Source organism: Sphaerodactylus townsendi, linkage group LG02, assembly GCF_021028975.2.
Source record: "Sphaerodactylus townsendi isolate TG3544 linkage group LG02, MPM_Stown_v2.3, whole genome shotgun sequence".
NCBI classification, from domain to species: domain Eukaryota; kingdom Metazoa; phylum Chordata; class Lepidosauria; order Squamata; family Sphaerodactylidae; genus Sphaerodactylus; species Sphaerodactylus townsendi.
In genome coordinates this window covers 151140661-151242790 of record NC_059426.1, presented here as the reverse complement: position 1 = coordinate 151242790, position 102130 = coordinate 151140661, and the positions used below count along the sequence as shown (strand labels likewise).

The window sequence follows — 102130 nt, the reverse complement described above, 5'->3', positions numbered from 1 at the left end:
CGCAGGGAATGAAGGGTCCTGAGTACTTTGGGGTAAGATTTGTATAGAGCAAGAGGAGAAATTGGAAAGTGACTGTACGGGTAGGAGGTTGCATAGTGTTGAGCATAGTAAAATAAGTCAGAAAAGTCATTACAGGAAAAAGGATGAGTCATAAAATGAGAAATGATTACATCTGGTGTTTTTGTCCACCAAGCTAAGATTGAAGGGGGTGGTCAGGGTGCCAAAAGGAAAAAAAAAGTTGCAGAATGTGATTGAGTTTCAGAAGGAACCAGGGTAAACAAATGATGAAGAACAGTATAGACGTACTGTATTATTGTTATTTTATTTAGAATATGGTTGGCTTCTACTGGTTGAAATCAAAGCAGGTGAAGGTGATCCTTAAACTCTTTTTCAACCCGATATGTCTAGGAAATGCTTTTTATGGTGAGGCAAATGTGAGAGGTCTTGGTTTTGAAGTAGGAAATTGCTCATTGATGACCGGGGAGGTTGTGTTTGAGACAGGAAACAAACAAGTGGCCCTTGCTGGTTTACATGGGTTTTTTTAATGGAAAAGCTGCAGTATTACTCCTTTTTTATATATATATTTCCTATCAAGGATTTTTTAAAGAAATGAACTCGCATTGCAGTACAATTTTTGAATCAGTTTCTGTCCACTTACAGATTCCTGAGTAAAACCTCTAAAACTGCTCTTTCCAGGAGGAGATAATGAGACTAGAAGGGACTTCATATTTTTCTACTTCTGTCCACTTCTTTATGATCACTTGGAAGCCAAAATAAGGCAAACGTCTTACAAGCATATGAAGACATACCTGTTGAATGCAAAAAAATATGCCCCCCTTCCCCTGTTGCCTATTATGAAGTCAGAGGGTTGTGGCTAGGTTGTGATCTCTACAGGTTTTCATGCGATGAAACCTACAATGGTTGTGTGTGCCACAAAGGTAAATAATGTGCTTCAAAGCATCTCTGGCAGTATAGATAAGGCTGTTAAACCAGAAAGTAAATTTATGTCTTGTTTCTGACACAAGGCTCCAGATATAGTTTTCTTTCAGGCTATGGCCATGCCAGTTCAGGGGCTGCTCAGTCCTCAAGTGGCATGCGACCAAACTCTCATCCAAGAGATTTGCGGAATGCCTTAGTGAGTCTGATTCTTAATCTTCCTGGCATATTCTTGAGCTGTCAAAAGAGCAATGGGTAGAAAGTTCCAAATGCTTTTGATAACAGTGATATTGACGTACATGGTGCCAAGTGATTGGGTTTTTTTCGTCATTTCCCCATTGGAGATCAGTCCAGCTTTAGCTGATCCCGGGTTGGATCCAGCCATTCTCCAAGTAGTTTTCTTCCATCTTGTGTGGCTCTTTATCCAATGGAAGAGCCACATAAGTTGGAGAAAGGCTCTCTGGTTTAGAGGAAGGCTTCAAGAGCTAAGAAGAAAGGGGAGTCAATGAATTAACTTTGCTCACTGTGGGTGGGATAGGGATAGGATCCACCCCAGCATCTACAGCAGCTTCTTCAGTTGACCCCACTGAGGTGTGGCATTTTAGCTAATTTCTTGGAACTTCTAATATGACCTCTGAAAAGGCTACATCTAACTTTCTCTTCAAACCATGACCTTTTTGATAGAACTGAACTACAGATGGGAACATAGGGGAACAAATTGGAAGACAACAAAGGGACTTTGCACTGTTCTACAAGCACAATAAGGCCGGTCAAAGAGTTAAATGCATATGGTTTTTTTAAAAAATGTCACAGGATAGGTGAGTAGCTGCTGTCACATCTATAAAGAATTGTGTTGAATGTGTTGAACTCCAAGCATTTTGTTCTGACAGTTTTTGTTCAATTCAGCTTTGCTTTTATCAGGTTATTTCTTGGAAATGTATTCAACACACCCCTTGAATGGGATGAGGAATGTGTTCGTATCAGCCTTGTTTTGCCTAGCGCAGGGTGAATAGAGGGAAGCTAGGAATCTTGCCTTTGGCATTACTTCTGTGGGTTTGACTTGTGTCAGGCCTGGGTTGGAAAAAGGGGCAGGTGGTACTAAAATGGAGGATCTAGTTCCAGATCTGCTGCCTTTCTCCAGGGCAAGATGTTTACACAATTGAAGTTAATTAGGATGAAAGAAAACAGGCTTGAACTTTTTCCCCCACCCACACTGAAGTCACGCACTGAGCTTTTCCCTTGGAATATATTGCTCAATCCTTAACACTGCTTGGCAGGCGTTGTATGTGCTTATTCTACAAAATGAGTGCCTTGTTTCATGCATCTGCCGCACTGCTGAGATGCCTACCACTGCTGAGATGCCTACCAACGTTCAAGCATGAAATTGCTGATCTTCTCACTTTAATATGCAACTTATCCTTGAAATCAGGCTCCATCCCTGAAGACTGGAAGATGGCCAATGTCACACCAATCTTTAAGAAAGGATCTAGGGGGGACCCGGGAAATTACAGGCCAGTCAGTTTGACATCTGTTCCTGGTAAATTAGTAGAATCTGTCATTAAAGATAAAATTATAAAACATGTAGAAAAGCAAGACCTGCTGAGAAAGAGTCAGCATGGCTTTTGCAGAGGCAAATCCTGTCTTACAAACTTACTAGAGTTCTTTGAGGATGTAAACAGGCATGTGGATAAGGGGGAACCAGTGGACATTGTCTACTTGGATTTCCAAAAGGCTTTGACAAAGTTCCTCACCAGAGACTATTAGAGAAAACTCAGCAATGAAGGAATAAGAGGGAGAAGTCCTCCTATGGATTAAAAACTGGTTGAGAAACTAGGAAGCAAGAGTGGAGTGTAAATGGGAAATTCTCACAATGATGGAGAGATGTAGGGAGTGTGGTGTCCCCATTACAGGATCCCGTGTTGGGACCCAGTGCTCTTTTAACCTATTCATAAATGACCTGGAAGTAGGAGGTGGGTAGCATGGTAGCCAAGTTTCAAGATGATACCAAATTATGTAGGGTGGTGAGAACCACAAAGGATTAGAGGAGCTCCAAAGTGGACCATGATAAATTGGGTGAGAATTGGGCACTAGAAATGGCAAATGCAGTTCAATGTAGCAAAAATGCAAAGTGATGCACATAGAATGGCAAAAAAATAAAACTTCACATACACTGCTACAGGGGTCAGTGCTATCAGTCACAGACCAGGGGAAAGAGGGATTTAGGCGTCTTAGTTGAAGTAGTTCCATGGGAATGTCCAACTCAATGTATGGCGCAGCTGTGAAAAAGGCAGAAACTCTATGCACTGGGGATAATTAGGGAAAGGAATTGAGAATAAAACTGCAAAGATTGTCATGCCCTTATATAAAGCTGTGGATGGAAGTCGCGACCCGCGAATAGGTACTGTGTTCGAGTTCACAATGGTCGCCACATCTCAAAAAAGGATATTGAAGAGATAGAAAAAGAATTTTGCAGAGAAGGCGGCGAGGATGATTGAGGGACTGCAGCACCTTCCTTATGAGGGAAAAGGCTGCAGCGTTTGGGACTCTTTAGTTTGGAGAGGAAGGCGTCTGAGGGGGGGGATATGATTGAAGTCTGAAATAAAATTATGCATGGGGTAGAAAATGTTGACAGAGAGAAATTTTTCTCTCTTTCTCCTATCTACTACGAACCAGGGGGCATTCATTGAAAATGCTGGGGGGAAGAATTAGAACTAATAAAAGGAAACACTTCTTCCATAGCGTCTGTGATTGGTGTTTGAGAATAATATCATGCCACCTAGGAGGTGTGTGATGGCCACTAACACTGGATAAGCTTTAAAAGGGAGCTTGGACAGATTTATGGAGGAGAAAGTCGATTTGTATGGCTGCCGAATCTTGATCCTCTTTGATACCTGAGATTGCAAATGCCTTAACAGTCCAGGTGCTCGGGAGCAACAGCCACAGAAGGCCATTGCTTTCACATCCTACATGTGAACTCCCAAAGGCACCTGGTGGGCCACTGCGAGTAGCAGAGAGCTGGACTAGATGGACTCTGGTCTGATCCAGCTGGCTTGTTCTTATGTTCTTATGTTCTTAAGTTATGGGCAAAGCGTTTGCAGGCCATTGGTTTTCTTGCTGTCCTTTAAGCTGAGTTGAAGACCCATATGGAAATTATACAACAAAGCAACTCAAGTGCCTCCTCTCAGTGAAATTAAGACACCTCACCAGTGTGACCGTTGCATTTTCAGGTTTGGAACTGGCTCCTTATCCAGTGAGGCTTTTGGACCATCCCTTCCCACAGTGCAAACTATCTGCATTGCATAGCAAGTTGCTTTTGAAACTCAGGGGGATTTTCCAAGTGGTTTGTGAGGCAATCATGGGGCAGGAGCTGCTGTGGGAAAAAAAGTTTTACTTGATATGTACAGGACTTTTGAGGAAGCCTGCTGAGCATTCTGGATTGTTACTCTTGTTATGACACCAAGGAGTGGATCACTTTCCTTGGCCCCCTTTTGTATATCTGTGCAGTTTCACACAAGGAACTGAGCAAGTGCAGGCCCTCGTGCAGAATGTGTAGATCTGTTTGTGGCACAAGTTCCCTCCCCTCGCTGATGGACAGTTGTTCTATTTATGGGTAAGGGTTGGAAGAAGAAGAGAACAGTTTGGATTTATACCCTGCCTTTCTCTCCTGTAAGGAGACTCAAGGTGACTTATAAACTCCTTTCCCTTCCTCTCCCCACAACCGGCACTTTGTGAGGTAGGTGGGACTGAGAGAGTTCACAAAAAACTGTGAGGAGCCCAAGGTCAGCCAGCAGGCATCATGTGTAGGAGCAGGGAAACAAGTCTAGTTCACCAGATAAACTGCCTGCTGCTCGTGTGGAGGAGTGGGAAATCAAACCCGGTTCTCCAGATTAGAGTCCACTGCTCTTAACCGCTGTACCAGGCAGGCCGGTGCTGTCCCACTCAGTTATTCCCCAAAAATCTTGCAGGTCCTGTTGAAGTTAGTTTCTTTGATTGATTTTTCTTGGGAATCTTTTTTTTTTGAACCAGTGGATGAAGCAAGGCTTATAGCAAGTGGAGAAAATATTGGATATAGGATGTAGGTTTTTACATATGTGTGTGTGAGAGAAATAATCAATCTGCTGTTCTTTTAACCCCATTAAAAACCTTTCTTGAAGCACAGTTGGAGAAAAAAAAAGCATACAAAAAGCAAACAAGCACTGTCTTTCATTTCACCCTAATATTTCATATGTTGAAACAGTACAGAAACTGTTCTGGGAGAGAATTGGCTGGTTAGGAAATGGAATTTTGTTTTCATTTGAAAAGCAAGATACTTTTTGTCTAAGATGGTCTACTGATATTCCTTTCAGGGGCCTATCCCAAACTGCTCCTGGGGCCAAAACACCTATTGCAGTGGTGGCGAACCTATGGCACATGTACCAGAGGTGGCACTCAGATCCCTCTTTGTGGGCACGCGTGCTATCACCCCAGTTTGGTCTGACGCGACCTTGTGAGCGCACCCTCTGCATGGTGAGGCGTGGTGAGAAGGCATTCTAGAAGTGTTCGAAGGGCAGGTTGGGGGGGGTGGTGGATGGGGAGGCTGTTTAGGCAAGTGGCTGGGGCACACATGTGCCCTGAAGCTTAGTTCCCATTGTCTCACGCCCACAACGCCGCGTTTTCTAAAAGGTTTGCCATCACTGACCTATTGACTTCATTGTTGACTTAAGACTGGAAATTAGTCCTGGTTTATATGTTACTACAGTGTTGTGGGAGTTGCTTCCCCATTGTTTCCTTCTCTGCTTTTCCTACGCTGATTTGATGAAGGAATTGTGTGGCATGAGCAATCGTTGTGGTTCCTTGCCATGCTAATGTTGCCCTCCTGAGGGGCAACAATAATGTTTGCCTCAGAATGAGCCATATGATTTGCACATCCAATGTGGTTCTCTTTAACTGGACCATAAGGGAGAGACTCTTCTGCACTCTGGCAGCATATGAATTATCACACCCCTTAGTCCAAAGGCTAATCTGTCCTGAGCAGGAAGGCTTTTTTAAAAAATGGATCCTGCAAGGGCATTTTTAGGTTCCGAGACCTCAAAACCTTGTTGGCCAAAATGTGTGCTTGGCTATTTTTAGGATTTACTCTATGCAAATAAAAGAGGTGCTGGATTTTGCCTTTAATTTTCTCTCTTTTTTGTGCCAGTATACAGGTTAGTACTCTGCTTCTACAGTAGCACATGTCATTCATTCATTCATTCATTCATTCATTCATTCATTCATTCATTCATTCATTCATTCATTCATTCATTCATTACTCAAGTATTATTTTTTCTAGTATCAAGCTAAAAATTTTACTATGTGTTCTTTGTCTCTTCTTCAGTCAATACTGTAAAAATGTATAATCACCGCAGCTTTAATTCCTGTACAATTGAAATGGGTTTGTAAAACAGTGTACAAATTGTATTTGATAGACAGGCTTGTTTTACTTTGATATGTAATATATGTGAAATGGATTATATCACAGTCTATTTTTGCCATGGAAATAAATATTTGAAGTGCTTATACACTAGTTGTTTTGTTACTGTCGTGAAAGTTGCACAGGAAACCTCGGGAAAGTATGGTATCAACAATAACTTTAAAAGTTCTGAAGTGGAATATATAACTCTCACAGACAGTATCTCTTCAGAGTTTCATAGGGAAGATGCTCAGCAAGATCCCCCTTTTAAAAAGTCCCTACAGGTTCTCCTTCAACAAGGATAGCTTATCATTACACAGTGAAGAAGGTGCTTTAGCGTGCAGTGATGGCAGCAGCTGCTTTAAACAGAGTCTTTTTGCAGATCTGCAAGCTCAGCTGGACAAGAAGTCCCACCTGCTTTCCAAAACACTGGGTGGGGGGGGCAGAGAAAGGTTGCTGGCAGTGGCTGCAACTCCGGAGCACCCTATTATTATTGGGGGGGATTCCCCTGCCACCATTAGCTCCAATGGTGTGGATTTCCCCAATGAGTATGGTCTCCTAGCATTCATGGAGCTTCCTGCCTGAACAAAAATTCTGTAACATATACATTTGATATTTAATATTGAATATTCACTGAATATTCACTGTGAAGATGAAGCTACTGGCCACCTGTAGTGCAGCCGTGAAGCTTAACAGCCCAAAGGCTTACCTGGGAGCTGCCTTTGTGTCCCACATAGCAGGGGCAGCAGGTGCAGAAAAACACCCTCCAGCTCCCTAGCCTTTTTTTAAACGGCTCACCACCCATTCCCCCCACCCCCTCGCCACCTGTTCACTCGCGTTTAAGTTGAGGGGGGGCTTTTTCAGCACAAAAAATGTGCTGAAAAAGTAGACTTATACGCGAGGATATAAGGTAGATGTCCCTCCCACAAGTCCTTCCAAGTACTCCGCTCAGATCAATCTAATGACAAATTTGATGGTTTTGTGCCTGTCTGTACAGTAGCTCAGTAGAACATGCACCACGATAGCGGTTCTATATACTTGGAAGAGTATGACAAATATTTTAAAAAGTATTGGCTTGTACTTTTTTTTTTTTAAAAAAAATCTCTTCCCTATCAGCATTCAACATACACTGAGCCACAAATGTTGCTCTACTCTACAGGAAGACATGGAGCACTGGACTGGAGATAGGGGGAGACCTGACTGCATCAAGCAAATGGTATCCTGGAGGGAAGAGAGTTATGGTCATCTTATACTGATACAAGGCAGGTCAAGAGACTAAGGGTTGCGATTCCCACCCCCCTTCAAAGTAAAGTCTTGGTGATGATTAATTTGAAAAAAAAAAAACCCTACATGTTTTTATTGATCCTAGTTAACTGGATTGGATCCGGGTTGGATACTCAATCTTCCTCCATTCATTTTCTTGCTTTTATCTCAGTTCCATATGATTTTTGTCCATGGTCTGGTTGATCAAAGTGGTTGCACCAAACCATTGCCTATTCAGCTCTCTTGACTCCTTAGGGAACCCTCAGCAGTATGATGCACTGAGCTGATGCGAGGGGTATCTGTGGGTATCACAGATCTGATTTTAATTGTCTCTGTGCCGCTTTATGGTTTTTCCATTCTCTATTTCGTGAACTGTTGCTTTGGAGAGGCAGTGTACAAAATGTTCAAAATAAATTATCCCCATTGTTTAATTTCCTCTCCAAGCCTTTCATATAGCATAAAGATTCAAGCAATATTATATTAGCTTGAGTTCTTTTGAGGTAGTCAACCTCTGGCTGAGCTGTGCCATTTCAGATTATAGATGGGAACTTCCATGAGTAAATGCACCCTTGTGGTGTAATGTGCTGTCAAATTGGGGTTTGATTCCCCACCGGGTTTGATTCCCCACTACTCCACCTGAGTGACAGAGGCTTATCTGGTGAACCAGATGTGTTTCCGCACTCCTACATTCCTGCTGGGTGACCTTGGGCTAGTCACAGTTCCTTGGAACTCTCTCAGCCACTTGTAAGCCACCTTGAGTCTCCTTACAGGAAAGGTGGAATATAAATCAAAACTCTTCTTGCAGCTGATATAAATTAACCCTATAGATTTTCAGCGCAAGTGATGAATAAGTTGGTTTCCCATTGCCTGCCTCTGCATCCAGCCCTAGACTTTTGTCTCGCATCTAAGTACTAAACAGGGACAACCCTGATTGGTATCTGAAATCGGATAAGATCAGGCTAGCTGGGCCATCCAAGTCAGCACAAATGCTCCACTAACTTCCCACCCAATTCTATACATAGAAGAATAACATGTTAAGAGCAAGGCTTCTAGCCTAATTTTTTATGAGAAGAGATGCAACCATGTTTTCCTCACTAGTTGTCTCAATTAGTACAATCTAGACATAAGTTTGTCATCTCGTTGAGAACTAGGCTTTAGTAGAAGTGCTAAAAAAACCACCCCCAACTCCCCATCTGGTTCAATTTCTGACTAATCACATCTCCAGTTATTTTCAACATGAGTGGCAATTAAGTACCCAACTTAAAGCCAAGCACCTCTTGTTGTATATGCAGCAACCTGGTATTACTATCACATATTTTTGAGGTATCTGCATTTGAGACACACACTGGGAAAGACATTGAAGGGCTTGCTGTCAATGGCTGTTGCTATTCTGAGTTAATTATTTGTGATCTTCCAGTGGGAACTATGTTTTCTATGTCAATTTAGAGCACCAAAATCTTCTGGGAACAGAGTTGGGTTCACCTGTTTTGAGAAGATGAAAAATGAAGACTTGCATGTGGATTTAATTCTCACAAGGAAACATCTGTTAAGCCCAGCTGATGCTGATATGTTGACTCCTTTCTGCCTATATAAACATAGGACTATTGGGTTAGTGGAACAAGTTTGGTGTTATGGTTAGTATGTTCGACTAGGATCTGGGAGACCCAAGTTCCAGTCCTTGTTCTGCCATGGTGACCTTGGGTCACTCACACACTCATCCTAACTTACCCCACACGATTGTTGTGAGAATAAACAGGAGGAATAACGTAAGCCACTTTGGGTTATCATTATGGAGAAGGCAGATGATAAACGAAGAAAATATAATGTGGAGGGGACCTCCCTCCTATCTTCAGGTAGCACTTTGTGTCCAGAAACTTCAATGTATGGGATTAAGGGATACATGCAGTGCCTCATCTCTCCTAGCGCATTTCTAGAATTTTGCTAAGTACGTATGAATTGATAACTAAAGATGGGGAGATTTTTAAAAAACCTACTGGTGTATATACACCCCCTTTCACACCTATAGTCATATTCAACTAGTTCTGAACACTTACTAGTAGCCCTGCTGGAGGATAAAAAAATCTGAGTGCAATGAGATAATGGATTGCAGAGGATTTTTGAAAAACTCGAGAACTGAAAGCCCAATGACAACATTTTGAAGAGAGGTCATTTTTGAGTATCAGGTTCTTGGTTGTTCACTGTCTATCAAATTAACAGACAGTTCAGGATCCTAAAGGTAAACAAGAAAACTTAGCTGGTTCTGGTGAGTTTTCCGGGCTGTGTGGCCATGGTCTGGTGGATCTTGTTCCTAATGTTTTGCCTGCAACTGTGGCTGGCATCTTCAGAGGTGTATCACAGAGGGAAGTCTGTTACACACTGTGTCCAGAGAGAAGGGAATGTTTAGTGGAGTATATATTGTCCATGTCCCAGGATGGGGAACCAATAATTAAGTGTTTGGGTGGAACTTGTTATGCAAAGATGTGGTTGATAGTATTGTATTGCAGATGGGGCTTATCAGTCCAGGGAGTGATTCACATTTTCATGCCCTGCAGCAGCAGTAGTATTGGTGAATGCAAATCCTGTGTTTGGGTGGAGTCCATTGTTGAATGCAAATCACACAGGATTTGTGTTCACCAATACTACTGCTGCTGCAGGGCATGAAAACAAGATCCACCAGACCACGGCCACACAGCCCAGAAAACTCATCAGAACCAGTGGAATCCAGCCTTGAAAGCCTTCGACAATACAAGAAAACTAAAAGCTACTGTTAATTTACGATGTGTCATCTGACAAAGGGAGCTTTGACTCCAGAACGCTTATACCCCGAAAATCTTGCTGGTTTGGTTTCTGAGGTGCTACTCGACTCAAATCTAGCTCTTGACCAGGAGTGTTGGGCCATGCAAACCTTGCCTATGATATCTGAACAGCATAAAAGAGATGGATTACAAACTTGCATTTAACCGCAACCTTAATGTGGAAGAAGTGAAACTGCATATGAAAATAAGGGCAAATAATGAGTGGTTTTAATGCACAGATGTCAAACTCGCGGCCCTCCAGATGTTATGGACTACAGTTCCCCTCATCCCTGCCAGCATCATGCTGGAGGGCTGCGAGTTTGACACCTATGTTTTAATGGAAGCTTTTTTCTTTCCCATCTGATACAGACAGGGGGAGCTCTTCCACTGCACAATGAAGGAAATGTCACTTGACTAAATGAAGATAGAGACAGGCACGGTTTGATTACCGTGGGGACGGCCACTGGGTGTTCTTTGCACTAGATTGAGCCCACACAACCATTTTTTTTCTGATCCTCTTCTACCTACTTGTAATCAAACTATAGAAAAACATTTGCTCAGTTTCAGTGACATGCAGTGAATGAGATTCCCCATTTTGCAGTGCCTTCTTTGGATTTTATGTCCAACAAATGGGGACTCACAAGGACTTGCAGGAGGAATCTTATTTCCCCCTCTCCCACTTTTTTTTTTGGGGGGGGGGTCCAAAATCACCCAGTGAGTATCCATAGCAAGGTGGAGATTTGAACTTGGGTCTCACAGATGTTTCTCTGAATCTCTAACCACTATATCAGCTTTCAGAGAGTGGCTGCTGTTGAACAGGCCTAGTTGAATTATGAAAATCAGGCCTAGTTGAATTATGAAAATTAGGTGGTAACATCTTCCAGGCCTAGAACATCTGCCAACCTCCAGGTAGGACCTGGTGATACCCTGGAATTACAACAACCAAACTTCAGATAACAGAGCTCTGTCCCCCTGAAGAAAATGGCTGCTTAGGAGGATGAACTTTACACCATTATATCCCACTGAGGCCTCTTCCCTCCCCAAAACCTGCCCTCCACAGACTCCAGGATTTTCTCAATCTGAAACTGGCAACTCTAATTAGGCCTGGCTCCAATTAAGTTCTCTCTCTCACACACACACAAAAGGTAAAAATAGGCCTGGAATGGGCCTTATTCCCTTCCCTTGCATTTTACTGACATAAACAGAAACCTGGAATGTTGTGGTTGCCTATCAACAGCCACTGATGGAATATGTTGCTTAAAGCTACAGACACTCCTTTTATCATTTTTGGTTTTTTTAAACCTTTATAAAACATGTAGAAAAGCAAGACCTGTTGAGAAAGAGTCAGCATGGCTTTTGCAGAGGCAAATTCTGTCTTATAAACTTACTAGTGTTATTTGAAGGTGTAAACAGGCATGTGGATAAGGGGGAACCAGTGGACATTGTCTACTTGGATTTCCAAAAGGCTTTTGACAAAGTTCCTCACCAGAGACTATTGAGAAAACTCAGCAATCAAGGAATAAGAGGGGAAGTCCTCCTATGGATTAAAAACTGGTTGAGAAACAGGAAGCAAAGAGTGGGTGTAAATGGGAAATTCTCACAATGGAGAGATGCAGGGAGTGGTGTCCCCCAAGGATCCGTTTTGGGACCAGTGCTCTTTAACCTATTCATAAATGACCTGGAAGTAGGGGTGGGTAGCGTGGTGGCCAAGTTTGCAGATGATACCAAATTATGTAGGGTGGTGAGAACCGCAAAGGATTGCGAAGAGCTCCCAGCGGACCTTGATAAATTAGGTGAGTGGGCTAGGAAATGGCAAATGCAGTTCAATGTAGCAAAATGCAAAGTGATGCACATAGGGGCAAAAAATCCAAACTTCACATACAAGCTACAAGGGTCAGTGCTATCAGTCACAGACCAGGAAAGAGATTTGGGCGTCTTAGTTGATAGTTCCATGGGAATGTCAACTCAATGCATGGCAGCTGTGAAAAAGGCAAACTCTATGCTGGGGACCATTAGGAAAGGAGTTGATAATAAAACTGCAGATTGTCATGCCCTTATATAAAGCCGTGGTGCGACCGCACTTGGAGTACTGTGTTCAGTTCTGGTCGCCACATCTCAAAAAGGATATTGAAGAGATAGAAAAAGTGCAGAGAAGGGCAACGAGGATGATTGAGGGACTGGAGCACCTTCCTTATGAGGAGAGGCTGCAGCGTTTGGGACTCTTTAGTTTGGAGAGGAGACGTCTGAGGGGGGATATGATTGAAGTCTATACAATTATGCATGGGATAGAAAATGTTGACACAGAAATTTTTCTCTTTTTCACAATACTAGAATACTTGAAAATGCTGGGGGGAAGAATTAGGACTAATAAAAGGAAACATTTTTTCACACAACGTGTGATTGGTGTTTGGAATCTGCTGCCACAGGTGGTGGTGATGGCCACTAACCTGGATAGCTTTAAAAGGGGCTTGGACAGATTTATGGAGGAGAAGTCGATTTATGGCTACCAATCTTGATCCTCTTTGATCTGAGATTGCAAACGCCTTAACAGTCCAGGTGCTCGGGAGCAACAGCCGCAGAAGGCCATTGCTTTCACATCCTGCATGTGAGCTCCCAAAGGCACCTGGTGGGCCACTGCGAGTAGCAGAGAGCTGGACTAGATGGACTCTGGTCTGATCCAGCTGGCTTGTTCTTATGTTCTTATACCTGCAGACTTTTTCAAGGTTGCAGACAGAACTATCTTGCTTGTTTATAGCTCTAGTCACCAGTTTTAAGCATCCTAAGATTTGGCTGACTTTGCTCTTAGAATAAAAGAGTGGGCATATGCCCTTATTGTGAATTGACAGTAACTATATTTTGATCACTCAAGTGGTGACAGTTTGTAAAGCAATGCACTCTTTTCAGCCCAGGAGCCCCATTAGAATGGTCTGGAACAGTTCTCAAGCTAAGTTTATAGTATACTGTTTCTTGGCCCAAACACATATAAAACAGCAGGCTGTGCTCTTGCATGCAAAGCTCTCTCCTACCAAACAGTTGGTCACCACTGCTAATCTGTTTGTGAGAGGCGGGAAGTAGGTGCCTGGAATCAACCCCTCCCCCTTTCCTCAGCTGATCTGTGCTCATCTGTTATGGAGGTCTGTTGAAGAGCAGGAGCTTCTCCATCAAAACAAACAGGGCAACTCTGTGCGCCCACTGGAGTAATCATTAGGGGAGCATATTGAAATTGCTGCAAAGAACTAGATAATGCTTTAGGGTCTGACAATGTGAAGGTACATGAATGCAACGACTCTCCGTTTTTACTACTGCAAAATGTTGTATCCATTTATTATAAATAGTTTTATAAACAATCACACCTGCTTTTAAAATATAATTCATTCATATCTCTATATTTCGAGTTTTCAGCAGCCATGCTGTCACATGCAGCTGAGCTCTGAAAAAATTTATATCTTGCCCTCTACAGTGTGTGTACATACTCCAGTCACTAAAGCCTGATTCATAATACTAGGACCTGATAGACAACAGGTTGCAAGTGTATCCAAAACAGGAAAAAAACATGGTTCACTAGCATTTTATTGAATGAGCAATGTCCGAAATCTTCATGCTGCTGCCCTCTTGGTGCTTTGCTGCTAGTTGCTGGTGATTTCTTCATTGTCAGTGGTGATGCGAAGGGATTCCGTCATGCTTTCTTGAAGCTCGTCAAGGTTCTGCAAAGACTCACTGGTTTCAAAGTCAGCATCACAAGCTGTTGAACTGAGTGTTGGCGGCAGGCTGCACGAGGTGGCCGGGCTTTCGTCAGGTGCTGGGTTCAGCCCTGCATTCAATGAGCCGTTCAGACCATTGTCCTCCACCTTCTCGGATCCATTGATACGTACCGGGAGTCTTGACGGAGCTGCCTCACTTGCTATTAAATCCATTGCCTTTAAAAACTCCTCGCTTTTTTGTCTTTGAGGTTTCTGGTGGAGCTCAAGGTGTTCTGCTGGTTTCCTTCGAACTAGTCCAAATGAGTCAAACCCTTCCTTTTTGTCTTGGTTGCAGCCCAGGTCCTCCTTCAGGATCTCCAACAGGTGGCGCATTTTGGTCTGAAAAGAAGAAATTACACCAGCAGTGCTTGTAAACAAAAAGCAGATGATATTGCTTAAGAAAAGAAGGTGAAAAGATTCTGCTTTCAGAAATGAGCATGGACTATCAGATAATGGACTAATACAACTCAATTAACAGCTTCTTCAAGAAGTGACTCAGTGGCAGAGCAATCTGCTTTGCCTGCAGAGGGTCCCAGGTTCAATCCCCAGCACCTCCAATGGAAAAGATCAGGGAAAGACCTCCCCCTGAGGCTCTGGAGGGAGGATGCCAGTCACAGCAAACGTTATTGACCTCGTCAGATGAATGTTTTGACTCAGCATAAGGCAGTTTGACATCTTCTGGTATACTGACAAACAAGTTCATTATGCATTTTTAACAGGTCCTATGCCATGTTTCAAGAAGGGAGAGGCAGAAACTGTGCACATGCAGGTGTGAGAGAGTGCAAATCTACTATTTAGCAGGAAAAAGATTCATAGGCACTAGCAGTGAGGTCACTTGAATGTATGATGATATCCTATGCAAAGTTGTTGACCATTTATTAGACCGATTCTGGGGGTTTTTCTGGGCTGTGTGGCCGTGGTCTGATGGATCGTTTTGCCTGCATCTGTGGCTGGCATCTTCAGAGGAGTATCACAGAGGGAAGTCTGTTACACACTGTGTCCAGAGAGAAGGAAATGTTCAGGGTATATATTGTCCATGTCCCAGGGTGGGGAACCAATAATTAAGTGTTTGGGTGGAACTTGTTATGCAAAGATGTGGTTGATATATACCCCAAACATTTCCTTCTCTCTGGACACAGTGTGAAACAGACTTCCCTCTGTGATACACCTCTGAAGCCACAGATACAGGCGAAATGTTAGGAACAAGATCCGTCAGACCACAGCCACACAACCAGGAAAACCCACCAGAACCAGTTGAATCCGGCCGTGAAAGATTTTATTAGACCATTTATTCATGACAGTCTGGCAGCAGCTCACCAGGTCCCAGACAGAGATCTGTCTTTCCTCAGTGTCTGATCCCTCCTATTCTTGGACCGGAGATGTCAGAAACTGAGCTCTGATCCCCCTCTGCGGTGAGCATGTGGCTTACAGCGGAGTCACAGCCCTGCCTGCTTCCTGAGCCCTTTAGAAGCCCTCTTAGAATATTTCATACACTTGGCGCTTCCGACATACAAACGGGACAGACCTCATTGAGATGATTCTTATTTTGTTCTATGTGACGCTCAAACAGCCGTTCCAGAGCCCTTTTAAAAAAAGAAACTGGAATTAGAGTGCTACGCAGAAAAATCATCTCCCCTCCCAAGAAAACTAACTGCTAAATTAATTCCAACATTTCTGCACATCCTGTGAAAAAATACAATAGTTCGATTTGGGAAAGGCAGTGCAGTATAGCATTAAGAACGGTGGCTGACGATCTGGAGATCAAATGCCCCCTTGGCCATGGAAGCTTGTGGGGGACATTGGGCCAGACCCAGAGTCACTCTTTCCCTCAGCTCAGCCTACTTCACAGGACTATTTGTGTAAGGATAAATATGGAGATGGGCAGCACAATATTGCCATCTGCTCCCAGTTTCCATTTGGAGAGAAAAATGGGATATAAATATCTAAATAAAAATATAAATACAAATAAATATCATATGTCTTTCATTGGAAATATCCTATGTCTTCCTGGGCAAACTTCTCAATCACTGTTTCTCTGTCACAGAGCTAAGCCAAATGTTGTTGAGGCAAAGGGGATAAGATTTTGCCCTAGTTTGCTGGGTCACTCTTGGTGGTAAGAGCCGGCGTGATGCAGTAGTTAAGAGTGATAGGCTCTAATCTGGAGGACTGGATTTGTTCTCTCACTCCTCCACATGAAGCCTGCTGGGTAACCTTGGGCCAGTTTTGGTTCTTTTAGAACTCTCTCAGCCCGCACAGAGGGAGGCAATGGCAAACATCTCCAAACATCCAAACATCTCTTGCCTTGAAAACCCTATAGGATAACCATAAGTCAGCTGTGATGCAGTGGCTTGCACACACCCTTGACAACATGCTGGGACCAGGTCTCATCCACTCAACTCTCCCACCCTCCGCCCAATGTGGTCAAGTGGAACTTTTTTTCCTTCCAACTGCAGCTGAGCCATGCTGCTGACACTGTGCTTTTGGTCTTTGACTGCTGCTTGGGCATTTTCAGGGAAGATGAAAAATGAGAAGGGCAAGCAAAGTATCTTTGATCGGAGACGTGTCAGATTTGTTCCTCAAGTAGTGCCGACAGTGTTTCTTCCTCCAGCCCTGGCAGCACAATGAGGATTATAAATCTGCCCCGATTGCATCAGTTTAGCTCACAGCTGCTTATAAGGCTACGCACATCATCATGGCAAGGGTTTATGACTAAACGTGAAACCTCTAACCTGTTGGAAAACAATCCAAGTTTCAGGATCTCATCTGTGATGTCCTGGATAAAACTTAAATACAGAAGTTCTTCTTCTCTGCAAAAGTAACAGAAAAATATGGTGTCAGTCTCCAAGCAAAGATACTTGTCAAACAGTAACAGAGATATAAACATAGGCCATTAAAAGTCACGCGATAGGAGGAAAACTGGTAGTCACGAGGAAGTTCAGTAGTCTCTATACATGCACCCAGAATTAATTGAAACGGCTAGTCTACTGAGATATCCCCACTAAGATCTGACAATTCTAACAGAAACTCATGACTGCACACAGTTAGTGTATTTACCCAAAAGATGAACCCTCAATGTAGGATGATCCTCCTAAAAAAAGGTTTTTGATTACTGTACATAACTGGCACTTGGGAGGGAAGGCGGCATGGGATAGCTTTACCTTGTCAGATCTTGGAAGCAAAGCAGGGTCAGAACTTGGAAGGAAGACCACCAAGGAGGCCTCTGCAGAGGAAGGCAATGCTAAACCACCTGTGTTTCACACTTGTTTCCCCACTCCTTGAATGCCCTTAGCTGGGATATCTGTAAGTGGGGTGCAACTTGACAGCCCCCTTTGTTAAACAAACTGGAACTTGTATATAAATTTCAGGTGTCTCCCTCTTTTTTTTCATGGCATATGTGGAAGAAAACCGAATCTTCCTTTCAGGTAAATACAAAAAAATGCTTCTTGAGAACATATAACCTGTCCTCAGGGCTTATGACAGCCATTGTGAAGTTTCAGTGTCTGTTCAAAACCTGGGACACGGTAGGCAAAGGGCAAACAATGCATGACACTTTGGCCAGTGGTGGAAGGGGGTGGTGGTGGAGGATAAAAATGAGATACCTAATAATCACACAAGGGAATAAAAATGATTTGATTTCTGCTCCAGATTGAAAGAACTGGGGGCCTCATCCGTGGTACAAATGCTTCAGATGCCCTGGCGTGTTTTATGTAATTGGTTCACATATTAAGCATGATTATGTTTGGAATAGCACATGAGGTTATTACTGCCATTCAATCTGCACGGTAACAGTAATTTCTACAATGCTTTCCATACTTGTTTAGTGAAACAAGACAAAACATTTCAAGACACAGGAAAATAATTTAATTGCTGCTGTGTCTAAACAGCAGCAGTGCTATTTGGCGAGCAGATTCAAAGCACTGCAGTTCACAAAGACTTAACAAAAGTAATCAGCCATCAGCATGCAAATCTGTTAATGTACTGCTACATTTCTCTACAACGTCTCTAAAAGGAGATGCCCGTGTGTGTGTTTGTGTGTGTATGTGTTGAGAGTCACAAACACCTTGAAGAGGTTCAAAAAGCACCCAATTGGATCTAACATTAATCACTTAGATTTGGAAACCTTCCATCTACTTAGCATTCTATTCACACAATATGTTTTATGACTGAAAGAGCGAGTTGCATTCGTAGGGCATCTTCCCATCATTCATTCCACAGCTCGGGTCATTTTGAACATGATTTTTCTGTCTAGAAATCAAACACAGAACAAGAACACAAGAAACCATCTGCCCCTTCATCTGCGAGGGCAGGCGTCTTACCACCATTTCCCTGGCTCAGTCTCATGTTGTGGAACAGGGCTCCAAACAAGTGGAGAGAAAAGTTAGTGCGTGGCCAGAACAAAATGGAGCCAATCAGAAAACTGGGAGGTTCCACACCAAGTATCATTCTGTGATGGAGGCAGCTGTTTCCAAATGGATGTTCCCATCATCACAGGTGATGCATCCTGGATTTTTGGAAACACCTCCTGCTCCACTGAAGTAAAAGAAAGTCAGGAATAGTTCTTTGCTTTGGGGGAGAGAGATTCCAGGGAAGAAGTGGGAACCAGGTGTATATAATAACCACACAGGGTGTCCTTTGAGTTGACTGTTTAATAATGTTGGGTACTCATTCACTGTATTCTGTGGTTGATAATTTATAATGATGTTTAAATATTGGTTAAAAAAAATTAATCATTTTCGCACAGTCCCTTGGGTTGACCGGCAGGATAGCGAATTGTTCCACACAACACAAATAAAACATTTTCAGGCAGGAAATAAAATGTTTCCTCCATGGAGTTTCACAATGTTTTTAGCCCCAAATGGTTTATTTCCAGCCCGAAAATGTTTTATTTGTATGCTGTTCCTTACCAATTTTTTTTGTGCAATTTCTTTAAGAAGTTTCCCCACGCCTCCTGGACTTCCCCATTGGCACCATTTTCTGAGCTCACGCTGGCAGTCTAACGCTGTATTTTTGTCAGTTATTTAATATTTGAGGGGGTTGTGTCTTTGTAGCTATGAAGACATGATCCCTAGAGAATCACAGCATGAGGCTTTGAAGCTTCGTAGCATCGGATCCATGGAGTTTAAAAATAACAAGCAGAACGACCAGAAAATGGCAGCCAGGAATCATTTCGAGGGGGTGAGTGTGGACAAATGGGTTTTTAAAAAATGTTTGCAAAATGTTTTCAGGGGCTCATAAGGAATGGATCAGTGATTGACTGATCAATAAAATGAAGGGGAAAAGGAATTTTCTGTAAGAAAAAGCATTACTTACTCGGCCTGAATTCTTCTCATCATTGGGGACTGCCCAGAACATGGAGAAGTCACCCTAAATCATAATGGGGAGCACAGAAATCAGACATGGAGGAATGTTCTATACCATAAACTTACCAGTTTCATATCAGTCTTTTACAGTTTTCCTGAAAGAGCTTGGATATAGTTGGGTGAAGTGGATAAGAATTCTGTTATGGCCTTTTATAAGAACTACGTTTCCCAGAGTTCCCTGGAAAGAAGGAATGACAAATCTGACTTAAATCTGGGCTGTCACTAAACTCTGAAAGTAAGCACCTGGACACTATTACATTTTTTAAATCCTCAAAGAGCACAGTGGTTTTCTCTTTTTCTTTTTATCCTCACGAGTTGATGAGGGAGGTTAGGCTAACGGAGAGAATCACTAGTCCAAAATCACTTTCATGGCTAAGTGGGGATTTGAACTTGGAACTAAAAAGATCCCTTGGATTTCTTAACTGTTTGGAGACAGGCAAACCCTGAAAAGAATCGCTCTTGTAAGATCATCTATTAGATATTCATGGTTGTATGTCACAAAGGCCCTGCATGGGTGTTTCTTATGGGCTTAGTGTACGAGACTTTAAGGCATCTAGATTGGAAGCATTTTATCACACAGAATTTATATAACAAAAAGCCTTCAGTGTGTTCTACATAATAATGCTATCATGAGAATAAAAAGAGGTAATTTGGAAAACTGCTTCCAAGAACATTGCCTCTCAATGCAGAAAAGTACACTGATATTCATATGCTTCTGAATTTACAATATTCTTAGATTCTAGGGGGAAATACTCAAGGATTTTGATTCACCGATTTTACAGGTCGCCTATCATATAGCTCTTATGTTGCAGAATATGCCTCTTACTATGTCTCTTTGATTCTGATGTTTTTGTGCTCTTTGCAAGATGGAGCGTGAACTGATTGCACAATGACCTGCTGCGCCTTCTATAAAGTGAACATGCAAACACACACATTTGCCTCTGTGGAAAATCCAAGAGCTTATTGGAAAAAAAGATGCACAATGTTCAGCAGAGCCCAGGGAGGGGTGGGGGTGGGGGGCAAGCAGCAAGGCTCCTCAGCTGTGGGAGGGAAAAGGTACAACTTTCTCAAAAGAAGAAATCTGTATTATTTTAAATTTTGTATTGGATATCATAGCCATGTTGACAGTGGTGTGCATTATATAGGAACAACAGGATCCAATGAAACTGAAGAGGCTGAGGAAAGGGGATTGGCTGTCAGAGTATGTTCTTATTAGCGATGTCTCTCTTTCTCCGGAAACAGCCATTATTCGATTGGCTTCAGTCTTCCAGCCCATATTTTTAAAACATTCTTGAATGAAGATAATTCAACCCGCTGCCATTTTAAGCTTCTCTTTAACCTCAGACCCATTATCCCACACTCATCCAGCTTTTCCTCTCTTCACCCCAATCTTATCCTTGGTTCATTATCTGACAATTTTCACCACACACAAAAACCTCTTATGGATTATTTATGCCACATGGTCTTTAGTTTCTTTTCCATCTGTAGTAGTTTATCACCCAGGATGCTGGTTCATCAGAGGCCCAATCAATATCCTCATTTTGTGGCCAGTGCGGTGCTGCCAACCCAGACGGACTATAAAGCACCTGGAGAGCAACGATACTAGGCCACGAGGTTGGATTCAGGCTAGCAAGTTGTGCAGGCTGTATGTAGGAGGAAAATAGGCACTCAAGTTCCACAGGTAATTTAATAATCCATGACAGCAAATGCAAGAGATTTTATAAATTTATATCAATTTTTAAAACAGCAAGCTTCAGCTTAGTGAGTCACACAGTGTGGAGCCTGGTCTGAATTCTCTTATTTAGGGTTGCCAGCCAGCAACTTGATGGTATTATATCACTTCTAGGGAAAATCAGGAAGTAACATCAGACCACTTTAGCAACTGTTGGGAAAGCTACAGTTTATCAAAGCATTTCTAGTGATTCCCACAGCGGATTGCCACCATTTCCAGATTTTCCCTGTAAGTGATGTTACCCCATCACCTGATGGTGATTTTTAGAAATCTTTTTCCTTCTGCTGGTCACTAGTGTAGTGGTGGGAAATGGGAGCTTGGAATAGGGGATCCCTTGCACCTAGCGGGAAGCTGGCCATCCACCTCCTAATATATGCACATTTCTTTAATAATCAAGTTTTTTTATTATTCCATATATGGTTTCTAACCTTTTCTAGCTATTTTTCCTAAGATCAAGCTACCTGGAGCCTATAGAACAAATTAGTAACCCTTTCCCCCTCATCTTGCAGTCTTGAGTATGCATTGTTCATTTAAAGAAATTCTAGCCACCTCCCTTATGCACTAATCTAAATGGCTCTGCCCAGTCCAGGTGGGTGGTTGCACTGGCCCAGAATTTAGACTGATCTAATGAGGCGAGCTGCTAGAATGAAAACAGCAAATTCAGGCATTTTGTTTTACAAGAACAGAATTTTGAAAGGCCTTTGCTGGTGCAGATCTAGTGCCCCCCTCCCAATTAAACCAACATGAATTCTGGGCTGGGTCAGTCCAACAATCTGAGCCACCCTGATGACTGCCAGGGAAGTCAAAATTCAAGACACCACCACCATGGTGAGCTATAGGAATATCTATAGGAAGATGTACAAAAAACAGCTTAGCAATTTCATCAGTTGAGTGAAAAGAATCCCTATAATGAGGAGGGTGGAACCTTCAGTTCTTCATCGGTTGTCCAGGTCTAAACATAGGTGTGACGGGGAGGAAGTACAGAAGTAAGAGATGCTGAAAATGGTGGTCATTTAATGAGTCAGAGCAATGAAGGTGTTAGAATAGCAGACTAAGAGCTGGAAGACCCAGGTTTAAATCACTTAAGAAGGAAGAGCGACCTTAGGATGGACTCTTTCCCTCAGCCTACCTCATAGGGTTGCTGATGTGAGGATAAAATGGAGGAAGGGGGGGGGAATGCTGTAAGCTGCTTGGGCTTCCCCCAGGAAGAAAAATGTGATACAAATATCTAAACAAACAAATAAAATGCACTATTTTCTACAGCTCATCCTATGTCATGTAGCAGAAGGAAGCAGCATATTTTTTGTACACCGGTGATAAAGAAGTCTACCCCTTTGGTTGACTTTGTGTGAATTAATTCTCCATCATTTGACTCAAAAATTCTTTCAATATTTATTTCGCACTGTTGACTGGCCAGAGCAAAAGAGACGGCGAATTAACAAAACCTTCTCTTTCAAATTTGCTTTGCAACTTCACTAGCTTTGTTACTGAAATTCTATTGCAAGGGAAGCATAAATACTTTCACTTAGAATGCAGATAAATAGGCCTAATCTCCAAAAAGTCACCCTGGTAGGTTTCATAGGCAGGCTTGGTAATGAGACCACCTTCATCAGCAAGGCGCAAGAGAGAAAATATGAATATTTTCCTCTGAATTTCATGTACCTTGGTGAGGAGAACTGAGAAAGGGTCTTCGTTTTACCACACATATCTACCATGGCAGATACCGAGTCTTCTACCTATAACACAAAGAGAATGAAAAAAAATCTGTTATCACTGATTTGAAAAGGAGGAAAGTAATGAAGTAATGAAAGTGGGAGGGCGAGGCCTAGTACAGGAGGGTTTGTGTTCTTTTAAGAGCATGTAGCATGATCCTCCCTCCTCCTGTCCATAAGAACATAAGAACATAAGAACTAGCCTGCTGGATCAGACCAGAGTCCATCTAGTCCAGCACTCTGCTACTCGCAGTGGCCCACCAGGTGCCTTTGGGAGCTCACATGCAGGAGGTGAAAGCAATGGCCTTCTGCTGCTGCTGCTCCCGAGCACCTGGTCTGCTAAGGCATTTGCAATCTCAGATCAAGGCGAATCAAGATTGGTAGCCATAGATCGACTTCTCCTCCATAAATCTGTCCAAGCCCTTTTTAAAGCTATCCAGGTTAGTGGCCATCACCACCTCCTGTGGCAGCATATTCCAAACACCAATCACACGCTATGGAAGAAGTGTTATCCTTTTATTAGTCCTAATTCTTCCCCCCAGCATTTTCAATGAATGCCCTCTGTTTCTAGTATTGTGAGAAAGAGAGAAAAATTTCTCTCTGTCAACATTTTCTACCCCATGCATAATTTTATAGGACTTCAATTCCATGAGTCCCCCCTCAGGACGCTCTCCAAACTAAAGTAGTTCCCAAACGCTGAAGCCTCTCCTCATAAGGAAGGTGCTCCTTCAGCCCCTCAATCATCCTCGCTGCCTCTTCTCTGTACTCTTTTCTATCTCTGTCAATATCCTTTTTTGGATGTGGCGACCAAGAACTGGGAACACAGTACTCCAAGCAAAGCGGCGTCAGCATCCATTTCACGGCTCTTCTTTATATAAGTGGGCATGACAATCCTTGCAGTTTTATTATCAACTCCTTTCCTAATTATCCCCAGCATAGAGTTTGCCTTTTTCACAGCTGCCATGCATTGAGTGGACATTCCCATGGAACTATCACAACTAAGACGCCTAAATCCCTTCTTCCTCTGGTCTCAGGACTGATAAAGCACTGACCCCTGTATGCTGCTTGTATGTGAAGTTTGGATTTTTTGCCCCTATGTGTACATCACTCTTTACATTTTGCTACATTGAACTGCATTTTGCCATGTGTCTTGGAGCCCACTCACCTAATTTATCAAGGTCCTGGGCTTGGAGCTCTTTCAACCTTTGTGGTTCCCTAACATGCACCTACATAATTTGGTATCAAATCATGCAAACTTGGCCACCACGCCTACCTACCCTCTACTTCCAGGTCATTTATGAATAGGTTAAAGAGCACTGGTCCCATTAATGGGATCCTTGGGGACACCACTCCCTACATCTATCCATTGTTAGAACTTCCCATTTATACCCTCCTTTTGTTTCATGTTCTTCAACTAGTTTTTAATCCATATGAGGATTTCCCTTCTTATTCCTTCATTGCCTGAGCTTTTTCAACAGTCTCTGGTGAGGGAACTCTTGTCAAAAGCCTTTTGAAATCCAAGTAGACAATGTCCACTGGTTCCCCTCTTTATCCACATGCCTGTTTACATAATTCCCTTCAAAGAACTCTCAGTAAAGTTCTGTAAGACAGGACTTACTCTCTGCAAAAGCCATGCTGACTCTTCCCTCGAGCAGGTCTTGCTTTTCTACATGTTTCTTATAATTTTATCCTTTAATGATAGATCTCTACTAATTCTACCACAGGGAACAGAGATGTCAAACTGACTGGCCTGTAATTTCCTGGAGTCCCCTAGACCCTTTTCTTTCTAAAGATTGGTGTGACATTGGCCATCTTCCAGTTCCTTACAGGAATGGAACCTTGATTTCAGGGATAAGTTGCATATTAATGTGTGGAGACACATCAGCGAGAATTTCTATGCTTGAGCTCTTTAAGAACCTTCTTGGATTGAATGCAATCTGGGGCCAGGGGATTTGGTAGCATTTAGTTTATCAATGGGTGCCAGAACTCTTCCTTGTCTACTCATTATCTTCGCTTAGCATTCCTCTAGGATTCACCTCCTAAGAAGCTTGGTTCAGGTGCAGGAATTGGTTCCTCACCTCCTCTTAAGTGAAGACAGATGCAAAGAATTCATTCAGCTTCTCTGCAATCTCCTGTCATCTTTTAGCACACCTTTTGTTCCTTCTTCATCATCTAACGGGCCTACCGCTCTCTAGCGGTGGCTTCCCTGCTTTTGATGTATTTAAAGAACTGTTTGTTGCTGGTCTTGATGTGATCGCAGCCATGCTCCTCATAATCCTTTTTTTGCCTCCCTTACAGCCACTAACTTGCTTCTCTTTGCCACCATTTGGCGGGTGTTCCTCTCTGGTATTCTCTCATCAGTTAAGTTGGGACTTCCATTTTCTAAAAAAAAGACATCTTTTTTTTTTTTCCTCCTAATAATTTCCTCAGCAACCCTCCGCTTTTTGTTAACCATGGTGGCTTTCTTTGGACTGGGCACTGCCTTTCCTAACCATATGTGGAACACTTTCCAGCTGAGCTTTTAACATCATTTTCAATGTTTTTAAATAACCTCCAAGCATCTTAGCGGACATTTTTGACTCTCTTGATTTCTCCCTTTCTCGAAGCTTCTTATGCACTCATCCCCCCTCTTTCATCTTTGAGAAATTTCCCTTTCTTGGAAGGCAAATGTAAACTTTCACATTAGTAGTTGTCACTTGTCTCGCATGCAGAGATACTGAATCCTGACAGCATTGTGGTCGCTGTTCCCTATCGGCTCAACAACACTGACTTCCCCGCACTCAGGTCCACCTGGGTCATCCCACATAGAATTAGATCTAGGATCACCTCTCCCCTGGTTGGTCTCTACAACCATCTGCTCTAAGCCACAGTCATTTGTAGCAAGCGTAATAATCCAGGAATGTTCTCTCCTTTACTATGACCCTGAACATGCATTTTTCCAGTTTATATGGGGATAGTTAAAATGGCGCCCATTACACAATACATTTACTTTTGCTTTTGTTAGCGCCTCTCTAATTTTCTTTTTCCATCTCCATAGAATCCTTCTTTGAAATGGCGGCTTTGGTCAGGGGAGACGTATAATATATTCCTAATGTTAAACTGTGCTGCACCCCTGGTATTGAAGATATCCACAGTGCTTCTTGTAGAGGAACTCAGCTCCCCCCTGCATTGTCTATTTTAGTGTGACACTCATGCTCTCTTTTGATGTAAGAAGGGCCACCCCACCCCCAATAACGCCTCTTGTCCTATCCTTCCTGTAGAGCCTGTAACCTGGGGAAGTTAAACAGCATCCCACTGGATTCTCCTCATTCCACCATGTCTCCCCTGGTGGATGCCCACTATATCAATAATGTCCTCCTTCAAAACTCTGTACTCCAGTTCCCCCATTTTAGATCGAATGCTTCTACTATTGGGGCATAGAGACACCTTGTCATACTCTGTCTCTGTCCCTAACCTGGGATTTTATGTGTGTTTTGCCCCTCCAGCCTTTTGCATATGCTCCCTCGCTTGTATGTGGTTGATTTAGAAAAACCTCCCTCTCTTGTCTGCATCTCCCATGGACTCCTGTATTCAACCGAAGATCTTATAACCTCAGCTCCTGGGTCGCCTTTCCCCCAAGGATCAGCGCTTAAAAGCTGTTCATGCCACCCTTTTTAATGTTGAGCGCCAGCAGCCTGGTTCCTCTTTTTGGTTAAGATGAAGTTCTCCGTCCCTTCTATTGTACAGGCCTGCTGCTTATCCCAAAAGGTTCCCCAGATGTCTCTGAAGCATAAATCTGGAAACCCCTCTGCCTTACACCACCTTCTCTATCCACCATTGAAGGATTCCTGTATCTCCAGCCTAGCTCTCGGGCCCCTCAAGGCCAGTGGAACACCAGGTAGCATTTCGGAGAATGCCACCTTGTGGGTCCTGATTTTAACCTGTTTCCTAGCAGCAGCCTAAATTTAGCTTCCAGAACCTACTCCCGGCTACATTTCCCAATGTCATTGGTACCAATGTGGACCACTCACTGCTGACTCCACCCCAGCAACTGTTCTAGCTTAACAGCCTATCTGTGAGACCGAAGCTGCAAGTGACATCCGCAACCTTTCTCGCATCTGTGGCAGGCAAAAGTCCTGTCACCATGCGGTCATCACGCCTGTCACAAACCCAACTCCTCTATATTCCTGATGATCGAATCACCCACTACAAGGAGCCCCCCTACACTCCCCGAGGGGTATCCTCAGTCGCAGCGAGAGGATGATTCTGGAACCACTCAGGCTAAGGAAGGGGTCCCATCTAAGGGAGCATCTTTCCACCTCCCTCAGACTGGCACGCCTCTGTCACTCCAGACTCATTCATTCTCCATGACATCTTGGAAGAAGATGTCACGTTAAGGGAGTGGGGACCCGGCTGCTAGAGTCCCTGAAAGCCTTGTTTGTTTAGCCCCTCTCTGCCTCTTTCAGCTTCTCCAGGTTCTTAAGCCACCTTGGCTTCAAGAGAACGCACAAGTTCCTTGAGTGCTGTGGGAGCTCATTGCAGCGAGGTGGGGGCACACCCACGACTTCTGTCCTAGTGGGCAGATAGCTCATACATCGTGACACTCAGTGCAAAACACTGGCAAGCCCCCATCCCTGCTGGCTTCCTCACTGCCTTCCATACATCTATTTCTTTGTTTTGATATTCAAATACTGGATTTTTTTTAATTAGTGCCTCTCCTCTTAAAAGGTTTTCTATGCACCTTTCTACTATCCCCGCTCAAAATATGTTCTTATTTGAAAGTACAAAACACTATGCGCGCCCATTGAGGTCAGCTGGTTCCAGAGACTAACTGACAAGATTTAAAATTTGAGAGAAGCTCTCCACCCCTTCAGCAGCTCTCCACCAATCCAGCAGCCTCTTGCACCCCTTCCAGCAGCTCTCCACCAATCAAAGCAGCCCTCCTAGGACAAGGAGAGAAAAAGAGAAAAACCCCTGTTTAAAAATACACACTATTTAAAAAAAGATGTGCATGCTTGAGAAAAAGGCCCTCTGTAATAGGAAAAAAAAAAGCAGAGCTAACTCCTTAGCCCTTTTCTGGCTCACTCCAGCCCCTTGTTTCCTGGCCCACTGCTGTTCTCTCTCCTGCTCCTCTCCTCTGGCTGGTTCCAGAGACCAACTGGACAAGATTTAAAATTTGGAGAGAAGCTCCCACCCTTTCAGCAGCCTCCACCAATCAGCAGCCCCACCCCTTCAGCAGCCTCCACCAATCAGCAGCCCCACCCCTTCAGCAGCCTCCACCAATCAGCAGCCCCAGGACAAGGAGAAAAAAAGAGAAAACCCCTGTTTAAAATACACTATTTAAAAGATGTGGCTTTGAGAAAAGCCCTCTGTAAGGAAAAAGCAGAGCTAACTCAGCCCTTTCTGGCTCACTCAGCCCTTGTTTCTGGCCCACTGCTGTTCTCCTCTGCTCCTCTCCTCTGCTGGTTCCAGAGACCATGTCCATGTTTACTTCTGCTTCTGTGTTGGCCTGATGCAACATGCTCAGACAAATCATGAGGCATTCCTGCAGTTCACAGACAGTGGTTTCACAGTATGCCTCTTTCTGGCCCCCAGCACACAAGCTAGGCCATCAGTGATATATTATAAAACTTTTAAATTAAAGAAGAGGCGTTTGGATTTATACCCTGCCTTTCTCTCCTGTAGGGAGACCCAAGGCAGCTTACACACTCCTTTTCCTTCCTCTCCCCACAACAGACACTTTGTGAGGTAGGTAAGGTTGAGAGAGTTCCGAGAGAACTGCGACTAGCCCAGGGTCATCCAGAAGAAATGTAGGAGTGAGGAAACAAATCCATTTCACCAGCTAATAGTCAGCTGCTCATGTGGAGGAGTGGGGAATCAAACATGGTTCTCTAGATTAGGGTGCAGTGTTCTTAACCACTACACCACGCTGACTGCCTTTGATTTCTTTGCTTTTAAAAAAGAGCATAAATATGCCAGACATGAGAGCCGGCACAGTGCAGTAGTTAAGAACATAAGAAAAAGCCTGCTGGATCAGACCAGAGTTCATCTAGTCCAGCACTCTGCTACTCGCAGTCGCCCACCAGATGCCTTTGTGACCCACCTTGAGACCTGCAAGGATAGGGTGGGATATAAATCAAATAAATTAGCAAAATAAACTCAGGGAGGGCTTGTTATACATGTCTTGTCAGATGTAAAAATATCTAAACACTTGGGTTACCTCCTTAATCACCTTCTGAAAGTCAGCAACATCCCGTTTTATGAATTCTTCACATTCAGGTTGAAAACTACACATATTGGGGGGAAAAAAGATATAGACAGATCAAAACTACCATAGATTATTTTTAAAAAGACATAGATCTCTCAGAATCAAATCACTGCACCATTTTAACTTCTAAAAAATTTAGATGCCCAAGACAATCTCTGGTGCTCCCTTCTTTGAGTGGTATCAGTTTCCTAAATAAATCGAGTCCATTTGTTTAGCAATTGCCATATTGAGTGTTACAGGCAACTGCAAGACATACATGGAAGGAACTGTAACCATTGGTTAAGCAGGCCGCCTCAGGGGTTGGGAGATGTAATTAAATCCTTCAGAAGACGTGACTCTTGAAAGACATCAGGCCAAGAAAAGTTCAGAAATTCCTGTTCTACAACCATCTTCTTGCATGGCAGTAAATGAACTGGAATTGAAGTATTCCACAACTCACATGCAAATTCCAATATTTGAAACTGCTAATATTAACTTGGCACGGTACTCATTCAATAACCCATCTGGCTGTCAAGAATCAGCATTATCTCTGGATGGAACAGGCACGTATGTGACCGCACGCGCATGCATTGGGAGCAATCTTGTAAGGACAAGGGCTTCCCATTTAGAGGCTTGACTGTCTCCAGTAACTGGTGCTGGGTATCTTCCATCAATATCAATGGAAATGAAAAAAACTGAAACGGTGAACGTTTACCATTGATATCAATAAGTACCAAGTATCACACAAAGGATGTACAGCAGCAATGCTTGGTGACTATCAGTTAAGGCCCATGGAAGTTAACAGCATAAATATACACATTCTTTTGACAAGCTCACCCATGATATTTTTGCAAGCAAACTAGCAAAATGTGAGCTAGACAAAGCTACTGTTAGATGGATTTCTAATTGGTTGACTGACTGAGCCCAAAGGGCTTATCTTTATCCCGGAGAGAAGCGGGGTGCCACAGGGTTCTGCCCTGGGCCCAGTGCTATTCAATATTTTTATCAATGCCTTGGATGATGGAATAGAGGGATGCTAATCAAATCTGCAGATGACACCAATTTAGAAGGGGTAGCTAATACTCCAGAGGACAGGGTCAGAATTCAAAATGACCTGGGCAGATTAGAGAGCTGGCTCAAAACCAATAAAACAAATTTCAGCTACACTTAGGCAGAAAAAATGAAATGCACAGATATAGGATGAGTGGTACTTGGCTTGACAACAGTACATGTGAATGAAATCTGGGTGTCTTAGTAGATCACAGACTGAACATGAGTCAGCAATGTGATGCAGCAACCAAGAAAGCCAATGCAATTCTGGGCTGCATCGATAGGAGTAGGGTGTTTAGATTGAGGGATGTAATACTACCACTCTATTCTGCATTCATCAGACCTCACCAGGAATACTGTGACCAGTTCTGGGCACTGCAATTTAAGAAGGATGTTGACAAGCTGGAATGGGTCCAGAGGAGGGTGACTAAAATGGTAAAAGGTCTGGATTTCATGCCCTATGAGGAATGGTTTAGGGAGCTAGGTATGTTTCTTCTAGAGGAGAGAAGGTTAAAGGGTAACATGATAGTTATACTTAAATATTTGAAGGGATGTCATGTTGAAGAGGGAGCAAGCTTGTTTTCTAGTGCTCTTGAGACTAAGTCAAGGAGTAAAGGATTCAAAGTACAGGGGGAAAATTCACCTAAACATTAGGAAGAACTTTCTGACAGTTGACTGTTTGATAGTGGAATACACTACCTTGGAGTGTGGTGGAGTCTCCTTCTTTGGAGGTTTTTAAAAAGAGGCTTTGACTGTGTATTTCTGCACGGTAGGGGGCTCAACTTGATGACCCTTGTGGTCTCTTCCAACTCCATGATTCTATGAAATATCTACAATCTTCAAAACGAAAGATGGAGGTGGTTTTTTTAAAGGCAGCTACTTTTGGGCCTATTTCTAACTCTGTAAAACCAAATTCATTGTATTAATTTGAGTTAAATTACACTGAGACAAATCCTGCCAGCTTCACTAATGGCACAAGAAGGAGAAAGGGTCATCTTGCCCTATTTCCCTCCTCACTGCATCTTTGCCCCTCATATCATGTTTGCTAGTATAGCTGAGGTGGAGGGTCATAAAGGGACTTTTTGCACCAGCAGAAAAGCTGGTAGGATCCTGCCCACTAAGTCTGCATGCCAATGTAGGAGCCAAGGTAGGTCTGAAGTTAGCATATCAGCCTTGGAACCTCAGAGAATTGGGGTCATCATTGTTTAAAAGTTCACAAGATGACCTTGGGTAAATTTGTGACTTCTCAATTTCAACCTACTTATCAGCTTTATTCAAAAGGAAACTGGAAATGAACACCTCTCCTCCAACAGTGCAAGAAGAAATCACATGTGACTTCAAAGCATATGAACTCTGTAAATATTTATTTAATGCTAATAATATAATATATTCCAATCAGAACCATGTTAGGCCTAGTTCTCACAGAAATATATACGTGCATTGGGGAAATGAGTCCACTTGTTTCCACTTGTTTGATGTATGTTCTAATCTGGGTCGACCTACTTTGATTTTTTATTATTTTTGTGTCTCAAAGAAAATGTAAGGATTGTGAAAACAGCCTGCTCAAGCAAAGAAATATGCATGTGGCCAACGTATGTACATGTTAAGTGCTGTCAAGTTGCTTCCAACTCACGGAGACCCTATGAATCAGTCCTCCAAAACATCTTAGGTGACATATTATTATATTATGAGGAAAGGGTGCATGGATGACCCTATATAGATTTCTGTAGCTTAGACTGTACAAATCATGAACCATAACAAAGATCGCAAAATGAACGCATTTGACTTCTTGAAGAAGTTTCCTTACCTGCTTATGTCAGTCTGAGTTTCTACCTCCACATGCTGTACTGGAACGTCTTTCATGGTCCGTCTGGCTGGAGTATAATATCTGTACTGCGACAGGAAGGATTTGGTGTCTGATTTTAAAGTGCGTGGTGTGAATGGCTGTCGGCCATCAGTAAAATGTGCCGAGTGACTGTCAAGGAGATCCCTGCTTTGTACTTTGGATTCAGCCTTTGAGGCCTTTCGAGGATAACATTTCACAACGCTGTCAGAGGAAGAACTGCAGGAAATTCTGGAGTGTGATCGATGTATACCTGTTGTGCTTATACTTGAGTGAGATACTGAGATATTGGAGGGTTTTGGAGAAGCCTTCCTGGCATATCTTTCAGTATCAGGGAAGTCTGTGATGCGCCTCTCGGGAGCTGAGAAGGAACCAGACGCATACCTCTGTTCATTTGGTGCACAAGAGAGTCCCGTGTTGCTTTCTGCTTCCAATGATTCCTGGTTCTAAAACACATAAGCAATGAGGTTCCATAGTAACACTGCTGCGACTTTCTATTAAAATATACAATTTAAAAAGTAGTAACCAAATTATGCTTGGGGAAAAAACAGTAGTTGGCCATGGGCAGATGAAAAAGGGGAGATTAAATTAGTTCAATATACAAAATTGCATGTTGATTTCCATGGGCTGGATACCACGATCTGTGGATGTAAAAATTCCTTGTTTTCCCCATGATTCTGATCACAAGAAACTTTATTCCCGGAACTAAGAGATCAAAAATAGCCACGGGGCAGAGGCAGAAGATCCCAGACTATGAATGGTTTCTGCTGGTGGTTTGTGAAGTCCAAGACCATATCTTCTTTTGCTGGTGATCAATAAATGCAAAATATACAATACATGGACACTTTTTGCAATTGTGAATCTATTTATCCACATGAATATTTATGGGGAGGACAAATGGGTCTGACGCTCCACTTGTATATGTCATGTTGGGGTGCATTCAGTTGTCCTTTCTCCCATGAGCCAGAAGCTGCTTTGCGTGCCTGCTGCCGCCTCCTCCTGTATCCCCACCCACCAGTCTCTGCTGGCACCCCTTGCTGCTGCCCACTAGCTGACCGGTCTCTTCCCTGGGCTCAGAGGCAACCCAGAGCAGAGGCAGGAAGACCAGCAGCACCCTGGCTAGAACCAAGAAACCCTTGAAGGAGCTCCCATCCAGTGTTGGCTTCCCCACGTTGCCTGCCCCACACCTGGGCCATGTCGAGTCCAGTGAGTATACTCAGAGAAAGGTAGTGGCCAAGGGAGCAGTGCTGCACTACTGATGCCGCACCCTCTTGGGAGCAGACAGCAGGGCCACATCTCTTCAAGTACCTACAATCAGGCTGTGGCACCAAACCTCAAATGTGCCACTAGCGGCGATCTCTCTGCCAGACCCAGAGTGAGCTAAGTGCACTTACTGGCGGATAGGGGGCCCCTAGCTCCCACTTCCTTGCCGCTCATGCTGGGTCTGAGGCAGGCTGAAGTGCAGAAAGGATCCCACTGAAGCCCACCTTGAAACCCAGTCAAGTTGTGGTGGGGCACCCATTCTCTAATGCAGCTCATGGAGATTGGTACCTTAGGTAGGCAATTGGGTTGTTTGCAACTTGAGTGTGATGAATGGTAGAGCACAACCTGTCATTTTGCATTCTGCCTTTGCTCCAAGGAAGTCTGCGGTCCAGATGGGATTTCTCCACCACCGCCTTGCATGTTACCCCCACAAAAGCCCTAGGTTAGACTGAAAGTCTCCTGTAGTGGGAATGCAAAAACTTAACACACACACAAAAAGGATAAATTGGCTTAGGGGGCAGGGTAGAAAGCCAGGTCCAATTCTGGGAAGTGTTTGGATTGATCCTATGTTTTTGAGCCATTTTGTCTTCAAAAATAGTTTTTAAATTAAGAATTCATTCAGAACAGCTGCTAAGAAGAGGTAGTGTGTCTGATTTAAAGCAGTCATAAACTGTGATTTTAAATCTTGGTTTTATGTACTCTTACTTTATTTACATTGTAAGCTGCCTTGAGCTCTAGAGTTTGAGGGCGGGAGTTCAAATTCAGTGCTTGCCCCAGGTGCCATTTTATGTAGATAAGTGCCTTCATTTATCCACATAATGTATACACCATAACGAAAAGTTCCATAAATGCTTAACTTTTGGATAATGTTCACCTACATTCAATTACTTTTAATTGGTCAATTGATTAAAAAGTACATTCCTGACAAAAAACTTCATATAACTATACTGAGCTTCAGGAAGAAGCCATATGACTTACCAGTCAGAACAGTCCTTAAGTTAAGGAAATTAATAAGATGCAAGATCTCCCCTGCATTCTTTACAGACAAATGAAAATCCTTTCTGAAATTCTAGTGCATTGTTAAAATCTTATTGCCGCGAACTCCTCTGGGATATTACGATCCACAAGTTGTTGTAGCAAAATGTTTAGAATTTTTGAAAAGTGTAGTTCCCAGAACCTCCTTGGTTTCATGCTATACAGTTTGGAGGCCAGAGAGCACCATACACCTTTGAGAAGACACCACTGAAGCTAACAGTTGAAAAAAAAAAGACCTCCTGCACAAATTATGTGCACACTTATTAATTTTGTCAGCTATACGCAGAAACAATGCAAGAAATACACAAATTGAACACTTGAAGTACTAACACAAGTGGGAACCTGGAAGAACTTGTGGAAGGAATCGCCTTTCCCCCCTTCTCCATTATCACCCCTTCCTCTTTCCTGAAAGCCCCAATTGCTGCTTCCCTTTTCCGCCTTCTGTCTCTCCTTCTAGGGTTGCCAATCGCCAAGAAGGGGCCTGGAAATTTCCTGGAATCACTGCAGATCTCGCAGCTACAGAGATCCCCTTAGGGTTGTCAGCTTCAGTTGGGAAATTCCTGTAGATTTGGAGGTGGAGTCTTGGGAGGGTGAGGTGTGGGGAGGGAAATGACCTTGGAAGGATATGATGCTATGGTGTCCACTCCTCATTTGATCCAAGGGAACTGATCTCTGTCATCTGGAGTGCAGCTGTCATTCCAAATGATCTCTAGCCCCCACCTGAAGGTGGGCAACCCTAGTTCTCCTAAATGGCACTTTTGGTGGACGGAATCTAAGGCATTTTGCCCTTCCAAGGTCCCTTGCCTCCACCCTTGTACTCTCCACAAATTTCCCAGCCAAGAGTTGGCAACCCCATCTCCTTCCCACCTAACAGCCAGCCGACCTTTATCTGTTTTAAACTTCCCCTCTCAATCCCCCAGCAGCCTATATCTAGGAAAACTATGGTCCAGCTATGCTGGACACTGGTCCAGGTCTACTTGAATGATAGGGAACATTCAAGGATTTGTGGGATGGTGCCTTGCTTTCCCCTGGATCCTCCTCTGCAAACGATTTCCTTTCCCCCTCCTATGGCAACCCCCAAATCCTCTCCTGCCTCAACCTCTCTTTCTCAACCATTCACCAGTCTACCTTTTTAGGCTTTTCATCTTCAGCTATATTTATTATTTATTTACTTCATTTATTGTCCACCTTTCTCCACATTGGAGACCAAAGTAGCTTATATTATTCACCTCTTCTCCTTATAATCTTCACAACAACTCTGTGAGGTCAGTTGGGCTGAAACTTATGTGACTGACCCCAAATTGCCCTGTGAGCTTTTACAGCAAGATGAGGATTTGAACCTGAGTCTTTCAGACATTACTCTGAAGTTCTAACTGCTACACCACACTGTCTTCCTTAGGGTGCCTGTTGTTGACCAGCATCAAGCAGCTAGTCATCCAAACTGGGTGGCATTGCCATTCAGTGGTTCCTGCTGTAGGCACAGAAGGAAAAGAGTGAAAGTAAGAAGGAAATAGAAAGTGGTAGAAAGTGAGAGAAAGTGAGAGAAAGAGAGAGAAAGAGAAAAAGGAAATGATTTTAGATTTACCAGAAAGTTATTTCTTCCTTCTCCCCATTATTTAGGAAAATAATGGAGAGAAAAAGATTCTGGCAGAAATACAGCTTAAAGTCATTTCACAGAATCATGAAAAAGTGTCTTTGTTAAGAAAAAGCATTCAATGTTCCTGCATTCCAGAAAAAGATACTTTTAATGCTTGTGTGCAAGTAAAAGGCTCATGAAAATAATATCTTCAACTAAAGCACAGACCCCGAAAATAGAAAATAGAAATAAAGCATTTAAATGATTATTTCAACTGAAGTATACTTATATGTAACTTAAGCAAGTTTTCTTGAAGACATTTTAGTGTTAAGAATTATGGCTCAGAAATAGCAAAAGGTACTTTGCTTTCCAAAACAGCCCCTATTGTCTCTTCCCACATTCCAAAGAAAAGATACTTTTACTTAGCAATGAGCTGAGAAAGTGTGTGTGTAGAAAAATAACTGACAAAGCAGAATTAAAGCAAAGAAAGAGAGTCAAGCCATGTGAGAAACTATATTCTTAAGAATGCTATTTAACAATGTATCGCCATGATGGGAATATTGAAACGTCATGAATTGACAGGGTTTGGCTTTGCAACATTTATGATGCATCAGCTGTCTTTATCCTATAAGAACTGTGACTTTTGTATACTCAGGGCGACTCCTCTGATTCTATAACAGACCCTCTGAGGGTTTGGAATAAAAATTATTTATTTAATTAGCCCTTGTCGGCTCAAGCTTATTAGCTAACTATTAGTAAACACGTTACTCTGTGGTAACACTGCCAGACCTAGAGTTGCCAGCCCTGGAGATCTCCCAATATTACAACTGATATCCAACAACAGAGATCTGTATCCCTGAAGAAAATGGACGCTGTAAAGAGATCACTGCCCCAGGCCACCACTAATAAAGGCGGCCTAAGCACAGAGCGAGCGGGCACACACCTCTTCAGGAGATCCTAACAGGCTTATTCTAACTGCCACTTCTGATGGAATGTTGATAGCTCTGTGAGGTGATTTTACTTTTGTTTCTCATAAACTGATTGCTCTTATGAATAGAAATAGTTAAAAGCACTATATCCAATAGCCCAAATACCAACAATGGAAAATAATGCAAAACACGGACAACATTAACAGGCAGAAAAGGCATCCTAAAATATACACAAAAGATAATGATCCTTTGTACAAATAATATCCCTTTAGAGAAATCCTTGCAATTCAGTTGTAAGCATCAAGCAGACTTCCAGTAATTAAATCAACTGAGATGAAATGAACGCTTGTCCTTCATCAAAGGGTTATTATCTAATTATGTGACAGAGGCTGTGGGGATTAAACAAGGCGTTTTGCAACTGTGTTTGCACCTGTGGAACAATTCTGGACTGTGCCACGTACAATGCAGGTAGAAGGACTGCATTGTTGAAAGCGCTCCCACTTTAAAAAAAAGATCCTTGAAGGCACAAAATTAGCACATCATGGAGAAAAGTTCAAGCTCAGCTCTCTCTTGGGCTATGCTAATTTTCAATGTACAGTATTTTTTCTTTATTACTTCCGGCAATGTCAGAACATGCAGTTCCTCATCTGCACTCTGTTGAGGAATTAAGAAACGTTTGTCATGTTGCTATTCTGAGTGTGCAGGCTATCTCTAATGATGGGGTCTGAGACAGAGTTTCAGTGCAGTGGGCAGCCTCATCCAAAGCCCCAAAGTTGAGACAGGGCACTGCAATGGTGCTGCCTCACCAACTCCAAGGGCCACTCCCCACTTACCTCCTCTGTGTGCAACCGTGCAGCGACCCCACTAGAAAAGCCTCCGTGGCTTGTCTCCCACTGCTCAGGCTCCCGGAGCGCGAAGCCTTCGAAGCGGTGCCCTTTGCCCCTCTCCTCTGGCACTCGGGGGTCCTGCGGCTGCTCCGCACGTCAGGCAGCAGGCGAGGTGCGCCGGACCGCAGGCGCTGGTGGTGCGCCAGTCCCAGCCGGGGGGGGGGGGGCCCTTGGCCGCTGGACCGGGCGACACGGGAGACTCCCGGTAAAGAGCCACCTTTTTTGTCGCTGTCCTCCTCCTCCTCTCCCGCCACTAAGCTCAGCTCGTCGCTGAGTCCGGCCACGGCGGCTTCCTCCCGGGCCAGCAGCAGCAGCCGCACCTTCAGCTCCAGCAGCGCCCGGAATTTGCCGCTCTCCCACCTCCTTGCCGCGGGGTTTTTGAAAACGCTGCTCTTTCTTGAGGACCTAATTTGCCGCGCGGCAAGGAGGTGGGAGAGCGGCAAATTCCGGGCAGCTGTGCAGTGGGCGCTGGTGATGTGGAGAACGTCAAGGATCTCCGTGTCTTTCAAAGAGGTGACCCCGGGGCTTATGGTGAGTGGGGAGCGGGCCCAAGAGGGCTTTCCAGTGGGGTGGGGAGGCAAACAAAAAAAGAAACCCTGCCAGCAGAGGGCCATCCATTAGGTTCTACAGACTTATGCTACCCAAGTCCGAGAGCCAGGGCTGTGGCTTAGACCTACCTTAACTGCCTTAAACTCAGAGTGGGAACCAACATTTGTGACAGGCCCCCAGGCCTGCCCCTGCTGTGCCAACATGGCTAGGAGTGGCATGGGATGCAGCAATGGCTGCCGGCCAGCGTTTCTGCCCCTGTGCCAGGGTAAGTACCCCAAGGAGAGCAAATCCCCTAGGAGATCCGGGGGGGGGGGGGGGGGGATCTGCTTTAGGTGCTTTTAAAAATGATTTTATTTCAAAGGATTTTCACTATGGTGCTAAGCAAATAGCTTTACTTGAGATACACTTCCTGGTCCATGGTCCATGTTCTAGGACAAAACAATACCTGATAAAATTCCATGGGGTGAGGGAGCAGCTCAGGATATTTTTCATTACTCAGAAGCAGCTCTCATTTTTTAAAAATGTTGCCAACTCTTGATTTAAACATGCCATGGTTTGCTGTGACATCTAAATGCAGTGGGTGCTCAGAACTTAATGGGTCCAGAAAATATGTGCTTTTTAAAGAGCAGCCTTTCAACTGTGATAGGCTGATTTAAAGACTCCTGACAGGAGCTTCAGCATTACAGGCCTATAAGAAGGGAACATTGCAACAATTCAGATTCAGGGAACATCATCTCCGGATTGCTGTCTTAAATGATAGCAACCTGTGCCCTCTCCTCACCATTACACATGAAAGAATCCCTGGAGTGTTTCTAACAAGCACCTCTGCTTACTGTCTTACACTGTTCTCTAAAAAAATGAATTTCATTCACCAGAGATAACCATCCTGCTACTGTTCCCAATGCCCAAGGATGAATGAGAGGTGAGTTTCTTACAACAAAATCAAATCGTTCATCACTCAATGAAAAATCTAATACATTCTGAGCTGTCTGCTTGCATGCAAGACTTTTAGATAAATCATTAACATTACAGTTTGAACCCAAGAAGAACCCTGATGTATCAGAGGAATGGTCCATCAAGTGCAGCAGATGCCCCAAAGGGCCCAAAAGTCAAACACAAAGACCAAAGCCTAGCCCAGCCTTTCTGAACATGTGGGCACATCTGGTGGGCACAGCAACAAAATGCCTGCTGCAAAATGGCTGTTGAAGAAGGCAGAGCCAGCCACAAAAATGGTAGCCACAGCTTAACTTCAGTAACACAGTGCAGGTCTTTTGCTATGGTGGCAACTGCCAAAACAACATTTTTTAATAATCTGCACAGCCCCTCAAACATCCAATAGTCAATCAAAAGCTTCGTTGGACAAAAGCTCTATGTGGCTCCACCCACTTCCTAAAACATATGGTGGGCCCCATAACAGGTGTTGTTGGGTGCCATGATACCACAGGTACCACTTTGGGGACCCTTGGCCTACCCCTTCTGATGAAGCTCGGCATCCAGAATTATAGTGGTGCCAAAAACAAAGATTCCATTTGGCTATGATGGCTAATACAGTGCAGTCCTTCACTAGACTTAGAAATGTGTGATTCTACTTAGAACTACATTTTTGCATGGATATTAAAGACTTCAGATACCAGGTGTGTTTTTCAGGGAGGGGGGATATAGTATTTTTTCCTGGCAGTAATTTTACCTGGCAGCAGTTGTACCTTGAAATGGCTGATTTCCACACAGCCACCTGAAGCACAAATTGTCCCACAAAAGGAAGATATCAGGAAAGTTGCATGCAACACAAATCTGGGAAGTCAGCACTCTTGAAGACTTTGACTGACTTTGAAATGGAGAAAGTCGTTTAAGATTTACAGAAAACCCTAAACTGGAAACAAGGCGACACATTTTGTTCCTTGGGGAATCTTTCTATGGCTCCTAATCCATACTGAAGTATGAAACCAGATGAAAGATACTCAACTCAACAGCTAACCTTCAACAAAAATGTGTTTATCTTTCACACAGATGGGGAAGCGCTATTGAATAACCCTGACAGTACAAAACAAACCACAGAACTTCCTAGTTCTGACTCTCTGCTCAGTCTCCTGATACAGTCTTAACAAAAAAAAAATTGCAATCTGCAAAAATAGGATATGTTTTATCGAACAGAAGAAGTTTGTAACACTTGCTTAACCTGATGAATTGCAACAGGCAAAGGGCACAGCTGACATTTTGTCAATGTAATTAGGGTTGCTTTTCGGATGCCTGCATTATAAAGAGAGATGTTAAAAGACTGATTTGCAGCTAACTCAAAGTGCAACATCATTTGTCATGCAGCAAAACAATGCTGCACTTGTGGCTTCCTATTTTATATATATTTAAAATCCCAAATCAAGCAATGATTCAAGTTCTCATGGATCATTTAGCAGAAAAATGGATGAAAGGCGTCTTTTCTAACTAAAGTTTTATCAGAAAACAGTGTCAGATATTGATGGGCCTTCCAATTTATTTCTCACCAAATGTCTGGCAACATAAGTTCATACCCCAGAAGGAATGGTGTTATGTGGAAGGTAAATTTCAGAGGACTGATCTACCCCTTTCCCATCACTCCAAAAAATGCCTTAACCTTGTCACAGTTGATCATATTTATCATGTATTGTGCAGGTGATGGATCCACAGGTCTTCATTTACAGCTCACTGATACACAGGAAGATTTTATAGATTGGGGTTCCTTTTAGCGAAGAGGGCACACTTATAAATTTGAATTCTGTAGTGTTTAATATATTACTATTATGTGAACTTGATGTGTCTAAACATTTGATTAAGTAAATACCTATTTGAAGTAACTGCAATTTACATTTGTAAATGACTCCGTTGTTTATGCTGCTGGAAATTAGCTGTCTTTCTTTTCAGTCTGTCATAGATTCTGTGTAATCACAGCAGTGTGAGATTTCCTTGAACTAATGATACTTAATGGCTAAGGTGGCGCATCTGGCTCTTTGACATGCCACCTGTGGCTCTTCTGAGCACCATTTCCCAATATGACACCTGTCCCATGCTGCAGGTAGTGGGCAAGGGCTCACCCAGTGGAACGAATACACACACACACACACACACACACACACACACACACACACACACACACACACACACACACACACACACACACACACACACACACACACACACACACACACACACACACCCCACACACACACCCCTTGAAACAGCCGCTGCCCATGAAATAGGTAAGTTATGAGCCTTGCTGAGGTGCAGGCATTATGTCGGGGATGGAAACAAAAGTGGCTCTTTTGGTTGATTGAGAATGTGGCTCTCCACAAGATGTGGAGTGAGTATCATTGCTCTAAACTATCATGTATTATGTCCCAGGGCATTATTTAAAGACACTGAATACAGTAACTTTGTCTGAAACTATGCAAGTCTGAGTACTGAAGTTTTCCTGGGACCTCTATGTATGCCACCTTGATTTCCAAGGAAGAAAGGCAGGATAAAAATGCAACAAATAAATAAATGTGAATAAACATGTTGCTGCAAAATGCTCTGTAAAATATTCTGTAATGCATGGTGAATGACAAGCACTAGCTGTTAGCCACAGCGGCAAAATGGAATCTTTACGTTTAGAAATATATTACTTCTGGAAATCAGTCAGATGGAGGGATAAACACAAGGGGCCAAGCTTCCCAGAGACTGCTCAGCCATATTGGTTTTTCCTCTCCCAATGAAAACAATACTTCATTTAGTGATTAACAATAGAGAATCTGTCTGAAAAATACCCCATTTATTGATTTAAACTAGAGAATCTGTCTGAAAAAGCCCTTGCTGATGTATGCCAATGTAGAGATATTGAATTCTGTCTAGCCTTATTTGTGTAGCACATGTAGTTGGATTTTGGACATCACTGGAGTGTTCAATAGCAATTATCATAATACATGCAAACTCAAGGCATCGTGGAAGATGAGGGAACAAGGCCATGAGGCTCATCATTACACAGGAGGAAATAATGTCAATGCATACATTTAAAAAATAAGTCAAGCGGATAAGTCGGTGCTGAGACCGACTAATTTGTATGATTTTGTTAGAGCTATTTAGGAAAAGGTGTTTTTCTGTGAATAAAAGACGAAGTACACAAAGATGAAAGCAACCAAGCCCTGAACAGTCTATTCATTCATCACTGCTGGCTTATAATAATAATAATAAAAGGAATGTATTGGGTACAGATTTATAGATTGTGCTTATTTTACCACCTTTCTGTTTGGTTATTAAGATTTGTTATCATCTCCTTCCTGGCTGCAGCAGCCAAGAAATCGCTAACAGTTTTATAATGAAGATCAATGCCACACAGTAATAATTGCACCCCGCCACATCTACTTAAAATTGTATTAAAACTTCCTTAAAAAGAGTTTCTTTTTTTTACTATTTTAATACAAAATGAACAAAAGATCTCACTGATGCACATGAAAAATAGGCATGCTAAAACTGGTTATGTTATTGCGGGTGGATTGGTCATGCTTCCCCCAAAGAAACTACCGACACAATTTTAAAGTGGATAAGTAAATGGCCATAGCCAAAGAACTTTATTAACAGAAAGCATAGGAAATATAGATGGCGCAGCATGGGGGGTGATCCAAGCCTCTGGGCAGCACAAGTGCTGACCCCAGGGCAAACCGATTCCTCAGCCCGGTGCTGGAGGAATAAAACAGGCGAAAGATTGGAGTGAGACAAAGTCCAGTCCGGCGAAATGCCCATGACTGGAGGCCCCATCCAACTTACGCTAAGGGCGCAAGCTTCTCAGCCCCCCGCGGGGCGTCCCTTCCTTGAGCTTGCTCCACCCACACCTCTTAAGGAGGTGTGCCAAAACAGGGGAGCTCCCCCAGCTCCCCTTTCCATCAGATCATCCCCCATGCGCAACCCGCCACGGAGCAAGGACGGAAGGAAACCCTTCCCCTGCTCCCGCCATCACCTCCTAAGCCTTCAGCCAATCACGCAGCGCTTTTCTTATGCTGTGCAGCCACAATTCCGTACCCTTTGGTGACAAATGCACCCCGTCTTGCCTGTACAGATCCACAGCGATGACCACTCGGCTGGCCCTCCCAACAGGCCAGCCGACGTCGCTGCCGCCAACCGCGCATGCGCCCGACCCGGCGCGCATGTGCGGAAGCCTTCCGCCGACCAGCCGCATCGGCGGCCGGGCAGCAGCCTCCCTCCTCGGGCCCCACCCCCGCAATGGCGGCCGCGGTAAGGCGTGGCCGCGCTTTCTTTCTGGCACCATAAACTTAGTGCTTCCCAACAATTTCTCCTTTCCCCAATGGCATGATATCTTAATTTATATGCTTAAGATAATTATCCATTATCCTTGATGGTTAGATGCATGATCTAGCACATAACAAATCAATAAATGATTTTAAAAACAGTATTTAGGCATATGCGCGCGCACGCACACACACACAAACCTATACTGTTATCATGAAGTGATCAATAGATGGAATAATTAAAAATACAGGAGTGAAACTAGAAATTAAAAAATACAATTGTAGCCACAGTTCTGGCTGGAATGACTTTGGGACAAACCACATGCATTCATTCATTGTGCTGACCAAAGACAGTCTGTCTGTTTTTAAAGGACACACCCAGATACTGAGGCAGGAAGTAAACGACTACAGTCTACTTCCTGTCACAGGATCTCTCCCCCACCCCTCCCTCAGCCACCCAGGTGCAGAACTAGCTAGTCAAGCACTTCTTGCCCTGGTTTTGAGAAGAGCTTGGTTTCCTCACGCAGTGGGTGAAGGGGAAGAGAGGGAAGAAAGACGAACAACAAAAGAAAGTACCAAGAAAATTTACTATATATGGGGCTGCCCTTGAAAAATTGGTGCAGAATGCTGCAGGCAGAATGTTGACTGGAGTGCATCATAGGACGATTCCAGACAACATAATAATTCTGGGTTACATTCAGTATTTAAAAATCTGGGTCTATTTTATCCCGGTTTTTCCCTTCACATAGGTGCCTGTTTTTCCCTTCGCATGGGTGCCTGATTCCTGTGAAGGAATCGAGTTTATGACCAGGAGGAAATACTCCGATTTCTTTCGCACGAGCCCAGCTTTTTTTGTTTTTACAATGCAGATGTAGCCACGCATGCTTGAACATCCCCAGTGTGCTGCATTCTGATTGGCTCTTCCCGCGCAAAGGCAACACTTCTGATTGGTGGATCTGCAGCAATTGCAGGAAAACCGAGTAAGACACACAGACCCCTTTTCTCTAGCTTTGGAAAGGAGCCAGTGCAGTAAGCAGCATGGCAAGTACGTTGTGCTATACAAAGTAAAAACATTTGACCAATACTGGGCAGAGCACTATGTCCCATCCACATTTAAAGGTGTGCAAGAAACCACAGCATGAGACACTCACAAACACCACACCACCGATATACCAAATAACATTTGACTGATATTTGGGACTGTCATGGGGTGAGAGCATCATGTGAGGCAGGCCCTTCCCTTCCCCACCCCTCCCCACCCCAGGACCCCATTGGGAACGTGAGCTTGGAGCTGCAGGACTAAGCTGGCTGGGCTGCAGCTTGGCTAGTAAGTGGCACTTGGCGAGAGTGAGTGGGAATGGGGAGAGTGCTCATGCTTTCCTGCATGGGCTCGCTTGGCTGGCTCCTGGAACAACTGTCAAAGGGCAGAAAACTTGCTTGGAGAATGTTTCAGGAAGGGTGGGCTGCAACTCAGCAGAGATAAAACTGACATGGTGTAAGGCAAAGAGATCAAGCAGGGGGGGCAGAAAAAATAAATTGGGTTCGCACCCATGGTGTTCCCATGGAAATGGGTTCAATGCAGGATTTTGGAAAAAGATTGCGATTTTAGTGATTTTTGAAAAACCTGGGATGAGGGAAATATCACGGGACAAACCTGCTTTAAGACTGGGAACCGTGCAAACTTCTTGGCCAAACCGGGATATTTCTCTTGCTCAACCCAGGATATTTGGACTGTGCAAAATGAACCGTAGGGCTCATATTGCTCAAGTCTTGGCCTAACTACTCTGGCTCCTGATCTGTTTCCATGAACAGCTTAAGGTGTTGGTGTTTAAAGCCCAATATGGCTTGGGAGCAGAATAACTCAAGGGCCTTCGCAGTCACGGAACTCTGGGACTCTCTTTCCAGAGAGACTCACCTGTCCCTTTCTGCTGCCATCTTCTACAAGAAGGTGAAGACTTTTTGTTTTGTCTGCTGTTCCTTCAGTGATTCCTCCTTCCTTCCCTATATTTTAATTCTCATTTTTTTTGTTTCAATTGTTTCAATTATGTGTTTTATTTGGTGTTAATGTTTTTTAAGATATGTTTTTATTGTGCATGTTTTTAATCTGTTGGCTACCTTGGTGGCAGTGATGAGGGCAGAAAGGCAGGGTATGCATTTCACAAATAAATAATAAAAAATTCAAAGGTGTCCACAGGACCCCCTGTTATAATCCAACTGACATAAGTGGCCTCTTAGTGAACCTCTTGGCTCCCAACCATTCTGTCTTTCTTCAGCTGGTCCAATAGTCAGTGGGTATCTTCTCATTGGTCAACTTGACTCCCATCCTAAACGTGTCTTGACCTTATTAGAAAAATACAGAGTGTGTCATCTTCAGTCCTTTGTGCTGATTTACAGAAACTGATGGAGGTCAGATCCATCTTTTGAAAAATGAATCACAAAGCATGCTGTGGCATAATACTGACCTGAGATATCGAAAGGCCCAAGTCATCTAATCCAGTGCCCTGCCCCAAGATAGGACAACCTATTTTTAAAGCATCCAAAACAGATAAAGATGAAAGAAGAAGAGTTGGATTTATATCCCTCCTTTCTCTCCTGTAAGGAAACTCAAAGGGGCTTTCCAAACTCCTTTCCCTTCCCCCCTCACAACAAACACCCTGTGAGGTAGGTGGGGCTTAGAGAGCTCAGAAGAACTGTGACTAACCCAAGGTCACCCAGCTGGCATGTGTTGGAATGCACAGGCTAATATGAATTCCCCAGATAAGCCTCCACACTCAAGCGGCAGAGCGGGGAATCAAATCTGGTTCCTCCAGATTAGAGTACAGTTGCTCTTAACCACTACGCCACTGCTGAGCCAGTGTGGTGTAGTGGTTAAGATTGATGGACTCTGGAGAACTGGGTTTGATTCCTCCACATGAGCGGCAGACTCTTATTTGGTGAACTGGATTTGTTTCCCCACTCCTACAGCTGAAGTCTTCTGGGTGACCTTGGGCTAGTCACAGTTCTCTCAGAAATATCTCAGCCCCACTTACCTCGCAAGGTGACTGTTGTGGGAAGAGGAAGGACAGAAGTTTGTAAGCCGTTTTGAAACTCCTTACAGCTGAGAAAAGTGAGGTATACATTCAAACACTTCTTGTTCACTTCAGCATCTGAAGCTGCTTCACATGGAGTCTTACTCAGATTGGCAGCAACTCTTCAAGATCTCGGGTGAATATCTTTGCTGTCTGCACTACCTTACATCATTTAAACAGAAACACATCCACTACTGAACCATGGAATCTTCCTTCAAGGCCTCATAGCACTGCACTGATCCCTACCCCCAGGCCAAGCCCAAGACTGAGTGCTTGTAGGCAAGCAACCCTCTTTGTTCTGTCTGTGAGTCAAACTGTACATGACACAGATTTGTTCCTTTTCCCTCCCACAGGGGAAATACCGGCAAACGAAAAGTGGAATTTTGATAGAGGGGAAAAACGGACTGCAGAGAAAGTGATAAATTATTCTCTCTGTCCACTTTCCGTGATCTTCAGTTTGAGAATATAGTTTCATATGACAGCTTCGGGTAAAATGGTAAAGAAAACAACGCTGTGGAATGCATCCATACAACAGAGCAACTTGTCTAGTCAGTCCCTTTGTGAAGAATGGGTAGGTCTGAAAAGCAGTTTTCTCAACACTGGGAGACTTTCCGATTAAAACAGCTTCAGAGCTATGTGGCCCAACCACATGCAAGCAAAAGAAATATTCAAGGTATTTGTTTTTTGCCAATGTTCTACAACCACCACAAAACACTTAGGAGTCATACGTTCCCTTTCTGGGCAATAATTAATAGGTTTAAGACAGATGTAAGCCACATGAACAAGATCTTTATAGCTTAGCAGAGAAGAAAATTAAGAACAGTGAGATCACAGCTTTCCAAACAGGTCTATGAGCAACTGAGCTATTATCATAATGAGCTTGTGTGTGTGAACTGTTGCAAAGTCGCAACTGACTCATGGCAACCCCAGCAAGGAATTTTCAAGGCAAGGAATTAAGTAGAGGTGGTTTGCCATTGCCGCCTTCTTCAGAGTCTGCCTTGGTGGTCTCCCATAAAATTGCTGACCCTTCCTAGCTTCCGAGATCTGACAAGATTGGGCTATGTCATTCTGCCTTCCCTCCCCCAAATGAGCATAAGGTGGCATAAATAATTCTTACATCCTCCATTTTATCTTTCAATCTACATCCTTTGATCCAGGGCAGGCTAAGAAAGAGAGAGACGAACTTGAAATTGTCCTGTGACCTTTACAGCTGAGTGGACTCTGGAAATGGGTCCAACACTCTAGCCCAGGGTTGTTGAACTCATTTGTTACAAGGGCTGTATATGACATAAATGTGATTTGGTTGGGCTAGACTCCATTAGTGTGCTCACCTGGATAGATTGGCAGCTGGGTAGGTAGGTGCACCCCCTAGCACCTGGCCTGGCCTGGCAAGCCAGCTGTGGTTTTGCCAGTGCTGCTCCCCCCCTGCTTCTGATCTGGTCTGGCAAGCCACTGGCTATGATGTCTATGATGGAAGGTCGATATTCAGCATAAACATCCAGTCTTGCCTTAAGAGGCTTTGAAATGGCATTTCCTGTTTTGGTTCTGGTGGGTTTTCCGGGCTGTGTGGCCATGGTCTGGTGGATCTTGTTCCTAACATTTTGCCTGCATCTGTGGCTGGCATCTTCAGAGGTATATCACAGTGTGGTATATCACTGGCTTGCCAGGCAACAGTAGGAGTGGGGGAAGGGGGGTGCCTGGACTGGTGAGCATGCAACAGACTTACCAGGCCAGATCGGGAATGAGAGGCAGGGTTGCCTCAGTCGACTCACAGGCCTGATAAGCCCTCTCAAGGATTCAGTCCCTAGGATGCATGTTTGACACTCCTGCTCTAGCCAACACCCCATCCTGCCATCCTAAGGATATTTATTGGGAAGTAAACTTCAGTGGAAACAATGGAACATGGAGATAAAACAGAGAAAAGAAGCTTGCTGTTGTGGGTTTTCTGGATTGTGCAGCCATGCTCTGGTAGTTTCAAGCTTCCAACATGCGGCCTGCATCTGTGGCTGGGATCTTCAGAGGCATATAATGGTAGCATGTATTTCTCTTCATGGCACAGTGTAGAGAGAAACACATAGTGTTTTGATAAAATTGTACTCTTTTCCTTTTCAATTCTGGTTTTGAGTTAATTTCTTAGGGGAGCGGCCTGTGTATACCCTGGTGGAGATCCCTTACCTGCCTCTCGAATTGCTGCTCTGTTCCCAGCTAATTGCCTCAACTTATTAAAGAAACAGACCGGACAAATTTGGGTAACACTGTCAGTGGCCATCAGTGAACTGCCTCATGAGCTCCATTGGTGGTGAAGAAATGTATAAACTGCCACTGTTGTGAGACAGGGAAAATGGTCCTGCACGTTATGGGGGACAGTGCTTGAGAAGTCAGCCCCAGGACAGAGTCTATGATGGAAGGTCGATATTCAGCATAAACATCCAGTCTTGCCTTAAGAGGCTTTGAAATGGCATTTCCTGTTTTGGTTCTGGTGGGTTTTCCGGGCTGTGTGGCCATGGTCTGGTGGATCTTGTTCCTAACATTTTGCCTGCATCTGTGGCTGGCATCTTCAGAGGTATATCACAGTGTGTAACAGACTTCCCTCTGTGATACACCTCTGAAGATGCCAGCCGCAGATGCAGGTGAAACGTTAGGAACAAGATCCACCAGACCACGGCCACACAGCCCGGAAAACCCACCAGAACCAGTTGAATCCGGCCGTGAAAGCCTTCAACAATTTCCTGTTTTGTTCAACCTCAGTTGGGTTAAACAAAAAATATTATTAATTTTCTAGTCCTTACAAAAGTGTCACAATAATCCAGTATATCACAAATATTATAACTGGCATGATCTTCTCAATAACCTGTTAGAGCTGTGGAGAAATTTCATCTAACGGCTAAGAAAGATGCAACAACCTTGGTGAAAGAAAATAACAGTGTGTAAAAGATACATTTAATTTGACAAACCCCTCCCTTTTTTCTTCAAAGCAAAACAAAAAATAATTCTGCATATCATATATCCGCTGCCACCACCAATCACGCAACAATGCAAAGCACGGTTATTATCCGGCAATCTAACAATGTCATCACTCACCCTGTCAGATACAAAGTAGTCATGCAAGAATCTACCAGCTAATGGCCACTATTATACAGCAGCTGGATGCAAAATATACCCTGTGTGTATTTTTAACCCAAAATGAATCCTGTCAATTTGCTCTCATCCCTATGAAAATAATATTTTTCCCAATGCTCAGCTCAGAAAGGTTTTTCCGTGAGCAACAGCAATCCTATCAGCCAATGAACTTTGCTATGGTACTCCAAATTATGCACAAATTAAAGTTCACACAAGGCTCAAAAATGAGCACAACATCATGTATTTCATTAATATTGCCTTCATAATGACAGACCCTATCTAACGACAGCTGACTAATTTTAACTTGCACAGATTGGGAGAGTCAAGCATAAACTTAACAGTGCAGTTCTAAGCAGAGTTATATCCTTAATCCACTGAACTGAATGAGCTTAGGAAGCTGTAACTTTGTTTAGAATTGCACTGTAAATCTTTCCAATTTATTAATGTGCTTAATACTGACTAGATTGCACCCTTGTTGTTTTTTGGTTTCCTCGCAGACACAGACCATTTGCATCTTCTCCTTTCAACGTCTTCAACCTCCTGTCCTCCCCCCCCACACACACATTTGAATGTACATTCCTATATCTTGACCCAGCTAAGTTCTTCCTTGTACGGAACTAGTTTCTGCACATGCACTCCTAATTACTTGAGGAAACACTTGTGCAAAGGGGGTACCAATATGCATATATTCTCTGACTGTTAATAATCAGTGCCACTATATGTATGGGATCCAGGCTGATGTTTGTCAGAAACCATCATAGTGGGAGGATGCCACTGAAGCCAGAGTGCCCAATTTCCAAACTGATTATTGATGGTGTAGCTGACTATTGTGACTAGGGCACAATCCCAGCTCCTAGCCATAAACATATGTTGTTGGATTGGGACGTGCCTCACACAGACAACCTGTTAACATATTGACTGACCGTGCAGGGAGGAAGAGCAGACATGAGAGAGCTAGCCCATCCTCACCTTCTCGAGGTTGCAGAGTTGTCTACATGGAGCGAACACACAAAGGAAGTATCTATAGGTACAATGCCTCCTGTGCAGATAACCTGGCAATCATATGGAAGGAGGGGTGTGGCTAGCATGTACATTGCCATTATTCCTCTCCACATGGTTCATCAGTGCTCAATTGGAATATTTTCTGGAATAATTGGAATATTTTCTGGGAGACTGTAATTTGGTCAGATAGGGTTGGATCCTAACTACAACCAGTGTAAAGTGCTGGTGGAAATAACAATTTCCTTCTTTCCACTTCTTCCAAAAGCCATATGCAAGCCCAAAAAGGCAACAGTAGATGTTTGAAGACTTACATGGATGACAAACCAAACAAACAGAGCAAAGCAAACTGTCATTTTTGCCCATTCCAGAAGAACAGTTAGTTTTTATACCCAGCATTTTCTCTACCTTTAAGGAGTCTCAAAGTGGCTCATAATCACCTTCCCTTCCCCCACCGACAATAGGCATCTGTGAGGTAGGTGAGGCTGAGAGTTTTGAGCAAACTGTGACTAGCCAAAGGTCACCCAGTAGGATGCATGTGGAGGAGTTTGGAAACAAACCTGGTTCACCAAATTGTAGTCCGCTACTCATTTGGAGGAATGGGGAATCAAACCTTGTTCTCCAGGTTAGAGTCCATTGCTCTTAACAACTATACCTTGCTGGCTCTCCACCAACAATGCCTCAGTTGATAGAAAAGTCAAAACAGCCATTTTGCTCACTTTCCCCTCCTCAGCATGGCCATCTATGCTGAGTGGTTTTTAAAATATTTGCAGATTTCCAAATTCTCAATTTTACCTGTCTGAAGCTCATATTGTAACTCACTCTACGCGGGCCTTCCCTTGTGTTTGATCCAGAAGTTGAAACTGGTCCAAAATGTGGCGGCTCATTTGCTAACTGGTGTTGCCATTAGAGATCATACCTTGCCTGTGCTGCGCCGCCTGCACTGGCTCCGGTTGAATTCTGAGTCATCTTCAAGGTGTTGGTGCTAACCTTTAAGGCCTTACGTGGCCTGGGGCCCTCATACCTACAGGACCGTCTGACCCGATATGTCCCAGTTCGGCCTCTGCGGTCGGCAGAGGCCAATCTCCTGGTGGTTCCTGGCCCCTCTATGATGCGGCAGGCCTACATGAGGGCCAGGGCCTTTATGGCCCTGGCCCCTGTCTGGTGGAACACTCTTCCTTCAGCTGTCCAGGCCCTGCGGGACCTTGGTGAGTTCTGCAGGACCTGTAAGACTGAATTGTTCCACCGGGCTTTTGGGGAGGCTGGCCACTGATGGGGCCCCCCTTTTTAACCTAGGTGGTCCCTATTATATCTATGGAGCCTTCCGTTCCCCCTCTTAGGTGGGGTTTTTAAACTGTTGGACGCTCTATTATATATTCTGTATTTTAAATGGGTTTGTATTTTAATGTTATAGAGCCACATTTATATTTATATTTGAGATTATGATTATTTGATTATGATTGTGCTCTTCTTGTTATGTTATGTTATTTTATGTTGTACACCGCCCAGAGCCCTCCGGGGATGGGCAGTGAGTGAGTGAGTGAGTGAGTGAGTGAGTGAGTGAGTGAGTGAGTGAGTGAGTGAGTGAGTGAGTGAGTGAGTGAGTGAGTGAGTGAGTAAATAAATCTATATATATAAAAATCTAACAGTGTGTTTGTCCCTGATGGTGTCCCTCAGAAGCTGCTGGATGGATCGCCCCCAAATTTTCACAGGACGTCCCTCCCTGTTGCTGGCAGGTACTCGGACCTTTAAACCACCGAAAGTCCATACCTGAGCCAGGTAAAACGTCTTTTTCCTGGCGCACCAGGCCATGAAGCTGCCTCTGTTTAACTGTCACCCTTAGAATGTTCGTGCAGCCTGTCTGTCTGTGGCCTGAGGGCTTGGTATGAGGGCTTAGAATGTTCATGCAGATGGGCAGAGATGAGCAGTGAAAACAGTAAACAGCTAATACTGTTAGGTAATATGAGTGGAAGCGAAACACATACACACTTTGCCGTGTGAAACGTCAGGTGGGGTTCCCCCCCACACACGCAGGTAACTTTCACTCTCTGTGCCTCACCCACTGCTACCACACAACACACATCCAGCTCATCCTCACACACCTCACTCTGCCCTCCCTCACATTTAACTACCACTTACCCACTTCCTCACCCATATTCGCCACAGCTCTCTTTTACTAAAAGCGAGTTGGAGTTTGCCTTTTTCTTCTAAGGATGGGGGCGAACCTACGCTACCTGCTCCGGTTCTTTTGCACATGGCCCTTTACGAACCCAGGGAGCTGGCCTCGATCTGAGCGCCTCACCACCCTGCCTCTGCTGCCTGACTGGGATAGCCTCCTTGCCCAACTTCTGCCTTACCCAAGCCAAGACTGTGCGTGTCAACCAGCCTCATGGACAGCAGGATTCACATTCTGGACAGTTCTGTTGTGGAATGGGAAGGGTTACCTTATACTAAAAAAACAAGACAGCACCATATAACGATGTGCATTGAAAAGGGAAAGAGGGATTCCATTTAATCACCCCAAAAGGCTATGCTGGGGATCATTGGACCTGCATGGACATCTGTGTGGGTTGCGGACTGTGATGAGAAGGACAACTGCCACAGCAACGCGTGGCTGGGCCCGCTAGTAAGTAAGTAAGTAAGTAAGTAAGTAAGTAAGTAAGTAAGTAAGTAAGTAAGTAAGTAAGTAAGTAAGTAAGTAAGTAAGTAAATAAATATTGTAGTACGTTGTAGTATTAGTGTCATCCTTGCCCAAAGTTACTTATATATACATATATATTTTAGTAACTTTGGCCAAGGATGACAATGGAAAATTCCACCTCCACCAATGGCTTTCACTGGTACTACAACAGGATCCAAACCATTATAATCTCCTCTTCAGTAACAAACTGAAAACAAGATGATCAACCAAAGTGAAGTATTTGAAATCCTGTCTGACCCACCTTTTTGTATGTGGCTGACAGCGGTCGTCTACTTTCCCTAGAACTGGATCGGGATGCATTTTTGGATGCATTCATTTCCTTCTCACACCTTTCTATTTCCTTCTTGAGCTTTTCTCTTCTTTGCTGATCAGATACTGAAAAACATAAATACCGAGAATCTTATTAAGATTATTATTGGAGATAAATTACAGGTTGATGATGGGGCATGGCTGTGCACAGTGCTGAGAAGGGGGAATCCTCTCCAGATATATGTTTGTTTTGTAATGTGGACCTTCCCTGCTGATCAGATTATACTGCTTAAAAAAAAAAACAAATGGACCATAATGACTGTTATTATTGAGAGCAGGTATAATATAGTGGGGGTTAAAGTGTCAGAGTAGGACTGGAAAAACCAGGGTTTTTATCCCCCCGCCAAACCTCTTTGAGATAGCCTTTTGGCAGTCACTCCCTCTCAGCCTAAATTTACCTCACAAAGTTGTTGTGAGAACAAAGTGGGGTGGGGACAACTGTGGATTCTGCCCTGAGTATTCTACTCCTTGTACACAGATCACACCATCTTAAATTAGGATTTCAGACTGGCTTAAAATTAGCAAGTGAGAAAATGATTTAAAATTACAGTATTTCAATTTTTCAATTAATTCCAGAGTGTTTCAGTTGAGCTCCCTCTGCCTGGGCTGGGTTTGATGAAGCCCAGCCAGCCAGCAGGCAGAGGGAGCTCCTTACTTGGGCAATGACTCCCTCTGATGTCACTGCCCAAATGAGGAGCTCCCTCTGCCTCCCGGCTTCCCACCCTCCGCTTATATGAGAGTCAATAAGTTTTCCCAGGTTTGGCCAGTAAAAAAAAAATTTAGGTATGCCCTCGGCTTCTAAGTGGCTACATGGGTCTGGCTTCTTTTCATAACAATTTGAAAGTATATATAACTCTGTAATATACACCTTTTCTATCATGTGTATTCCTCAGAAAGAAACCACAGGAAGCTGAGTTTGGTCCACTTTCCCACATATGTTCCTGTGGTACACATGATATACTATGAGGAAGGGTATATGGGGCAGGGGGGAAATGAGGTGTCTACCTACAAATCTTTGAAGGCTTTCCCAGTGCATAACTGGGTTATAGTTTTCCCAGCCAGGTTGTCAAGGAAGGAAAAGAAGAAAACCTGAAGAAAAGGGGGTCAGGAAAAGGTAAGTTGGTTGGTATGTGGGAAAGAAAGAAGAAAACAGGAAAAGAGGCAAGGATGTGGGGTCTTGCAGGGAAAAGAAAGGGGAAATAGTAGAGTAGGAAATGAGGTGCCTCCTCCAAGTCCTTGCAGGTCTTCCACCTGCATTAACAATTCAAGTATACAGATGGCCACCAAGAGATGTCTCTTTCAGCCTAATGTTTTTGCTCATGGTAATGTTTTGTTTATGGTAATTTCAAAAAGACAAAAGGCTTCTCTATCAGTTATTTCTGAGAAATTAAAAAGATTTTCCTGTAAAATGAATCAAAATGCTGAACCTCATGGTGGGGGTGATTCACAGATTTTGGCCTAATGTGTTTGAGGTCAATGAGGCCACACTTGTGTAAAGAGATCTGTGAATCATCCCTATTAATGATGACAAGAATGCAAGTTAATTAAATTGCTGGTAACACTTTGGCTTCATCTCTTGCTGTTGCATTTGCAATGAGATACATCATCTTGTTGTTAAATGTATGGGATGGCATGTGAAAAAAAGCACAATATTATATTTAAACATAATATTAAAACAACAGATTTTATATTTGGAACTATTTGGAACTACATACAAAACTGCTTAAAGTGTTTCTCCAGTGTCTTACAATTACGTAGATGCATACTAAATTTCACCCAAGAATAACCTCACACACTCAAAAAGAAACAAATGGATCTTTAGAGCTGGCTGGAAAAAACAGTCATTACATTTTCATAAATGGAAACTGAAATGATAGTTAGCACTTCATGTACATTTTGAAAATTGCGTATGATTTTTGTCAACTAGTATCTGAACTGCTCTCAAGCTGTTATCAATTGCTCTCAACCTATTATTTAGTTAAGCTGATATGAATGGACAATGGTTATGACACACCACAATATTTTCTTATGATAACCCTGCTATAATGTATGGGGATGATTTACAGGATTTGGGTAAAAAATCTTCTCAATGGACCTATTGCAGAACACATTCAAGTTGCCATAGTTTGAATAACTGTAGCTAGATCAGTGGTTCTCAACCTGTGGGTCGGGACCCCTTTGGGGGTCGAACAACACTTTCACAAGGGTGGCCTAAGACTCTCTGCATCAGTGTTCTCCATCTGTAAAATGGATAAATGTTAGGGTTGGGGGTCACCACAACATGAGGAACTGTATGAAAGGGTCGCGGCATTAGGAAGGTTGAGAACCACTGAGCTAGATGATACCTGTGAAGGAGGGAAGGCTGAATGCAGTACATGCAATAAAGGAGGATTGCACCTCCATTGGAACACACAGATTCAATAACACCTCGTAGCTGCAAACTTGCCCATTTCAGTAAAGAACATATGATGGGGAGCCTACAGTTACAGGAAAATCAAGAAAGATATATGGATCCCTGTTTATTGGTGCACCACAGCATGTGACTTTCTTTCCTTTAATGTTTCTTATTCCAATGTCCAGGATGCACTCTGAATATACTCAGCAGAAAACCTGTCAAGCTGAATAGCTCTTCACAGCTTGTGCAACCCAGCCATGTGCATCCACACCTGTCTTCTTTGGCAGAACGTTTGGCATGTTTCTGTCACACATTCAGCAATCACAGAATTCCTATGGCTCGCTGGTCTCAATCAACGAGCTTCCAGAGATTCACAGCTTAGATATGACAAACTTCACCGGCTATTTTGAGTCAGTCGGGTTGCTCTAATCCACATGAGCTTGTCTGGTACTCTTTCTAGCATGGCAGCTTTCCGACCGCTGCTGGCTAAAATACTGGGCAAGAACAGCTGCAACTAAATACCCTTCACATGAAACATGCTCACTTGTTCAGAGACTGTGCCAACCAGAGTATCATGTTTGTTTCTTAAGAAGAAGCAGTCTGATGTTAATAAACAGTTTTAAAAAGTAAACTAGAAACAGGTAATGGATATCTTGCTAAGTTTTATAAACTTGGCTGGAAGTCTAAACACATCTGCTAGAAATAAATCCCCTTTAAATTCAGCAGGAGTTTATTAATTTGTTTGTTTGTTTGTTAGAGTTTTATATCGCCCTATCCCAAAAGGGCTCAGGGTGGTGTGCAACACAAACTTCCCCACACAAATAACCAACCCCAACCCCAGAACAGGTGAAACAAATGGCAATACAAATAAACAATTTACAGATAATAAATACACAACTCCATTTGCTATAAGCTAAAAATCCATTAAAACTACGGTTAATACAGTAAAACAATAAAATGGCGTCCAGCAAATATAGAATTTAAAAACCCTCCCCAAGAGGGAAGAACGGCGGGTCCCACTAATGTTAAGCGACCCCCCTGATGGTAAGACACAAGGGGGCACTGCACTCAGTGGCTGGTCTCTCCAAAGGCCCGGCGGAACAACTCAGTCTTACAGACCCTGTGAAACTCTCCAAGATCCCGCAGGGCCCGGACAGTCAGAGGAAGAGTGTTCCACCAGGCCGGGGCCAGAGCTGTAAAAGCCCTAGCCCGTGTGGAGGCCAGCCGCATCATTGAGGGGCCGGGGACCACCAGCAAGTTGGCCTCTGCTGAGCACAGAGGTCAAGTAGTGACGTATGGGGTAATGCAGTCCCGAAGGTACGAAGGCTTCAGGCCACGTAAGTCCTTAAAGGTTAACCAGAGGCATAACTGGGCCAAACTGCACCTGGTGCGCATTCCACATTTTCTGCCCCCATGCCCCCCCGTCCTCCTTTTCCCTTCCCCCTTCCCATACTTACCTTAGTTCCTGGGAACTATACTTTCCAGGAGACCTTGTGAGCCCTAAGGTCTCCTGGGAACTGTAGTTCCTCAGGCCGTTTTTACTGAGAACAAGGCCTTTTGAAGCCTGAAAATGTTCTGAAAAAGGAACTAAGGTAAGTATGGAAAGGGATGGGTGGGGGGAGTGCCGTGGGAGGGTGCGGGGGGCGCCGCGGGGGGTAGGGGCTTGGGGGTGATTTTTGCACGTCATCGTGGATCCATCCTGCTTCCAGATTGTGCTTCACCCCCACCCCCTGGGATGGAGTTGCTTGAGAGTTTTTAGGTTACTCTGAAATATGGTTAAAACAGACACAAAGAATTCAGTGGATGAAATGCTGCTGCTGGTGGATTATCATCATCATCTTCATCATCTAGTCGATCTGACATCCAACACAGCACCAATCCAAACAACTTATTCCAGTTAGTCTCTTGCAAATTTTGATAACAAAGAATAATGGGACATTTTAAAGACTAACAGACATATGTTATAAACTTGCTTCAACTAGGAACCACTGCATCAGATGGCAAATATACACAGCTACAAAAGATTGCAAAAAGAAAGGCCAAATGTCCAAGAAATGCAACAGCTGTAGTCTGTGACATTTGTACACAAAGGTCAAACATACACAAGATACATTTCCAAAACCCAATATCATGGTATTCTTAATTTTGACATATTAATCTAACATCTGTGTTGAATTAAGCCAATTATATAGGGACACAGAACAAATTATTTGTTATGTAAAATAAACAAAAGCATTTTTACTGAGCAAATCAGCTATATGTAGCCTTATTGTTCTCAGGCATTGAAAACTGCAAACACTAAAATTACTTGGAGAATGATGAAAATATTCTAAACAATCTTTTGTTCTTGCTTGCTTGACTTAAGTTCCTCTGAGGCACGTTCCTCTTTGCTTGTTTGACTGAGATTTTCTGTTTATATTTAATGATGTTCATTGATAAAAAGTGAATTTTAGCATAGCTCAAAATCATGCCTAAAATAGTACAGAAAAGTTTCCACCCTACTTTTACACATAAACTCTCACAGAAAAATAGCTGGGGCATCAAAGATAAATGCAAGACTCCCTTATTATTTGTTCCTATGCAAAGGTTAATACCTGGCTATTCTCTCCCGATTGTCAGGACTTCAACTCCCAGCATGCACTGGCTCCCGCCTTTTTCCAAAAAGAGCGGGAAAACAAACTGAGAAGCTACATCCCACCGGAGCTTCAGAACCAATGAGAGACCAGGAGCTGGGGGGAGGGGAAAAGTTGATTGGCTGCTGCCTGTTTTTGTAAATAGAATAAATATTGGAACTGAGGACAAGAATCCTTAGTTCCAGTACCCTGTAGCTAGGGCGACATAATTCAATAAACTTCGTTCCTTTTTATTAAGCTGACTTTTTTTGAGTGTGTTCAGCCTTGCACCGATACATTTTCCTTTATTGTGAAATATACCACAAGTTGTTCAGGGTGAAACATTTTATGAACATTGTCAGATGTTTGAAAAATAATAGTGGGACCCTGGCTGCAAACAATGAGTGTGCCCAAGAGTAATAAAAGAGGTCACAAATAGTTTTCTTTTAAAAAAAAAGCAGAGGAAGAAGGGGAAAATTCTCTGTGTTATATAAATCATGTAAGTAAAGGGCAGTGCAATCCACCAAGGGTGGGGGGCAGTTTTGTACTAGCCAAGTGGTTCACTGCCATGGTGCAGTGCACCTCCAAAGGTGTTTCAGGCAGCATGGGAAGCATGAAAAACTGTAGAAATCCCTGGCCGCCATGAAACCTGCTACCCACAGGTTTCATGCCACATGTTTACCTGGTGCAAGTTTATGCCAGCCAAAGGGGGTGTTTTTGGGCCAAGAAGAAATAGAAAAAAAATCAGAGGACTACTATAACCAGGGCAGTGCAGCCAGTTTCTTACCCTGGTTGCAGTTGCTCTTGAATATGGAGTCCTGGCACGGAGTCAAAAAGCTGCTTGCACAGAGAAGAGCGAGGAAGTACGACCTGCAAAGTGCAGGCATTTTCTGTTTGCTATTCCTAGGAATGTTTTCACCAGCACCGGCACCGACTCCTGCAGTGGAGGAGCGTTGGTGCAGCAGCAGCTTCTGTGTTCAGGTGTCACAGAGCCTGTGTTAGTGACCCTTCCACCAGCACATTTTGCCCCTTGCGCCAGCGTATGGGGCACTCGCCTCAGTGCACCCACATGCCGCCATCACAACTCTTTAAACCCCCTCCCCCCTGTACTGTTAAGAAGCAAGCCTAAGGATACTTTCCTGGGTGTAAGCCACAGTAAATAAAATGGGAGTTCCTTGTATGTAAATTGGCTTAGGAGGGCTCCTGTGATTTGGTACAAAAGAGCCCCTTATGAAACATGGGCTGCTGCTTTCTGACATAAAAAGAACCCAAGTGAGGATATACATATTTTGCCTAAAAGTGGTCTGTTATTATTTTATTATAGTTAGTTAGTTAGTTAGTTCCTCCCATGCTAAGTAGCATATAGGTCAACAAGTACTCTCCAGCAGTTCCGAATATTTCAGCCTCTTCCCATGCAATATTCAGTGCCTTCAGGGCTTGCTCGAATGTTCTCCTCCAATTGTGACGGGGGTGTCTTCGCTGTCGTTTGGCATCAGGAGGTATCCACCTCATTGCTGTCTTTGGGATCTGACAAAATGTAGGATCTGCCAGAGGGACTCTCGGTGAATGCTGTCAAAATAGTATTACATATTTTTGAAATTTTGTATAGACTATTATTTTAATTTGTTGTATTTATTGATGTTTTTAAGTGTTTTAGAATCTATACACCACCCAGAGCCCTTCGGTGCTGGGCGGTCTAGCAAATTAAAATAATAAATAAAAGCTTTCTTGAAGTCGATGAAGTTGATGGCCAGTGGGTGTTGATATTCAATACATTGATCAATGATGTTTCGGAGGGTGAAGATTTGTCACTGTGTTCACTTTCCACTGTGAAATCCAGCTTGTTCCTCTCTCAGGTGTTTTCTGCAATCGCCGGAGCAGGATCATGCAGAATGCTTTCCCAGAGAGGAGTGTGATGCCCTGCCAATTAGAGCATTTGGAGATATTGCCCTTCTTGGGGAGCTTGACTATGGCATCTCTTCACCAATCTTCTGGAACTCCACCCCTTTGCCAGCATTTATTGTTCGTATGATCCATGTTCCAACTCTTAATTTTTTGGCAAAGAAGATTGTTTCTGACATCAAGTACCGAACACCAGTGCCGGCTTGCTCCGACATCATCTTTTATGTGAAACCGAACTCCCGCCTGGTTTACCAGAAATGCTTGAAGTTCATTTTATTGTTTCCATAGCGATTGGGGGTTTCACGAGGATGGGTTGCTAGGCCAACGCTCAACCGTCCTCCTTTTGCATCTCAGCTTGGGACCGGCAATGGTGGAGTTATTATTTTATTATACTGGAAAAAAATATTACGGTAGTTTTCAAGGCAACACTAGACTCCCGAGAGAGACTATCATGACTACCCTTATGGAACTACTAGATACTGCACATGTTCCTTGGGAGACAGATTATGTATACACATGGTATCAGAAAGAACCATATATGCAACTATATCTATATGTACTAGGATCTTTCTAGAAGCAACTGCAGAGGAATGAGTGGGATATCAATGTCACAGATAAATAGAAAAGTATATGGTCAACCACATTATTTGTGTATGACCTGTGTTTTTATCTTCATAATGACCTGTGAGGCAGCTTAACCAGAGGCAACTGGTCCAAAGTTATCTTGTGAGAAGGGATCTGAATTCTGGTCTCCCACGTTCAAATCAATTCACTACTCTATCCGCTTTATCCACTATATGGTACTGGCTCTTGCTTAATGAAAGGCCATGTTTATTCAGTTTCAGTCACCAAATGTAGTCACTGAAGGTACAATGGTTTCTATTTGCCCATCTTTTCAAAGGGAAAAGTGAGATCCCAAGTGTTCATGAAGATGGATCTTTCTCAGCCTTTACCTTTCTCCAACAGTTTCCCAAGAACTTGCCCACCCCAAAGCCAATGCTGGAGATTGAGGAAGTTTTGTGACCAAATGTAGAAAGGGACTATAGTGAGAAAAACACTGAAATTGGACAAAATCATCACATCTTCCTCTTGTGCCACTAGACAGTTTTCCCTGCCACACTTCCTATGTGATCATGTAAACACACAGCAGAAAACATACATTTCCTCCTGCTTCGGTTTAAAAGTGAATTGATAAGTCACAAAGACCTTTAACAGAAATAAAAGTCCCTAAAAAGCTGGAGAAGACCTAAGCTCCTTGGTTGTCAAGCAGTTGGACCTTTAGGAAAAAACATGGAATGGCTTTGTCTGCAGAGAAGAAGATTATTTCGGCTGTCCTGTTATTCCCTGAAGATACGGTACTCATGCTGCATCTAATTACAGTGGATATACAGAAATAGCCACAAAATAATGAAGCCCTATCTTGAATACATTTAGGGTATAATAACAGGAGGAATATCTCTGTTAATTTGAAAAGCTGATTAGCATGTTCTCCTTTGAATGATCCACTTTCTGTGTAATCCCAAACAGAATTACTCACTTCTAAATCCTCTGAAGTCAATGGGTTTATGAGAATGTAACTCTGGGATTGTGGTGTAACTGGATGTAACTTCATTTAGTATCGCACCCAGTGACGCAGGTATAGATTTTAGGGGGGGGTTGGGGGGGTCACACACCCCTACACCCCAGGGTGTGGCCATGCCTCCCCAAGCCCCGCCCCTGGCCTCAGTGCTTATAAAAGCAGCTCTCAGAGGCCAGGGACGGTAGAGTCCCCCGCCCCCCCCCCCCAGGCTGGGCTCCCAGCCGGCAGTCAGCAGTCTGTTCTGCCCTCCCCTCCGGGCAGAGGCATAGCTAGGGAAGCCCAGTGCAAAATATGAGTTTTGCGCCACCCCCCACCCCCATGGGCGGCTGCTGTGATGCTAGAATCCACCCCCAAACAGCATCACTTTCAATGGTGTTTAAACTAGGGAGCCCAGATCCTCCTTTTAAATCCACCTTAAAGGGAGAAACTGGGGTTCACAGTTAAAACAACATTGAAAGTGATGCTGGTTTTGGGTGGATTCTCCCCCATCCTGAAACAGCATCACTTTCTGTGTTTAAACTGGGGACCTCAAATTCTCCCTTTAAATCCATGCCGAAGGAAGTGAATTTAAAAGGAGAATCTGGGGAAATTTGGGGGATGCCTGTTGTCAGGGGTGCAATTGTTAAGCTAGCAGCACCAAACTTTCAGGGTATCTTCAGGAGACTCTCCTGATGATACCACCCATGTTTGGTGAAGTTTGGTCAGGGGGTCCAAACTTATGGACCCTCAAAGGTGTAGCCCCCATCTTCTATTAGCTTCCATTGGAAACAATGGGGGATGGGGCACCCCCTTTGGGAGTCCATAACTTTGGACCCCCTGAACCAAACCTCACCAAACCTGGGTTGTATCATCAGGAAAGTCTCACAACAAATCCCGGAAATGTTGGTGCTGCTAGCCTAAAAACTGCGCCTCCTGCAGGCCAAAAACCGAAAAAACACTAAAAAAATACCAAAAAAACACAAACGGGGAGTGGAGCTTCGGACATGTAATGGGGGGTTGAACCCAAGAACCCCCCCTTACCTACGTCCTAGAGATCTGCCCAGCAAATGAGCCACTTTTCAAATTGTAACTCATCTATTACTCCAAAATCATTGCAAGCTCTTTCAGAGATAAAGAAATGTTCTGGAGAGCCCCATTTTTTTACATTTAGGGAACTTTCCAATATCTTTCTGAGGTAACCCCACCAATCTAGCTAAGCTCTGCCCTAGCAAGAAGTTCCTCCATTTACAGCCAATGCAGCCTGAATTGGGGATTTCTTTGAACTTTCATCTGCTGTCTACTATGTTCTAATTGAGTTAACGCCAATTATCATTCCTGCTCTCTTAACCGTGGGATTTCTAATTCTCTATCTCATTTTCTTCAGCTATCTTAGCCATCAAAGTTTCTCATTTTAATTTACATATTTCCAACTGTTTTATCCCTGGAGTTACTTCGGCCTCAATCTCATCACCCTCAGCCTGTTCAGTTATCCCTCATGTCCCCTTGTCTATTCAAAGGCATTTTGTGAAAATTTTACTCATAAAATTAACTTGACTAATTCAGGATGCTATTTTCAGCCATTAGGAAAATGGAAGCATATCTTTTGGAGGAATCCCACCTCAACCACCAATTGTGAAGGACAGAGTAGCATAGAGGTGCTAAATTCTAGATGGGGGCTGGAGATCTCCTAGAATTACAACTGATCTCCAGACTACAGAAATCATTATTATTTCCTTCCTTGGAAGGAGTTCAAACATTGTTTTGCAAAAAGTCTTAAAACCATTTACAACTGTATCACACAGCTTATGTTGGGCTCATTCAGTAGGAAAATGATTCATAAAATGAATTTATGAATTTAGAGGCAGAGAGCAACTACCGGCTGTCTTATGGATTTTTTCTGTAATACTTAAGTGGTTATGGTTCACTCTTCAGGACCTTGTGTTCCCCAAATTGCTAGTTAGGACTCCTAGTGACCTTTTAACAAATACCTTGTCTCACCCACAAACAGTGACTAAATTTTAAGTGTGAGTCTCTCCTACAAAGCATACTTTATTAGACTGCCTCCTCAGAAGCCAGACTGTGAGACTTCAGATTTCCAACATCTCTGCCAATAAATTGCTGTCTGACTGAAAAGAGCAGTTTAACGGATTTTTATTGTCACCTCCCATCTATATCCTCTAAAGTTCCATGGGCCCTGATTCCTGCTCTTTACACACTCTGGCAAAGCACAACATGGGGTGTTTGTACACGGAAAGGGACAGGGCCTTTGCCCATCTATCACAGTGAGTAAGGCACATCTCTAAAAATGTTCAGGAGGTGGTACTTGAAAGGCCATTTTATTTGCTAGGCCTCTGTTGGGGGTATAGGATGTAGGCATTTTAAGAGAGGAAAATGTTATTTCAGGGTATTTTGAATGCTTTATAACTGTATAAGCTGCCTTGGGGAAAGGCATGATACAAATACTTACCACTAGCAATAATCAAGCTTTAATTCATGTCAGCATCTCAGTGTAAAAAAATTGGATCGGTCCTCTTCCTACATTCCACTGTCAGCACTCAAACATGAAAGAGCTCAAAAAACTAATTTTATAAAGTGAAAATCACCAACAAGACTACCTTTATCCTTTCCCTCACACCAAACTACCATTATGAACCCCGTTTGCTGTAATTTAATGCTCTGATGATGAATGATGACTCCAATCCCATGTAATATTCCATTCCACCTCTCTACAGAACTGACCATGAATAATATGCCCATCCCCTGTAACAAGTCTACCTTTTTCAAATTCTTTTTACAGGGGCATGACTCTGTCCTGCGGGCACTGAGTTACTGCATGAAACAGCCTACCAAACCAAACCAAACGGCAGTGACAAAGGGAGGGGGAACTGTGCCCAAGGCATGAACTGCCTGTGTGCCCCACCCTGCCCCCACCCCAACATGCCCCCCCCATATGACTGCAATGGCGGCACCCAGGACAAGCCGCTCCAGATGTCCCCATTGCAGCTATGCCTCTGCCAAACGGACATGAACTGTCTGGGAAAGTCCTGCTTTCTGTCCTGACAGCTGTTGTGGCTGGAATTGTATAGACAGACATGTAAATGGCTGGTTCTCTGCTGTACTTAGGGTTCAAACCAAACAGCTATTTATCTTACCAAACTGTGGGGATTATTATTTATTTACAGATTCTTTATCCTGCTATATTGCCCTAAAGACACTCAGGACATCTAACAGTCAAAACCAAAAAAAAAAAAAAAAACCACACACAAAACAAAACAAGAACAGCCAATTAAAAAAATTACAACACAGCAACAAAAACTACAATTTATTTAAAAAAATGACTGCTCATCTTTTTATGATTAAAGGCATAGGTAAATAAGACAAACATGAGATGGTGCTTACAGGATGTTATTGTAGGTGAACTTGAGTAGGGAGGGAGCTTTGTAATGGAAAAGGCCCTCTCTTCTGAAACCATGTGCTTAGTTTCCAAAGTAATTGTAAGGAAGGAAGGAAGGAAGGAAGGAAGGAAGGAAGGAAGGAAGGAAGGAAGGAAGGAAGGAAGGAAGGAAGGAAGGAAGGAAGGAAGGAAGGAAGGAAGGAAGGAAGGAAGGAAGGAAGGAAGGAAGGAAGGAAGGAAGGAAGGAAGGAAGGAAGGAAGGAAGGAAGGAAGGAAGGAAGGAATCTTGTATAGAAAGCTTATCTGAAAGTCAACTTCATATGTAAGCAAACAGAAATTAGTGGAAAAAATGGGGTAGGTGGCAAAAACGAAAAAGAATATAGAAACATTATGAACAATTCATTTTGGTGATAGTGGAAGATTGTGTACTATGGGGCAGTAACAGCACTGGGTGTCAACCTAAAAATGTGAAATTCAGTACAATTAATAGATGAAGAAAAAACAACATATCTCCATAGAAGTTTTTTAACAGACACGTTCCAAGAATTACTTACGTTTTATGCTGGTTAGCCTACTTTTTGGCACTGAACAGTCTACAGCAGCTGAAAGCAAACAATGCAAAAATGCAAAGTGAGTGAATTAGACTATTTAAAATTTGCAATTGTCTGGACTATAAATGTCCATAAAAGAACCTCTTTAAAAAACCAAAAGGCTTCATAACTGAACCATGACATATAGAAGTAGATTCCGCACAGCAGATTTATAACAAGTTGCAATCGTTATAAATGAATTCATTCTCCAATTATAAAAAGGGGAAATGAGTTCATTTACAATGATTGCAACTCCTTATAAATCTGCTGTGCAGAATCCACTTGAATGCATTTTAAAATATTCCATTCTCACATGCAAGTTTTCTCCTTAAACAAATGTAAGTAAATGTTAGAGATTTTAATATATATATATATTAAAGACCAATGGTTACAATGTGTGCAAACGAAAACTGCCCTGTACTTTTGCATCTAAGGAAAAGTGTAACTGAGCTAAAGCACAGGGCAGCCTGTATCCACAGTTCTGGATACACTGCTCCATGACGTAATGATACTCAAAAAGGGATTTTGTTGACTTGGTCCAAGGTTTTAATGAGTACTAAATCTGACTATTCCCATACATAAAGCAGTTACTGAGAATATGAGCAGTGATGCATGGAAGAGAAAAGACACCAGATTGACCACATCAGCATATTCTAATGAAATGTATACATATCACACATCCAATTTCCAATCCTCCTCCTGAGTCAGCCCCCTCTGAAATGATGAGATGCTATAAAAGCCTGTTTATTAAGCAAAGTATTTAAATATGGATCACAGCCTTAATTAGACATTTTGGCGCCCAAAGCAGCATTGGGGCGGGGGGAACTGTCCTCCCAATAAAGAGGTAATTTGAGTACCGAGGCCCTCAGAAAATGGAGGGTTGTACCACTGGGAAAAAACAGCTAAGTTTGGGTCACAATCCACCACCATCAGTCTGGCCACAACCCAACACAGAGAGGTGTTCTTGGGCCCAATGAGTTCAATGTAACCAGTTCTAAACTATATAGACATACACAACATCCTATCACTTTCCCCCAGCGGCCCCCTGCCAAAATTACACAGATAGTCAGCTTTATGGAACACAAATGACAAATGTGAACTCAGCACACTCAGTTTTAATTCAGATGCCTGTTTGGTTGCGTGATCTAAGATCTTGCAGGAAAAAAAACGTTTTACAGCTTCTGGACTCTGGTCAGCAATTAGGGTTTTTTTACTGGAGGATCAGTGTGAGGATCAAATGAGGGCTGGCAGGTCAGTGCTCACCTGCACATTCTAAAGTGGACTGTCGGCAAGTTCTGGTCATATAGAGTCCCGTTTCCCATTTATTTTGTCTTTAGCTTAGCCATTAGAAGGGGAGTGAGGAAAGAGGTCAGCTGGTATTCCTCTGGGGAATGGATTTAGGGTCACCAGCTCTGGGCTGGTAAATTCCTGGAGATCAGAAGAAGAAGAGTTTGGTTTTGTAACCCGCCTTTCTGTCCTGTAAGGAGACTCAAGGGGGTTTACAAACTCCTTTCCCTTCCCCTCCCCACAACAGACACCTTGTGAGGTAAGTAGAGCTGAGAGGTTCCAAAGAACTATGACTAGCCCAAGGTCACCCAGCAAGCTTCATGTGTAGGAGCAGGGGACAAATCCAATTAACCAGATAAGAGTCTGCTGCTCATGTGGCAGAGTGGAGAATCAAACCTGGTTTTCCAGATTACAGTCAACTGCTCTTAAATCACTATACCATGATGGCTCTCAATTAGGGAGTGGAGCCTGGTTTGGCAAAGGGAGAGGACTCAGTGAGGTATAATGCCTTAGAGGCCACCCTCAAAAGCAGCAATTTTCTATAGGGGAATTGGTTTTTTCCCCAATTCTATACTCTATATATCATTCAATCAGCTTAATTTGCTATGTGGGCAGCCCGGGCAGGCACCCTTACTCCCAGCATGCTCTCATAATGGAAAGAAGAATTCAGTGCACTTTGGAAGTGGCAAACAGAAAGTGCCTGCCTTCTTCAGGTCCTTCTTCTTCCCTTTCCTCAGTGCAAACAGCTTTTTGTCTCAATACCAGGACTCCATCTTCAGGAACAACCAGTGTGGGAAGCTAACTGCCCTGCCCTGTTTATAATGGCCCTCTTGCCTTATACTTGTTTTCCTAGTATCTGTCACTTGATGAATTACTTGTGAAGAACACAAGAACCTAAGAAAAGCCATGCTAGATCAGGCCAAGGCCCATCAAGTCCAGCAGTCTGTCCATGCAGTGGCCAATCAGGTGCTTCTAGGAAGCCCACAAACAAGACTACTGCAGCAGTAGTATTTTGTCTATGTTCCATGGCACATAATGTAATAGGTATGCTCCTCTGATACTGGACAGAATAGGAATGTATCATGACTAGTATCCATTTTGACTAATAGCCATGGATAGCCCTATCCTCCATGAACATGTCCAATTCCCTATTAAAGTCTTCCAAACTGGCAGCCAACACCACACCCTGGGGCTGGGAGTTCCACAATTTATCTAGGCTAGAAACCTGATTTTCAAAAATGAAATGCTCATATTCCTAACACTGCATATTAGCACTACCTTACAACAGGCCTAACTTCAACAAGGGGAGATATAATGCTATACAATAATCTGATCCTACACAAACATGCCTTCGGTTATTTCCAAGTTGTGTGCTCATACTTCCCTCTCCCTCTTGAGCAAGGATTTAATTAGTCACTTGCACTTTTTCAGCAAACCACAGCTTGCTGTTACATCAGAGCTGGCCAAGTGTGGTCTTTGTTGGACCTACAAAATAGATTGTACATGGTTTCCTGGCTGAATACAATTTGGCATGCAAGAGGAACTAACTAATTAGATTATGGCACACCAGTCGAAAGGAAAGGAAGAAAGGAGCAGGTGAGCCAGAGGATCTCTACAGCTCATTCACATGGCAGCAAACCATAGTTTGGCATTAGGTCTACTACACATCAATGTTTATGTTCATCAAGAATCTGGAATTAAATGAGAACCATGAAGCATGTAGATGGATGATGAACTCTAAAGAATCCTTAATACCATCTGCTGGTACATTTTGCAGTGATATTTGATGAGCTATAAAAATCTTGTATGCATACTCTTGATCCACTTTGTTAAGACTTGGGTCTGGGAAAACTGGGTTGAAATGCATGCTGAGCTTACTGACTGGCCTTGAGCAAGTCACTATTTCTCTGCTGCTATTCCCATAATATATATTTAAAGGTTTTTTTTTCTGACAGAGCACTTGTTTTCCTCTTGTTCCTACTTATGAGAGGGCCAGCTGGAATCTCTTCATAAGAGATTACAAACAGAGAATAAAAAATATAGAATTACATATTGTGATTGAAGTGAGTGGAAATGAAAGGGTAGTGAAGCAATTTAAAAAGAAGATAATTAATGCTAGAACACTTGTGCCAGATATTAATTAGGATACAGCACCGGCTTTGGAGCAGTGCAAGAATGAATATCTGCTCACCAGTCCAAGAAATGGCAAATGATGGGGTTTAATGATAACAGGTCTTTAGGCTGACATATTGATACAAACTGTGTTCAGTCTAGCATTTTTATTTTACTTCGATTTTTTAAGGGGGGGGGATATATATCCTCAAAATGCATAAATATCTACTGATTCAGTTTGCCAAATGTTGGAAAGGGTGAGTGCGAGGACTTTAAATGCTGAAATGGTAGGTTTTAAATGCCAGCAATTATTTTAATCTCTCATCTTTAAAGCAAAACTGCACTCCTGCATGTATGTCAGGAAGTGATAAGGTGGACACAGGAAAAATAAGGGAAGGGCTAAACTTTCACTACAGACCCAATATTGCACAGCCTGAACAGTAGCATAGTCAATGTGTAGCACAGAAGCCTCTAGAGTAGGGCTCTCATATTTAGGATTTAATTTGCAATATATTTGTTTGAAAAGTTAGCCATTTCTGCTACATAGTTTTGGTGTGTGTATGTTAAGTGTCATCAAATTGCTCATGGCAACCCTATGAACTGATGTTTGGATGTTCTAGCAGGGAAGCGCAGCTATCGTATACCTTTGAGCCAAGAACAGGTCACTCCTATCTTGGATAGTTGTCCTTTTGCACTGAGCGTGCAGTTTTGGGACAAATGCACATGAAGCAGTGAGGAAGGTAGGGGATACGTGCCTAACCAGCCAGATCAGCCAAGTCAGCCCGTGTGTCAATGGGGTGATAGATGTCGCAGCCAGATTAATGTCCTCCCAGATATCCTATTGTTAATAGCCTTGTTCAGGTCTTGCAAACTGAGAACTGTGGCATTCTTTATACAGCCAATCCATCTCAGGTTGAATCTTCCTCTTCTCTGTTGCCTTCAACCTTTCCTAACATTATTATCTTTTCTGGTGACTCTCAACTTATCATGTGACCAAAGTACAACAGCCTCAGTTTAGCCATTTTAGCAACTAGACACACTTCAGGTTTGATTTGATCTAGAACCCACTTATTTGGGGGGGTTTGGCGACCCATGTTATCTGTAACACTGTCTTCCAACACCAACATAGCCTGGGTACACAATAAAAAAACAGTACCTCAGAATCTTTCTATATCTGCATTCTAAAAAACATGCACATACAAATAAACAATAGAACTCAAACTGGGTGCACAGAATTCATCTATGTATGTTTTTACCTTTCGCTGAAAGGATTTTGTTGTAGTGAACAGCCATGTGATCTCTGATCAGGTACTGGTTGCTTAGTCTGTGAGAGGAGGAGTCAATGCAGAAAGCTGCAAAGTTAAAATGATCATTACAAAGTCAGAAATATTAAAATGCAGCAGCAGAACAAGTGAAAACAAAGTACAAAGATAATAAGGGGGTGCTGAAAAGACCACAAAGAGCAGGAAGTTATCCTGCACAAAATGCACCAAAATAAGTAAGCGGCATGATGGGAATTGTAATTAACTTTTAGGCTCCTTCCATGCATGCAGAATAATGCACTTTCAATCCACTTTCACAATTGTCTGCAAGTGGATTTTGCTAGTCCACACAGCTGCAAAGTACATTGAAAGTGCATTATTCTGCATGTGCGGGAGGGGCCTCAGTGTGCTCTGTCCTGATGGCCCAAGTTAGCCTGATCTTGTCACATCCTGGAAGCTAAGAAGGATGGACTCTGGTTAGTATTTGGATAGGGAGACCATTAAAGAAGTCCAAGGTTGCTACACAAAAGCAGGCAATGGCAAACCACCTCTATACAATTTTTGATTCAACTTAGGATAATTCTTTCTTCGATGTCCTCAGTGCTTCTAGCATTAGAGAGATTCAACTATGGCCGCCAAGACCTCAGATTCTGAACGGTAAGCAGACAGACATCACCTGTCCTCCAAGGTTCCACAGAACCAACAGTAAGTCTTCTCAAAAACCACCATCACTTTAGAGTTCATCTCTACAGATTCTACCCATTTTCAGATTTTTACCACAATTTCTTAATTTGGTGAGTCCCCAAAACATCGTGATCAGCTCCAGCAGGCAGCGGAAAAGCTATGAAATGTTTAAAGAGATCCATTTTAAAACTCAACACTCACATTGGAATGCAGTACTTCAGCTATCAAGCCATGGAAGAGCAAAGCAGTAGTTACAGAGCCATTTGATCAACACTGGTGAGATGTCTAGCTCTAAACAGCTGAAGTAACAAAACACAGCCTTGCATATGACACGGGAAAGCACCTACTACAGAATAGCCTTATTATGAAGTCAATGTGATCACCTTGGAGAAAAGAGGTTAAAGGACTGTAACCTGGAAATGTTGATAACACAGTTCAGGATAACTAGGACTGAAAACACTGATCACCTAACTGGTAAGATGGTGAACTCACTATCTGCTCTGACCACATTATATTTCACTGATTCCCAATTAATTTCTAGGAATTATTTAAAATGCTGGATTTGATCTTTAAAACCCTAGATGGTTTGGGATGATAATATCTGAATTTCTTCTTTCTCAAACAAGAGGCTATCTGTACACATTTGTCATCTTTCAAGACACAGACATTTCGCAGGTGGCCATGTACATCATCAGCTATCTTATTAATTATGATATTATTTATGCATTTGGTTAATGTATTAATTACTTAAAAGCATGACAGTGAATAGATTAAAAGTTTTTACTTGACTAACATCCTTGTACTGAAATATATTAACTGGGGTCTTATCACTGGGACAAACAATATATTTGTAGTCCACACAGTGAATATTTTAGTGGGATGCTATTTTATGAAATCTGTTTTGCATGCTAGGCAATTTACTTACCATTACTTTTAGTACTTAAGTGTCCCTTGAATGGGCTTGCTGGTCCATACCTAGGAACGGCTTCGTATTCGATCACTTTAATAATAAAAATAAAAAAATAAGCAGTTAGAAAGAAAAAAAAATACAGTTTTCAACAGTAAATCAAGACATGGGTCTTCAAAACCAGTTCTATTTTTATTATGGTTGCCTGATTGCAAGGAACATGAGTTTGTGGGAAGATCATCAAATTACTCAGAGGTGGTGTAATTTAATGCTATTATATTCACAGAACAGATTAATATGTAAGATTCCCTTCTGCTAATATAGCTGCTTTTATTAATTGTTGGCAGCACTAGCAAGAACTGGAGGCCTCACATCACTATACAAAACCCTTCCTTATTAGGCTCAATCTGTTTCCACTGGGAAATCTGAAAGGCAGGTTTTTCATATTTATTTAAGAACATTTTTACCTCACACTTCCCACAAGGAGTCCAGGGATGCATACATTGATCTTTTATCCTCACAACAATACAGTGAAGTTAGGCCAAAAGCAGCACTGCTAAGTCCCCCACTATGCTCAAAGATCTATATTGCTGGCAATCCTTTCTTCTTATCACCATTGTGAGTGATGGTAGTGGAAAAATTTGGGGGTGCAGGATGAGACATAACAGATTACTAGAGTGATATAGTGTTACTTCTGAACCTCCAGAAGTGACATCATACTAAATGCAATGTCAGCACACACACATCCCCCATTTCCCTGTCCCCATCTTCTGCCAGTTGCTAGCCATTGTCTGGCAACCCTAGCCAAGAGAGGTCCAAAGTCAAGAAATAGATTGAACATGGATCTTTCAAAATCCTCTAACCACTGTATTACACTAATTTTCCACCCAGCCTCAAGTTCCTTCTTTAGACTTCAATTCTTGCTTTATTTTTTGGGGGATGAAAATTACCCCTTGCTGTTGCTATTTGAAGCCAGAGAGAAAGAGCCTTCCTATCCCACCCAACAGAAATATCTACGGAAATCGCACTATTCACAAGGACTAAGTTACAAAATTAAAACCAGACAAACATTTATTATAAGATGTACACAAACAGGCAAATTAAGAACTTCTCAGGTCAAGAATACAAACTGCTAGCTTTACAAAAGCTGTAACACACAAAATACACAGTTGACATCAATGTCAAGTAACCAACTATGCGTACACACGTTTCAGCCTCAAAGGCCTTCCTCAGCGGTCAAAAGTAAATTGTTTTCTACCACACACACATACAGAAAATAATATATTTAGTCACAGCCAGATGTTGCTGTCTGGAACAAAATTAAGAAAAAGGGGGGAAAATGAAAATTGAAAGCTTTAAAATCATACCACATTTTATTATCTCGACCTTATAACGAAAACACCCCCCCAAATCCACCTCTTATATTGCATGGTATGACATAGATATATAATTCAGGCCATGAATTTCTTCACATGGTTCCTGTATTCACACAATAAACCTCATAGATGTTATAGAGTGAACCAGGTCTGGTAGAGGTCCACTTATCAGAATGAAGACTGCATAAGTCTGCTGCACGTAAAATCCCATTAGATGGGTTTCAACTGTACAACTGAAACACATCTAGAATTTAGATGCTACATACACAGGCCCCACAGTCACACATGGAATTCTGGCATACACAAACTGTGCTATTAATTGTATTGTCGAAGGCTTTCACGGCCGGAATCACTTGGGTGCTGTGTGGTTTCCGGGCTGTATGGCCGTGTTCTAGCAGCATTCTCTCCTGACGTTTCGCCTGCATCTGTGGCTGGCATCTTCAGAGGATCTGATGTGGGAAAGCAAGTGGAGTATATATCTGTTGGAGTGTCCAGGGTGGGTGGGGAAACCTTGTCTGTGAGTAACAAAGGCGGCAACCAGGTCAATAGTTGAGGGCGTCTGAATAGAAGTATGAGAGCAATGAAGACTATAGCCTGGGAGTAACTCCTGTAGATAGTACAAGGTCACTGGTGGGAGCATCTGAATAGAAGTATCCTGGCCTTTGTTTCCTTTTTTTGTCTATGGTCATCCTGTGTTTCAGTGGAGCTGGTTTGACACAGTCTCTTGACCCTAGCATTTTCAACACTGGCAAGCAAGCTTCTGTTCCTATTTCTATAGTTTCTTCCTTCCTGCTAAAATTGTCTATGTGTTTTTTTATGGATTTCAATTCGCTTCTCTGTGTAGTCTGGACGTAGTGGGCTTCTAGGAGTGGTCCAGAATTTCTGTTTCTTTTCACACATTCTATGTCCAGGTTGGTTTATCATGCGGTTCTGCTATTGCTGATTTTTCTGGCTGGAAATAGTCTGCAGTGCCTTTCGCGGTTCTTTTGATACGTGCTTCAGCGCCGCGCTTGGTGGTTCCTATGTAGACTTGTCCACAGCTGCATGGTATGCGATAGACCCTGCAGTAGCTAAAGGATCCTCTCTTATCCTTTGCTGAACGTGAGCATCTGTTGAATTTTCTTAGTGGGTCTGTAGATTGCCTGTAGGTTGTGCTTCTTCATCAGTTTTCCTATGCGTCAGTGGTTCCCTTGATGTACATGGTAAGAACACTTCCTCTAGATGGCTCTTTATCTTGTTCATGTGGCTTGTTCTTGGTCTTGCAGCCCCTTCTGATTTCTGTATTAGAGTAACCATTAGCCCCTGTAGTAGAGCCCTGTTTAGGTGATTCAATTCATCTTGTAGGAGGTGAGGAGTTCACAGATTCTGTTTTGCGCCGATGTACCAAAAGTTTTTTATGGTGCTCCTTTTTTTGGCCTGGATGGTGATTGGAGTTTTTGTGTAGATATCTGTCTGTGTGAGTAGGTTTTCTGTATACTGTGTGTCCCCAGTTGCTGGTTTGGTTTTATGGATGACTAAAACATTTAAAATGGCAGTTTTCCTTCATTTTCTTTCTCCATAGTAAATTGATGTTTGGGTGGATCTTGTTGATATGGTCCAGGAACTTGTTTAGTTCTTTCTTTCTCCGTATCTAAATGGTGAATGTGTCATCCACATAACGGAACCATATGGGTGGGCTTTTGGTGCTGTTTCTCAGGGCTTGCTTCTCAAAAATGTTCCATATAAAAATTCCCATATTACAGGCCAAGAGGGCTACCCATGGCTACCCCATCTTTCTGTTCATAGTATTCATTATCCCACTGGAAGTAACTGGTAGTGAGACAATGTTGAAACAGGGCTGTGATGTCTTTTGGGAATTTCTGGTTAATGAGTGTCATGGTGTCTGCTATGGGGACCTTGGTGAATAGGGACACCACATCAAAACTGATCAGTTTGTCATTGGGGTTGAGTTTGAGTTTGCTGATTTTTTCAATGAAGTGAGTTGAGTCCTTAATGTAATGTGTAGTAAGACCAATATGGATTTGCAGTTGTGTGGCCAGAAACTTTGCCAAATCATATGTAGGAGATCCGATTGCACTCACAATAGGTCTGAGTGGAGTGGAGTCCTTGTGGATTTTTGGGAGTCCATAGAGTCTCGGAGGGTGAGCTTCAGATTTGCAGAGACGTTTGCGAATGATTGGATCAATTGAGAAGTTTTTAATCAAGGTGTTGGTTTTCCTGGTGATTTTGTTGGTAGGGTCCTGTTTTAACTTTTTGTATGTTGTGGGGTCCAAAAGTTGTCTGATTTTTTCTTTGTATTGGTCTGTTTCCATGATAACCGTGGCATTACCTTTATCTGCTGGTAGAATGATGATTTCTGAAAGATGGGGTAGCCATGGGTAGCCCTCTTAGCCCTGTAATAGCAAATTTTTATATGGAACATTTTGAGAAACAAGCCCTGAAAACAGCACCAAAAAAGCCCACCATATGGTTCCGTTATGTGGATGACACATTCACCATTTGGAGCCACGGAGAAGAAGAACTAAACAAGTTCCTGGACCATATCAACAAGATCCACCCAAACATCCAATTTACTATGGAGAAAGAAAATGAAGGAAAACTGCCATTTTTAGATGTTTTAGTCATCCGCAAACCAAACCAGCAATTGGGACACACAGTATACAGAAAACCTACTCACACAGACAGATATCTACACAAAAACTCCAATCACCATCCAGGCCAAAAAAGGAGCACCATAAAAAACTTTGGTACATCGCGCAAACAGAATCTGTGAACCTCACCTCCTACAAGATGAATTGAATCACCTAAACAGGGCTCTACAGGCTAATGGTTACCTAATACAGAAATCAGAAGGGCCAAAAGACCAAGCAACAAGTTTTCACATGAACAAAGATAAAGAGCCATCTAGGAGGGAAGGTGTTCTTACCATACATCAAGGGAACCACTGATCGTGATAGAAAACTGATGAAGAAGCACAACCCATACAAACACCCTATAGAACCCACTAAGAAAATTCAACAGATGCTACATTCAGCAAAGGATAAGAGGGATCCTTTTAGCTACTGCAGGAGTCTATCGTGATACCATGCAGCTGTGGACAAAGTCTACATAGGAACTACACCAAACGCATGACAAACACGATCAAAGAACACTAAAGGCACTGCAGCCTATTTCAGCCAGAAAAATCCAGCAATAGCAGAACACATGATAAAACCAACCTGGACATAGAATATTATTTGAAAAAACAGAAATTCTGGACCACTCTTTGAAAGCCACTACGCCAGACTACACAGAAAGCAAATTGAAACTATAAGCACATAGACAATTTTAACAGGAAGGAAGAAACTATGAAAATGAACAGAACTTGGCTGCCAGTGTTGAAAAATACTATGGTCAAGACTGTGTCAAACCAGCTCCACACAAACACAGGATGACCATAGACAAAAGAAACAAAGGCCAGGATACTTCTATTCAGATGCTCCCACCAGTGACCTTGCTATTCAGGGTTACTCCCAGGGCTATAGTCTTCATTGTTACCTTCATACTTCTATTCAGACGCCCTCAACTATTGACCTGGTTGCCGCCTTTGTTACTCACAGACAAGGTTTCCCCACCCACCCTGGACACTCCAACAGATATATACTCCACTTGCTTTCCCACATCAGATCCTCTGAAGATGCCAGCCACAGATGCAGGCGAAACGTCAGGAGAGAATGCTGCTAGAACACGGCCATACAGCCCGGAAACCACACAGCACCCATGTGCTATTAATTGTTAGTACGTTAACCTGTGGATAAAACAAATAACATTCTCAGCATTTTAAAAATCTCTTGTCTTATATTGGCTATTGTGAGGGAACGGAACAGGTTTCCACTATTTTGTCTTTGTTTCTTGTTGCATTTAAAATAGAGGAATCTAGGGAAAAACATATTAGACCAATTTCAGGTTAGATCCAGACTAATTTTGCAGTTTCCATGAATTTCCCCTTCCCATTGCAAACTGCCATTTATGTAATTCCTCAGGCCCACTACGCACAAGGTGTCTGCTGCGCGGCAGGGTGAATGTCCATGGCAGCAAGATTTGTTGTACGGATGTATTTCCCTGACTCCCGCTTTCAATTTGCATTCTTCCCGCGCCAAGTGACACCACTATAAGCACAACTTTAATTTTCTTTGGTGCCAGAGCAGGTGAGATTTGCCAGTGAGCACAGCTTTGCCCTGGACCTACTCCCTCTGCCCACCACCAACCCCTCCCACTCCCATGCACACCTCTCCTCTTCCCCCTTTTCAGATTTGTGATTACTTCAAATTTTGTTATTTATTATATTGACGTATAAATATAAACAGAGACTCATGGCAAAATGGTGGATCAGCCATTTCCCTCACGCTGTCACTTCCAGAGCTGTTGAAGTTAGCAGCAGGCTGGGAATGGGATGTCTATAGGATGAATTAAGAGTCGTGGCCTAACCATTTAATAACAAGCCTCTCTATCCTCCCATGACAGAAGCAGGAAGTTTGTGTGTGTATGGTTGGGCGGCGGTGGAGCGGGGGGGGGGGGAGATATCAAGTCTAGGACATAATCCCCTTCTTCAGCAAAGTGTGGTCCAGGGAACTGCTTTGCCTGTTTCTTTCTGGGGGATTATTTTTGGAAAGGGGCTACAATACTGATTAACTATAATCACAGGGATATAGATGTATCTGCAATTTAAAGAGCATTAACAAAGTCCTTTGTCTTGCAACTATCAGGAGTGATGGGATCTGTGCCTTTAAGAGGGAATTAATGGGTGGAGTTCAGAAAACCAGGAAAAGCAGAGCCCCCTTGAGATTTCAGCAAGCAATCTGTGGGGCAGGCAGGGAATGCCTCCTTGTATGTAAACAGAGAAACACAAGTAGACCACACAACAGCCCCACTGAGCAGCTAAAAGCTCTGAGATAAGCTTTCCAAGCATAATGGGCCTCAGCGTTCTCCATTCTCCAGCAGAAGAATTATGTGGAAATCAGCAAACTCTAGCAAAGGGGGAGGGGGGAGAGAGGCAGGGAATTTTATGCTGATGGAAAATTTATTCTGTATTTATAAATTCAGCAGAAAATTTATTCTGTATTTATGAATTCAGCAGAAAACCAAAACAGGGGTTCTGAAGCTCCAGAGAAATCACTCAAAATAAGCAGATGTTGAGAACTGAAACCTAGAGGTGGTGTTACTGATTGGTTAAGGTCTGGAGGAGTACCAATTCAGAATTATAAACCAGAGGCCAAGGTTAGATGGGCAGATTTTCTTTTGTTATTTTACCACAAATCATCTTATGATTTGGGTTATACTAATTAAAATTTTATTTTAGCATGTTGTTGATACTAAAAACCTAACCTTGATGAGTAGCACCTTGGTTTATACGTTTTTCATCTCACCTTTAAAACCATTATACTGTCCAGTAATTGTCAGTTCCAGGGGGGACCCTGGAAATACAGGCCAGTTAGCTTAAATTCTGTTCCAGGTAGATTGATGGAAAACATTATCATGAAAAAAGTAACATAGCATCTGCAAAGGTAAGTCCTGTCTCACTAATCTTTCAGAGATTTTTGAAAGTGTCAGTAACCATTTGGAAAGGAATGAACCTGTGGACACTGTGTATTTGGATTTCAAAAAGGCTTTTGACAGAGTCCCCCACCAAAGACTGCTAAGCAAACTTCATAGTCTTGGGATAAGAGGCCAAATCCTTTTATAGATTGAGAGCTGTCTTAAAAAAACAGGCAGTAGAGTGTAAGAATAAATGGTCAGTTCTCACAATGGTGGTATTTGAGCAGTAGGGTTCCGCCAGGATCTGTGCTGGGACTGATGCTTTTCAACCTGTTCATCAACGACCTGGAGCTGGAGGTGAACAGCAAGGTGGCCAAATTTGCAGATGACACCAACGTATTTAAGGTGGTTGAAACAAAAATAGATTGTGAAGAGCTTTGGAAGAATCTCTCCTAACTGGAAAAATGGGCATTAAAATGGCAAATGAGATTCAATGTGAGCGAGTGCAAAGAAATGCATATTGGGGCAAAAAAATTCCCCCAAAATACAAAAACTACTGGGATCTGAGGTGGCAGAGACAAACCAAGAAAGGGATTCATGGCTAGAATCAACTGGCTGTTGTGGGTTTTCTGGGCTGTGTAGTTGTGATCTGGTGGTTTTAGCTCCCAATGTTTTGTTCACATCTGCGGCTGGCATCTTCAGAGGCATATCATGGTAAGATGTGTTTCTCTTTGTGGCACAATGTGGAGTGATTTGTGTAGTGGGACATCTGTTTTATCCTCTCAGGTGGGAGTGGATGAGGTGCATTTTCAAATATCCAGGTGGAGTTCATTTGAAGTTGTATTTGTATGTTTAGGGTGGTTTGAATGTGTGAGACTCATCTCAGAAACTGGAGTGAGGTGAGCTGGGGGTGGGCAGGTATCTGGTGGATTGCTGAATTTTGAAAAGATCCATGGTTTTTAGTTTTCATGTTTTTTAGTTCTGGTAGCCGAGTTTTGTTGATGTTCATATTCCCTTCCTTTCTGCTGAAACTGTCTCAGTATTTGTGGATTTCAATGGCTTCACTGTGTAGATACAGTAGCTGTCAGAGTTGTCAAGAATTTGTGTTTTCAACAAGATCTTATGTCTGGCTTGGATTAGAGCATCATGCACAGCCTGCCACCTCCCATTGGCTGGCATTCGCTGGAATCCCCTATGTCACTTCCTACGGCGGGAAAACAAATCTGAGTTCAAACCCCGATCCTCCCCACCATCCTGCTTTGATGCATGCTTTTTGAAAAAGTTGTACATGGGACCAGGTTCTGGAAAAACGTGGGATAAGGTGGAGAAGGAGCGACAGAACCTTGATGAATGTGCGTTCAGAGACCTGGCCGTGGGGAGGGTTGGACAAACACGTATTTTTTCATGTGTGTATCACGCGATTTATCGTCCATGGGGAATCGACCATTGACTACCCCTCCAGATTGTGAGAGCTTAATAACCACTTAAAGGACGAGATACTTCATTATGAGAGCCCATTCACGTGCTTTTACTGTTCACAAAATGCACACAGGCCCCATTTTACATCAACAAAGCCAAAAATAAAAAGGCTAGAGAAAGCTTCCATCTATTCCCTAGGAAGTTTCAACAAAGGTCAGAAAGAATTATTGCACCCATTAGTCGTTATGCATTTATTAATTAGGCTGCATGCTAGAGGAGAAAGCTCCTCTGATGTTGAGAAGTTATCTTTTTCACCACTGGCTGAGCTGCTTCATATACTGCAACAAGTACTGCATATAGTTGAATTCTACCACACTGGAACTCAACTGCATTTATATTACTTGCTCTTACTAAGGAAATATTAGGTGCACATCCACTATGTGGCTGTAATTATCTTTAAAGGACCATTTTGCATTTAGATTGGCAGTCTTGTGTTACTGGTACAATCACCTTGCCAAATTGTGATCATCCTGTTTCCTAGATTTCCCAGCTTTCTTTCAATATGCTGACTGCTATTATCAGACCTGGGCTTGCTCTTTCCAACAGTGTTTGGAGCCGCCTAAGAATTCATCAGCTAATTTGGTGTCCAATTTAAATAAGATCTTGCTGACAGTCTAATTTATTATTTATTTTCTGAGTTGCATCCAAATTACCAGCAAAAGAAATCACCACCCTGGGGAGCGGGGTGTATAGGAAAAGAAGTCATCCCCTTCGTGAGCTTGAATTTGCTTGCTCAAGAGAGGAAAGACAATTTCCCCCAATTTGCTAGCCTTTCAGCAGGGCCATTTCCTGTGACAGATGACATTTGCTGAGGAAGGTTTCTGGACTCTTAGCAGTGGCTTGGAAGAAAGAATTGGCTGCGGGAAGAAAACAGAATTTGGGAAGATCTATTTTTGTTAACTTCCCTCTGTGGAAGTTTAGCTCTAACAAGCCATTTTGACTGCCTGCCATTTGTCCATTAACATATAGATCAAGATCCTTTTCCTAAAAAGGAAAAAAAAAACCACTTTGAATGTAGCATTCCCAGCAAGGATGACCAAGATTCTCTTTCCAATTCCTGCTGACCAGTTAAGTAACTCATCCAAACAGCTCTTCCAAAACTGTCTCTGAGAAGGCAATCAACTCTCCAAGGATATACTCTGTAATCTTGGTCTTTGATTCCATTGTCTGCTTCCTATTTACAATAGCAGCATCTCAAGACACAAGCTTCACATTCTGCACACGTAGATACCAGAAATGTTAACTTCAAGAGTAACATTGAATTCATATAAGGCATGCTGATAATGCTGTTTTTCTGACAGATATAAAATTATACACATTACAGTCCCAATAACCTGTGCTACATATTGTTGTAAGGGTAATTTAGAAGAATCATATTGCATTCTGTGCACAGAAAATTGCTATACAGTGACAACCAAATCACTAATAATTCAAAGCTGGTTGCTCAGACTTTTGAGAGCGAGGCAGGACGACGAGGTGAGTGGGGGGGGAGAGCAGAGCGAGGCAGGATGACGAGGTGAGTGGGGGGGGACGGGGAAGAGGCGGCTCCGTGCGGAGCCGCCTCTCCCGCGCCGGCCTCTGTGGGGGCCGCTCGCATGCTTCCGCAGTGCGGAAAGGGCCAAACAGTGGCAGTTCGCCCTCTGACCCTATTTAATTTCCAAGACCTGCCAAGATCAGGCTAACCTGAGCCCATCCAGTCAGGCCAAACTTGTAAATACAGTTGCAATACAAATTGATGTTCAGTAATGGTTATTTTTGAAATCATGCTGAAATCTTTCTGTATAAATCTCCCTACACATACAACCCCTCCCCTCATTAACCTTCTATGAAACATTTCCCCCTCTAAACTATTAATATACATTGTAGGTTACATGCATTCTGACAGAAAGGAATCCTGTACTTAATGCTTCAGAGACAAAACTCAGCCATAATACTGAAATGTCAAGTATGTGTGGGATGTCAGAGATTGTGTCTGTTAGAGAGATTCTTAAAAGGTTTACTCAAAATTGTACTCAAGTTTACACAAGGGAACACACTCCCAGGAAAGAGTCTTCAGGGTTCATTTTTCCTCTACTCCCTGTGTGCGTTCATTTTTCCTCTACTCCCTGATTTTCCTGAGCAAGGGACAAAGCATAAGATGTCAGTAATCAACAGAAACACTTAGGTAGGACAGAGAGGAGGGCTTCATTGCCGTGACTTAAAGGCTGATTCCGCATGGGCCAAAAACAGCAGTGTGAAAATGGTGTGAAAATGGTGTAAAAGTTTTAAAACAGTGTAAAAGGGTTTATACTGTTTTCACACAGTTTTCACACTGCTGTTTTTGGCCCATGAGGAATCAGCCCAGCTAGCCTGATCTCATCAGATCTCAGAAACTGAGAAGGGTTGAAACTAGCAAGTATTTGGACAGGAGATCTTCAAGGAATACCAATGTCATGATGCAGAAGCAGGGAATGGAAAACCACTCCTGAACTTCTCTTGCCTTGAAAACCTTATCAGGATATAAGTCAGATGGGATGAGCTAGTGAGCAGGGGTGCGTTGTACTAATTCCCTCTCCTTTTTTGTGAAATGCTGTTATATGCTGTTTGTGAAATGCTCTTAATAAGGATTACAAACAGGGAAACTCCCCCCAAATATGCATTTTTGTACATTCTACTGTTTACTCTGAAACATGTAAGCTACAATCAGGAAAAGATTGAAGGGCCTGCATTTTAAAGGAACAAGCACCAAACAGCCACATGCATATATTTTATAACTTGCATGGCATGGATGTGTTTTGTACTCTGCTATCGCCTCAAAGGTGCAAATGTATTTCACAAGAAGTATCCCTTAGGCCCTCTGCTGGAAGCACATTCCGAAACAATTATTTGTATCTAAACTGTGCAAGTTTCTCTATTTTAGGTTTTGGCTATGCTTGCAGGCAGATTTCAGCAAAGGTACACTGGCTGAACATTTTCAAGATAATGAACACAAGGAAATCAATGTTAACATACTTTAGCCTTAAGCTCTGGAACTGCCTAAACTTGACACGAAATTGCATGTATCTAACAATGTTTCAGGTGGTTTACAAAATCAGGAAAAGACACATAATTTGGCATCAGATCCATAGGTCCAAGCACTGTTTCATTATCACATTAGAGTTCCCTGAACTATCAAAACATGGAATCCAGCTGTCACACAGTGGCTACAAGTTCATGCATCTGCTTTATTTCATAGCAATCAGACATCTTAAAACAGTGCTATAGAACACAGCTATATCAACACATCTTTAAGGAGGGGGGGATTTATTGATGCCTTTTATCATTTTCCTTTGTGAGACTTGATAATTCAGTGTGATACAGAATGCTACATGAAGTACAGCATGAATACTTGTCATCTACATTCTTAGCACCTGTTACTGAATTTTTCCCCTTGAAAATCTACAGGCTCAATCTTTCCACTTGGCTGAAAAGGGAACATTCCTGAACTCTGAATTTGCTTCTTCAATAACCTTGGTTCCTTTTGTGTGGTTGCAAACAATTTGGGCATGGATTTACTTTGTTCTTAAATATAAATAACGATTACCTTGCTGTGACAGCAAATTTGTTTCCAAATGTGAATGACAACATTGACATGGTGGGATCTGGCTAACATTAAAATGGCAGAAATATGTTTTTTGGCATTGGCTCTTGTCATCCTAGTATTATTTCATGTTTCACTTCTCATACACTTCACTGATACATAATAAAAGGTAAATATACCTTTACTTTTGACATATTAAGTTTAATATTTGTTTGAACATACATACACATACATACACATGCAGTTCTTATTACAATTCACATAATTCTGGTATGTTATATATCTCCCTCCATCTGCATTCTCACTGTACTTTCTCAACAAAGGGGCTGCTCCAATTGTTCTACTGCACACACAAAAATACTATAAAGAACTGCAAAGAGCACAAATGTGTATGTGTATGTATTTATTTATTTTTCTTTCTTTCTTTCTTCGATTTATATACCGCCCGATCCCCGGAGGGCAAAAACAACTTTTCCATCCTGTAAAAGACAGAAGCAATTTTCTATGTGCCATATCTTACTGTACAATTGAGCAGGGTGTTCCCCATGACAAACCAGAAAAAGTGAAAGACTCTGGGAGATGTAGTACAGAGGGTGCTATTTCTCATGTACAGAGGGATTGATGCAGTGGTGGGATTCAAAAATTTTAACAACAGGTTCTGATGGTGCTGGGGCCAATGGGGCCGGGTGGAGCGTGATGCGGTGGGGCGTGGCGTGGGTGTTCCAGGGGCGGGGCGTTCCAGAGCTGGGTGGGCAGTGCTGCAGCAGGGGTATCAATTTTTTAAAATAAAACATTCCCTTCTCAGTGGAAACAGTGTGTAACAGACTTCCCTCTGTGATACACCTCTGAAGATGCCAGCCACAGATGCAGGCAAAATGTTAGGAACAAGATCCACCAGACCACAGCCACGCAGTTTCCATAAGTCAACCCACCACAACCAGTTGAATCCGGCCGTGAAAGCTTTCAACAATACAAGCTAATTTCCACTTTAATAGATAATTTCCACTACATGGGCTTCTGCCCACCAATTCTCTCTCCTAATTTTGTCATCACACCAACCCTATGAGGTAGGTTGTTAGCCTGAGAAACAGCTCCAAGTGGGTATTAAACATGTAAATCTTTCACAAATCACCCCCAGCGATTTTTTTGCACCAGATCAGCTGAAATATTTTGTAAATTACGTGAAAATAGACTAACTGTCAATTTCTCTTGAGGGATCCATACTACCTTTCCCCACACCTATACCACGCAGAATCTACCATATAAAGTTGCCATTTTCTCCTGGTGAACTGATCTCTGTGCTTGGAAATCAGTTGCAATTCCAGGAGATCTCCAGCCACCACCTGGAGGTTGGAACAATATATGACTCGTACTCCTTAGTTATCTATGAATTTACTTTAAGAAGCACAATATTGTAAAATGACATACATGTTCCTGCATAATTGTTTTAACTAAATGGGATATGCAACTCCATTTAATAGCATAATGTAAAAAACTACTAATTAAAACGTTGCAGGTTCAATTGTTCATGGCTGAATGCATTCTAGCATCTATGAGATTAATTTGTAAACTTCAGATTCTTAATCTCTAAGATTTATAAATTGCTGCTTGTGTGCTGTTTGCATAATGCAGTTTTAAAGTGCTAAATTTCTTCCCCATTCCACCACCACCCCTTGGCTCTGTCCCATTCCCAGCCCTTTCGCCAGTTTTCAAGCCTACCCCCCTCCCTCATGAGGCAGAACTTGCCTCTAAATAACTGAAAGTAGAAGGTCATATTTTCTTTTAAAACCTACCTCCACAATTTTCAGACCTATCTTGTTGCTATCACTGCAGCCATTTTTGTTAAGGGCAAAAGCTATCGGCTGCAGAAAAGAGACTTAAGTTAGGGATTGTCTGCCAATTCCTACCTCGCTCTGAAATGAAGGTAAGTGTGTGGGGATGGGGTGGGGGGTAGGGGATGGGGATGCCATGGGGGGCAGGGGGGCCCTGGAGGAAGATTTTGCATTCCCCCCCTTGACAACATTTGTTGTACCCAGGGACAGAGATTACCCCCTTGTCCCTAGTGGAGTTAATCATTAACAACCGGTTCTCTGAACTGAGGAAAATTTTAACAACGGTTCTACTGAATAGGTGCGAAAAGGCTGCATGCCACCTCTGGATTGATGGGACTACAACTCCCAGACAACTTCTCACTCAACCAGTAACATTTATTAACGCTTTGGGGTCCTTGCAGGGCTGTCCTATTCCTTGCCTGAGCCAAATCTTGAGCAAGTCAGCCTCTCTCAAGCAAATCAGCAATGTTAACAACACTGCTACAGTTGTTTTGAGGTACCAAAAACAGTCGCAACAAAAGCTCTTAAAGCATGTTGCTTTGGTACCCTATTTAACCCAGTTGTATGAATGCTTACTTGGAAGGTGTTGGGAGATCCACACCTGGTGCGTGTGTATCCCTTGAAAAGTAGCAGAGTGGCACAGAGGCTAAACACAGGGAAGTTTACCTGGGTACAAACACGTGGTTGAGCTTGCTAGAGAGAACTTCAGACACAAAAGAAAATCAGAGTCATTTGTAGTTTCTTATCTAATAAAAAGAGTATTTATTAGTGAACTCCATTCTGGATAGAAAGGTGGAGAGAGAGGTTCACTATCTAGTCTAATCTAGCTGGATGGAGGCGGAGGCGGAGGAGACACATCCTCTCCCTAGGCATGGTGAAAGGTAAGAGTAATGGAGAGTGTCCGAGAAGAAGGCGGAAGCAAGGGAGGAAGTCCCTAAGAGTATCAGTCTACATCAAAGGGATAGACTCAGCATGATAGAGTAAAGGTGACAAATTCCTAAGTCCCTATCTAGCCACTAGCTCGCTAGTAAAAACCCCCTCTGTAGGATGAGGCAGGAAACAGCGTAAAGTCCCTTTCTTCCAACAGAAGGAAGTCCCACTGGCCTTGCCTAGGTTTTCATCAGCTTGAATATATCCAAGAACAGGCCTTGAAAAGTTCTTGAAAATCCTGACCCTTGCTGAAATCTCTTTTCTCCAAGCCTGCTGCTGAACTCCCATCATTGCCGTAGACCACCAGGTAGGCTACAGCTATAGGATGCTATGACAATGGATTTACCCCAGGATTCGTGGATGTTTAGGCAGAAGGAGAACTCCTGCTTCTTATCCGCATCCTGATTCCTTTTATTATGTTCACTGAAAACATTATAACATCTGCCTTTCCTAAATATGGATGCAAGGCAGCTTAGAGCATGGAGGTCCCAAGGTAAAATAAACACTGGGAATAAAACTGATCAATAATGAAAATAAAAGAGCACATCCCAAATTATTAGCCACCATGAAAGACTCCAGAAAACCAGACCAATTTGTACCTCCTGTGGGTCAACTGTTCTACAAAGTAGCTGCCACAATGGAAAAGGCATGTGCTCTGTATGAAGAGGTGGAATGACAAAATACTGACTTTTACACTTATATAAATGTTTTATATAAGATAAAAAGAAATAAGCCAAACCAGAATGCCTTTTTCAATGTGAGGTTAATTGGTGCACTTTGACCCATGAGGAAAAGTGGGTTATAAATATTTCAATGAATAAATAAATGCTTCTCACACCTGCCTATCATTCAGCCTCCTTTGTTCTACAAGCTCAGTCCATCTGCTTCTCCAGGGCTTTACACCCCTGGTGAAGAACCTTTACAGAAGAGCCGTTTTGGCTAGAAGCTCATGCATAGTGCACTCTGAGGCTTGAACAGACTTAATGACATGAAAAAAAATGGACCAATTTTGCCAACAAATCTGATTTCTGGAAAGATCACTAAAACAAAAGTCTTTGGGGACAAAGCCAAAGGAAACTGCTGGCTTGTAACTTAACATGTTCCTTGGATTTCCATTTAATGAAGCAATATGCAGTTTGCATTTCTAATTTGGAACGTTTGAAGGCGAGATGGCTTGACCACCAAAACATCTCCTAAAGAACAGATGGGGATCATTTGCCTCAAGCTGCTAGACCGGATAGTTAAATTAAACCTCCATGTCAGAGACAGTACTTCTGTAAATACCAGCTATATTAGGGAGACTACCTAAAAAGGAAGGAGTTGTGTTTTGACCTTCTACACCACAGGTGTCAAACTCATGGCCCTCCAGATGTTATGGACCACAGCATCATGCTGGCAGGGGATGATGGGAACTGTAGTCCATAACATCTGGAGGGCTGCGAGTTTGACACCTATGTTCTACACTGTATTTAAGTGTATAGATCACTTTCTTGACTAGCCTGGAGAAATGCTCAGATTGGAAGAGAAGCACTTAGTCTTCTGCTGCGTCTTCTTCCTTTCTCGACCGCTTCACCTCCTCTCTCTCTGATGGGGCAGTTGCAAAGATAGTAGAAACAGCATCCTCTGTTTCAGAAAAAGCTTCACTGAGCAATTGGGAGGCACTTCTGTTACGAATAGTCAAGCACATGTGCAGGGGAGCCTCCTCCAATTGCGCCTCCTCCTCCGAATCAGCCTGCAGGGGGCTGGATAGCTTGGCACGCTTTGCTCCCCAGCAGTTTTCTCCTCAATGCCAGGTTCTTTTGACCTGGCATCATCTTGTACTGCAATGGTGGGGGAGATATCTTTTCCCTGCCTAGCAGGGCTCTGGAACACCTTGAAGGAACCAGTAATCCCTCCCCTCAATGATTGTGGCTGGGGCACAGGGAAGTGAGGTAACGGCCATGGGTAGTCCCAAGGCTAAATTGGCCACACTGGAGATTGGGCAGAAAAAGCTGATTGCATTAAGGGCACCATCACCATGACAGTGATGTTAGGAGGGCTTACCACTGATGGACCTTCGGCTGTGATCTGCACCCAAGACTGCTGCATTTGATGGGGACTCTGCCCGCTAAGGGAAGAGACTGTACCCCTGGCTGTGGTAAGCCAGATCCGAAATTGGGCAACTGTGGTCTGCTTGCGGGGTGGCTTTATGGTCAGTATAGCTCCCACAGAAATTGCCTGTGTTTCAGCCACATCACCACACACTGCAGGGCCAGGTTAGGAGACCCGTGGATGATCCTGGTTGGCTCAGGCACCAGGTGGTATCCAACATTTCCACTGGGAACGCCTTAGAGGATCTGGCTGATCTTCTCCCCACAAAAAGACATCTTTCTGTGTCTCCTTTTTCTGGCAGGCAGTTGCAGAAAAAGAGGCAGTAGACAAATAAGTCTTCTTTGTTGACTATTCCATGGTAAGTAGATACTTGGTAAATAGATGTGACTATACTAATTCAGCCAAAGTATGAGGCTAGGGAATTGGTGAACTGCTTGAACAGCAGGGCTATTCAGACTGGATAGGGGTGGCCAGGAGTGTATGCAAAAATTTAAATAACCCTGTATGACCTAACCAGCCTGGATGACTGAGCTCCACTGTTGGGAGGACTTCTGTTTTACCATATAGTCACTATCATCCCTCCTTGTGCACTTTCCTCTTCAACACACATTATACAGCCAGCAGTGCAGAATATGTCATTTGGGTGCGCCATAATCTACATAATTCTGCATCGAGCACTTTTACGGAATTAGAATTCAGTTATTTCCTCAAGAATATCACACAATCCAATTTATTCAACACCCTGTATTCAGAGTAACAAAAATGACGTCTTAATCCTACTGTACTTTTAGTTTACCTACATATCATTAGAAAAACAGCAATACTATGAAAGATTCTGTTTTTACAAAGGTAGGTATCAGGTTTTGCCACACATGAAAAATCTTTATAACCAGTGTGTATCAATCTTTAATATGGTCCAAGACCAGGACATAGTTTCATACCTACATTAATAAATGAAATATTTAATTCCTCCAGATTGAAATAGTCCTATGTAGTAATCATTATATAGATAAGGACTGATGAGTGCTAATATGTTCTCTCATTTGTCTAAAGCAATAAGGTAATAGGTATTGTACAATGCAAGATAAGCCATTTGCAAATCACAGACTCTAGTTCAATTCTATAACTAATGATTATGAATGACTTTTCAAATGTCTGCCATTTTTATTTGTAACTCAAAGCTCTGATTATTAGAAAAGGGCTCCTTAGATCCAGAATTCTCAAAGTGGGAAATATGTTGTCCCGTTGAATTATTTTTAGAAAAAGCACAAATGTCGCCATTACATTTTTCTTTTTAAAAACTGTGTGTGTAGAATGGCGACATTTACTCGTTTGTTTAGATATGTGCCATCCACTTTTCTCTCCAGAATGGCTTACAATGTTGCTCCCCTGCTCCCATTTTATCTTCACAACAACCATAACCTTGGGACCGAGTAAGTGACCCGAGGTCACTGAGCAAGCTTCCATGGCAGAGTGGGGATTCAAACCGGAGTGTCCTAGATTCTAGTCCAATATTCTAACCACTGCACCACACCTTTCACTCTTTCAGATACATGTAATGCTTTGTTGAGTGCCAGTGTCATGACAAGGGACCAGAGGTGGAGCTACCAGGGGACAGTGTGTGCGCGTGCGCACGCACGCATTGCACTGGGCGCACGCCTGGGGGGCGGGGCGGAAAAAATGTTTCCTGGGAAGTGTAGTTCCCACCAGGCCATTTTCAGCCTCAAGTGAGCAGGCCGCTTTTTCCAGCCTGCACTTTCAGGCTGAACTAAGGTAAAGTGTGTGTGTGTGTGGGGGGGGGGGGGGACGCAAAGTGCACACCGGGCACAGTATGGCCCAGCTACGCCTCTGCAAGGGACTGACCTTCCATTTTACTTTCCATTTGTTAGGCACCATTAGGCAAGCTATGCTTCCTTTTACTTAATCGTTTTTCATATTTCCATCACACACCCTTCTTTCAAGGAGTTCAACAGGGCTACAAATGTCGTTCTCTAATTTTTGCCCTCACAATAACCCTGTAAATTAAGTTTGGTTGATGGAGAATGACTTGTCCAAGCCCACTCAGTGACATTCACTGCTAACAGGGATCTGAACCCAAGTTTCTCTGGCACAGGTCGAACACTGTACCACATGCATTGATCATGCTGGGACAAGCATCAATACCGTCAATACACCCATTCTGAAGTCTGTCTTGGGGCCAAACTGAGTCCGTCATGTGGCTGCAGCACAATTTTAGAACCTGTTTGTTTTTAAACTTTTAAAATCACTGAGGGGAGCTGCCGAGGACTATAGTATGGGGGATGAAGGGCACCAAATGGTCTGGCAGGGAGAGACAGGATCCCCTTATCCTCCTGTGCTGTAGTTCCCAACAGAATTGGGACCCTACAGAGCAGGGGTCTGCAACCCACGGCTCCGGAGCCGCATGCAGCTCTTTCAGCCTTATACTTCGGCTCTGGGTGGCCTGGAGGTTGGAGGGTAGCGTGGGCATGTCCCTCCAGCCCTCCAGAGCAGCACTGGAAGGAAAGGTAAGTGGAGGGGCCAAACTGGAGGTGGCTCTGTGAATGAGGGCGCTGCTTTTTGTGTCCTCTCCACTCACCTCTCCTTCCAGCACTGCTCTGGAGGGGTGGAGGGACACACCCATGCTGCCCTCTGACCCCTGGAGGTCGGAGGGTAGCGTGGGCATGTTCCTTTAGAGCAGCCGCCATTCCCCCTCTGCCCCATGGAGCAGGCGGGCAGAGAGGGTTTCCCTGCCCAACGCCACTGCCTCCCGCAGTGCGAGAGGCAGCAGCACTGGGCAGGCTGCAGATGCCATCCCCCCTCTGCCTCACGGAGCAGGCGGGCAGAGGGGTTTTACTTTCTCAGTGCCACTGCCTCCCGCAGTGCGACAGGCGGTGGCACCAGGCAGGCCACAGACGCCATCCCCCCCTCTGCCCCAAGAGAGGGAATTTCCTGCCCAGCGCCTCCGTCTCCCAGCACTGGAAGGAAAGGGGAGGGGAGGGGCCGAACCAAAGGCAGCTCCGTGTGGAGCCGCCTCTCTGGCTGGGTAGATCTTCGGGGCCGTGGAAAACAGGTCCAAATGGCTTTTTGGCTGGTTAAGGTTGCCGACTCCTGCTACAGAGATTTTAAGTGTAAAAAAACCAGGCTGAACAGTAGCTACATTCAAGTTCAGTAGCACCACCTTAGGAATCAACAAGATGTGGGGATATAAACTTTAAATCAAAGTTCCCTTTGTCAGAGTGCTTTCACTTTCAAAAGCTCAAGCCCCACCCTCCACCCCCCAAACCAGTCGGTCTCTAAGGTGCTACTGGACTCACATCTAGCTATTCCACTGCGGACCAGCACGGATGCCTTCTGAAACTGTCTTCACTATCTAAAATGGCGTGGCAGCCTTGTGGTGATTTCAGGGAGACACTCGTTTGCCCAACAGAAGTATTTGCTGAGGCCTACACAAAAGTCCAGAAGGCAGCACAGTTCCTTGTTCAGGCAGTAGCTGAATCAGTAACTGGTTTGTTAAGCAGATGTATAGTTAGAATCATAGAGCAGGCTGAGACAGCTCACAGGCATCTAGTTGCAGCAGAATACAGTCCTGGAGATGGATTTATTAGCTTCAAATAAATGAGTTTGCTAAAGGTCAGAAAGGGCAGTCCTGTACGGAAGTGCAGACAAATACTCTGTTGAACAAAGGTGAAATTAATGATGCATAAGAACAGCATGACTCCCTGAACCAAAGTAAGTGCGAGAATCAGTGTCGCAAATAAGGCACTAAACGTTACTACAGAAGTGATAGAGGATACGTCACAATAGTGGATGATTATTTGGATAATATTCTCTATAACTAAAACATTCAGGTGAATTCTTTGATCCTTGTAGGTGGCCATAGTTGGGTTCTACCAGCTGAAAAAGTTTCAGATGGTCAAGGAAGAGAAAACAGACTGGCACAGAGTTCATTTTGCAGGCAAAAGGCAAAATGCATTTTTTTAAAAAAATATTTATTTTTTGATTTACCATATATCCCACCCTATCCCGGAGAGCTCAGGGCAGCAAACAACAACAACATAACAATATAAAACATCAGCAATCATAAATAACAAATTATCATAAAACCAGAATCTTTCACGTGTAAAACTATGGCCTCAAATACACTCATATGTAACAGGAGCCTTGCAACTGTACGCACAATAATGGAACCTGAATGGAACAGTGTGTAATTTGAAGTTCTGGTATGTGAAAACTGATTTCCACGGTTCTGGTTTCCACATATTAAAGTTGTTCACATGTGCAAAATACAAACATTGCCCATGGTGACCAAAATCATTACAGCTAGCACATGTTCCAGATATATATGGCTTCCAGGCTCTTGGTCGGTGTGGACATGATATCCGAAAGGGACTATAGTCTAGAGTTTGCTATATTCTCCACAAACTAGGTTTCCAAACCAGAATTAAAACAAAGTTTGGCATCCTGGTTTTCAAAGACCATAGTTCATGTATAATGACAAACTACAGCTGGCTGCAAAAACAATCTTTCATTGGATGACTGTGTGTGATGAAAGAAGAAAGGGAGGAAGGATCACTCAGGTTTGTTCTCATCTGAACCATATCCTGATCACAGTCCATATAATTTAGGGCAGGACAGGTGAGAGCTGGAATGGATGTGCTATTGAATAGACGAAGAAGCAATTATTGTGAGATAAACAGAGGCCCTTTCTGCCTGGGCCAAATGAAACACCGTCCCTGGGAGAACGTTCGCATGGCTGGTGTTGCTGCATCGCAGCAGCGCCGTCCTCCCTTTCCCCGGGCAGCGTGAAGCCATCCCTGACGAGGTTTTAAAAAAACTGCGTCTTCCCAGCGGCGTGCTGCGAAACGCACCGCAGGGAAGCCGCCCCTTTCCCCGTTGCTCCCACTCACCTGCTTCTCCAACGTCGCTCTGGAGGACTGCAGGGACCCGCCCACGCTGTCCTTTGACCTCCAAGGAAGCTGGAGAGGCAGGTGAGTGGGCGAGGGCGACAGAGAGGCGGCTCCATGCGGAGCCACCTCTCCAGCTAGGGAGGGAGCCGGGACTGCTTGTGCGAGCAGTCCCCACACCTTCACTGGCATAAATTATGTACTGCCACTGCCGTGCGAAAGGGCCAGAAAGTCAAGGCAGGGCAGGGGGGAGGAAACAGGACAAGTAACAGTTTACTAAATTCATCAGGGCAATCTAATGTCTTCTCAGCTACAAGTTGCTCAGGTACAGAGACTACAACATGCATTAAATTGATCTCTCAGGACAAGATGTCTATCCTTGATTACTTGTCTGCCAAGATGAGATGGTTCTGGACTACAGAGAACATAGCTTATCCTAAACACCAGAAGTCTACTCTGAATATTCGTTTTTAGAGCATAAAAGGTAGCAAAACAGTCTGAAGACACAGGCTTCCTTTAGTTTAACCCACCCCATTCTTCCCATCAACCTTCTCACTTCAAACCACAGGATGACACAAACAGTAGGTTCTCTTGAACCACAAAGCTAATATTTGAACAGCAAATACCTGCAGAGAAATCAAACAAGAAGGGCAAGCCACAAGCTGTCTAGGAAGGCAAACAAACAAACAAAACGGAGTAAGGAGGCAATTTGTTCCTGATTACATTGATTCTTGATCTGACCATGGTGATCAGTTTAATCCTGACGAGGAGCACAACTCAAAAACACAAAACCCAGGGAAAAAATTTGAATGATGCCAGATTAGTAGTGACTGGTAAAACTGCCTAGACAAACATCAATACTTCTCTTGGGGCTTCTAGGCATGATTAATAGTGCAACCCTCTGCAGAGTTACTCCACGGTTACATTGCACAGGACTGCATATTAATGATGTTTCGTATAATCTGCACAACCCTGAACCAGTCAGATTCACCATATCTTTAGGAACACATATTCACTTTGATTTCCAAGGATGGCCTTGTTCCAGGATCCATCTGTTTGGCTGGTTATTCTGTCAGGGAAATGGAAAGGGATTCCCGTGTGGCTATATTACGTTAGCAGAAGCCTATCCAAGCCGTTCTTTGCATGTTTTTACATGAAAGAATTTACTTTAAACTGACAATAAGACTTAGCATACACTTTATTTTATTTTGCAGTGTATGACTTTATTTGGGAGATTGTAATTGTGTATGTTTTTAACAGGAATTTTATAGCTGTGTTACTACACAAATCTTGCTGAGCAGTACCGCTATAGAAAATGTAGTCAATATATTTTTTAAAGTGTAAATATTAATAGGGTTTTTCTTTTATAACTGAGAGCTACGTACGTTACCGATTTATACCATAAGTACCACAGATAATCAGCCTATAACTAAACCTTCTCCTTTGCTACAGTGAGATCACATTTGTGTGTCACTAATGAACAATACGACTGCTATTTTATTACTCTTTCAATTTTTGCCAAGTGCAGACATCTGGAGATAAACAGCCCAGTGCACACTACTAACTTAGAATAATAAAGGTGGTTTACAGAAACCATTGTAATGCATAGACATCAATAAAATGTGTCTGTCACTGATACAATTGGTTTCAGTGCAATGTTTGTGCTTCCTTCTGTGGAAAGCTATTCTGAATGTTGCATATGTTAAAACTTGTCCTGGAGAAGGAGGAAAAATGAACCAATTTGCTTTCCAGAAACTTTATTCCTTTCTAATCCTTGGCTGCATTCCAATTGAATGAAGATACAATTCACACGTTTGCAGTGTATTCCTTGGGTTCCCTGGAAACATTTTAAGGCAGGCTATCCCAAACTTTTTGGTGGCATCCCAAAATAGAATGATTTTACTTCAACAGAAACCTTTAAAAAAAGTCATTTTGTAATTCTGTTTTTAGTTCATGTATGTTTCTCATAAACTATTTTTTCTTAAACAAAACTATCCAAAATTAGTAGCAAAAGGACTATTTGTGTTTAGTACAGACTTATGGGTTTATTTTTATTTTTTTTCTATTTCAGAACTGGAATTCCGGGAACAACAGAGCAACCCCAGAACTCTGATTTGCTACAAACTCTCCACTCTGAATAAAAATTCCCATGAGGTACTGTAACAGTCCTAAGCAGCAGCAACGTAAATGTCATGCCAAACTGCCTTCAGGCACTAATTCAAGGTTTCTACAGCTGAGATCTGTCAGAAGCATGAGATAGAGAGGAGTGGCATCAGCGTACTGGTGACAAGCCAGTCCAAATCTTTGGATGACCTCTCCCAGAGGTTGCATGGACATACTGAAAAACGTAGGAAACAAGAGGGTGTCCTGTAAGGGCCACAGACCAAGAACTAAAGGGCTGAAAAGCAGTCCCCGCCTCCCGACAACTTCTGAACCCAGCCCTCCAGGCATGACTGGGACCACTGCAAAATGGTGCCTCCCAGTCACGCCCCAAGAGCACGTTCCAGAAGGATAGCATGACCGATGGCACTGAAAACAGCCGAGAAGTCCAACAGAGTCACACTCCCTTCTGGCAGGTCACCTACCAGAGTGACCACAGCTGTTTCAGTCCTATAACAAGACCAATTGACACGTCTACTTCAAACTCAATATCTTTCTACTCAAGGGCCTACCATAACTCCTGAAAATTATCAAGATATGATGGAGTCTTAGCAGATAGGAATCTAGGTTTTGGAGAATTATGTGTTCCTGCATTGCAGCGGGTTGGACTTGGTGACCCTTGTGGTCTCTTCCAACTCTGTGATTGTATGTTGCACTTTCAATCCCCACCAGCAGAAACAATGGAGGAGGGGGGCACCTTGAATTGGGAAGGGATGTGAGAGTGAAAGACACACTCATAAATAACATCTCCTGCCTTGCCACTGCTGTCTTATAGACGCCTACTCATCCAAATACCCCTGTTATCCATGCAGCAGGAATGGAATCCAGCTTCAATAAGATCCAGTGCCTTATACTTGGTCTCCAAACTGAGTATATAAATTTGAACCTATGGAGCTATGGTACTAGTGAAATTGCTGGATTTGGACCAGTGCAGTGCCTGATAACACAAAAAAATCCCTGTTTATCATTACTACAAACCATGTGGTATGCAGTTCTCCAGCATTTCACATGCTCATTATTTAGACAGTAGCTACAGCTATGTGCAGTATGATCAGAAAAAAAGACGTTCAAAGGGCCTTGCCCAAGGACTGGAGTCTAAGAAATAGGGTACCCGACGGCAAAGGAATGTCAAACAGGTAAAGGTTAAAAAGCACAATACAAGGAGATCAACAGTGAGAGAAACACAACCCGGGACAGCCTGTGATAACAGGCTTGTCACTGAGAAGTCATTTGAATGTAAACAAAACTATATGAAATAATCGTACAAAGGAACACAATGCTCATTCCTGTATGGCATGGAATGAACCAAGGAGGCAATTGCACATCTCTGTGCATTGCTTTATGCAAACAAATCTGCCATTGGTTCATATAACCTATTACTATCTAATATGGAGGTGGACAAAAACACTCACGTACGCTGCCCAGAGCTCCCTGGAGAAAGTTTGGGATTTTAATGAGATATACAGACAAAGTCTACTTTAACTGACAATTCTGCAAAGGCTCAGGTGGAGGAAAGAAAGGTCAAGAGATTGCCAGCTTCATCTTCCAATTCTGTTATCTTAGGGCTGCATCCTTGTGCAAGCCCGTCGTGTGCTCCGTCAGAAAAATATGGGCCTTCAGATTCACATTGGTCCATTCATGAAAGCCAGAATAACCTCAATGCATCTCTGCTAATCTTATCAGCGTCCCATTATAAAACAGAGTGTAAGTAAAAGGGCAGTGGGTTTCTCTGCGAACAGGCTCCTGTCCTTTCCCGTCCACACATCTGCGATCCCAATTAATGAAACGACTGATCTCAAGCGATTATCTTAGCTAAACCAACCAAGTATGCTGAACAAACAGACTGGGCTGCATGCCCTAGCTGGTTTATGGAGACAAAATGACATATATATTGGGGGAAAAGCAAAGCCTTGAGTGTCCAATATTTCTCCCTGAGTTGAAGTTAGGTTATACTCACAGGACAATTTACTGTGTTGGCTGAAAAAGGATTGGGAGAACAGGAACTGGAATGCTGACAGGTACAGAAATAAGTTGGCTGAAGGTAGGTTTAAATTATTACTCTGCCGTGGGAACTTTTATCTTGAGGAGGATGGGTTCTGGAAAGAGCTGAATATACATTCCCCCCGCCCCCCCTATAATACACACAGGATGGCAGGCTGCATCCAGAGAGGACATCTGTGCAATGCAGCTTGGGTACGACCCTGGCCAAAGAGAAGGGCATGATGGGAAACTCTCGTGCTCGGGGCAGGCTGGTGTATATATTCTGGAACTTGTCCAGCTTCTTGATGAGATTGTAACAGAACATTCTGGAATCCTCAGGAACCTGGAGCAGCTGGGAGGAGACGGCACCCAAGCTGTGCACGTTCGCAGGGCTTCTGCAAGGACGTGCAGCCCCGGTGGCACAAACGGCACAGCTCGTTCTCCCACCATAGGTGCGCACGGATATGTTATGCGTGTATATATATTAACCAGCCTGGGGAGGGATTTAGGCGAGACCGGCTAAAAATAGGCTCCAGGCACACCGGCACAAGCTGGGACTAGGGGAGGCACCTCTTTTGGCGACTGCGGGAGGGGGCGAACTGACACGGCCCCAAAGGACACGGGGGGACCCGGAAAGCCGGGCTTGTGGCCACTCTGAAAGTCCGGGCTCCGCCACGGGCGCCTCTTTCCTTTGCGCGGCCAGGCCCCGTCTGCCCTCTCCGCACCCCGCCGGGTCTACCTGGGCTGCTCCTCCGGCTGCTCCAGCCGCCGCTCTCCATCCTCACACCCATGCTTTCGGCCGGGCCCGGGCGGCTCCTCCTCTCCTGCAGGCCCCGAGCCCTGCCGGGCGACTCTCGGCGAGAGGTGGCGTCTTCCCCGCCCTGCGCGGGCAGACGGAGCCTGGTAGGCGGTGGAGTTGCTATGGCCACCGCCGCTCGGGAGGATTACGGCCTGAGCCCGGGGAGGGACGAGGAAGGGTGGCAGAGATTCACAACGCTCATGCCTGATCCTGGGCGGGTTTATGCAGAAGTAGACCCGCTGAAATACACGCGATTTACTCCCGGGGGGGGGGGGGGACCTGAAAAAGGCGCGGAGAAGCCGCTGAAACAATTGGATTCTGCTCTTTCTTTTATTGACAACATAGAGCTGTGCATTCATGTTTCAAAAATCCTCCAGATCGTTCCTGGAGATCTCCTGAATTACAAGTGATCTCCAAATGACAGCGATCAGTTCGTCTGGGACTGAAGGAGATATCAGCTCCAGAATTTCCCAACCCCGAGCTGGAAACCCGAATACAAGTCAGACCTTACTAATTTCATTGAAGCTCACACTTCCATTTGAGAGAGTAGCCCCATTTTGGCCAGTGAGACTTAATACAAGAAATGTGCCTAATTACAGGTAGTCAGCATGGACCACAACCGAAGGAGGAGGAGGAGGAGAAGAAGAAGAAGAAGAGGAGGAGGAGGAGGAGGAGTTTGGATTTATGGCCCCCCTTTCTATCCTGTAGGAGGCTCAAAGGGGTTTACAATCTCCTTGCCCTTCCCCCCTCACAACAAACACCCTGTGAGATAGGTGGGGCTAAGAGAGCTCCGAGAAGCTGTGACTAGCCCAAGGTCACCCAGCTGGCATGTGTGGGAGTGTACAGGCTAATCTGAATTCCCCAGGCGGCAGAGCTGGGAATCAAACCCGGTTCCTTCAGATTAGATACACAAGCTCTTAACCTCCTACGCCACTGCTGCTCCTCAGGAAGGAAGTTCCTGGAGCAGCACCAGGTCCTGGTTTACATGTTAATATCCAAACCTTCATCCACACATCATTGGATATTGCACTATTGTGGGAGTGCAACATGCAGCTGGATGGACTTTTCCACAGACAAAAAAATCAGCTGTAAAATTGTACAAGCACATCCAGTGGATCCCCACGCCCAGGTGACACCGAGAGGAGAGGTGTAACACAGCTTTATTGCTTAAGCCAAGGAATTAGTAGCAAAGGACCAGCATTCCAATAATACAAAAGATGAAGCCTTCTTTTACAGAAAAAGCTTGCAGACATTAAATACTGTGTCTTCTTCTCATTGGTTACACATGAAATCATAATCTCTGTGATTGGTTCTTATACATTGTACAACTACACCCCTTTCCTTTAAAATAATGTTGATATTGGATTCTGGCAATTGTTTCTTAATAGTTATCTATGTGTTTGTTACTATAAGACGTTCATCTCCCAATTATCCCTTTATCATTTGTCTTTTACCCTTTGAACTTATTTATCTGCTCACTAGTGTACATAGATTTGCGTGTTATTTTAAAAAAACTTTTGGCACGGTTGTAAAAGAAGACATAAGACTACTCTTGACCATAAAGGTCACCTCCTTGATCTTAACGATAGCAGATATACAGAGATAGGTACCATCCTAATTAAGAAGACACAAAGATCTTTTAATCTACAATAGGTGCAAAAGCTATTTCTCATATTGGAGTTTCCCTTTGTTATTTTAAAAGCAACCAAATTCCTATGAAGCTTCTTCAGTTGTAGATTTCAAAATGCTCTTGCTCTTAATATCACATTAAGCATTTTATATGTGTGTGTATATATATATTCATTCTCTGTGTACTCTTCCAGTTACATGTGTTTAATATGTGTTCTATATGTGCCTATCAAAATGACTGCTGTAATGCAACAGCAGGATAATATCCAATGATGTAAGGATGCCGCCCATGTCTTTTGACTAAGTACGGTAACAGTTTTCATGGAGAACTGATAATACTTTCTCCTCCTCAGTGGCTTATCTCACCATTCTTTTGCCAAAGACACACCAACATGCTAGGGTTGCCAATTCTGGTTTGGCAAATACCTCGAATTTGGGGGACAGGATGCCTGGAGAGGATGGGGTTTGGGTAGGGAAGGGACTGTAGCAGGATATAATGCTATTCTGTCCACCTTCCAAAGCAGCCTTTTTCTCCAGGAGAACTAATCTCTATTGACTCTATTGGCCCACCAGGTGCCTTTGGGTGCTCACATGCAGGATGTGAAAGCAATGGTCTTCTGCTGCTATGACTCCTGAGCACCTGGTCTGCTAAGGCATTTGCAATCTCAGATCAAGGAGGATCAAGATTGGTAGCCATAGATCGACTTCTCCTCCATAAATCTGTCCAAGCTCTATAAATCTGTCCAAGCTGCTTCAGACTGTTTATAGATGAGATAAGAGATTTGCTTGTCCCCAAACGATTTAATTGTTTTTTCTTATTGCAGAAACATCATGCCGTGACAAGGCCACCCTACTGATCCATTCAAGAGGAAACATGTGCCCTCCAGCACACATACAATTCAACCCACCATAAATTAGACTTTGACCACTCGATGATACTTGACCACATCAGATTAGACTTGACCACTTGATGATCCACACATTATGAAGCTATCTTGTGCACTGTACAACCACCATGAGGTCTTCTAATCAGATGTGCTGAAGCTTCCTGCTGGTAACAGTCCCCAGGCATGAGTGAACCCAATTTAGAAGAAGAGTTGGATTTATATCCCCCCTTTCTCTCCCATAGGAGACTCAAAGGGGCTTACAAACTCCTTTCCCTTCCCCCCTCACAACAAACACCCTGTGAGGTAAGTGGGGCTGAGAGAGTTCAGAAGAACTGTGACTAGCCCACGGACACCCAGCTGGCATGTTTTGGGGTGTATTTAAATGGTACCGTGGCATACGGGGGGAGGGGCTTAAGCCCCATCCTTCCAGTGCCATTTTTATGATCTGAAATGGCCTCAGAGCCACTATTTGTTACAATGGGGAAACTATATATAGCCCTCAATTGGCAGAAGT

At 43.2% G+C, this 102130-nt stretch overlaps 1 protein-coding gene across 1 annotated transcript; it reads right to left on the bottom strand.

The window, feature by feature from the left end:
* Positions 1-13715: 13715 nt before the first annotated feature.
* SPATA7 (spermatogenesis associated 7) lies at positions 13716-99224 on the bottom strand. The gene is made up of 12 exons (XM_048486735.1): positions 99041-99224; positions 72495-72569; positions 70880-70975; positions 66189-66236; positions 53706-53839; positions 32050-32531; positions 29166-29232; positions 22917-22990; positions 19473-19526; positions 16892-16969; positions 15688-15745; positions 13716-14501 (listed from the first exon to the last, which is right to left on the bottom strand). Exons 1-12 carry the CDS (start codon positions 99090-99092, stop codon positions 14049-14051), a joined length of 1671 nt encoding a protein of 556 aa, XP_048342692.1. The 5' UTR covers positions 99093-99224; the 3' UTR covers positions 13716-14048.
* Positions 99225-102130: the final 2906 nt, after the last annotated feature.

What these genes read in the sequence shown, in the direction of transcription:
- SPATA7 (XM_048486735.1), bottom strand. Translation starts at nt 99,092, where the DNA reads ATGGGTGTGAGGATGGAGAGCGGCGGCTGGAGCAGCCGGAGGAGCAGC. An exon ending in CAAAATCCTTTCAGCGAAAG is followed by an intron (nt 66,237 to 70,879) that starts GTAAAAACATAC and finishes GTTTGCTTTCAG; the next exon opens with CTGCTGTAGACTGTTCAGTG. An exon ending in CTTGGATTGTTTTCCAACAG is followed by an intron (nt 15,746 to 16,891) that starts GTTAGAGGTTTC and finishes TTTTTTTAAAAG; the next exon opens with GGCTCTGGAACGGCTGTTTG.